Source organism: Ascaphus truei, chromosome 6 (genome assembly GCF_040206685.1).
Source record: "Ascaphus truei isolate aAscTru1 chromosome 6, aAscTru1.hap1, whole genome shotgun sequence".
NCBI classification, from domain to species: domain Eukaryota; kingdom Metazoa; phylum Chordata; class Amphibia; order Anura; family Ascaphidae; genus Ascaphus; species Ascaphus truei.
Window position 1 is genome coordinate 25,305,226 of NC_134488.1, and position 122,042 is coordinate 25,427,267.

At 51.0% G+C, this 122,042-nt stretch overlaps 2 protein-coding genes across 10 annotated transcripts in view; one reads left to right on the top strand and one right to left on the bottom strand.

Moving 5' to 3' along the window:
• Nucleotides 1-1,351, bottom strand: part of ACAP3 (ArfGAP with coiled-coil, ankyrin repeat and PH domains 3) — a 156,611-nt gene extending 155,260 nt beyond the window's left edge. For both annotated transcript variants that reach the window (XM_075603669.1, XM_075603667.1), the window contains exon 1: nt 1-1,351. This exon is cut by the window's left edge and continues 16 nt beyond it. In XM_075603669.1, coding sequence (XP_075459784.1) covers nt 1-31 — 31 coding nt within the window. In that variant the 5' untranslated portion in view covers nt 32-1,351.
• Nucleotides 1,352-12,347: 10,996 nt separating this feature from the next.
• On the top strand, nt 12,348-108,821 carry PUSL1 (pseudouridine synthase like 1). 8 transcript variants are annotated; one of them, XM_075603672.1, is made up of 8 exons: nt 12,348-12,403; nt 19,014-19,071; nt 74,551-74,738; nt 86,249-86,395; nt 86,742-86,912; nt 89,697-89,751; nt 105,176-105,338; nt 108,135-108,821. In XM_075603672.1, exons 2-8 carry the CDS (start codon nt 19,021-19,023, stop codon nt 108,161-108,163), a joined length of 804 nt encoding a protein of 267 aa, XP_075459787.1. In that variant the 5' UTR covers nt 12,348-12,403; nt 19,014-19,020; the 3' UTR covers nt 108,164-108,821. The 8 variants fall into 8 exon arrangements, with proteins under 8 accessions (XP_075459787.1, XP_075459785.1, XP_075459792.1 ...); XM_075603670.1 differs by having other exon boundaries at nt 12,364-12,600; XM_075603675.1 differs by lacking the exon at nt 12,348-12,403 and adding an exon at nt 64,498-64,535 and having other exon boundaries at nt 19,047-19,071.
• The last annotated feature ends 13,221 nt before the right edge of the window (nt 108,822-122,042 follow it).

Here is a 122,042-nt window from a genome sequence, read left to right on the forward strand (position 1 = left end):
CCTTGATGCATTCCTCGAAATCCACCGTCATTTTCGCGGCTCCCTCCGCCCGTCCTTAGTGCATCGCCGGTTGGAGCCCCCCTTCCCCTTAGGAACCGAGAGACAGGGACCCCGCCCCGGGGGTGGGCGTTGTGTGTGATCTAGAACCCGGGAGCCCTGCACCAAGGTACTGCCAACCAAGGAGCCCTGCACCGTGGGGTCTCAGCTAGGTGTCCCCTGCACCGTAGAGTCTCAGCGAGGTGTCCCCTGCACCTTGGGGTCTCAGCAAGGTGTCCCCTGCACCTTGGGGTCTCAGCGAGGTGTCCCCTGCACCGTAGAGTCTCAGCGAGGTGTCCCCTGCACCTTGGGGTCTCAGCAAGGTGTCCCCTGCACCTTGGGGTCTCAGCGAGGTGTCCCCTGCACCGTGGGGTCTCAGCGAGGTGTCCCCTGCACCGTGGGGTCTCAGCGAGGTGTCCCCTGCACCGTGGGGTCTCAGCGAGGTGTCCTCTGCACCGTGGGGTCTTAGTGAGGTGTCCCCTGCACCGTGGGGTCTCAGCGAGGTGTCCCCTGCACCGTGGGGTCTCAGCGAGGTGTCCCCTGCACCGTGGGGTCTCAGCGAGGTGTCCCCTGCACCGTGGGGTCTCAGCGAGGTGTCCCCTGTACCGTGGGGTCTCAGCGAGGTGTCCCCTGTACCGTGGGGTCTCAGCTAGGTGTCCCCTGCACCGTGGGGTCTCAGCAAGGTCCCCCAGCACCGTGGGGTCTCAGCAAGGTCCCCCAGCACCGTGGGGTCTCAGCCAGGTCTCCCCTGTACCCTGGGGTCTCAGCAAGGTCCCCCAGCACCGTGGAATCTCAGCCAGGTCCCCTGCACCGTGGAATCTCAACGAGGTCTCCCCTGTACCCTGGGGTCTCAGCGAGGTCCCCCTGCACCGTGGGGTCTCAGCCAGGTCCCCCCCTGCACCGTGGGGTCTTAGCCAGGTCCCCTGCACCGTGGGGTCTCAGCGAGGTCTCCCCTGTACCCTGGGGTCTCAGCGAGGTCTCCCCTGCTCCGTGGGGTCTTAGCCAGGTCCCCTGCACCGTGGGTGCTGGGTATCAAGGTCTGGAGGCTGAGAGACACGCGGCTCCTGCACGGGAGAATCCGAGCTTTGTAACAATGTATCACCGGGAATCCCAGGAGTCCTGCAGCGGAGCCGGGGGGATCAGGGATGCATGATCCGGGCAATGCCAATTCCAACAGCCTTGTAGCGGAGCTCAGTACCGGGGATCCCCGCACTATGCGCATGAGCCTGAGATCCCTCCCCGGGCTCTGACTCCTACTACTGCCGGCTACTGGGAGGCAGCAGCCCAGCCTGTCACCGCCAGGGAGCGTCTGCAAAGTGCACAGTCTGTCACCGCCAGGGAGCGTATGCAAAGTGCACAGCCTGTCACCGCCAGGGAGCGTCTGCAAAGTGCACAGCCGTAGCATGTTACAGCCAGGGAGCGTCTGCAAGGTGCACAGCCATAGCATGCCATAGCAAGTCACAGCCAGGGAGCGCCTGCAAAGTGCACACAGCCTGTCACAGCCAGGGAGCGTCTGCAAAGTGCACAGCCATAGCATGTCACAGCCAGGGAGCGTCTGCAAAGTGCACACAGCCTGTCACAGCCATTGAGCGTCTGCAAGGTGCACAGCCATAGAATGTCACAGCCAGGGAGCATCTGCAAAGTTCACACGGGCTGTCACAGCTAGGGAGCATCTGCAAAGTACACAGCCATAGCATGTCAAAGCCAGGGAGCGTCTGCAAATTGCACAGCCTGTCACAGCCAGGGAGCACCTGCAAGGTACAAACAGGCTGGCACAACTACGGAGCATCTGCAAATTTCACTCCCGCATGTCACAGTCAGGGAGCACCTGCAAACTGCTCCCTCTGTCATGGCCAGGGACAGGGGTAGATTGGGCTGCAGTACTGGGACACCAGGCAAATGCCCAGTGGGTCCATGAGCCGGAGTGGTGGTGGCACCTTGGCTCTTAAACTTAGCCATGGGCGGATTGCCCTATCGGGCATTCGGGTTTCCCCCGGATGAGCTGGTGCGGCGGGAGTGTGCCACAGCAGCAGCCTAGAGCACAGGCCCATACCATAGCATGCCTGCAGCACCAGCCCACAGCATGCCGCAGCACCAGCCCACAGTGCTGCGCTATGCATCGCGGTTACAGATGCCTCACACTTCCCCACAACAATGAAACTGATTGCCGGTGGAGAGAGCGGGGCCTCTGTAAGGCCTGGCCTCGTCCAGGGTGGAAACAGGCGCGCTGGCACTCTAGCGCTGCGCCCTGCTCGATCGTGCTTTTCCTGACCGGCTAGGTGCGCGCGCGTCTGGGGGCGCGGCCCCGATGTCACGGAGCTGGTTCGCCGTCATTAGGCGAAACGCTCACGTGACGCGCTTGCGAGCAGCAAAATCATTGTCGCAACGTGTCCAGCGTGAGCTCAGCACCACCTTGGACGAGGCCTTAGACTTAACTTTCCCGGAGCGGGCCTCCTCCATCGATGTTGTGGCGACATCATGGCGACTCGCGGCCATGAAAACGTACCATTACGTGATGCAGCGAGTGGCAAGTGAAGTGCTAAGGCGGGGGGCGCGAGTTTTTGTGGGGGGGCGTGGCTGTTACAGAGGCCCCGTTCTCTTCCCCACTGCCTCTGTAACTTCCCTTACCTTGTCTCCGACGGCGCGTCGCTATGGCAATGTGGCATCGAATAACGCCGCAGGGCCACGTGACGTCATGTTGCCATGGCAACGCGACGTCACATGACCCTCGCGGCATCATTTGACACTGGAGACAAGGTAAGAGTGGGGGTACGAGCAAGGGGGAGAGCAGGCAGGGGGGCGCGGGGGGAAAAGTTTGCACACCCCTGTGCTAAGGTATAATAAGCTATTGCCCAGGCCCCTAACAAAGTCACCGGTCCCTTCTTTATCCTGAGACACTGAAATGATTATCACATTAAAATGTAAATGATTTCTGTCCCAGAATCCTCGACTCACTCAACATGTGGGAGTGTGAGTAAAGATACTTTCACCAATCGACCCTAAACAAGCTAAAAACATACAAACTTCTTATCTTAACATTCACTATATGTGAAGAAAAGAAGAAAAAAAAGAGACAGGTTATATAAGGATTCCGCTTTTGTGCAGTTTATTAGCACACATTTTTTATATTGTTTTTGCAAAACCAGTGTTTATTATTTTTCTGTCGTTTTTAATTTTTTTATTTTTTTTAAATCTGTTCATCAGTATTAACAATGACAAAAGTGGACGGGTGTGAACGTGGTGATTGTTAGCACACTTTTTATTCTAGTTTCCATGCTCCCCTTGTGAGTCCCCTTTGCACCGTTCCTGTGGCTGGGCTGCTACAAGAGATAGAACTCAACCGGAAATGATGCTTCATATCTGTTTGTTATCGGTTTTAACTGGACCTGCCACACCGAATATTGGAATCCCTACTTCTATTGGACCAACATATGTTTTCAGCAACGCTCTCTACTTTTCCAAAGTGGCCAGATCACAAAGAAGCATCAGTAGGTGGCAAGAAGTTATTGTAAATCTATATACTGTATACACATGTGAATGTGCGCACAAGTGATCTTTTTATTTGCTATATGCAATACGGTGGAGGTTTCTTGTTGCCTTTTTCACCCTCCAGAACACAGACACACACACACAGACACACACACACAGACACACACACACACACACACACACACACACACACACACACACACACACACACACACACACACATACACACACTCTTATGTATATATTTTCATTGTAAAAAAAAAGAAAGAAAATCTAATGTAGCTGCTTGAGCAACTGTCTTGAAATTAAAAGGAGTAGAAATCAGGGGTGGGCAACTGTAGTCTTCAAGGGCCACCATCAGGTCAAGTCAAAGACTGAGCCACTGATCAGGCCACCTGTGCTGAAATAGAGATCCTGAAAACCTGACCTGTTGGTGGCCCTTGAAGACTGGAGTTGGCCGCCCCTTAAGTAGATGGTCTGATGGCCACAAACTCTTCATGGGCCAGGTTTGTCCAACAGGCCGCAAATTCAAGAGCCCTGTTTTACATCACCAGAGTTTCGAACCTTACAGGGTTCTCCTTCAGGTATAGTCCTCTAGGATGTTACCCTGTGAGATTCAAAAACTTGTACCCTGCAAACCGTTGTTAGTCCAACAAAAGGTTCTAACTATTTTATCCACATAAAATAAGGGACCAATACATCTAAAATAATTTGTTGTCACTTTATGAGTAGAGACAGACAATGTGGTTTGTGGGGATATGAGCAACAGGACTGGCAAGTGTAAATCCTGTCTCATTGCTAATGCTGCGTCCATGCAGCAGGAGACCGTGCGGAGGTGTGTGCACGAGTGACGTCACCCGCGTTAAGCTGGAGCGTTTTGTGGACAAGGTAGACGCGCTGTGGGGGGTTTGTCTAGGGGCGTGTCTGTGACGTCACAGAGCTGGTTCGCCCTCATTGGGTGAACCGCTCACGTGACCTGCCCCCTCCTACTGTCGCACGCGCGGTCTACGGGCGCGATCAATGCCGTAAGGTCTTCAGCAGCATGGACGCCGCCTTATACAGTTTAGGGTCTGAAAAATAGAAAAAAGTAATGCATTTCAAGTTTCCAGAATCCTTACCCCCTCCCCCCAGATTAGAGTTTAAACACCGGGACTGGACTTCTCTCTCCTGGTGACATTGAGGCAGAGTGGCAGCACCCGGCAGGTCCTTCTGACAGCGAAAGAGTTATACTGTGAGGAGGCTCAACATTACAATCAGACTTTGCTTCCAGGTGACTTACGCCTCGCCCATGCTGAATGCGAGCGCTCTCGAGCGCCTTCACGTCACACGCTGATGAAGCTGGGGCGATTCCTGGCCATTTAGAAATGTGCTGTTTCGCGCGTGGGAGTGGCATGCCGGGTGTGTTTCGGGGGGGGGGGGGGGGCGGCCATGACGTCACGGAGCTGGTTCGCCCTCATTGGGCAAACCGCTCATGTGACCCCAGCCATCACGTGGCAAATACAAATAATTTGTCTCGTCTAGCTGCTCTCCGTGGAACGCTCACGGGCGCGCGCTATAGATTATCCCATTGACATCACGCGATTCATCGCATAGCGCTCTCCGCCTGGACCCGGGTTGATCATTAATGGGCACCAGGGTGATAAACCTGATCACCACTAAAATGATTTTTAAAACATTATGCAAGTTGTAAAATACCATCCATGTCTTCGCATCCTTTGCAATGTGTTGCAGGGCCCTTTGGCAGTGAGTGGGTCAATGAAGGAGATTGCTTAGTCCTCTGGTATGTTACAGTGCATTGTTTAACTTTTGGAGGCATGTACAAAACAGTGGATTTCTATCGCAGGGGAAAAAGCTGACCTGAGTTACATATAAATAACTGGAAGTCCCCCCACCCCACCATCCCCCCTCACCCCACCCCACCATCCCCCCCCACCCCACTCCCCACCCCACTCCCAACCCCACCCCACCCAGGGGTTAGCTTTGTTTTCCAACCACCCGACTACATGCACCCCCATACTTTATAACAGGGGAGGCCAACTCCAGTCCTCAAGGGCCAGCAACAGGACAGGTATTAGGGATATACCTGCTTCAGCACGGGTGGCTCGGTGATTCTGACTGTGCCACTGAAAGCCCCTGCTGAAGCAGGGATATCCTTAAAACCTGAACTGTTGGTGGCCTTTGAGGACTGGTGCTGGCCGCCCCTGCTTTATAATATCCTATTGATGTTATTTAACTAGCCCTCCCGAAATGAAGGGGGAAACAGGAAATACTCAGATAAAAAAATATATATATATATTTCCACTCACCAAAAAGATCTAAAGTTTTGAAAAAGCACGAGCCACGAACACAACAGTGCACCAACTGTGTATGCCAGAAAAGTGCTGGTTTACAAAGCCAGCAATATTTGAATAACAGCGTAGAAGCATGTGTGGGGGGTGTGTGTATCTTTGTACTGTACGTGTGGACATCTGTGTATATTATTGCACGGGTCATCAGTGTGCCTGTGTTTAGACTACATTGCTCAGCGTCTTTGTGGATGTATCCGTCTGTCTGTCTGTCTGTCTGTCTGTCTGTCTGTCGGTCCGTGCTCTGTGTATGAGCGTTTTAGTGGATTTGTAAAGTTAAAGTGCAAGAGGGACTGGTTTTAAGTGTTTACAAGCTAGAAATGTCACAATGATTATCACTTATCTGGATATCTCTTGCTGTGACGACCTGGTGGAATTACAATTATATATCCATTATTAAATAAGTGATGGTGGGGAAAAAAAGTGACAATAAACATCCACAGTACAGCATATAAAAAAATAACTTGTGAGCACATTCACATATCCCAGACCGGTCTGCAACCCTGTCTTTCCCCATTATCTCTTAGCATGGGGGATCACAAACTTTCCACGCTGTGCCCTCCCCCCCCTGCTCGCGTCCCGTCCATCAATTGACGCCACATTGCCATGGCGTGTCGCCGAAGACAAGGTAAGGGACGTTGCGGAGGCCTCACGCGATCCCCTGGCATTAAGTGAAATGCCTCGGGCAAAGAGCGCATCTGCAACCGCTACGCCCCCCCCTGAAAAATCTTGTGCTCAATGCGTGTCACAATGACAGTACAGCGCGCGGTACGCAGCACATGGGAATCTGACACAGCCCCTGCCCAGATGAGCTGCCACTCTATGATTTTGGTACCGGAGGCACATGGAGATAAAGTGACTCGCCCAAGGTCACAAGGAGTCGACACTGGATGTGAATCAGGCTCCCCTGCTTCAAACTCAGCATCATTGCCTTTACTCACCGAGCCACTCCTTGCCCTTCTATTTCCCTATTTTTAATGAACAAGGTGTGTGCCGTGATTAATTAATGAACACCAGGGGGCAGAGTTATGTGTCAGAGAGTATCAGTCTAAATTTCCAAAAGTTTGCCACTTTTGGAAGGAGGCCTAAAATGAAGATTTCTTATTATAATAATTTTTAAAAAAAGAAGCTAATATCAATTGTTAATCCAAATTAAAAAAAAGGGATCTCCAATATTGAAATACTCATTTACTCTGCACGATCACAACTGAACTAACACGGCTATTTCTACCTAATGCAATTTAAAAAAAGCTGCAGACTTCATCCGACTACTGTCACTATTTATGCTTCTCTATTTCAATCTGAAACTCACCAGCCCTTTTATCCCTTGTACCCAATTTTCCAACTCTTATCTGTCCATGAAATGTCTGTGAATTTGTTATAACTGTGCCCAGGACATACATGAAAACGAGAGGTGACTCTCAAATGTATTACTTCCTAGAAAAACACTTTTATAAATAATGTTTAATCTGTCTCTACTAGGGTTGCCAGGTGTCCGGTATTGAACCGGACTGTCCTGTATTTGGATACTCTGTCCAGTAAAAAATGAGAGGGCTGTAATACTGGACATGTGCGTGTCCGGTACTTTCCTCCCTGGACATAGTGACCTGACGCACCTTTCACCATGGAGTCCAGTATTTTTGGAGAATTGTCAACTTTATTTTGTCAATTTTGTCAATTTTGTCATATATATGTTTTTATGATATATTAAATGTTTTAATTAGTCATCTGTGTGGTTCAGCAACATTGTTAGTTATTGTTTGTTTGTTCTGAGTGTTATTACAGTATTATACTATGTGTTCTCTTTTTTTCATTGCATGTTTGATCATCGTCTGCTGAGATCATCATTGAAATTCGCCATACGCCATCTTGTTGTATATACACGTTTTTCTTCTTTATTATATTTTTTGTTAGCGCCATTGATACCATTACAGTTCCATTGCTATTATCTGACCAGGGGTCAGAGGTGTATCTAGGCTGCTTTTTATTTTTATTTTTACTTTTATTGTAATTTTATATTTATTTTGTAGTTAATATACACATATATATATATATTTATTATTAGCGCTACCTATTGTGTTTTACTGTGCTCTTTCCTTGTACTTACTAAAAACCCTTTTATTTTCCCTTTTCAGCTTTGGGTCGTCTGCCAGCCACAGACGGAAACTTTGTCTCCGAACACGAGCTCTCTGTTGCGTAAACATCACATTTGATCTGTTTAATAAGACCACATATGAAGCTTTACAGCAAGTCAAAACATCCACGTTTTTGGACAGTGCCTTCCTTACAACAAGGATAAAACAGACGTAAACATCCCCTCGATGAGGCAAATTCATTACCTCTGACTGCCTTGTACATATGAGTCACACAAATACCGTCAAGTAGGACCGTGAACCGATTTCAAGAATGTTAACTTGTGCCAATGCCCAAACCAGTGTGTGACAACTGAAAATAGAAGCCGCACGCTGAAACACACATCATTTGTGACTGGGATACATATGCTTTGGGGGAAACGATTTGTCTATAGAAACATACATCCTCTCCGCATTTCTCACTCTCCCTTCCATCCATTTATTTGCCCTGTCTGCAGTGGCGGACTGGAAATGTTGCTGCTCATCTCGCACTTACGTAGGGCCGCCTCCTCCTTCTGCGGCGTCGCGGTGGCAAATGACACTGCGACCCCACGTGGCGACGCGTTTCCGTGACGGCGCAACGTTGTCATGGCAATGCGTCGCCATGATACGTCGCAGCGTCGTTTGACGCCGCGATGCTGCAGAAAGAGGAGAGAGGGTAGGAGAGTTTTACTGAGGTCCCTCGCCGATCGGTGAGGAAGAGATTGGGGCCTCTGGATACCACCACCACAGGGAGATAAAGTGACTCTCCCAAGGTCACAAGGAGTCGACACCGGGAATTGATCCAGGCTCCCCTGATTCAAACTCCATTAACTTTATTTATATAGCACTTTTATCCCAATGGGACTCAAAGCACTTTACAGTTACAAAAAGGAAAATAGAAGAAAACATTTAAGGCTATAAAAGAGACCCTGCGTATAAATAGGGAGAAGGGAGGGGATAAGGAAGGTGAAAAGCTCTTGCTACAGTCTAATGTGGTAGGAGAGGTGCTCCTCCACAAGTATTGTCTCCCTACAAAAGCGACCAAGCACAAGGAACGATACAATACAGGATGGGACAGGACTGTAGCTATTGAAATGCCAGACTGGTTGTGGTTCATGAATTAAATGCCCAACACCTGAAGAAGAGATAGAACTCTCGAAAGCATGTCCTAAAATATCAATTATTAGTCCAAATAAAGGACCCGTTTTAAGATTCCTGCATCAATAAAGCTGTGGGCTTGTCTGTTCGTGTGATATTATATATTGCAATACGATAACTGAAACACAGACAACAGCAGTGCAAGTTTTTTTCCGCGTCAGAGTCTGCCCTTCTTAAAACCCTTCTCATCCATTCAGTAGGTGCAGAAAGGGTAACTTTTTTCACCTACTTTAATACTGAAGTACTCATTTATTCTGCATTATCTCAACTGGACTAACACGGCTAGTTCTAAAGAAAAAATAACTTCCTCACACTCGGGTTGGGTTCCCTGATCACTATTTGTTGTGGGAAATGCAGGAAGAATGACAGAGTGCCTGAATTGTTAGCTTCGTTGTTCATTAGCATAACCTCCAATGTTACCTGTTTAACAGGTACACTGTGTGTTCTTGCGTTCTGTAAGGCCTGCTGGACCTATTAAACATAACGTTTATGAGTGCTAAACTGCATAGGTTCGGAGACTTCAACAGGCATTGCTCGGACGTTCCGCCATCAGGGGTGGACAACGCCAGTCCTCAGGGGCCACCAACAGGTCAGGTTTTAAGGATATCCCTGCTTCAGGACAGGTGGCTCTGTCATTGACCTGTGCTGAAGCAGGGATATCCTTAAAACCTGACCTGATGGTGGTCCTTGAGGACTGGAGTTGGCTGCTCCCTGGAGAAGAGGAACTACACTAGTACTTATTTTTATATCCAAAAGGTTGGACGCACTGCATTAGCCAAGTGTTATATACAGGGCCCAACAAACTGGGCCAAAACACACTCACCCCTCCCCCCCAAAAGTCACTTGCCCCCACGACACTTACCTGACGGCATCTACCGACCTTCTGCTGTCTCGTCGCCTTTAAAATCAAGTTTTTCTCCTGCAGCACTATTCAAAATGGCCACGTGGCATCATGTGATGCCGCGTTGCCATGGCAACAGGACGCGGTGACGTCACGTGGTGTCGCGCTACGTCACGCAGAGTTCCATTACCATGGCAACGCGGCACCATATGACGCAGCGCTGCCATTTTGAATAGTGCTGCAGGAGAAAAACATGATGTTAAAGACCAAGACAGAGAAGACCGGGGGACACCGCCACAGGTGAGCAGTCGACAGCAGCCACAATGCAGTCGCCCCGGGCGACCACATTTGTCGAGCCCTGGTTATACAGACCTTTACACAAGTGACAATTCACTGAAGACTGTAGTTGAGAGTGGACCCTGCTTTGCAATTGATTAGTAACCTCCCTGCTAGTGATGGCGTTAGCCAATAAAGATGTGTGCCAGAAGCAATTGTTAACTTCTTATTGTAACAATAACGACATTTTAAAGCAGCAGTTAAAGCTGCCGTTTTTTTTAAATGTATTTTTATTTTTTCCCCTTCAATATGTTCATCAATACAATCTGCACACTGACAAGTGATTAGCTAAGTTTCCGATCGATATGTTCTCCTGTGATCGATCGGCAAAGATTTGGCTCGGGGGTTCACTAAATCAGTGTCAGTTCTGCAGAAGTGTACCCAAATGCAAAGTTCTGTGTGAAAGATCATGTGACCAGGCAGGCACTAGATACAATTGGTGCACAGCTAGAGAGAGGGCAAAAGGGGTGTGCAAGAGCCTGTCTCGGAAGAGGAAGGGGATGTGACTTTGTAAATGGTTGCTATAGAAACAAAAATGCTTAGACTACATTAAAAATGTCTTTACAATTTTATTTTTTTATATACTACGTAAGTATTTTCTCATAGTACAGAAATTATTTATTAAAAAACACACACATGAAGGATATTGCTTGAACTGCAGCTTTAATAGAAATATTTTAATTTAATAGGAAGCAAACCTGTCAACTCTGATAGGTTTTCTGCACATCTCACTGCTTTGGAATCAATCACTGATTTTTGGCATCAGTTTCTCGTAAACTTCAATTGTGTCTCCCTGATAAAACGCAATGCTTTTATATTAAAATGCCACCTTTGGTCCTGCTGCCTAAATCTCAATGCTTTGCGTCCTAATAGATTGATGTCTCTTTTGAAGACCACTGAACACTGCCCCTTTCTAAACTTGTCATACCTTTGAGTGGCAAAGGCTAAGAATAATGAAATTCAGTGCCCAGAGGGGCTTTAGATTGAGCATTTCCTTCATATCACCCCTAACTGCTCACTAATATTCTCCAGCAGGTGGCAAACTATCCTACCTGCCAGGTGGAGGAGACTAAAAAGGTTATTGGGACTCATTTGGTAACTTTCCTGGCTTTACCCTGAGTATTAAAGTTGGAGACCAGGTTTGCACTAAGAGGCAGGGTGGAATTTGGAGACAATCACTGGCTTGAAAATATGTCGAATTGAGGGAGTTAAAGGGGCATTAATTAGCAGGTTATTTGGGTTATTAGAAAGATGCAGCTGATAAATTAATTGAGCAGGGTGAGACGTGAAATCGTGTCCAAATATGGCTGGAGACCACTGTGCTAACTTTGGGATTATTTAAAACCGATTATATTAATTATTGTGCATATTTGCCCCATTTTGCAATGAATGGTGGGATTATGTTGGGGTTAAATTGTCATTAGCAGAGTGATCAGTATGATCAGGGACATAGTCAAACATTTATTGTTGTACATTCTCTGTATTTATTGTAATGTGTGTGCGTATATATAGATATATTCTTTTTTAATATGTATAATGTTTTATTCTCCAATACATTTCCATATGGAACACAGTAATTATATGTGGAATACATTGCAAATAAGTACAAGACTACTCAATAATATTTATACACACGTGTTTATATAATGTTATCAACATAATAATTGTACCTCTTTATTACCGATATCAAGTACATTAAAACCTAAGCACAACCCTGTTTTTTATTTTTTTATTACCATGGTCTAAAATGACAGAGAATGCAAAGTTAAGACAAGACAGCTCTGATCGACATAAAAACGCGACATACACCATCCTAGGCCCCTGAAACCGCTCTATCTCAGCAGTGTGCTCTGTTGAATTGAGAGTCGTCCGCAGCATGCCTGAACATGTCAAACATTTAACGTTAAACGCTACATACACCCTTCTAAAGTCTGTCGAAAAATATGCAGATTATGACACCCCCAATATATCAAGTATTACATAGAGTATACATAGTGGGCAGGCAATAAGGTGGCCTTTGAGGGGGCTTTCCTTGGCAGTGTCGCGTTCTGGCTGGAGCCACGCTTGAAATGCTGCCCTTGCCTGTGAGTTCGCTTTCTCCTTTCACTTACAAAGATCACACAGCAATGAATAATAAGGGAGAACTGCGGAGTGGAGCTTGATTTTATTTATGTGCACATCCCTTTTTTTCATAGTCTGAGCTTGGATTTACAAACATAACAATGAGCTCTACCAAAGTGCGATATTTAATCTTTTTTCAGTATTTTGGAACACAGTATAGGTAGGTGCTTCTTAATCATGACCCAGCCGCAAATTATTGAATGCATGTGGTTTCCATTCATTGTGGAAACTGCTTTCAGTTCATCCCTTTAATAAATCGTCTCAGGCAAACCAATCACATCGCGAAAGTTATATTAAAGAAAACTCGCATATGAATTACATGGATACCTACGTTTCAGCTAATACGTGACCTTCCTAGGGCTGCGCTTACAGTGCCGGCGACGCGACTGTTGCGTCAAAACAAATGCATTGTCGCCACATAGTACATGCAACGGCGCGATAGTGCTACCAAAAAGCACTGTTATTTGATTTTGTCGGCGACGGTCTCCCCTTGCGGCCAATCAGGAGCCTCTCCGTCCCTCTGCCTTCCCCCTTTATGACCTCGCTGGCGTTGTACCCAGCGACGTCGCCTACATTTGAAATATAACTATCGCAATGGCGACGTGTGATGTCATCTGTCGCCGGCACTGTAAGCGCGGCCTTAGGGTCACTTGCGAATCAGAAGGTCGGTGTCTATGTAATGTATATATTCTTCTTTTTTTTTTTTTTCATCTAATTTCTGCATTCTGACTGAATTCTTTTCATTATCATTCTTCTAGTTGCTTCCTTTTTACGCAGCCAGGGAAATTATATACACGTTTTACCTTTTTTGTGTTCATGTTTTGGTGTACACATTCATTGTGTATCTAGGCCGATGTAATCTTGCATTCTAAACCCCTCCATTGGAACTGATACATCATTATGACTGACAGTTTGAAGCATGTCGGTTTTACCAGGTTTGAAAGAAACTGGTTCAGTAATTTACAATACAACAAAATCACACCTAGTTGTAACCCCCCTTGTTTCTGTAAAAAAAAACAAATTTCAATTGGCATAGATAATAATAATAATAAATAGCATGTTCTTACAGGTGTAGCAGACGTTATTGCACATGTGTTAACCGTGATTTACCTTGACATTTAACACGGGGCCATTGAAAACAATAGTAATGCGCTCATTGTATGTATAAGAGCAAGAGGTTAATGATGACATAAGGTTAAAAGAGATCCTGCCCCAAAGAGCTTACAATCTAAGTGTTATCTCCCTAACATGCTTATTTAATATATATATTGCATTCTTTTGTGAGTTAACCCACAGTAATGGGGGTAAATAACGCCTGTATATGCAATCAATTGCAATCAATTGTCCATAGACAAAAATCATGGCGCGTACACCAGTTTCAGCCGCGACCTGTGGTTGTGCGTCAGGAGAGGAGCAGGAGATCTCGACGGGGGAGGGGCGCGGCTATGACGTCACTCGGCTGGTTCACCCTCTTTGGCTGAACCGCCGCTGTGACGTGGCAAACGCTCGCCTGCTGCGCCAAAACATAAAAATCTTGTCTTTTGGCAAAGGTGGTCGCTCATCGCGCTTTGTGCAGGCACGCGGCAACAGTGACTGGGGCCAGCCCCATAGAGGACCGTATCTTGTTCCTGCCATGCACGCCGTAGCGCGAGCAGTGGGGATGAGGCCTTAGGCGCCTCTTTTCTAATGTAAACAAATCTCATTTAGCTAATCTCTTATAGTTCAGATTATACATGCCCTTTATTAATTTGGTGGCTCTTCTCTGCCCTTTCTCTAGTTCCATAAACTCTTTTTTTATGAAGTGGTACCCAAAACAGTACTCCATATTCAAGATGTGGTCTTACTAATGCTTTATACAGGGGCATCATTATGTTTACGTCTCTTCCATCTATTGCCCGTTTGATGCAAGATACGATCTTGTTTGCCTTTGCAGCTACTGCATGACATTGGGCACTATTGCTAAACCTGCTGTCTACAAGAACTGTTAAATCCTTCTCCATTACGGATTTACCTAATTTTGTACCATTTAATCTGTAAATCGCCTGTTTATTCTTGCTTTACAAAGCATAACCTTACATTTATCTGTATTAAACTTCATCTGCCATGTACCTGCCCACGTTTCCAGTCTCTCCAAGTCCTTCTGGAGAGAAATGACATCCTGCTCTGATTCTATTACCTTACACAATTTAGTATCATCAGCAAGGATGGAGACTTTGCTCTCGATGCCAACCTCAAGGTCATTAATAAACAAGTTAAAATGCAGGGGTCCCAGTACCGATCCCTGAGGTACTCCACCCACAACTTTAGCCCAATCTGAAAAAGTTCCATGTAAGATTTGAAGGGTAATGCTGCACTCCCCAAGGGAAAAAATGATATAAATACCGGTGCACCTGGTTCAGGAATCTCTACTAGGTTCTCCTTTCATACAAGGTTCCATGTAAGACAACTCTTTGATGTCTATCCTTCAACCAGTTTTCAATCCAGGTGCAAATATTTTTTACTTGGGCCAATTTCCTTGATTTTGTACTCTAACCTATTGTATGGGTAACCTTTACAAAATGTAAGTAGTAATGTAAGCAAGATAGTGGTGAGTCAAACCATTGGACAATCCATGGTGTTTGTAGGCTTGGCTTCACTGATAAACCTGGAAGTCAAATGTATATATTCACCAATACAAATACATATTTACTGGATAGAACTGAATCATAAGAGGGTCATTAAGAGATATAGTCACCAGTAATTTAATTAGCTACTAATTTATAGAGAGGTGGTGTATGCTGGTGTTATTTTATTGCAACTCAGTCTAAGCAGGATAAATGCATGTAGCATCATTTATAATCCCCAAACTATACCCGAGCATCCACACTGTCAGTCATAATAGTACGTTGATCATAAAGGGTAAAATACATACAATTAACACTGACTATAAATCAGTGACAAGGCTGAAATGAAGAGATACACAATTGTGCTCTTGTAAAGCACATAAAGGTAAATATAGGCAAATCCACGAGATTGCCTGCAGTCCAAGTGGAGGATGTAAATTCTGCAGAATATATAAGGCCTGCACATCTAACTACCCAATCAGCTCTATGCAGAATAAAGTCATAATTCAGAAGAAAACTATGTCAAGGGGATATTCAGGGCCACTATTCAGCACAAAACGTAGGAAATCTGGACATGAGTGTCGTGAGTTTCACAGTGTGTATATATATATAGCTTTTAATGAACTATTATATATATAATATATACTATTATTTGAATATTTGATGTCATTTTGTAATATGGCACAATGATCCCTTGAAGTAGTTTTCATTACTTGCTCTAAGGCCGCGATTATAGTGGCGGCGTGTGCGACGCGAACACAAGGCCGCACCTCTGTGTGGCAGGTCGGAGAGCGCGCGCCATTCTCGGCCAGACAAACAATGATGAGTTCAGGTCACGTGCCCGGTTCAGCCAGTGAGGACGAACCGCTCACGTGATGTCACGGCCACGCCTCCCCGCTGCGCAAGTACTGAACACAAATTGCGCGCGTGCTGTCACTAGAATTACGGTCTAAGGCAGGGGGGCTCAACTCCAGTCCTCGAGCCCCTCCTCAACAGGTCAGGTTTTCAGGATATCTCTGCTTCAGCACAAGTGGCTCAGTCAGTCCCTGCTTCAGCACAAGTGGCTCAGTCTTCAACTGAGCCTCTGATTGACCCACCTGTGCTAAAGCTGGGATTGTCGGAAAACCTGACCTGTTGGGAGGGGGGTGGGGGGGCTTGGGGACAGGAGTTGAGTTCCCCTGCAATAAGGGGGTAATTCTATATATGCTAAAGGGGTTGTTCGTGCTGCTTTCAGTCATTAATCCTTATGGGCATGAATGGGGATTTTGGGGTCGAAAAGGACCCGGACGGGTTATTATACTAACAGATATGTCACATTGAACCAGTATTTTTAAGTATCCAAATCCTTTAAAGGTTTTCACGCGCGTGCGTGCCCTTATTCAATATACACCGAAACAGCCGTCCCCGTGCTGGAGAATAGTTCAGCTCTATTTCATATCGACTGTAATCCTGAAGAGACCGCTGAGGCTTTGTAAACTCTGTCCACCATCATTTCAGCCCCGAAGAGCTCTACAATCCATCCACTAAAAGCTACTGCAACCTGCAACTAATCTTGTCAATGTTCTATGTGGCGAAGATGGACACTAGCAAACTTTTGTTATAGAAAAGTATTGTGCAAACTATGTTTTGTGTTAATTATACATCCCGAGAATAGGAAGAGCTAGAACTATGATATTTTAAGGCACGACAGAAATAAAACTCCCAGACAATTTATGTGACAGCCCATTCGGCTGCTTTCCTTGAATTAGAAAGCAAAGAGAGTCCCAAGTTGTTGTCAGGAATATTTTTCTCTGTTCCTCCCCAAATAACTACTAACCTAACTTCCTCTAACCTTGCAAAAGAAATCTACATTCAGAGACTCTCACCACAACTGCCAGGTTATATATCCTGTGTCTATATACAGCTATATACAGGATGTGTCACGGCAGGGGTGCGCAAACTTTGGCAGCTGCGTGCCCCCTGCCTACTGCCCCCGGTGCTCGCCCCCCCCCCCCCCCCTTACCTCCGTTCCCGGCGTAAAATGATGCCGCAGGGTCACGTGACGCCGCGCTTCCATGGCGACGGGCTTCAAATGACGCCGTGGGGTCATGTGACATGACCCCGCGGCGTCATTTGCCGTTGTGTTGCCATGGCGATGCATTAACAGCCGTCTGAACCTCGGTGAGTAATAGGTTGCAGAGGCCTCACGCGATCCCCCGGCATTTAATGTAAATGACGGGGGAAGAGCGTGGGGCCTCTGTAACCACCGTGCTCCCCTACAAAAATCTCCCACCCACCCCGTTTGTGCAACACCATATTGAACGGGAATTTTTTTTTTTTAAACGGCAGCTTGAACTGCATCTTTAAACACCTCCCCAGCAGTGCAAGATCTTTGCAACACTTTCCTGTTTGTGATCATTTGTTGCCGATATATTCCCAGCAGTTTGAGCTGCAAACTAACAATAGCTAATGTTAGTAATATAAGGATACATTGTAGCTACTGAGTTACACTGACTGAAGGATTGATTTGAAACTGAAAGGCAGCCATTTAGTGAACCCTGGGAAGCAGAATTTTCCTGATCGATCACGGGAAAACGAATCGATCGGCAGCTTAGGTAATTAGTTGTCAATAAAGGTAATCAAAGGCTGCATGTATTAAAACAAACAAAATCATTGTGTACATTTTTTTTAAGCTACTTGGATTGCCTCGAATGCATTTATTTGACAAATGTGATTGCAATTTGTTAACATCACAAGGTATTTCTCCCAATGGGACTCAGCGCATCACACTGACAGTACAGCACGCAGTACGCAGCACATAGGAATGTTACAGACACAGTCCCTGCCCAGATGAGATTACAATCTATGTTTTTGGTGCCTGAGGCACAGGGAGATAAAGTGACTTACCCAAGGTCACAAGGAGCCGACACCGGGAATAGAACCAGTGTCCCCTGATTCTCACTCAGTGTCATTGTTTGCAGAGTTCACTGAGCTACTCCTTCATATGGTTTCTAATGCGAGCACTGTGTGTTTTCTATATCAGCCTGTTTAAAGGTGCAATCTAATACAGCTGATAATACCATACACAATGACACATTATGTAATATCCTATGAAGCCCCTTCCCAGTGCTGGAGAAGCGTTCCGCCCCATTATTCGCATGATTGGGACTAATATCTCCAGCAAGGGGGAAGCCACTTCACAACATATTGAAAAGGTGCAAGAGGACCCCAGACAGGATATTTCTGTGGTCATCGATATCCTGTGGCGTAGGCCGGACACACCGGATTCCGGACAGCGAGTGTGTCATAGTGCGACTATTTCTGTCATACCACGGCTGAAAAAATCCATCTCCCACTCTCCTATCCCGTGTCACCTCTACATTTTGCCCACATGAATCTCTCACAGCCCCACCGCCATTTTTTTTTTATCTTCACTTTATTCGCCATTGGTTCTCACTTCCTTCTTTCCTCATTTTATTCACGCCAGCCCGTTTCCGCCTCTATCTTTTGCCCTGACACGTCTCTCGTGAACTCTTTTTTGCCCTCCGTTCTTTTTAACATCTTTTCTTTGCTCTCCTTTGTCATGAACCCTACTTATCCACTCACCCTTTCCTTCTCTTCATATAAGTATATTTGTGTGTGCATAGCTGGTTTTGTATTTTTTTTTTATTTCATAGGGCAGGGGTGGCTAACTCCAGTCCTCAAGACCCCCCTCCAACAGGTCAGGTTTTACGGATATCCCAGCTTAAGCGCAGGTGGCTCATTCAAAGACTAAACCTCTGATTGAGCCACCTGTGCTGAAGCAGTGACTGATTGAGCCACCTGTACTGGAGCTGGAGATATTCTTAAAAGCTGACCTGTTGGCGGGGTCTTGAGCTGATTACCGCTGTGAAACGCCCTGGAGATAACTGAACAGACTGCAGATACAACTATTACCGCTCCTGCTTAGGAATCTATGACAGAAGAATGTTTTTGTCCCTTTGGTTTTCAGTGGCGTGATGTGGACACCAGTCACTCAGTCTGTCCTAGGGGTACAGAACTACTTGGAGGTGAGTAACAGCCGGTGAAATCACCAGAAGTAACTGTCTGTAAGTTTACCATTTATAATTGTAGTGTATCGGTTAAAGTACCAGCGCTTGTAAACCCTTCAATTGATCGCCTCATTTGAGAATGGGGCTACCATAACATCATTAGTAGGTTAGCTTATTCTAGTCATTTTAATTGGACAATGCAGAGAAACTTTCATAATAATAACTTTATTTCATATAGCGCTTTTCTCACAATGGGACTCAAACCCCGTCACAGTGACAGTACAGCGCGCGGTACGCAGCACATAGGAATGTTACAGACACCGTCCCTGTCCAGATGAGATTACAATCTATGTTTTTGGTGCCTGAGGCACAGGGAGATAAAGTGACTCGCCCAAGGTCACAAGGAGCCGACACCAGGAATTGAACCAGGTTCCCCCAATTCAAACTCAGTGTCATTGCTTAGAGAGTCAGTGTCTTTACTCGCTGAGTCACGCCTTTATCTTTGATCATAGCAAAGCCTTATATAATTGTGCGTATGTTCAGCCAGATAGCACACTCAAAGGAGGAAAGTCTTCGCAAAAGGCGGGGTAGATAAAGGCCTTGGTCATTGGTGTGGGAGAATACCAACAGAATCCCAGTCTCAGCTTCTCTGAACCTTTGTTAACCGCCATCTTGCTTTGCGCATAAGTTTAGCTTATAAACACTTGGAGCAAACTCGGTGAGCCTAGTGGCTTAATTTATGTGTCTCGTTGGGTCAGACATTAACTGTGTCATTAAATTGGTCTATGCCCAGCACTATGTTTTGGCTTAATGCCTACACTTCATATTGCAGGTACAACTTTGCTGACCCACCTACGTGTAATCATGAGATTCTAGTCCAGTCTCGGAAGTCAACATAGTCCATAGAAAGGCAAGACCGTTAAAGAGGCATTCCACGCATGCGCATTTCTTTTCCTTTTTTCCATTGGATTGAAGCAGGTGGTCACCAGAGCTGAACCCCACTAATTTCAGCTCTGGGAACCCCCTGCTTCCGGAGGTCATCGGGGGTGCCAGTAGCCGCACCGGCTCACTAGCAGGGATCACGTAATGGCCGATTTTCAAAGCTTCCGCGCCCAGTGGGCCAATAGGAAGCCGTGACGTCATCAAGTTCAGCTCCCTTTAGGCCCGCGTGACGCAAGAGCTTTAAACCCCAACTAGCCCAGCCGGAACGGCTACCGGCATCCCGTATGGAAGTAAGTATCTCCGGAAGCAGGGGTCCCCAGAACTGAAATGAATGGGGTCCACCCCCGGAGACCCCCAGCTTCAATCCTGTGTAAAATAAATCACCCCTTGGATTGCTCCGTTAAGACCATAATACACTATAATTATGATTAGCAAAGCAAGACCAGATGGAATCTCTTGATGACATTTAGCCATGTTGGCAGTACTGCCGGCAGAACCTTTGAGTCAGCTGGGCATACAGGTTTTTAGGCCCTCATAACTTTTCACCCCAAAATTGGTTCTCGCTGAAATGTGATGGTGATATTGCGGTTTCACTGTCTGCGCCACACGGGAATGGTTACTTTTGTGGACCAAACATCATTAAAAACTAGAAGACTACCAAGTATAAGGAGTTTTATGGGGTGATGTATAACACTGAGAAGAGTAGGGGCTCCAGAACAGAGCCTTGCGGGACACCACAAGTGATATCCAAGGGGTTAGAGCCTGAGATGGACACATTGGGATCTACCTGATGGGTAGGACTGAAACCAGTTTAAAGCATGCGTCCCTATTCCAAAGCTCTTGAGTTTGTTAAGCAGGATAGCATGATCAACAGTATCAAAAGCCTTTGCAAAATCTAGGAATATTGCACCAGTGAGTTGTCCCCGTTCCATTCCACACTGGATTTCATTGCAAACTTTTAGCAGGGTAGTTACTGTGGAGTGTTTGGGGCAAAAGCTAGTTTGGAATTGGCTAGGGAAATTTGTCTTGGTTATAGTAATTGCTTAATTGGGAGTGAACACATTTTTCCATGACTTTGGATAGTATTGGGAGAAGAGAGATTGGCCTGTAGTTTGAGACGGTGTTTTTGTCCCCACTTTTGAAGATTGGGACAACTCTTGCAGTTTTCCTGGTCTTAGGGATGTGTCCTGCAGACAGAATAGAGTTGCCTATGGAAGCAATTGGTTTTGGCAATGGCGGGAGCACCCAGTCTTAGGAACTTAGATTGCAGTAAGTCAGGTCCACATTGGCTGCTTAGTTTTAATTTGAGGAGCGCTTGTGTAATCTCCTCTTCGGATACTGGGACAAATTGAAAATTGTAAGCAGTGTTGGGAGAACATGGGGCTATAGGGGTACTCTCAAAATGAGGTTCATGTTTGTGGTTTGGGATGCGTTTTGCTAATAAGTTAGTAGCACACCCCACAAAGTAATCATTGAATGCATTTGCAATGTCAGTGGGGTTTGTCAAGGTAATATCCCCCTTAGTGATATTACTTGGTTGTTGATGGTTAGAAGGCTGGAATATATTGTTGATAACCTTCCAGACGTTAGCTGGGTTTGATGTATTCTGCTAAAGATTGTCAGAGTAATATTGTGCTTTTGCGTGCCTTGTTTGCCTTGTGCACATGTTCCGCAGGCATTTGTAGTAATTGAGATCCTTGGTAGTGCCAGTTACTTTGTAGCTTTTCCACAAGGCATCCCTGAACTGGTAGAGTACTATAAGGTCAGTTGTAACCCACGGAAGGTGGGCCCCCCGTACCCTTATTCTGCGTAGTGGAGCATGGGTATCAGAGCTTAAGAACTCTGTTTGGAAATAGTTGAGCGCAGAATCAGGGTCGGGAATTAAGTCGATTCTGTACCAAGGGAAGTTGGTAAGGTCATCCAGAAACTGTTGTGGGTTAAAGTTTCTAAATGTTCTAGTGAGGAGATACTTATCCTATATTTGTATTTACAGTATTTTGATCCAGAGGAAGGCAAACAAAAAACCCCAGTGAAACAATGTCTCATAAGGTGAAAAAATAAATTCCTTCCTGGCGCCAAATAAAGGCAATTAGATGACTCCCTGAATCAACATTCTTCCCATGTATACTTATTTGGTATATCCCTGTATACCTTTCCTTTCTAAAAAGATGTCCAACCTTTTTTTGAACAAATCTATTGTAGCTGCCATCACAGTCTCCATGGGTAATGAATTCCACATTGTAACTGCCCTTACTGTAAAGAACCCTTTCCTTTGTTGCTGGGGAAATCTCTTTTCCTCCAACCTTAAGGGATGGCCCCGAATCCTTTGTACTGACTGCCCTTGGGATGAATAGTTCTTTTGAAAGCTTCTTGTATTGACCCCAATTTGTATATAGTTATCATATCCCCTCTTACATGCCTCCTTTCTAATGTAAACAAATCTAATTTAGCTAGCCTCTCCTCATAAATCAGATTTTCCAGATGTTAATCCAGGGAGAAATCTGATAGCCATTATTGGAGCCCCGATGGAATGTATTATTTCCCCTATGATACATAATTAGATAATGTCTCACTGTTTTTTTTTGTTTTTGTTTGTCTTCGTCTTGGATCAATATAAATTCAAATATAGGATGAGTATCTCCGTCGTCTAAATTTAACATAGGTTGAACTCGATGAACATATGTCTCTTCCCAATCTCATCTACTATGTAATAAGCTAAAGTAAAAGCCACGTGGAGTTATGTATCCTCTCAGCACTGCCCTTGGTATTTAATACTAATTCACTGTCCCTTAGACCAGGGGAGCGCAATCTATCCCTGCTACGCCCCCCTGCCTGCTTACCTCCCTGCTCGTGCCCCCCCCCCCCTTACCTTGTCTCTGGCTCTCGGTGTCAAATGACGCTGCAAGGTCACGTGACATTGCATTGCCATGGTGACACGTTGCCGACGACAAGGTAAGTGAAGTTGCAGAGGCCTCCCGCGATCCCCCGGCATGAATTTAAATGCTTTGGGGGAAGAGCGCGGGGCCGCTGCAACCGCTATGCCCCCCCTCCCCCCCGTTGAAAAATCTTGCGGCCCCCAGTTTGCGCACCCCTGCCTTAGACTGAGAAGGGGTGCTTAACTAGAGCCTCTCCAACAGGTCATGTTTTCAGGCCATCCCTGCTTCAGCACGTGGCTCAATCAGTCCCTGCTTTGACGGAGCCTCTGATTGAGCCACCTGTGCTGAAGCAGGGATATCCTGAAAATGTGACCTGGTGGGGGAGGGGAGGATTGAGGACTGGAGTTGAGCACCCCTGTGTTAGTGCAGTGATTCCCAACATTGGGTGCTGGAACCCCGAGCGGTTTGTGAGGAGCCTCTAAGGGTTTTACAAATAATACTAATACAGTGTAATGGCGGATAGTAGCTTGCTGAGCCCATGTGGGGACTGTGCACATAGTAAGGCCCAAAACGGCACTTTAGTTTGGGTGGGGTAGCTGCCAATTACAGCACAAGCTTCTGGAGTAGCTCACTACAATGCTTCGGCTATGGCCCCAGGCACGGCGTGCATGCGCGCGTCGGAGCGCCTGGCAGCGCGTGCACCAGTTTCTGCCGCGACCTGTGGTCTCTGGTTGCGCGTCAGGAGAAGAGAAGGAGATCGCGACTGGAGGTCGTGGCGGGGGCGCGGCCATGACGTCACGCGGCTGGTTCGCCCTCACCGGCTGAACCACCGCCGCACCAAAAGGCAAAAAGCTTGTCTTTTGGCCATGGCGGTCGCGCATCACGTTTTGTGCAGGTGGGCGGTGGCGGCGGCAGTGACTGTGGCCGTCCCCATAGAGAGCCGTATCTTGTTCGCGCCACGCACACCATAGCGCATGTAGCCGCAAGCACTCTACCATGACCACGTGTCGCGTCACGTCACATGACCCATGCAGCGTCATTTGACTCCGCGTTGTCATGGCGACGTGACCAGAAGCCGGCTGAATCCCGGTAAGTAGAGGTTGCAGAGGCCTCGCGCGGTACCCCCGGCATTTAATTTAAATGCCTCGGGGAAGAGCACGAGGCCTCTGCAACCGCCCGCGCCCCCCCCAGAAAAATCCCGCGCCCCCCAGTTTGCGTACCCCTGCCTTAGAGCTTCACAGAACAGATTTTGTGCTTTGACCTGTATCATAACAAGGCAAAAGAGGGGCAGGTGTGTGGATCTGCACTACAACGTGTTTATCATCTCTCGGGCCACCGCAAAGGTTCCCTAAACAGAGTTTTGTTGTATAATAACTATTATTGAGTCTTATATCAGTACAAGTTTAAAAGCAGGCGTAATTAAGGCATTACTTTGCTAATCCAATACCATCGGTCCTCTGTAATAACTAGCAGACGACACATGCCAAGCGGGTTATTATCTGTTAACCATTTCACTGCCCTCATGACATTTTGGGAACGGCACGAGAATCTCCAAAGCCCTCTTTCCGCCCGCCACAACCTTTTCTGCATTGGGCATTCTCACATAGTGGGCGCTGTAAGTGAAAGGGACTTGATTCCCTTTTAAAGCAGCAGCCCAAGTCGCCTATTTAAAAAATAAAAATAAAAATCCCCCCTTTAATATGTGCATCAATACAATACACACAATGATCAGTAATTAGCTAAATTGCCGATCGATCCGGTTTCCTGGGATCCATCGGCAAAGATTCGGCTCGGCGGTTCACCAAATGACTGCAGTGGAGTATTCTGTTTCAGAAGAGGAACGGGGATGTGACTTTGTAAATGGTTGCTATAGAAACAAAAAAAGGCTTGTTACATTATAATACATTTAAAATGTCATTCATTGTTTAAAAAAAATGCTTCAAGTATTTCTCATAGTACAGAGTTGATTTATTAAAAAAAGATACACATGCAGGATATTGCTAGGTCTGCAGCTTTAAGAATCCCCCTGTTGTGTGCAACCACCCTTTGACATTCTTTTCCATGCATAATACTGAGCAGTAAGTATTTGACCAGGAGAGATGCATTGGGATACACATCTGCAGGTCTGTACATCAAGGCAAACACGGGGCAAAAAAAAAACTGCACCAATTTGGAAGCAGGATGAAAAATGTATTTTCTTTGATACATCTGTTGCAGTATCTTTTTGCCACAATTGCCCCGCTGATTCCCCGCTGCACACCGCGCTGATTCCCTGCTGCACACCGCGCTGATTCCCTGCTGCACACGGCGCTGATTCCCTGCTGCACACCGCGCTGATTCCCCGCTGCACACCGCGCTGATTCCCCGCTGCACACCGCGCTGATTCCCCGCTGCACACCGCGCTGATTCCCTGCTGCACACCGCGCTGATTCCCCGCTGCACACCGCGCTGATTCCCCGCTGCACACCGCGCTGATTCCCCGCTGCACACCGCGCTGACGCGCTTATTCCCTGCTGCACACCGTGCTGATTCCCTGCTGCACACCGCGCTGATTCCCTGCTGCACACCGTGCTGATTCCCCGCTGCACACCGCGCTGATTCCCCGCTGCACACCGCGCTGATTCCCCGCTGCACACCGCGCTGATTCCCTGCTGCACACCGCGCTGATTCCCCGCTGCACACCGCGCTGATTCCCTGCTGCACACCGCGCTGATTCCCTGCTGCACACCGCGCTGATTCCCCGCTGCACACCGCGCTGATTCCCCGCTGCACACCGCGCTGATTCCCCGCTGCACACCGCGCTGATTCCCCGCTGCACACCGCGCTGATTCCCCGCTGCACACCGCGCTGATTCCCCGCTGCACACCGCGCTGATTCCCCGCTGCACACCGCGCTGATTCCCCGCTGCACACCGCGCTGATTCCCCGCTGCACACCGCGCTGATTCCCCGCTGCACACGGCGGTGATTCCCTGCTGCACACCGTGCTGATTCCCTGCTGCACACCGCGCTGATTCCCTGCTGCACACCGCGCTGATTCCCTGCTGCACACCGCGCTGATTCCCCGCTGCACACGGCGCTGATTCCCTGCTGCACACGGCGCTGATTCCCTGCTGCACACCGCGCTGATTCCCTGCTGCACACCGCGCTGATTCCCCGCTGCACACCGTGCTGATTCCCTGCTGCACACCGCGCTGATTCCCTGCTGCACACGGCGCTGATTCCCTGCTGCACACCGCGCTGATTCCCTGCTGCACACCGCGCTGATTCCCTGCTGCACACCGCGCTGATTCCCTGCTGCACACCGCGCTGATTCCCTGCTGCACACCGCGCTGATTCCCCGCTGCACACGGCGCTGATTCCCCGCTGCACACCGCGCTGATTCCCCGCTGCACACCGCGCTGATTCCCTGCTGCACACCGCGCTGATTCCCCGCTGCACACCGCGCTGATTCCCCGCTGCACACCGCGCTGATTCCCCGCTGCACACCGCGCTGATTCCCCGCTGCACACCGCGCTGATTCCCCGCTGCACACCGCGCTGATTCCCCGCTGCACACCGCGCTGATTCCCCGCTGCACACCGCGCTGATTCCCCGCTGCACACCGTGCTGATTCCCTGCTGCACACCACGCTGATTCCCTGCTGCACACCGTGCTGATTCCCTGCTGCACACCGCGCTGATTCCCTGCTGCACACCGCGCTGATTCCCTGCTGCACACCGCGCTGATTCCCCGCTGCACACGGCGCTGATTCCCCGCTGCACACGGCGCTGATTCCCTGCTGCACACCGCGCTGATTCCCTGCTGCACACCGCGCTGATTCCCCGCTGCACACCGCGCTGATTCCCCGCTGCACACCGCGCTGATTCCCCGCTGCACACCGCGCTGATTCCCCGCTGCACACGGCGCTGATTCCCCGCTGCACAGCGCGCTGATTCCCCGCTGCACACCGCGCTGATTCCCCGCTGCACACGGCGGTGATTCCCCGCTGCACACCGCGCTGATTCCCCGCTGCACACCGCGCTGATTCCCCGCTGCACACCGCGCTGATTCCCCGCTGCACACCGCGCTGATTCCCTGCTGCACACCGCGCTGATTCCCTGCTGCACACCGCGCTGATTCCCTGCTGCACACCGCGCTGATTCCCCGCTGCACACGGCGCTGATTCCCCGCTGCACACGGCGCTGATTCCCTGCTGCACACCGCGCTGATTCCCTGCTGCACACCGCGCTGATTCCCCGCTGCACACCGCGCTGATTCCCTGCTGCACACCGCGCTGATTCCCCGCTGCACACCGCGCTGATTCCCCGCTGCACACGGCGCTGATTCCCCGCTGCACACCGCGCTGATTCCCCGCTGCACACCGCGCTGATTCCCCGCTGCACACCGCGCTGATTCCCCGCTGCACACCGCGCTGATTCCCCGCTGCACACCGCGCTGATTCCCTGCTGCACACCGCGCTGATTCCCCGCTGCACACCGCGCTGATTCCCCGCTGCACACCGCGCTGATTCCCTGCTGCACACCGCGCTGATTCCCCGCTGCATACCGCGCTGATTCCCCGCTGCATACCGCGCTGATTCCCCGCTGCACACCGCGCTGATTCCCCGCTGCACACCGCGCTGATTCCCCGCTGCACACCGCGCTGATTCCCCGCTGCACACCGCGCTGATTCCCCGCTGCACACCGCGCTGATTCCCTGCTACACACCGCGCTGATTCCCTGCTGCACACGGCAGTTATTCCCTGCTGCACACCGCGCTGATTCCCAGCTGCACACCGCGCTGATTCCCCGCTGCACACCCCGCTGATTCCCCGCTGCACACGGCGCTGATTCCCCGCTGCACACGGCGCTGATTCCCCGCTGCACACCGCGCTGATTCCCCGCTGCACACCTCGCTGATTCCCCGCTGCACACCGCGCTGATTCCCCGCTGCACACCGCGCTGATTCCCCGCTGCACACCGCGCTGATTCCCTGCTGCACACCGCGCTGATTCCCTGCTGCACACGGCGCTGATTCCCTGCTGCACACGGCGCTGATTCCCCGCTGCACACCGCGCTGATTCCCCGCTGCACACCGCGTTGATTCCCTGCTGCACACCGCGCTGATTCCCTGCTGCACACCGCGCTGATTCCCTGCTGCACACCGCGCTGATTCCCCGCTGCACACCGCGCTGATTCCCTGCTGCACACGGCGCTGATTCCCCGCTCCACACCGCGCTGATTCCCTGCTGCACACGGCGCTGATTCCCTGCTGCACACCGCGCTGATTCTCCGCTGCACACCGCTCTGATTCCCCGCTGCACACCGTGCTGATTCCCTGCTGCACACCGCGCTGATTCCCTGCTGCACATCGCGCTGATTCCCTGCTGCACACCGCGCTGATTCCCTGCTGCACATCGCACTGATTCCCCGCTGCACACCGCGCTGATTCCCCGCTGCACACCGCGCTGATTCCCTGCTGCACACGGCGGTTATTCCCTGCTGCACACCGCGCTGATTCCCCGCTGCACACCGCGCTGATTCCCCGCTGCACACCGCGCTGATTCCCCGCTGCACACCGCGCTGATTCCCCGCTGCACACCGCGCTGATTCCCCGCTGCACACCGCGCTGATTCCCCGCTGCACACCGCGCTGATTCCCTGCTGCACACCGCGCTGATTCCCTGCTGCACACCGCGCTGATTCCCTGCTGCACACCGCGCTGATTCCCCGCTGCACACCGCGCTGATTCCCCGCTGCACACCGCGCTGATTCCCAGCTGCATACCGCGCTGATTCCCAGCTGCACACGGCGGTTATTCCCCGCTGCACACGGCGGTGATTCCCCGCTGCACACCGCGCTGATTCCCTGCTGCACACCGCGCTGATTCCCTGCTGCACACCGCGCTGATTCCCCGCTGTACACAGCGCTGATTCCCCGCTGCACACCGCGCAGATTCCCCGCTGCATACCGCGCTGATTCCCCGCTGCATACCGCGCTGATTCCCCGCTGCACATCGCGCTGATTCCCCGCTGCACACCGCGCTGATTCCCCGCTGCACACCGCGCTGATTCCCCGCTGCACACCGCGCTGATTCCCCGCTGCACACCGCGCTGATTCCCCGCTGCACACCGCGCTGATTCCCCGCTGCACACCGCGCTGATTCCCCGCTGCACACCGCGCTGATTCCCTGCTGCACACCGCGCTGATTCCCCGCTGCACACCGCGCTGATTCCCTGCTGCACACCACGCTGATTCCCTGCTGCACACCGCGCTGATTCCCCGCTGCACACCGCGCTGATTCCCTGCTGCACACCGCGCTGATTCCCTGCTGCACACCACGCTGATTCCCTGCTGCACACCGCGCTGATTCCCCGCTGCACACCGTGCTGATTCCCCGCTGCACACCGTGCTGATTCCCTGCTGCACACCGCGCTGATTCCCTGCTGCACACCGTGCTGATTCCCTGCTGCACACCGCGCTGATTCCCTGCTGCACACCGCGCTGATTCCCCGCTGCATACGCGCTGATTCCCTGCTGCACACCGAGCTGATTCCCTGCTGCACACCGCGCTGATTCCCCTCTGCACACCGCGCTGATTCCCCGCTGCATACCGCGCTGATTCCCCCGCTGCACACCGCGCTGATTCCCCGCTGCACACCGCGCTGATTCCCCGCTGCACACCGCGCTGATTCCCCGCTGCACACCGTGCTGATTCCCCGCTGCACATCGCGCTGATTCCCCGCTGCACACCGCGCTGATTCCCCGCTGCACACCGCGCTGATTCCCCGCTGCACACCGCGCTGATTCCCCGCTGCACACCGCGCTGATTCCCTGCTGCACACCGCGCTGATTCCCCGCTGCACACCGCGCTGATTCCCCGCTGCACACCGCGCTGATTCCCTGCTGCACACCGCGCTGATTCCCTGCTGCACACCGCGCTGATTCCCTGCTGCACACCGTGCTGATTCCCCGCTGCACACCGTGCTGATTCCCTGCTGCACACCGCGCTGATTCCCTGCTGCACACCGCGCTGATTCCCCGCTGCACACCGCGCTGATTCCCCGCTGCATACCGCGCTGATTCCCTGCTGCACACCGTGCTGATTCCCTGCTGCACACCGCGCTGATTCCCTGCTGCACACCGTGCTGATTCCCTGCTGCACACCGCGCTGATTCCCTGCTGCATACGCGCTGATTCCCTGCTGCACACCGCGCTGATTCCCCGCTGCATACGCGCTGATTCCCTGCTGCATACCGCGCTGATTCCCCGCTGCATACCGCGCTGATTCCCCGCTGCACACCGCGCTGATTCCCCGCTGCACACCGCGCTGATTCCCCGCTGCACACCGCGCTGATTCCCTGCTGCACACCGAGCTGATTCCCTGCTGCACACCGCGCTGATTCCCTGCTGCACACCGCGCTGATTCCCCGCTGCACACCGTGCTGATTCCCTGCTGCATACCGCGCTGATTCCCTGCTGCACACCGCGCTGATTCCCTGCTGCACACCGCGCTGATTCCCTGCTGCATACCGCGCTGATTCCCTGCTGCACACCGCGCTGATTCCCTGCTGCACACGGCGCTGATTCCCCGCTGCACACGGCGCTGATTCCCCGCTGCACACCGCGCTGATTCCCCGCTGCACACCGCGCTGATTCCACGCTGCACACCGCGCTGATTCCCCGCTGCACACCTCGCTGATTCCCCGCTGCACACCGCGCTGATTCCCCGCTGCACACCGCGCTGATTCCCTGCTGCACACCGCGCTGATTCCCCGCTGCACACCGCGCTGATTCCCCGCTGCATACCGAGCTGATTCCGCGCTGATTCCCCGCTGCACACCACGCTGATTCCCCGCTGCACACCGCGCTGATTCCCTGCTGCACACCGCGCTGATTCCCCGCTGCACACCGCGCTGATTCCCCGCTGCATACCGAGCTGATTCCGCGCTGATTCCCCGCTGCACACCGCGCTGATTCCCCGCTGCACGCCGCGCTGATTCCCTGCTGCATACGCGCTGATGCCCCGCTGCATACGCGCTGATTCCCTGCTGCACACCGCGCTGATTCCCTGCTGCACACCGCGCTGATTCCCCGCTGCATACCGCGCTGATTCCCTGCTGCACACGGCGCTGATTCCCTGCTGCACACCGCGCTGATTCCCCGCTGCACACCGCGCTGATTCCCCGCTGCACACCGCGCTGATTCCCCGCTGCACATCTCGCTGATTCCCCGCTGCACACCGCGCAGATTCCCTGCTGCACACCGCGCTGATTCCCCGCTGCACACCGCGCTGATTCCCCGCTGCACACCGCGCTGATTCCCCGCTGCACACCGCGCTGATTCCCCGCTGCACACCGCGCTGATTCCCCGCTGCACACCGCGCTGATTCCCCGCTGCACACCGCGCTGATTCCCCGCTGCACACCGCGCTGATTCCCCGCTGCACACCGCGCTGATTCCCCGCTGCATACCGCGCTGATTCCCCGCTGCACACCGCGCTGATTCCCCGCTGCACACCGCGCTGATTCCCCGCTGCACACCGCGCTGATTCCCCGCTGCACACCGCGCTGATTCCCCGCTGCACACCGCGCTGATTCCCCGCTGCACACCGCGCTGATTCCCTGCTGCACACCGCGCTGATTCCCCGCTGCACACCGCGTTGATTCCCCGCTGCACACCGCGCTGATTCCCTGCTGCACACCGCGCTGATTCCCTGATGCACACCGCGCTGATTCCCTGCTGCACACCGTGCTGATTCCCCGCTGCACACCGCGCTGATTCTCCGCTGCACACCGTGCTGATTCCCTGCTGCACACCGCGCTGATTCCCTGCTGCACACCGTGCTGATTCCCTGCTGCACACCGCGCTGATTCCCTGCTGCATACGCGCTGATTCCCTGCTGCACACCGCGCTGATTCCCCGCTGCATACGCGCTGATTCCCTGCTGCATACCGCGCTGATTCCCCGCTGCACACCGAGCTGATTCCCTGCTGCACACCGAGCTGATTCCCTGCTGCATACCGCGCTGATTCCCCGCTGCACACCGCGCTGATTCCCCGCTGCACACCGTGCTGATTCCCCGCTGCACACCGCGCTGATTCCCCGCTGCACACCGTGCTGATTCCCCGCTGCACACCGCGCTGATTCCCCGCTGCACACCGCGCTGATTCCCCGCTGCACACCGCGCTGATTCCCCGCTGCACACCGCGCTGATTCCCTGCTGCACACCGCGCTGATTCCCTGCTGCACACCGCGCTGATTCCCTGCTGCACACCGCGCTGATTCCCTGCTGCACACCGCGCTGATTCCCCGCTGCACACCGCGCTGATTCCCTGCTGCACACCGCACTGATTCCCTGCTGCACACCGCGCTGATTCCCCGCTGCACACCGTGCTGATTCCCCGCTGCACACCGCGCTGATTCCCCGCTGCACACCTCGCTTATTCCCCGGTGCACACCGCGCTGATTCCCTGCTGCATACCGCGCTGATTCCCTGCTGCACACCGCGCTGATTCCCTGCTGCACACCGCGCTGATTCCCCGCTGCACACCGAGCTGATTCCCCGCTGCACACCGCGCTGATTCCCCGCTGCACACCGAGCTGATTCCCCGCTGCACACCGCGCTGATTCCCCGCTGCACACCGCGCTGATTCCCTGCTGCACACCGCGCTGATTCCCTGCTGCACACCGCTCTGATTCCCTGCTGCACACCGCTCTGATTCCCTGCTGCACACCGCGCTGATTCCCCGCTGCACACCGCGCTGATTCCCCGCTGCACACCTCGCTGATTCCCCGCTGCACACCGCGCTGATTCCCTGCTGCACACGGCGGTGATTCTCCGCTGCACACCTCGCTGATTCCCCGCTGCACACCGCGCTGATTCCCTGCTGCACACCGCGCTGATTCCCCGCTGCACACCGCGCTGATTCCCTGCTGCACACCGCGCTGATTCCCTGCTGCACACCGCGCTGATTCCCTGCTGCACACCGCGCTGATTCCCCGCTGCACACCGCGCTGATTCCCTGCTGCATACCGAGCTGATTCCCCGCTGCACACCGCGCTGATTCCCCGCTGCACACCGCGCTGATTCCCCGCTGCACACAGCGCTGATTCCCCGCTGCACACCGCGCTGATTCCCTGCTGCACACCGCGCTGATTCCCCGCTGCACACCGCGCTGATTCCCTGCTGCACACCGCGCTGATTCCCCGCTGCACACCGCGCTGATTCCCCGCTGCACACCGCGCTGATTCCCCGCTGCACACCGCGCTGATTCCCTGCTGCACACCGCGCTGATTCCCCGCTGCACACCGCGCTGATTCCCCGCTGCACACCGCGCTGATTCCCTGCTGCACACCGCGCTGATTCCCTGCTGCACACCGCGCTGATTCCCTGCTGCACACCGCGCTGATTCCCCGCTGCACACCGCGCTGATTCCCTGCTGCACACCGCGCTGATTCCCTGCTGCACACCGAGCTGATTCCCTGCTGCACACCGCACTGATTCCCCGCTGCACACCGCGCTGATTCCCCGCTGCACACCGTGCTGATTCCCCGCTGCACACCGCGCTGATTCCCCGCTGCACACCGCGCTGATTCCCTGCTGCACACCGCGCTGATTCCCTGCTGCACACCGCGCTGATTCCCCGGTGCACACCGAGCTGATTCCCTGCTGCACACCGCACTGATTCCTTGCTGCACACCGCGCTGATTCCCCGCTGCACACCGTGCTGATTCCCCGCTGCACACCGCGCTGATTCCCCGCTGCACACCTCGCTTATTCCCCGGTGCACACCGCGCTGATTCCCTGCTGCATACCGCGCTGATTCCCTGCTGCACACCGTGCTGATTCCCTGCTGCACACCGAGCTGATTCCCCGCTGCACACCGCGCTGATTCCCTGCTGCACACCGCGCTGATTCCCCGCTGCACACCGCGCTGATTCCCCGCTGCACACCTCGCTGATTCCCCGCTGCACACCGCGCTGATTCCCTGCTGCACACGGCGGTGATTCTCCGCTGCACACCGAGCTGATTCCCCGCTGCACACCGCGCTGATTCCCCGCTGCACACCGCGCTGATTCCCTGCTGCACACTGCGCTGATTCCCCGCTGCACACCGTGCTGATTCCCTGCTGCACACCGCGCTGATTCCCCGCTGCACACCGTGCTGATTCCCCGCTGCACACCGCGCTGATTCCCTGCTGCACACCGCGCTGATTCCCTGCTGCACACCGCGCTGATTCCCCGCTGCACACCGCGCTGATTCCCTGCTGCATACCGAGCTGATTCCCCGCTGCACACCGCGCTGATTCCCCGCTGCACACCGCGCTGATTCCCCGCTGCACACAGCGCTGATTCCCCGCTGCACACTGCGCTGATTCCCTGCTGCACACCGCGCTGATTCCCCGCTGCACACCGCGCTGATTCCCTGCTGCACACCGCGCTGATTCCCTGCTGCACACCGCGCTGATTCCCTGCTGCACACCGCGCTGATTCCCTGCTGCACACCGCGCTGATTCCCTGCTGCACACCGCGCTGATTCCCTGCTGCACACCGCGCTGATTCCCTGCTGCACACCGAGCTGATTCCCTGCTGCACACCGCACTGATTCCCTGCTGCACACCGCGCTGATTCCCCGCTGCACACCGCGCTGATTCCCCGCTGCACACCGCGCTGATTCCCCGCTGCACACCGCGCTGATTCCCCGCTGCACACCGCGCTGATTCCCCGCTGCACACCGCGCTGATTCCCTGCTGCACACCGCGCTGATTCCCCGCTGCACACCGCGCTGATTCCCCGCTGCACACCGCGCTGATTCCCTGCTGCACACCGCGCTGATTCCCCGCTGCACACCGCGCTGATTCCCTGCTGCACACCGCACTGATTCCCTGCTGCACACCGCGCTGATTCCCCGCTGCACACCGTGCTGATTCCCCGCTGCACACCGCGCTGATTCCCCGCTGCACACCTCGCTTATTCCCCGGTGCACACCGCGCTGATTGTCTGCTGCATACCGCGCTGATTCCCTGCTGCACACCGCGCTGATTCCCCGCTGCACACCGAGCTGATTCCCCGCTGCACACCGCGCTGATTCCCTGCTGCACACCGCGCTGATTCCCCGCTGCACACCGCGCTGATTCCCCGCTGCACACCTCGCTGATTCCCCGCTGCACACCGCGCTGATTCCCTGCTGCACACGGCGGTGATTCTCCGCTGCACACCGAGCTGATTCCCCGCTGCACACCGCGCTGATTCCCTGCTGCATACCGTGCTGATTCCCCGCTGCACACCGCGCTGATTCCCTGCTGCACACCGCGCTGATTCCCTGCTGCACACCGCGCTGATTCCCCGCTGCACACAGCGCTGATTCCCCGCTGCACACTGCGCTGATCCCCCGCTGCACACCGCGCTGATTCCCCGCTGCACACCGCGCTGATTCCCTGCTGCACACCGCGCTGATTCCCTGCTGCACACCGTGCTGATTCCCTGCTGCACACCGCGCTGATTCCCTGCTGCACACCGCGCTGATTCCCTGCTGCACACCGCGCTGATTCCCTGCTGCACACCGAGCTGATTCCCTGCTGCACACCGCACTGATTCCCCGCTGCACACCGCGCTGATTCCCCGCTGCACACCGCGCTGATTCCCCGCTGCACACCGCGCTGATTCCCCGCTGCACACCGCGCTGATTCCCCGCTGCACACCGCGCTGATTCCCCGCTGCACACCGAGCTGATTCCCCGCTGCACACCGAGCTGATTCCCCGCTGCACACCGCGCTGATTCCCTGCTGCACACCGCGCTGATTCCCCGCTGCACACCGCGCTGATTCCCCGCTGCACACCGCGCTGATTCCCTGCTGCACACCGAGCTGATTCCCCGCTGCACACCGCACTGATTCCCCGCTGCACACCGCGCTGATTCCCCGCTGCACACCGTGCTGATTCCCCGCTGCACACCGCGCTGATTCCCCGCTGCACACCGCGCTGATTCCCCGCTGCACACCGCGCTGATTCCCCGCTGCACACCGCGCTGATTCCCCGCTGCACACCGCGCTGATTCCCTGCTGCACACCGCGCTGATTCCCCGCTGCACACCGCGCTGATTCCCCGCTGCACACCGCGCTGATTCCCCGCTGCACACCGCGCTGATTCCCCGCTGCACACCGCGCTGATTCCCTGCTGCACACCGCGCTGATTCCCTGCTGCACACCGCGCTGATTCCCTGCTGCACACCGCGCTGATTCCCCGCTGCACACCGCGCTGATTACTCGCTGCACACCGCGCTGATTCCCCGCTGCACACCGCGCTGATTCCCTGCTGCACACGGCGGTGATTCTCCGCTGCACACCGAGCTGATTCCCCGCTGCACACCGCGCTGATTCCCTGCTGCACACCGCGCTGATTCCCTGCTGCACACCGCGCTGATTCCCTGCTGCACACCGCGCTGATTCCCCGCTGCACACCGCGCTGATTTCCCGCTGCACACCGCGCTGATTCCCTGCTGCACACCGAGCTGATTCCCCGCTGCACACCGCACTGATTCCCCGCTGCACACCGCGCTGATTCCCCGCTGCACACCGTGCTGATTCCCCGCTGCACACCGCGCTGATTCCCCGCTGCACACCGCGCTGATTCCCCGCTGCACACCGCGCTGATTCCCCGCTGCACACCGCGCTGATTCCCCGCTGCACACCGCGCTGATTCCCTGCTGCACACCGCGCTGATTCCCCGCTGCACACCGCGCTGATTCCCCGCTGCACACCGCGCTGATTCCCCGCTGCACACCGCGCTGATTCCCTGCTGCACACCGCGCTGATTCCCTGCTGCACACCGCGCTGATTCCCTGCTGCACACCGCGCTGATTCCCCGCTGCACACCGCGCTGATTACTCGCTGCACACCGCGCTGATTCCCCGCTGCACACCGCGCTGATTCCCTGCTGCACACGGCGGTGATTCTCCGCTGCACACCGAGCTGATTCCCCGCTGCACACCGCGCTGATTCCCCGCTGCATACCGTGCTGATTCCCCGCTGCACACCGCGCTGATTCCCTGCTGCACACCGCGCTGATTCCCTGCTGCACACCGCGCTGATTCCCTGCTGCACACCGCGCTGATTCCCCGCTGCACACCGCGCTGATTCCCTGCTGCATACCGAGCTGATTCCCCGCTGCACACCGCGCTGATTCCCCGCTGCACACCGCGCTGATTCCCCGCTGCACACAGCGCTGATTCCCCGCTGCACACTGCGCTGATTCCCTGCTGCACACCGCGCTGATTCCCCGCTGCACACCGCGCTGATTCCCTGCTGCACACCGCGCTGATTCCCTGCTGCACACCGAGCTGATTCCCTGCTGCACACCGCGCTGATTCCCTGCTGCACACCGCGCTGATTCCCCGCTGCATACCGCGCTGATTCCCCGCTGCACACGGCGCTGATTCCCCGCTGCACACGCCGCTGATTCCCCGCTGCACACCGCGCTGATTCCCCGCTGCACACCGCGCTGATTCCCCGCTGCACACCGCGCTGATTCCCCGCTGCACACCGCGCTGATTCCCCGCTGCACACCGCGCAGATTCCCCGCTGCACACCGCGCAGATTCCCCGCTGCATACCGCGCTGATTCCCCGCTGCACACCGCGCTGATTCCCCGCTGCACACCGCGCTGATTCCCCGCTGCACACCGCGCTGATTCCCCGCTGCACACCGCGCTGATTCCCCGCTGCACACCGCGCTGATTCCCTGCTGCACACCGCGCTGATTCCCCGCTGCACACCGCGCTGATTCCCCGCTGCACACCGCGCTGATTCCCCGCTGCACACCGCGCTGATTCCCCGCTGCACACCGCGCTGATTCCCTGCTGCACACCGCGCTGATTCCCTGCTGCACACCGCGCTGATTCCCCGCTGCACACCGCGCTGATTCCCTGCTGCACACCGCGCTGATTCCCTGCTGCACACCGAGCTGATTCCCTGCTGCACACCGCGCTGATTCCCCGCTGCACACCGCGCTGATTCCCTGCTGCACACCGAGCTGATTCCCCGCTGCACACCGCGCTGATTCCCTGCTGCACACCGTGCTGATTCCCCGCTGCACACCGCGCTGATTCCCCGCTGCACACCGCGCTGATTCCCTGCTGCACACCGTGCTGATTCCCCGCTGCACACCGCGCTGATTCCCCGCTGCACACCGCGCTGATTCCCTGCTGCACACGGCGGTGATTCTCCGCTGCACACCGAGCTGATTCCCCGCTGCACACCGCGCTGATTCCCTGCTGCATACCGTGCTGATTCCCCGCTGCACACCACGCTGATTCCCTGCTGCATACCGCGCTGATTCCCCGCTGCATACCGCGCTGATTCCCCGCTGCACACCGCGCTGATTCCCCGCTGCACACCGCGCTGATTCCCTGCTGCATACCGCGCTGATTCCCTGCTGCACACCGCGCTGAACCCTGCAGCACACCTCGCTTATTCCCCGGTGCACACCGCGCTGATTCCCTGCTGCATACCGCGCTGATTCCCCGCTGCATACCGCGCTGATTCCCCGCTGCACACCGCGCTGATTCCCCGCTGCACACCGCGCTGATTCCCTGCTGCACACCGCGCTGATTCCCCGCTGCACACCGCGCTGATTCCCCGCTGCACACCGCGCTGATTCCCCGCTGCATACCGCGCTGATTCCCCGCTGCATACCGCGCTGATTCCCCGCTGCATACCGTGCTGATTCCCCGCTGCATACCGCGCTGATTCGCTGCTGCACACCGCGCTGATTCCCTGCTGCACACCGCGCTGATTCCCCGCTGCACACCGCGCTGATTCCCCGCTGCATACCGCGCTGATTCCCCGCTGCATACCGCGCTGATTCCCCGCTGCATACCGCGCTGATTCCCCGCTGCACACCGCGCTGATTCCCTGCTGCACACCGCGCTGATTCCCCGCTGCACACCGCGCTGATTCCCCGGTGCACACCGCGCTGATTCCCTGCTGCATACCGCGCTGATTCCCCGCTGCAACCGCGCTGATTCCCCGCTGCACACCGCGCTGATTCCCCGCTGCACACCGCGCTGATTCCCTGCTGCACACCGCGCTGATTCCCTGCTGCACACCGCGCTGATTCCCCGCTGCACACCGCGCTGATTCCCCGCTGCATACCGCGCTGATTCCCCGCTGCACACCGCGCTGATTCCCTGCTGCACACCGCGCTGATTCCCTGCTGCACACCGCGCTGATTCCCCGCTGCACACCTCGCTTATTCCCCGGTGCACACCGCGCTGATTCCCTGCTGCATACCGCGCTGATTCCCTGCTGCACACCGCGCTGATTCCCCGCTGCACACCGCGCTGATTCCCTGCTGCACACCGCGCTGATTCCCCGCTGCATACTGCGCTGATTCCCTGCTGCACATCGCGCTGATTCCCCGCTGCACACCGCGCTGATTCCCTGCTGCACACCGCGCTGATTCCCTGCTGCACACCGCGCTGATTCCCCGCTGCACACGCGCTGATTCCCCGCTGCACACGCGCTGATTCCCCGCTGCACATCGCGCTGATTCCCTGCTGCACACCTCGCTGATTCCCTGCTGCACACCGCGCTGATTCCCCGCTGCACACCGCGCTGATTCCCTGCTGCACACCGCGCTGATTCCCCGCTGCATACCGCGCTGATTCCCCGCTGCACACCGCGCTGATTCCCTGCTGCACACCGCGCTGATTCCCCGCTGCACACCTCGCTTATTCCCCGGTGCACACAGCGCTGATTCCCCGCTGCACACCGCGCTGATTCCCTGCTGCACACCGCACTGATTCCCTGCTGCACACCGTGCCGATTCCCCGCTGAACACCGTGCTGATTCCCCGCTGCACACCGCGCTGATTCCCTGCTGCACACCGCACTGATTCCCTGCTGCACACCGTGCCGATTCCCCGCTGAACACCGTGCTGATTCCCCGCTGCACACCGCGCTGATTCCCTGCTGCATACCGCGCTGATTCCCTGCTGCACACCGCGCTGATTCCCTGCTGCACACCGAGCTGATTCCCCGCTGCACACCGCGCTTATTCCCTGCTGCACACCGTGCTGATTCCCCGCTGCACACCGCGCTGATTCCCCGCTGCACACCGCGCTGATTCCCTGCTGCACACCGTGCTGATTCCCCGCTGCACACCGCGCTGATTCCCCGCTGCACACCGCGCTGATTCCCTGCTGCACACGGCGGTGATTCTCCGCTGCACACCGAGCTGATTCCCCACTGCACACCGCGCTGATTCCCTGCTGCATACCGTGCTGATTCCCCGCTGCACACCACGCTGATTCCCTGCTGCATACCGCGCTGATTCCCCGCTGCATACCGCGCTGATTCCCCGCTGCACACCGCGCTGATTCCCCGCTGCACACCGCGCTGATTCCCTGCTGCATACCGCGCTGATTCCCTGCTGCACACCGCGCTGAACCCTGCAGCACACCTCGCTTATTCCCCGGTGCACACCGCGCTGATTCCCTGCTGCATACCGCGCTGATTCCCCGCTGCATACCGCGCTGATTCCCCGCTGCACACCGCGCTGATTCCCCGCTGCACACCGCGCTGATTCCCTGCTGCACACCGCGCTGATTCCCTGCTGCACACCGCGCTGATTCCCCGCTGCACACCGCGCTGATTCCCCGCTGCATACCGCGCTGATTCCCCGCTGCATACCGCGCTGATTCCCCGCTGCATACCGTGCTGATTCCCCGCTGCATACCGCGCTGATTCGCTGCTGCACACCGCGCTGATTCCCTGCTGCACACCGCGCTGATTCCCCGCTGCACACCGCGCTGATTCCCCGCTGCATACCGCGCTGATTCCCCGCTGCATACCGCGCTGATTCCCCGCTGCATACCGCGCTGATTCCCCGCTGCACACCGCGCTGATTCCCTGCTGCACACCGCGCTGATTCCCCGCTGCACACCGCGCTGATTCCCCGGTGCACACCGCGCTGATTCCCTGCTGCATACCGCGCTGATTCCCCGCTGCAACCGCGCTGATTCCCCGCTGCACACCGCGCTGATTCCCCGCTGCACACCGCGCTGATTCCCTGCTGCACACCGCGCTGATTCCCTGCTGCACACCGCGCTGATTCCCCGCTGCACACCGCGCTGATTCCCCGCTGCATACCGCGCTGATTCCCCCTTTGCATACCGCGCTGATTCCCCGCTGCATACCGTGCTGATTCCCCGCTGCATACCGCGCTGATTCGCTGCTGCATACCGCGCTGATTCCCCGCTGCATACCGCGCTGATTCCCCGCTGCATACCGCGCTGATTCCCCGCTGCATACCGTGCTGATTCCCCGCTGCATACCGCGCTGATTCGCTGCTGCACACCGCGCTGATTCCCTGCTGCATACCGCGCTGATTCCCCGCTGCATACCGTGCTGATTCCCCGCTGCATACCGCGCTGATTCGCTGCTGCACACCGCGCTGATTCCCTGCTGCATACCGCGCTGATTCCCCGCTGCATACCGCGCTGATTCCCCGCTGCACACCGCGCTGATTCCCCGCTGCACACCGCGCTGATTCCCTGCTGCACACCGCGCTGATTCCCCGCTGCACACCGCGCTGATTCCCCGCTGCACACGGCGCTGATTCCCCGCTGCACACCGCGCTGATTCCCTGCTGCACACCGCGCTGATTCCCTGCAGCACCCCACGCTGATTCCCCGCTGCACACCGCGCTGATTCCCCGCTGCACACCGCGCTGATTCCCTGCAGCACACCGCGCTGATTCCCCGCTGCATACCGCGCTGATTCCCCGCTGCACACCGCGCTGATTACCCGCTGCACACCGCGCTGATTCCCTGCTGCACACCGAGCTGATTCCCCGCTGCACACCGCGCTGATTCCCTGCTGCACACCGCGCTGATTCCCTGCTGCACACCGCGCTGATTCCCCGCTGCACACCGAGCTGATTCCCCGCTGCACACCGCGCTGATTCCCCGCTGCACACCGCGCTGATTCCCTGCTGCACACCGCGCTGATTCCCTGCTGCACACCGCGCTGATTCCCCGCTGCACACCGCGCTGATTCCCCGCTGCATACCGCGCTGATTCCCCGCTGCATACCGCGCTGATTCCCCGCTGCATACCGTGCTGATTCCCCGCTGCATACCGCGCTGATTCGCTGCTGCACACCGCGCTGATTCCCTGCTGCACACCGCGCTGATTCCCCGCTGCACACCGCGCTGATTCCCCGCTGCATACCGCGCTGATTCCCCGCTGCATACCGCGCTGATTCCCCGCTGCATACCGCGCTGATTCCCCGCTGCACACCGCGCTGATTCCCTGCTGCACACCGCGCTGATTCCCCGCTGCACACCGCGCTGATTCCCCGGTGCACACCGCGCTGATTCCCTGCTGCATACCGCGCTGATTCCCCGCTGCAACCGCGCTGATTCCCCGCTGCACACCGCGCTGATTCCCCGCTGCACACCGCGCTGATTCCCTGCTGCACACCGCGCTGATTCCCTGCTGCACACCGCGCTGATTCCCCGCTGCACACCGCGCTGATTCCCCGCTGCATACCGCGCTGATTCCCCGCTGCATACCGCGCTGATTCCCCGCTGCATACCGTGCTGATTCCCCGCTGCATACCGCGCTGATTCGCTGCTGCATACCGCGCTGATTCCCCGCTGCATACCGCGCTGATTCCCCGCTGCATACCGCGCTGATTCCCCGCTGCATACCGTGCTGATTCCCCGCGGCATACCGCGCTGATTCGCTGCTGCACACCGCGCTGATTCCCTGCTGCATACCGCGCTGATTCCCCGCTGCATACCGTGCTGATTCCCCGCTGCATACCGCGCTGATTCGCTGCTGCACACCGCGCTGATTCCCTGCTGCATACCGCGCTGATTCCCCGCTGCATACCGCGCTGATTCCCTGCTGCACACCGCGCTGATTCCCCGCTGCACACCGCGCTGATTCCCCGCTGCACACCGCGCTGATTCCCCGCTGCACACCGCGCTGATTCCCTGCTGCACACCGCGCTGATTCCCCGCTGCACACCGCGCTGATTCCCCGCTGCACACGGCGCTGATTCCCCGCTGCACACCGCGCTGATTCGCTGCTGCACACCGCGCTGATTCCCTGCTGCATACCGCGCTGATTCCCCGCTGCACACCGTGCTGATTCCCCGCTGCACACCGCGCTGATTCCCCGCTGCACACCACGCTGATTCCCTGCTGCACACCGCGCTGATTCCCCGCTGCATACCGCGCTGATTCCCCGCTGCACACCGCGCTGATTACCCGCTGCACACCGCGCTGATTCCCCGCTGCACACGGCGCTGATTCCCCGCTGCACACCGCGCTGATTCGCTGCTGCACACCGCGCTGATTCCCTGCTGCATACCGCGCTGATTCCCCGCTGCACACCGTGCTGATTCCCTGCTGCACACCGCGCTGATTCCCTGCTGCACACCGCGCTGATTCCCCGCTGCACACCGCGCTGATTCCCTGCTGCACACCGCTCTGATTCCCCGCTGCACACCGCGCTGATTCCCTGCTGCACACCGCGCTGATTCCCCGCTGCACACCGCGCTGATTCCCTGGTGCACACCGCGCTGATTCCCCGCTGCATACCGCGCTGATTCCCTGCTGCACACCGCGCTGATTCCCCGCTGCACACCGTGCTGATTCCCTGCTGCACACCGCGCTGATTCCCTGCTGCACACCGCGCTGATTCCCCGCTGCATACCGCGCTGATTCCCCGCTGCACACCGCGCTGATTCCCTGCTGCACACCGCGCTGATTCCCTGCTGCACACCGCGCTGATTCCCCGCTGCACACCTCGCTTATTCCCCGGTGCACACCGCGCTGATTCCCCGCTGCACACCGCGCTGATTCCCTGCTGCACACGGCGCTGATTCCCCGCTGCACACCGTGCTGATTCCCCGCTGCACACCGCGCTGATTCCCCGCTGCACACCGCGCTGATTCCCCGCTGCACACCGCGCTGATTCCCTGCTGCATACCGAGCTGATTCCCCGCTGCACACCGCGCTGATTCCCCGCTGCACACCGCGCTGATTCCCTGCTGCACACCGCGCTGATTCCCTGCTGCACACTGCACTGATTCCCTGCTGCACACCGTGCTGATTCCCCGCTGCACACCGTGCTGATTCCCCGCTGCACACCGCGCTGATTCCCCGCTGCACACCGCGTTGATTCCCCGCTGCACACCGCGCTGATTCCCTGCTGCACATCGCGCTGATTCCCTGCTGCACACCTCGCTGATTCCCCGCTGCACACCGCGCTGATTCCCCGCTGCACACCGAGCTGATTCCCTGCTGCACACCGCGCTGATTCCCCGCTGCACACAGCGCTGATTCCCCGCTGCACACTGCGCTGATTCCCTGCTGCACACCGCGCTGATTCCCTGCTGCACACCGCGCTGATTCCCCGCTGCACACCGCGCTGATTCCCCGCTGCACACCGCGCTGATTCCCTGCTGCACACCGCGCTGATTCCCTGCTGCACACCGAGCTGATTCCCCGCTGCACACCGCGCTGATTCCCTGCTGCACACCGCGCTGATTCCCCGCTGCACACCGCGCTGATTCCCTGCTGCACACCGCGCTGATTCCCTGCTGCATACCGCGCTGATTCCCTGCTGCACACCGCGCTGATTCCCTGCTGCACACCGCGCTGATTCCCTGCTGCACACCGCGCTGATTCCCTGCTGCACACCGCGCTGATTCCCTGCTGCACACCGCGCTGATTCCCTGCTGCACACCGCGCTGATTCCCTGCTGCACACCGAGCTGATTCCCCGCTGCACACCGCGCTGATTCCCTGCTGCACACCGCGCTGATTCCCTGCTGCACACCGCGCTGATTCCCTGCTGCACACCGCGCTGATTCCCCGCTGCACACCGCGCTGATTCCCCGCTGCACACCGCGCTGATTCCCTGCTGCACACCGCGCTGATTCCCTGCAGCACACGGCGCTGATTCCCCGCTGCACACCGCGCTGATTCCCCGCTGCACACCGCGCTGATTCCCTGCTGCACACGGCGCTGATTCCCCGCTGCACACCGCGCTGATTCCCTGCAGCACACCGCGCTGATTCCCTGCTGCACACCGCGCTGATTCCCTGCTGCACACCGCGCTGATTCCCCGCTGCACACCGCGCTGATTCCCCGCTGCACACCGCGCTGATTCCCTGCTGCACACGGCGCTGATTCCCCGCTGCACACCGCGCTGATTCCCTGCAGCACACCGCGCTGATTCCCTGCTGCACACCGCGCTGATTCCCTGCTGCACACCGCGCTGATTCCCCGCTGCACACCGCGCTGATTCCCTGCTGCACACCGCGCTGATTCCCCGCTGCATACCGCGCTGATTCCCCGCTGCACACCGCGCTGATTCCCCGCTGCACACCGAGCTGATTCCCCGCTGCACACCGCGCTGATTCCCCGCTGCACACCGCGCTGATTCCCCGCTGCACATCGCGCTGATTCCCCGCTGCACACCGCGCTGATTCCCCGCTGCACACGGCGGTGATTCCCCGCTGCACATCGCGCTGATTCCCCGCTGCACACGGCGGTGATTCCCCGCTGCACACCGCGCTGATTCCCCGCTGCACACCTCGCTTATTCCCCGGTGCACACCGCGCTGATTCCCTGCTGCATACCGCGCTGATTCCCTGCTGCACACCGCGCTGATTCCCCGCTGCACACCGCGCTGATTCCCTGCTGCACACCGCGCTGATTCCTCGCTGCACACCGCGCTGATTCCCCGCTGCACACCGCGCTGATTCCCTGCTGCACACCACGCTGATTCCCTGCTGCATACGCGCTGATTCCCCGCTGCACACCGCGCTGATTCCCCGCTGCATACCGCGCTGATTCCCTGCTGCATACCGCGCTGATTCCCCGCTGCATACCGCGCTGATTCCCCGCTGCATACCGCGCTGATTCGCTGCTTCATACCGCGCTGATTCCCTGCTGCACACCGCACTGATTCCCTGCTGCACACCGTGCTGATTCCCCCGCTGCACACCGTGCTGATTCCCCGCTGCACACCGCGCTGATTCCCCGCTGCACACCGCGCTGATTCCCCGCTGCACACCGCGCTGATTCCCTGCTGCATACCGAGCTGATTCCCCGCTGCACACCGCGCTGATTCCCCGCTGCACACCGCGCTGATTCCCTGCTGCACACAGCGCTGATTCCCTGCTGCACACCGCGCTGATTCCCCGCTGCACACCGCGCTGATTCCCCGCTGCACACCGCGCTGATTCCCCGCTGCACACCGCGCTGATTCCCCGCTGCACATCGCGCTGATTCCCTGCTGCACACCTCGCTGATTCCCTGCTGCACACCGCGCTGATTCCCTGCTGCACACCGCGCTGATTCCCCGCTGCACACCGCGCTAATTCCCTGCTGCACACCGCGCTGATTCCCTGCTGCACACCGCGCTGATTCCCCGCTGCATACCGCGCTGATTCCCTGCTGCACACCGCGCTGATTCCCCGCTGCACACCGTGCTGATTCCCTGCTGCACACCGCGCTGATTCCCTGCTGCACACCGCGCTGATTCCCCGCTGCATACCGCGCTGATTCCCCGCTGCACACCGCGCTGATTCCCTGCTGCACACCGCGCTGATTCCCTGCTGCACACCGCGCTGATTCCCCGCTGCACACCTCGCTTATTCCCCGGTGCACACCGCGCTGATTCCCCGGTGCACACAGCGCTGATTCCCCGCTGCACACCGAGCTGATTCCCCGCTGCACACCGCGCTGATTCCCCGCTGCACACCGCGCTGATTCCCCGCTGCACACCGCGCTGATTCCCCGCTGCACACCTCGCTTATTCCCCGGTGCACACCGCGCTGATTCCCTGCTGCATACCGCGCTGATTCCCTGCTGCACACCGCGCTGATTCCCCGCTGCACACCTCGCTTTTTCCCCGGTGCACACAGCGCTGATTCCCCGCTGCACACCGAGCTGATTCCCTGCTGCACACCGCACTGATTCCCTGCTGCACACCGCGCTGATTCCCCGCTGCACACCGTGCTGATTCCCCGCTGCACACCGCGCTGATTCCCCGCTGCACACCTCGCTTATTCCCCGGTGCACACCGCGCTGATTCCCTGCTGCATACCGCGCTGATTCCCTGCTGCACACCGCGCTGATTCCCCGCTGCACACCGCGCTGATTCCCTGCTGCACACCGCGCTGATTCCTCGCTGCACACCGCGCTGATTCCCCGCTGCACACCGCGCTGATTCCCTGCTGCACACTGCGGTGATTCTCCGCTGCACACCGAGCTGATTCCCCGCTGCACACCGCGCTGATTCCCTGCTGCATACGCGCTGATTCCCCGCTGCACACCGCGCTGATTCCCCGCTGCATACCGCGCTGATTCCCTGCTGCATACCGCGCTGATTCCCCGCTGCATACCGCGCTGATTCGCTGCTGCACACCGCGCTGATTCCCTGCTGCACACCGCGCTGATTCCCTGCTGCATACCGCGCTGATTCCCTGCTGCATACCGCGCTGATTCCCCGCTGCACATGCGCTGATTCCCTGCTGCACACCGCGCTGATTCCCTGCTGCATACGCGCTGATTCCCCGCTGCATACTGCGCTGATTCCCTGCTGCACACCTCGCTTATTCCCCGGTGCACACCGCGCTGATTCCCTGCTGCATACCGCGCTGATTCCCTGCTGCATACCGCGCTGATTCCCCGCTGCACACGCGCTGATTCCCTGCTGCACACCGCGCTGATTCCCTGCTGCATACGCGCTGATTCCCCGCTGCATACTGCGCTGATTCCCTGCTGCACATCGCGCTGATTCCCCGCTGCACACCGCGCTGATTCCCTGCTGCACACCGCGCTGATTCCCTGCTGCACACCGCGCTGATTCCCCGCTGCACACGCGCTGATTCCCCGCTGCACATCGCGCTGATTCCCTGCTGCACACCTCGCTGATTCCCTGCTGCACACCGCGCTGATTCCCTGCTGCACACCGCGCTGATTCCCCGCTGCACACCGCGCTGATTCCCTGCTGCACACCGCGCTGATTCCCCGCTGCATACCGCGCTGATTCCCTGCTGCACACCGCGCTGATTCCCCGCTGCACACCGTGCTGATTCCCTGCTGCACACCGCGCTGATTCCCTGCTGCACACCGCGCTGATTCCCCGCTGCATACCGCGCTGATTCCCCGCTGCACACCGCGCTGATTCCCCGCTGCACACCGCGCTGATTCCATGCTGCACACCGCGCTGATTCCCCGCTGCACACCGCGCTGATTCCCCGCTGCACACCAAGCTGATTCCTTGCTGCACACCGCACTGATTCCCTGCTGCACACCGCGCTGATTCCCCGCTGCACACCGCGCTGATTCCCCGCTGCACACCGCGCTGATTCCCCGCTGCACACCGCGTTGATTCCCCGCTGCACACCTCGCTTATTCCCCGGTGCACACCGCGCTGATTCCCTGCTGCATACCGCGCTGATTCCCTGCTGCACACCGCGCTGATTCCCTGCTGCACACCGAGCTGATTCCCCGCTGCACACCGCGCTGATTCCCTGCTGCACACCGCGCTGATTCCTCGCTGCACACCGCGCTGATTCCCCGCTGCACACCGCGCTGATTCCCTGCTGCACACTGCGGTGATTCTCCGCTGCACACCGAGCTGATTCCCCGCTGCACACCGCGCTGATTCCCTGCTGCATACGCGCTGATTCCCCGCTGCACACCGCGCTGATTCCCCGCTGCATACCGCGCTGATTCCCTGCTGCATACCGCGCTGATTCCCCGCTGCATACCGCGCTGATTCGCTGCTGCACACCGCGCTGATTCCCTGCTGCACACCGCGCTGATTCCCTGCTGCATACCGCGCTGATTCCCTGCTGCATACCGCGCTGATTCCCCGCTGCACATGCGCTGATTCCCTGCTGCACACCGCGCTGATTCCCTGCTGCATACGCGCTGATTCCCCGCTGCATACTGCGCTGATTCCCTGCTGCACACCTCGCTTATTCCCCGGTGCACACCGCGCTGATTCCCTGCTGCATACCGCGCTGATTCCCTGCTGCATACCGCGCTGATTCCCCGCTGCACACCGCGCTGATTCCCTGCTGCACACCGCGCTGATTCCCCGCTGCGCTGATTCCCTGCAGCACCCCACGCTGATTCCCCGCTGCACACCGCGCTGATTCCCTGCAGCACACCACGCTGATTCCCTGCTGCACACCGCGCTGATTCCCCGCTGCATACCGCGCTGATTCCCCGCTGCACACCGCGCTGATTCCCTGCTGCACACCGCGCTGATTCCCCGCTGCATACCGCGCTGATTCCCTGCTGCACACCGCGCTGATTCCCCGCTGCACACCGCGCTGATTCCCCGCTGCACACCTCGCTTATTCCCCGGTGCATACCGCGCTGATTCCCTGCTGCACACCGCGCTGATTCCCTGCTGCACACCGCTCTGATTCCCTGCTGCACACCGCGCTGATTCCCCGCTGCACACCTCGCTTATTCCCCGGTGCACACCGCGCTGATTCCCTGCTGCATACCGCGCTGATTCCCCGCTGCACACCGCGCTGATTCCCCGCTGCACACCGCGCTGATTCCCCGCTGCACACCTCGCTTATTCCCCGGTGCACACAGCGCTGATTCCCCGCTGCACACCGAGCTGATTCCCCGCTGCACACCGCGCTGATTCCCCGCTGCACACCTCGCTTATTCCCCGGTGCACACCGCGCTGATTCCCTGCTGCATACCGCGCTGATTCCCTGCTGCACACCGCGCTGATTCCCTGCTGCACACCGAGCTGATTCCCCGCTGCACACCGCGCTGATTCCCTGCTGCACACCGTGCTGATTCCCTGCTGCACACCGTGCTGATTCCCCGCTGCACACCGCGCTGATTCCCCGCTGCACACCGCGCTGATTTCCTGCTGCACACGGCGGTGATTCTCCGCTGCACACCGAGCTGATTCCCCGCTGCACACCGCGCTGATTCCCCGCTGCACACCGCGCTGATTCCCCGCTGCACACCTCGCTTATTCCCCAGTGCACACCGCGCTGATTCCCTGCTGCACACCGCGCTGATTCCCCGCTGCACACCGTGCTGATTCCCTGCTGCACACCGCGCTGATTCCCCGCTGCACACCGCGCTGATTCCCTGCTGCATACCGTGCTGATTCCCCGCTGCACACCACGCTGATTCCCTGCTGCACACCGCGCTGATTCCCTGCTGCACACCGCGCTGATTCCCCGCTGCACACCGCGCTGATTCCCTGCAGCACACCTCGCTTATTCCCCGCTGCACACCGCGCTGATTCCCCGCTGCACACCGCGCTGATTCCCCGCTGCACACCGCGCTGATTCCCTGCTGCACACCGCGCTGATTCCCCGCTGCACACCTCGCTTATTCCCCGGTGCACACCGCGCTGATTCCCTGCTGCACACCGCGCTGATTCCCTGCTGCACACCGCGCTGATTCCCTGCAGCACACCTCGCTTATTCCCCGCTGCACACCGCGCTGATTCCCCGCTGCACACAGCGCTGATTCCCCGCTGCACACCGAGCTGATTCCCTGCTGCACACCGCACTGATTCCCTGCTGCACACCGCGCTGATTCCCCGCTGCACACAGCGCAGATTCCCTGCTGCACACCGCGCTGATTCCCCGCTGCACACAGCGCAGATTCCCTGCTGCACACCGCGCTGATTCCCTGCTGCACACCGAGCTGATTCCCTGCTGCACACCGCGCTGATTCCCTGCTGCACACCGCGCTGATTCCCTGCTGCACACCGAGCTGATTCCCCGCTGCACACCGCGCTGATTCCCTGCTGCACACCGCGCTGATTCCCCGCTGCACACCGCGCTGATTCCCCGCTGCACACCGCGCTGATTCCCTGCTGCACACTGCGGTGATTCTCCGCTGCACACCGAGCTGATTCCCCGCTGCACACCGCGCTGATTCCCTGCTGCATACGCGCTGATTCCCCGCTGCACACCGCGCTGATTCCCCGCTGCATACCGCGCTGATTCCCTGCTGCATACCGCGCTGATTCCCCGCTGCATACCGCGCTGATTCCCCGCTGCATACCGCGCTGATTCGCTGCTGCACACCGCGCTGATTCCCTGCTGCACACCGCGCTGATTCCCTGCTGCATACCGCGCTGATTCCCTGCTGCATACCGCGCTGATTCCCCGCTGCACACGCGCTGATTCCCTGCTGCACACCGCGCTGATTCCCTGCTGCACACCGCGCTGATTCCCCGCTGCACACCGCGCTGATTCCCTGCTGCACACCGCGCTGATTCCCTGCTGCACACCGCGCTGATTCCCCGCTGCACACCGCGCTGATTCCCCGCTGCACACCGCGCTGATTCCCTGCTGCACACCGAGCTGATTCCCCGCTGCACACCGCGCTGATTCCCTGCTGCACACCGCGCTGATTCCCCGCTGCACACCGCGCTGATTCCCCGCTGCACACCGCGCTGATTCCCTGCTGCACACTGCGGTGATTCTCCGCTGCACACCGCGCTGATTCCCCGCTGCACACCGCGCTGATTCCCCGCTGCACACCGCGCTGATTCCCTGCTGCACACTGCGGTGATTCTCCGCTGCACACCGAGCTGATTCCCCGCTGCACACCGCGCTGATTCCCTGCTGCATACGCGCTGATTCCCTGCTGCACACCGCGCTGATTCCCTGCTGCACACTGCGGTGATTCTCCGCTGCACACCGCGCTGATTCCCCGCTGCATACCGCGCTGATTCCCTGCTGCATACCGCGCTGATTCCCCGCTGCATACCGCGCTGATTCCCCGCTGCATACCGCGCTGATTCGCTGCTGCACACCGCGCTGATTCCCTGCTGCACACCGCGCTGATTCCCTGCTGCATACCGCGCTGATTCCCTGCTGCATACCGCGCTGATTCCCCGCTGCACACGCGCTGATTCCCTGCTGCACACCGCGCTGATTCCCTGCTGCATACGCGCTGATTCCCCGCTGCATACTGCGCTGATTCCCTGCTGCACACCGCGCTGATTCCCCGCTGCACACCGCGCTGATTCCCTGCTGCACACCGCGCTGATTCCCTGCTGCACACCGCGCTGATTCCCCGCTGCACACCGCGCTGATTCCCCGCTGCACATCGCGCTGATTCCCTGCTGCACACCTCGCTGATTCCCTGCTGCACACCGCGCTGATTCCCTGCTGCACACCGCGCTGATTCCCCGCTGCACACCGCGCTGATTCCCTGCTGCACACCGCGCTGATTCCCCGCTGCATACCGCGCTGATTCCCTGCTGCACACCGCGCTGATTCCCCGCTGCACACCGTGCTGATTCCCTGCTGCACACCGCGCTGATTCCCTGCTGCACACCGCGCTGATTCCCCGCTGCATACCGCGCTGATTCCCCGCTGCACACCGCGCTGATTCCCTGCTGCACACCGCGCTGATTCCCTGCTGCACACCGCGCTGATTCCCCGCTGCACACCTCGCTTATTCCCCGGTGCACACCGCGCTGATTCCCTGCTGCATACCGCGCTGATTCCCTGCTGCACACCGCGCTGATTCCCCGCTGCACACCTCGCTTATTCCCCGGTGCACACAGCGCTGATTCCCCGCTGCACACCGAGCTGATTCCCCGCTGCACACCGCGCTGATTCCCCGCTGCACACCTCGCTTATTCCCCGGTGCACACCGCGCTGATTCCCTGCTGCACACCGCGCTGATTCCCTGCTGCACACTGCGGTGATTCTCCGCTGCACACCGCGCTGATTCCCCGCTGCACACCGCGCTGATTCCCCGCTGCACACCGCGCTGATTCCCTGCTGCACACCGCGCTGATTCCCTGCTGCATACCGTGCTGATTCCCCGCTGCACACCACGCTGATTCCCTGCTGCACACCGCGCTGATTCCCTGCAGCACACCGCGCTGATTCCCTGCTGCACACCTCGCTTATTCCCCAGTGCACACCGCGCTGATTCCCTGCTGCATACCGCGCTGATTCCCCGCTGCATACCGCGCTGATTCCCCGCTGCACACCGCGCTGATTCCCCGCTGCACACCGCGCTGATTCCCCGCTGCACACCGCGCTGATTCCCTGCTGCACACCGCGCTGATTCCCCGCTGCACACCGCGCTGATTCCCCGCTGCATACCGCGCTGATTCCCCGCTGCACACGCGCTGATTCCCCGCTGCATACCGCGCTGATTCCCTGCTGCACACCGCGCTGATTCCCCGCTGCACACCGCGCTGATTCCCCGCTGCATACCGCGCTGATTCGCTGCTGCACACCGCGCTGATTCCCTGCTGCACACCGCGCTGATTCCCCGCTGCACACCGCGCTGATTCCCCGCTGCATACCGCGCTGATTCCCCGCTGCATACCGCGCTGATTCCCCGCTGCACACCGCGCTGATTCCCCGCTGCACACCGCGCTGATTCCCTGCTGCACACCGCGCTGATTCCCCGCTGCACACCGCGCTGATTCCCCGCTGCACACCGCGCTGATTCCCCGCTGCACACCGCGCTGATTCCCTGCTGCACATCGCGCTGATTCCCTGCAGCACCCCACGCTGATTCCCCGCTGCACACCGCGCTGATTCCCCGCTGCACACCGCGCTGATTCCCTGCTGCACATCGCGCTGATTCCCTGCAGCACCCCACGCTGATTCCCCGCTGCACACCGCGCTGATTCCCCGCTGCACACCGCGCTGATTCCCTGCAGCACACCACGCTGATTCCCTGCTGCACACCGCGCTGATTCCCCGCTGCATACCGCGCTGATTCCCCGCTGCACACCGCGCTGATTACCCGCTGCACACCGCGCTGATTCCCCGCTGCACACCGAGCTGATTCCCCGCTGCACACCGCGCTGATTCCCCGCTGCACACCGCGCTGATTCCCCGCTGCACACCACGCTGATTCCCTGCTGCACACCGCGCTGATTCCCCGCTGCACACCGCGCTTATTCCCTGCTGCGTTACACCGCGCTGATTCCCTGCGTTACACCGCGCTGATTCCCTTCTGCACACCGCGCTGATTCCCTGCGGCTCACGGCTACTGTCCCACACCCACAGTCGCTCTTCCCAACCATTGCGGCCAAGCCCTGCCATCTACAGCACTCATCTGCTGTCTCTTTGAATCTCCCAACATACCGCTCAGATTGTAAGCTCTCCGGGGCAGGGATTCCCTTTCCTGCTGTGTGACGTTGTTGCGCTTATTGTAGTATAATTCCCTGCACTGCATTGTCTTTGCAAAGCGGTGAGTACACTGTGGGCGCTATATAAATAAAGACACGCATACATCGCACCCTCCTGCCAGCTTATGGGCCCTGTTGAAATAACAATCTCTGGAATAAACGTGGCAGTCAGGAAGGGGTTAAGCACAGACGAGTGAGTCAGTTTACAGTGGCAGTCATAGGGTTGGCGAAAGGATGTTGAGACTGGGCGGCGATTCTGTAAACTGTCCCGTCCTGCGCCTTCGGTTTATATCACTGGGGGCGGCTCTCTAAGCAGCAGAACAATCTGAGAAGTGGAGGAAGAATCGCAGCTAACCCTGTCAGTGCCACTGTGGCTCTAGCTTGAAAGGGATTCAAAGAGTTAATCCCAGGCTTACTTAGCGATGCTAAAATGTAGGACACCTTCTGTTCTGTTCACTTGAGTACGGTACTTAGAGATTCAGCACCGTTTTGCAAATCTGAGTTTAAATGCTCTCACGTCTGACACTTGATACCTCCACCCGGGGCCGCCAGCAGAAATTATGGGGCCCAGGACAAATAAAAGGAGCAGGGCCCTGGCCCGAACCCCCCCCCCCCCCTGGCTCCCCCAGGATATTGAGTAAGGTCCTAACCTAAGGTCCACTATAGGTCTTCATCAATAGCACAAGTAGTGCAATCTTTTGGAAGCAGATAGAGTAGTCTAGCAATTAACCCCTTTTAGTTAATTACAGTTAATCACATCTAATCCCTGGCTATATATAAATAAACCTACTTCAACGTGCCCCCCTAGCATACTTTCCGTTCTCCGTTTTTGTGTGTATATTCCTTGTGTTTCATGTTTTTTCCCCTTTTCCTTCCCCCCCCCTCACTTTGTGACATGCCCATTTGTGACACTGGTTTCTGTAAACACATTTGATTTATTTCTGGTTTGTTTTATTATTACATGTATTTTCTGCATTACAACTGTTTTCATCGTTTAGCTATTAGAGTGAGTGCTGGTACTTACGTAGATTTGTTAGTACTATACAGGGGAATAAGGGTCCCCTTTTGTTCCGTGCACCCTGCAATTGCATAAATCTAACACTATCAGTGTGCTGTCTATCGTCCCCCTTTACCCTTCTACTTCAACGTGCTTTCATTAATATATAGAGCGTATGTTCTACAGGCAAAGCGACTTCCCACTATTTTTGCTGAAACCAACGCGCCATATTTGAGATTTTTTTTTTAAATGCTTGCCTTTTGCGTTCTGCAAACAGATGTATTTTGTCTCTACACCTTCTGTATCTACAGCCCTCTCCCACCTAAAACCGTTCTCACTAACTGCCCCACACCTCTGGAATGCCCTTCCCCTCAATACCCGACTGGCACCCTCTCTATCAACCTTTAAGACCCAACTTAAAAGATACCTCTTTAATGAAACATGAGTAGCTGATACTATACATCTCATATGCACTGGAGCATTTACCAGAACACCTCCCTACTGTCCATGTAAGTTCTCCCTACTTACCACTTAGATTGTAAGCTCTTTGGGGCAGAGACTCCTTTTCCTAAATGTTACTTTTATGTCTGAAGCACTTATTCCTATCAGGTCTCATATTATTTTGTCCGGTGTATTACTGCAGTAAAGCGCTATGTACACGGATAGCGCTGTATAAATAAAGATAGACACACAGACATTGAATGATATCACAGAGTTTTGGCATAAATAATTACATGTTAATATGCAGGGGATTTTTTTGTGGCTGGAAGTTCCTGGTTCTATTGACTTGCATACAAAAAAAACTAAAGAATAATATATTTCTGTTGGGTTGTGGTCTCAGTTATTCTTCATTGATTTTTACCAGGGGTGCCTAGGAGCCCTTCGGTTACCCGGGCACCCCTAAAAGGTTCCCTGCAATTTTCAGGTCGTTTGAAAATTGTACCAAATACAAAAGAATTTACAATGCATCTGATCTCTGACACGCTATTAGAGAGGGTTGGGGTTCCTTACAATGCATCTGATCTCAGACGCGCTATTAGAGAGGGTTGGGGTTCCTTACAATGCATCTGATCTCAGACGCGCTATTAGAGAGGGTTGGGGTTCCTTACAATGCATCTGATCTCAGACGCGCTATTAGAGAGGGTTGGGGTTCCTTACAATGCATCTGATCTCAGACGCGCTATTAGAGAGGGTTGGGGTTCCTTACATCTGATCTCAGATGCGCTATTAGAGAGGGTTGGGGTTCCTTACAATGCATCTGATCTCAGACTCTATTAGAGAGGGTTGGGGTTCCTTACAATGCATCTGATCTCAGACGTGCTATTAGAGAGGGTGGGGTTCCGCAGAATTTCGCAATATAATTATAGATATTCCTTAACCAAACAAAGATTGAAAACCACTTCTCTAGTTGCAGGAAAGGAATCAGCACATTCTTGCATTGATACATTGGGTGCAGAAGTGACACTATTAGGTGCAGTTTCAACCATGATGGCACATGTAAGATTCCAATCGCCAAGCTGCATCAGCTAAGATAAAATTCAAGTCTATTCGGTAATATCATAATGTTCTACAATTATTGAAGCTTAATGTAAAGTTGCATAATCTTTTTGGGAAAAAAAAAGAAAGAGAAAAGGTTGAGATTGTCATGGCTGTGCTTATGTAAGTGCAAATTACAGCAGAACGGTGTGGGAGGACAGAACATAAACGCCACTCATCTGTCACCCCCGCCAGGCTCCATGAGTCACTGCGCAGCCCCCTCAAGGGCTAAATAAACCGTTTTCTCACTTATGAGGTTTTAACATCAGTCATATTTTCAGTGTAAAAAAATTGGATAATTTGAAAGTTTGGGGGCGTTGTAATTTCACCTGGTATATCCAGTACCTCAAAACAGAAGCACCTAAAACAGCTTCCAGAGCGTTGGAATCACTTTAATGGAAATAGAGTTTAAACAGGGATAAAACGCGGCGAAACGCATAGGATGCATCTTGTCCCTCGCTGCGACCCGTAGTTGGATCCAAGGTTCCTTCAAAAAGATGCCGGTAGCCTGTCCAAGCAAAAGTACAATGCGTTCCAGAGGTGATCCAGGGAGAGCACGGGCAGGTTTCCTACCTCACGTAGGAGCACTCTTGTATTTTAGGTTTGGGTGGATCTTATTCTTGCTGTAACTCATTTTCAATATAGTGATTTCTACACTATGGAGCCTGTTTCGGGCGCTCGTTTTTTTAGACTTCTCTGGCATCTTGGGATCTGAAGAGTCTGACGTGAAGCTGCACCAGATGATCCTCCAAAAAAATCAGGGGAGCGTGTCTCGTAGCCATAAAAATAAAGAAAACATCACATAGTGCAATAATGTTTTAAATCGGTGATTTAGTGTGCAAAAGCTCAAAAGTGATCTACTCACATGAAGGTAGTCAAAATCAAGCAGCCATCCAACTCAAGGGGTGGATGCGCCCTGTGAATATGCAGCTGCCACCAGCCACCAGCCACCAACCTCCAGGGAAGAAAAGAAGAGACCAAATAGTGTAGACCAGGCATGTCAAACATGCGGCCCGCGGGCCGCATGCGGCCCCCAATGGATATTTTTGCGGCCCGCTCACAACCAGCGCGGCGGCGGTCGTGTGTGTCGGCGAGCGCGTGGGCGGCGGTAAAAAGTTTTGGCCGCGGGAGAAGCGAGCGCGGGTGTTGGGGAAGCGAGTAGCACGGGCGGAAGTAAAATCTGTCCTGCAGGGGCTGGAGGCGTACGGTGGCCGGGTGCAGTCAATCTGCACACATGCCGTGTGTGGGAGGACACGGGGGCGGAGTCAAAACCCCGGCGGAGAGACTGCATTCTCCTTGAAGCCTGGTAAACCAGAGAGATCATGGCCGCCCCCTCCATGAGGTGCAGAGAGTTCAACAGTTCAGTGGAGATCCCACGGACAGGGGTATGTCTTCACAGCAGCCCCCCTCCCCCCTGTCAAATCTCTGTGTGAGCTGCACGTGCAGAAGGAGATCTGTGTGTGTGTGTGTTTGTTTGTGTGTCTGTGTGTGTGTGTGTGTGTGTGTGTCTGAGTGTGTCTGAGTGTGTCTGAGTGTGTGTCTGTGTGTGTGTCTGTGTCTGTGTGTGTGTGTCTGTGTGTGTGTGTGTGCCTGAGTGTGTGTGTGTGTGTCTGAGAGAGAGAGAGAGAGTGTCAGGGAGAGGTAGAGAGAGAGAGTGCCTGTATCCCTGTGCCCCTGTGCCCCTGTCCCCTTGCCCCTGTGCCCTTGTCCCTGTGCTGCTGTCCCTGTGCTGCTGTCCCTGTGCCTCTGTCTCTCTGTCCCTCTGTCTCTGTCCCTCTGTCTCTGTCCCTCTGTCCCTCTGTCCCTCTGTCCCTCTGTCTCTGTGTCTCTGTGTCTCTGTCCCTCTGTCCCTCTGTCTCTCTGTCTCTGTCCCTCTGTCTCTGTGTCCCTGTCCCTCTGTCTCTGTGTCTCTGTCCCTCTGTCCCTCTGTCCCTCTGTCCCTGTGCCTTTGTCCCTCTGTCCCCCTGTCCCTCTGTGCCCCTGTGCCTGTGTCCCTGTGTCCCTGTCCCTGTGTCCCTGTCCCTGTGTCCCTGTGCCTGTGTCCCTGTCCCTGTGTCCGTGTCCCTCTGTCCCTCTCCCTCTGTCCCTGTGCCCCTTTGTCCCTGTCTCCCTCTGTCCCTGTGTCCCCGTCCCTGTGTCCCCGTCCCTGTGTCCCCGTCCCTGTGCCTCTGTCCCTGTCCCTGTGTCCCTGTCCCTCTGTCCCTCTGTCCCTGTGCCTCTGTCCCTGTGCCTCTGTCCCTGTCCCTGTGTCCCTGTCCCTCTGTCCCTCTGTCCCTGTGCCTCTGTCCCTGTGCCCCTGTGCCTGTCCCCGTGCCCCTGTGCCTGTGTCCCTGTGTCCCTGTCCCCCTGTCCCCTGTGCCTCTGTCCCTGTCCCTGTGCCTGTGTCCCTGTGCCTGTGTGCCTGTGTCCCTGCCCCTGTCCCTGTGTCCCTGTGTCCCTGTGTGCCTGTGTCCCTGTGTGCCTGTGTCCCTGTGTCCCTGCCCCTGTGTCCCTGTCCCTGTGTCCCTGTGTCCATGTGTCCCTGTGTCCCTGTGTCCCTGTGCCCCTGTGCCTGTGTCCCTGTCCCCTGTGTCCCTGTCCCCTATGTCCCTGTCCCCTGTGTCCCTGTCCCTCTGTCCCTGTGTCCCTGTCCCTGTGTCCCTGTGCCTGTGTCTCTGTCCCTGTGCCTCTGTGTCTGTGTCCCTGTGCCTGTGTCCCTGTGCCTGTGTCCCTGTGCCTGTGTCCCTGTGCCTGTGTGCCTGTGTCCCTGTGTCCCTGCCCCTGTGTCCCTGTTCCTGTGTCCCTGTGTCCCTGTGCCCCTGTCCCCTGTGTCCCTGTGCCCCTGCCTCCCTGTGTCCCTGTGCCCCTGTGTCCCTGTCCCCTGTGTCCCTGTCCCCTGTGTGCCTGTGTCCCTGCCCCTGTGTCCCTGCCCCTGTGTCCCTGCCCCTGTGTCCCTGTGCCCCTTTGCCTCTGTCCCTGTGCCCCTTTGCCTCTGTCCCTGTGTCCCTGTGTGCCTCTGCCCCTGTGTCCCTGTGTCCCTGTGCCTCTGCCCCTGTGTCCCTGTGTCCCTGTGTCCCTGCCCCTGTGCCTGTCCCCCTGTCCCCCTGTCCCTGTGTCTGTCCCCCTGTGCCTGTGTCTGTGTCTGTGTCCCTGTGTCCCTGTCCCTGTGTCCCTGTGCCCCCGTGTCCCTGTCCCCTGTGCCCCTGTGTCCCTGTGTCCCTGCCCCTGTGCCTGTGTCCCTGTGCCTGTATCCCTGTGTCCCTGTGCCTTTCTCTCTCTCTCTCTCTCTCTCCGCCTCTCTCTCTCCGCCTCTCTCTCTCCGCCTCTCTCTCTCTGCGCCTCTCTCTCTCTCTCTCTGCGCCTCTCTCTCTGCCTCTCTCTCTCTCTGCCCCTCTCTCTCTCTGCCTCTCTCTCTCTCTGCCTCTCTCTCTCTCTGCCTCTCTCTGCGCCTCTCTCTGCGCCTCTCTCTCTCTCTGCGCTTCTCTCTCTGCGCTTCTCTCTCTGCGCCTCTCTCTCTGCGCTTCTCTCTCTGCGCCTCTCTCTCTGCGCCTCTCTCTCTGCGCCTCTCTCTCTGCGCCTCTCTCTCTGCGCCTCTCTCTCTGCGCCTCTCTCTCTGCCTCTCTGTCTCTCGTTTTTATCTTAACTGCCCTATACCTACACCGAAATAACCTATTCTGCTTTCTTCCGGATCTGACTCAAGTTTCACGCGGGGGACATCGGAAGACAGGTAGGAAACACCTCCCCTGCAGTATAGTACCTTGAGGGACTGCGGATCAGGTAAGATTCCAGGCGGGATTGCTGCTTTGGAAATCAAGAGGGGCATCCTGACACTGGTTAATGGGTTCAGAAGTCATTCACATCTGGCTTTTTTAGTTTTTATTTTCGTACACACACACACACACACACACACACACACACACACACACACACACACACACACACACACACACACACACACACACACACACACACACACACACACACACACACACACACACACACACACACACACACACACACACACACACACACACACACACACACACACACACACACTACTTTTCGAAATAAACCTACGTTTCTATGAAAATGTAAGTTTTTTTTTTTTTGCGGCCCACCTAGACTTAAACCTTGTTTATTTGGCCCTTGTTAGCATTTGAGTTTGACATGCTTGGTGTAGACGGTAATGTATTCTGACAAGAAATATACAAATGAAGGCTTACACTCTGTATGGTCAAGGTAGGCGATAATGAATAGCCGGTAACGGGTACACAGTGAGTCGCGATCCCCTGGGTTCACCGTTGTCCTCCGCTTCACCGGAAACACTGTATCCATGGCGGGGCTCCTGTCACGTCACTTCCGGTGCGTCGAGAACCACTGGGTCTGATGGTAAGAGTGGATCCTCGGTGTTCCTTCTCTTGGTTGTTTGCTGGACTGAAACACTCTACGCGTTTCGCCGTTAGTGCTTACGGCTTCGTCAGAAGTGTCTAATGGCTGCTAAAACCTGCTTTAAATACCCTTAAGCCCCCCTTCTTGCTCACATTCTATTGGCTAATTGATATAACAGCATATATGTAAATGAACTAAACAAAACGGGCGAGTATATCTCACTTAAAGTGCCCCTACATCTTCCCTTATATCATATTACAACATAATAAAATCGGCGAAAAATTGAAAAAGGGGGGATGGATTGGGCGTTTTTATACACATTATAAATATCCACATTTGGCATATGACAAATAAAGACAAATTAAAACAAATTAATACATATTAAATGTATATAAAATATATATAAAACCGGCTCAAATAACATTTTTCTAACTGAAATAAAATGACTTTAATAGCGACGATTGTGGTATATCTCGGATAGAGAGGTAGAAAAAAAGAGGCAAAAAAACCATAATTAATATCCATAGGATATTATCAAAAATACATTGTAGCAAAAATACATTGTAGCAAAAATACATATATATTCCTAAATTATATTAATTATTTTAATTTCAAAGAAATACTCCCAATTCAATATCAACATTAAGTCCCTTAGGGGTTAGGGTTTTCATAGTGAAGATCCAATATGTCTCCCTTTTGGTAAGTAAAATATTACGATCCCCTCCCCTCCAATGGGGTAATACATGTTCCAAAATTGTAAATGTAAGTCCTGTGGTATTTCCTTGATGGTAGTTTATAAAATGTTCAGATAGAAGATGGGTAGTTAGCCCTCTTCTTATATTTCCTAGATGTTCTAGAATTCTAACTCTTACATCTCTTGATGTTTTGCCGATGTATTGGAGTCCACATGGACATGTGATCATGTATATAACATGATCCGTTTTACAGGTGACATGTTGTTTAATAGAATACTGTTCTTTTGTTACATGTGAAACAAATGTAAATGTATCAGTTGTCTTAAATTTACAAGCCTACATCAATATATCTCTGCATCACCGTGTAAATTAACTCCACTCGTTGAAGAAGTCCAAGTGTACTGGATCAATTTGGCTTTTCCTTTTCACATTCATAACACCTTGACACTGTGTACTATAGGAGTGCCTTACTTTCACTGACATTTATATATATGTAAACTTGTTTCCCGCCCCCCAAATCGCAGATAGGGTCTTTCATGGTAAATGCTACGCTGGTTACTTGGAGTAGTGTGGTGCATACCTGCTGATAAACAGTAGCCCTGAGTCTCCCGCATGATGGTTGGGAATAGCAACAAGACAGGCTTCTGGGGTATAACCTGACTCGTACTCACGGTGACAGCGCCTCCATCTCTTGCAGCCCCCAGGATAAGGGGAGAAATCCCTGCTTGAGAGTCTCTCTCTCCTTCTCCCTCATAGATTTCAATCTCAGGACAGAAGTATATTAAACAATAGGTCTTTATTCACTATACACACAGCACAGCAGTCACTCAGCAGAACTAGGGCCTGCACCCTCAGGATGTCCCTGGACTACACTCCCAGCCAGCGGGCACCAGGAGTAGTCCTAGCTCTTCCCTTACTCTCTGGTAGAGTAAGGGGAACAGTCTCCCACCGCTCCCCCTAAGGGAGGGCACACAGTGTGCAGAGCCCTGCACCCTGCTCTCGGGTAGACCAGCCTCTCCCACAGTAGAGGCAACTGACTAAATTCAGGAAGTACAGCCCCTTAAGTACAGATCCAGTAAGAACCAGCCCCTAACCCCTGATTGGACACCAGGCCTGATTACACTACCTTCTATGTGACTCACTGGGATGCAGAGAGGTGGGGAAACCCCATGATCACTGCTGGCTAACCTGCCATTACCAGGGATTACTGCCAGGAGGAGGGCAGACGTATTAGCCCAAACCAGACAGGGCTACATATATATATATATATTCTTTTTTTTTAAACATTTATTATTATAATTATGATTTATACTATTTTAAGTTTGTATCTTTGAGGGCGTCCCTTATACGTTCCTTTTTTCATTGTACAAATGGGATCCTGTGTCTCTGAATGATTATAGTTCCAATTTTAGCCGTGAGAGCATATAAGAAAGTGTAAATGAGTGTGAAACATAGTGTTGAGGAGCAGCTGCTGGGATGTGTTGCTAAATGACGTGAACCTCTTTGCTTTTGAGGTCTCTTGCTGGGCATTGCTTCATGTTTAAAGCAGGAATCTTCCCTACTCCTTTTCTTTCTTTCTTTCTTTAGCACCCCACTCTCTCCCAATTTTTTTTTTTTTGCAGGGTGGGAACCATGCTATTTTTAAGCCTGGGGGTCCCGAAATACTAACCGTTGAAGATGCCAGGTTTAACTCCCTCCAGGGGAAACAAAATGGCTGCCAAATCTTGGACCTATTGGCGGTGGCTTCCAATTGGATGACCACTTAAACCCCCCCTTAAAAACCAGGAAGTAATACCAGTAACTTAACTAGTAAGTGTCTCGGGAACCGTGTGGTCCCAAGCTGAGAATAGCCCAATTGAGCTCGGAAAGACCCCCCCCTTGTTGTCAACCCTGTAAAAAAAAAAAAAAAATGTTGGCTTACTTAGACGGGATTGCTGACTTAAGGGTTCAATGGGAGGTGTTGGGGGGTGACTAATTCTAATGAAATCCAGAGTCCCAAGACTATAAGCCTTAGTCATGAAGCTGATCATGCGTCTATATGTACCGCCGTTCAGGGAGAGCCTTTTTTAGACCCACAGTGAAAGGCTTCAGTTGTATTATGTGTCTCTATGTTCACTAACTTTGTGCTGAAAAGACCGGGGGACGTAATAACTTTAGATGCTTTTGTTTTTTGTCACTGGCGTAGAGCTCCGATCTCAAACACAATCAGACAATATGCCCTGAGCTTTCATGTGGAATCTGGGCCGTGGCCAGGATCTGCTGAGGTGGAAGCTCTTATTAAAACCGCACGGGGAAATGTGTCCTGTATGCTTGAGCCGGCAGCAAACGTTTTAAAGAGGCACCAGCCCCTCTGTGCTTTGATCCCCGATATGGCATCTATCCATAGGCCCTAGTTCTATATCTGCCGACGCTGCCTTCCGGGACGGTTTGGGGTGCAAATTTATTCATTGGCGACTTGGAGCCGAAAAACGTCCCAAATGGTCACGTCAGCAGATGTAGACTGACCCCCTTTGTCTGTGCAAGCTGAGATGTAGGGTCTGCGATGTGAGGATGAGTGGGAGGTAAATGTCCCAGAGGCCTCCCCATCTCCCAGATTCATCGAGCCGTCACGCTCTACTCTAAGGCACCCGAAACAGGCGTCGTCTCCCATTGAGTTGAATACGAGTTAACGCCCGGTCTGGGGGTTTAGCCCATAACGGAGCTTGATGAATAACACCCTACTAGGGACTGATAGCCATGCAACCCTGATGCCTTGGTAAAAACGGTTTAAAGTAGGGTTCTCTGAGGATTCGCATAGCGAGGTGTATAGTCCAGATGTCTCTGCGATGTGATCTGTGTTATGTTTCCCTGTTAGATGCTGGGATGTTGATGCCACTTTAAGATCGGTAGAAGGTACGCGTTCCTGATATCTGTATTGCTAAGATAAGTATAGGAGAGGTACGTCTCCTAGATGCCTCAATTTCAATAGGTAAGAGGAGATGGCCAACATCAGGTATGTGTCCGTGATGTCTCACCTGGAGCACATAGATAATTATATATCCCTAACGTGTCCATGAGTGCAGGGAAATAAATGTTCATGCGATTTCTTGATGAGACACCAGAGAGAGTATGTTTGTCTAATGCGTCGGGTGGATGGACAAATGTCTCTCATTCTTATAGTAACACAGGAGGGAGAGGGAGTAAGCGGGTATGATACCTTTTATTGGACCAACAAGTAGTTGATATGTAACAAGCTTTGGAACTTCTCAGGGTCAGGGTAACCCAATGAAGGACCCAGAGAGGTTCGAAAATTTGTAACATCAACTACTTGTTGGTCCAATAAAAAGCATCATACCCCCTCCTCCCTCTCCCTCTCCCTCCTGTGTTACTGACTACATGGAAGAAAGGACCAACACGGCCCCCCCACCCTTCTTCTCATACTTGCGTGAGAGTGAAGGTAAAGGCTTGTGCTCACGAGGTGTCTGTGAGAGATACAGGTTCCTGTTATCCGTGTGTGATTACGGACACTTGTATGCGCTGCCCGTAAACCTCGATTCAAATTCTGTGCTGTTTGTGGCATTTCCATTACAAGCGAGTAAGTCAAATGGAGATGGAAAAGCCTGGAAGTACAGTAATCAATTTCCAGTGGGAGGGGGGGGGGGGGGGGGGGACGGGACGCAGAGAACCTTTTTGCTGAGCAAACATTTATTAAAGGGCCTCCCGGTGCCCTTGGGACCTGTCACTCGGGCATGTTGATGGATAGCATTAATATTTTATGAAGGCGCTGAGCAGCAGCAAGGCCGGTGCTGGCACATGAAATCCTGGCTTCGTCAGAGCTGCGGGGGCCTCGGAGTTCAGATCTCGGAGCCAAGCCATGTAGCATTCTTTCTCCAGTCTAGATGAGTGAGGCAATCCTCCAGAATATGAGAATGCAGCCCCCCTGTGTCCCCATGTTGTAAGAAGCTTACAGTATATAGGAGAGAATAAGTTGGGGATAGTCAACGGAAACGCCGTTTTTTTTGGGCGGGTCATTTATGAAGGTGGAGATAGTGACATAGGACCCTATTCAATCAGCTGCAAAGCTACTTCCCGGTGCTGGAGTAGTGTTAAGCTCCGTTCAAAGGATTGGGACCTAAATAGTCTTCACCACGGTGAAGATGGCTTATAGAATAAGGGCCAGAGAGGGCACACATTGTATTATTTAACGATTACTGTGCCGTTGCCGGATTTTAAGGGACCCGGTACAAATGATCTGTGTCATAGGATGTCCGTAGAAAGATTTCATCGCCCACACGTAACAATTTAACTTATTTGTGTCCTGTGAAAAAAAACAAAACCGGTGTTTTCCTTTTCTTTGGGTCCGCTAAACTCACGCTCACCAGCTGCTGGGGCTTAACTGCTTGGCTAATGAAGGAATCGCAATTTATTTGCTAAGAGGCCCGAAGAAATGGCACCAATATCATTTATTTACCATGGAAATGGTAAACATTTAAAATTTAAAAAAATACATATACAGTACTGATTTTTTTGTTGTCATTTATCTACAGCTGACCTAATGACAAAATACTGGAAATCCAAATACAGGACGGGTATCTGTTGTGTAAATGTAACATTGGTGGAACTTGATGGACACATGCCTTTTTTTCTCAACCTCATCTACTATGTTACTATGTAACCCTTTCACTGCCAGGTGCACATCTGGCAGTGAAAGGGTTACATAGTTCCTGGTCCCTCTCTGTCAGTGAAAGTGTTAAACATGTCACTGCCGCTAGTTCCCCCAGGGCAGGCAGCCCCTTTTAACCCTACTTCTTCATACTGCTCAGCAAAGTCTCCCTCAACACGCCCAATGTACCCGCGTGTGAGTATATACTGTGCACTAATTTATCTTTTGTGTAACCAGTACACACAACCAAGTGTTGAAACACAATTCCTCGCCCCCCCCTCCTTCCCCCTTCATTGATGTGTGCTGGTCTGCGGGAGGCACAGAAGCGTGACGGAAGATGTGGGCCGTCCCCCCCCTCCCAAACGTGTTGTCAGGTTCCCCCCTCACGCTCCTGTGACGCCTTATCAATTCCACATGTGCTGCTCTCAGCCCGGGCGGCCGATGGCTCGCAAAGCCAAGCGATTGTGGGAAGCCGCGGCGATTCCAAAAGCTGAGGCCAGCTGCCGAGCCAGCGCTGGACGTGGAACCGGAGCGGAGCAGCCCGCCCAGCGACACGCACATGTTTTACTAACCCCTTCCCCGCCGGTGGGGGGCCTTTATTGAGCTACCCAGCTTCAGCCCCCCAGCTGTTCCAGGTACCACAGAAGTGGCAGGGGCTGGAATGACAGGAAGTAGCACATGCAGTTGTAAGCTCTTCAGGGCAGGAACGCCTTTTCCTATTGTTACGTTAATGTCTGAAGCGCTTGTTCCCATTATGTGCGATACTATTGTGTCACGTGCTGTGAAGCGCGGTGTACATGAATGCCGTTATATAAATAAAGATATACACCTGTAGTGGGAGCGAAAAATATGAAATGTATTCATTGATTCCGCTAGATAAAAAGGAACAGACGTGCCGGATAAAAAAAGACCCGACCACACTTAAAATGTGTACTTGTTTATTTCCTGTGAAAAAGAAATATATATATATATAGTTAGGTCCGGAAATAATTGGACACAAATACAAGTTTTGTTACTTTGGCTGTGTAGCAAAATAAATTCAAGTTACCGTTAAATAATGAATATGGGCTTAAAGTGCAGTCTATCAGCTTTAGTTTGAGGGTATTCACATCCAAATTGGAGGAAGGGTTTATGAACTCCATCTCTTTAATATGTAGCCCCCTCTTATTCAAGGGACCAAAAGTAATTGGACAATTGACTCAAAAGCTGTTTCATGGACAGGTGTGGGCTATTCCTTCGTTATTTCATCATCAATTAAGCAGGTAAAAGGTTTGGAGTTGATTCCAGGTGTGGCATTCGCATCTGGAAGCTGTTGCTGTGAACCCACAACATGCGGTCAAAGGAGCTCTCAATGCAAGTGAAACAGGGCATCCTTAGGCTGCAAAAAAAGAAAATCCATCAGAGAGATAGCAGGAACATTAGGAGTGGCCAAATCAACAGTTTGGTACAATCTGAGAAAAAAAACGCTCTGTTGAGCTCTGCAACACAAAAAGGCCTGGACGTCCACGGAAGACAACAGTGGTGGATGATGCTGGGTTTGAGATTATTGTCATAAATGCTGATGTTCTAGCTTCGTTTGTGAGTGCACATTTTATATTGTTCCAGTCCTATAAAAATTGTTGAACCTTTAATACACTAGGAGTGCGCCTGGTTTCTTTTTGTTTTTTCCCTAGATATATATATATATATATATATATATATATATATATATATATATATATATATATACATACATACATACATACATACATACATACATACATACATACATACATATATATATATATATATATACATATATATACATACACACACACACACACACACACACACACACACACACACACACACACACACACACAGGTCCGGAAATAATTGGACACTGACACAATTTTCATAATTTTGGCTCTGTACGCCACCACAATGGATTTGAAATGAAACAACCGAGATGCAATAGAAGTGCAGACTTTCAGCTTTAATTCAAGGGGTTGAACAAAAATATTGTATGAAACTTTAGGAATTGCAACCATTTTCATACACAGTCCCCTTATTTCAGGGGCTCAAATGTAATTGGACAAATTAACACAATCATAAATAAAATGTTCATTTGTAATACTTTGTCGAGAATCCTTTGCAGGCAATGACTGCTTGAAATCTGGAACGCATGGACATCACCAAACGCTGGGTTTCCTCCTTTGTGATGCTTTGCCAGGTCTTTACTGCAGCTGTCTTCAGTTGTTGTTTGTTCGTGGGTCTTTCTGCCTTAAGTTTTGTCTTCAGCAAGTGAAATGCATGCTCGATCGGGTTGAGATCAGGTGATTGACTCGGCCATTGCAGAATATTCCACTTCTTTGCCTTAAAAAACTCCTGGTTTGTTTTCACAGTATGTTTTTTGTTCATTGCCCATCTGTAAAGTGAAGCGCCGTCCAATCAACTTTGCTGAATTTGGCTGAATCTGAGCAGACAATACTGTATATCCCTATACACTTCAGAATTAATCCGGCTGCTTCTGTCTTCTGTCACATCATCAATAAACTCTAGTGACCCAGTACCATTGTAAGCCATGCATGCCCATGCCATCACATTGCCTCCACCGTGTTTTACAGATGATGTGGTATGCTTCGGATCTTGAGCCGTTCCAAACCTTCTCCATACTTTTTTCTTCCCATCATTCTGGTATAGGTTGATCTCAGTTACTTCTGTCCAAAGAATGCTGTTCCAGAACTGGGCTGGCTTTTTAGATATTGTTTGGCAAAGTCTAATCTGGCCTTTCTATTCTTGAGGCTTATGAATGGTTTGCACCTTGTGGTGAACCATCTGTATTTGCTCTCCTGAAGTCTTCTCTTTATGGTAGACTTGGATAATGATATGCCTACCTCCTGGAGAGTGTTCTTCACTTGGCTGGATGTTGTGAAGGGGTTTTTCTTTACCATGGAAAGGATCCTACTATCATCCACCACTGTTGTCTTCCGTGGACGTCCAGGCCTTTTTGTGTTGCTGAGCTCACCAGTGCGTTTTTTTCCCCTCAGAATGTACCAAACTGTTGATTTGGCCGCTCCTAATGTTCCTGCTATCTCTCTGATGGATTCTCTTTTTTTTCAGCCTAAGGATGCCTTGTTTCACTTGCATTGAGAGCTCCTTTGACCACATGTTGTGGGTTCACAGCAACAGCTTCCAAATGCGAATGCAACACCTGGAATCAACTCCAGACCTTTTACCTGCTTAATTGATGATGAAATAACGAAGGAATAGACCACACTTTTGGTCCCAATTACTTTTGGTCCCTTGAAAAAGAGGGGGCTACATATTAAAGAGATGTGATTCCTAAACCCTTCCTCCAATTTGGATGTGAATACCCTCAAATGAAAGCTGACAGACTGCACTTTAAAACCATATTCATTATTTAACTGTAACTTGAATTTATTTTACTACACAGCCGAAATAACAAAACTAATAATTAAGTGCCGGGGGTCTGTGCAAGGCCTATGTAATACACTTACCTACCCTTCCAGCGTCACGTCGTCATGGTAACCCGGTGTCAAATGATGCAGCGGGGTCACGTTACCATGGCAACGTGATGTCACATGCCCCCGCGCATTATTTGACGCCTGGGGGGCGCGAGGCGCCGAGGAGAGCAGGCGGGTACGCACGGGGAAAAGTTTGGCACCCCTGGTTTAGCAAGGGAAGAAAACATGAGAGCCGGAGCTTTTGTAAATGTTTCCCACTCAAAAAGCAAACACAAAGCCCCAATACATTTGAAAAAGACCCCCACCTCCCCAATACATTTTTAAAAGACCCCCAACGCCCCAATACATTTTAAAAAGCCCCCACCGCCCCAATACATTTTAAAAAGACCCCCGCCGCCCCAATACATTTTTAAAAGACCTCCACTGCCTCAATACATTTTATAATGACCCCCACGCCCCCAATACGTATTGAAAAAATCTGTCCGCACGGGTAAAATCATCATCATCATCATATCTCCCCCAGCACCCATCATCATATCTCTCCCAGCACCCCTCATCATCAACCTCATATCTCCCTTAGCACCCATCATCATCATCCTCATATCTCCCCCAGCACCCCACGTCGTCATATCTCCCCAGCACGCTTCATCATCATCATCATCATCATCCTCATATACCCACCCGCCTGCATCTCACAACCACCCCCCCCCCCCATATATGCCTACCTGAGGCGGGAGGAGAGACTGATATCATGCGGTTGCCGGCAGAGGAGGCGGCAGGGGGTGGCGGTGAGCTGGCAGCAGAACAGGCAGGACTGCACGCACGCTCTCATTCTAGCTAGCACCAGGCACCAGAAGTGCTGCACTGCTAGAGCGCGCTCCTGAAGTCCTGAGAGCAGGCTGTGGAGCGAGAGAGCCGGGAAGAGCAAGGAAAGCCGTCGCGGGCCTCACAGTGAGTGCGGGCGGCCCGTGTCTGTAGGTGGAACCCCTGGGACTGCTCCGCTGAACCCTGGTTGGGAATCACTGTATTAAATAATACTTACTGCATTTAAAAAAATGCAACTCGTAATGCTATTTTTAATGAGCTTTAATACACTGAGCATCCTTTGATTTCTATAGCAAGCTGTAGCACATGTTCAAGTGCAAGATCTTTGCAACACTTTCCTGTTTGTGATAATTTGTTACCAATGTTCTCAGCAGTTTGAGCTGCAAACTGTAACAATAGGCAATGTTAACCGTAGTAATATCACACTGACTGAAGGATTGATTGAAACTGAAAGGCGGCCATTACGTGAACCCAGGGAAGCTGGATATTTGCCGAACGATCACGGGAGAACAAAGTGATTAACAGTTTAGGTAATTAGTTTACAATAAAGGTAATCAAAGACTGCGGGAGGGGCGGTTTCGGGGGGGCGTGGCCGTGACATCACGGAACTGGTTCGCCCTCATTGGACAAACCGCTCACGTGACCCTGGCCGTCACAGACAAAAAGCGATGTCTCTGCAAGCAGCTCTGCGGCCAACGCGCATGCGCGCTATACACAATCATCACATTACCCTAATGTGATTAATCGCGCAGCTCTCTCTCTCTCGCGTGCACGGGCGCAAGCAGCATGGACACGGCCTAATGTCAATAACACAGGATCTCTACCATTCAACCATCATCAATATACACAGGGAATCTTACCATTCTTTGGTCAACCACCAGAAATATCTGCCAGGATTCATTTTTTGCATCATTTTCGGGAAATTGAAAAACAACAGGTCTCATTTCCTCTAAGGGGATTTAATCCTTTTGCCACTTAAAAGAAGACGCCGATTTTTTTTTTTTTTCCTCTAAAGAATCTCTGAAGGAATGTTGCGTATTTTTTTACCAGACTGTATTTTGGGTAATCATGACTAAGACTGTATGCGCCCAGATGAGAGAGTAAGGGGTTACACCCCTCATGCAGCAGGCCACATGTGCTTGTGCGTAAGAATGACTGGGATTTAAGCTGGCAGCGCTAGAAAGCCAGTCGTTAGTCAGTGCACGGGGAATATCTGCTTTCTGTTCTGCCGCTGAGCAATACGACTTTCCTTCTTAATCAGAACCACATGTAAACTGAAACAACACAGACAGAGGGAAGGGGGAAGAATTGAGTCTTTTTTTTTGTTCTGGTTCCCAGGCATAACCCGGCCGTCTTGGTTACAGAGTATACATTTATTCTGCGCTTCCCCCCCACTGGGTAAGCTCCATGAGGCTTATCTATGGAAAATTAGCGGGAGGGCTGGAAGGCAGCCGCGGGATGGGGATTCCAACGGTACATCCATGCGGTTTCACTCACGGTAGCAGATGGAATTGGTGGGGAAAAGAGAAGCTTGTGGTTGAGGCTTTGGGAGCCGAAGTGGGATGTAGGCCCGGTCAGCAGCTCCGTCTGATGTCGGGACAGTCACTTAATCTCTCTGTTGATGGCACCATCTGAAAACGATGGCAGAGATCTCCTCTTTGAGGAAACGGCAATTTGCACACTGTCAGCACTATATGGAAGTAGAGTAATGTGGCAATGGATTCACTTTTCCTAATGTGTGCACAGAAAAAGGATGACAGGGATAATTGGGCGTGACGATGGGAAACCCACAAATTAGATTGTAAGCTCTTCAAACGGATTAACATTTACTGCAGGTTGCATTACAAGCTTGCCCCCACCCCATACACCAGGGGATGGTAACCCCAGTCCTCAAGGGCCACCAACAGGTCAGGTTTTAAGGATATGTCCCTGCTTCAACAAAGGTCGCTCAGTCTTTTGACTCAGCCACTGATTGAGCCACCTGTGCTGAAGCAGGGATATCCTTAAAACCTGACCTGTTGGTGGCCCTTGAGGACTGGCGTTGCCCACCCCTGCCCTTCACACACGCTTGCATCGCTCCTAGTATGTATACTGACAATAAGGCAGCCCTGGTTTTATACCAGTGGGATTGGAGGCTTAGCTACGAACCTCTGTCTGACCACCGGGATGAATCCCAGCACAGCCTTCCCAGAACCACATTGATCAGAGGATCAGGAAACAATGATCAGTGTAAAAGGTAAGGGTGGGGTGGTGTACACCGACAAACACTGCAGTCTGATCAGAGGGATCCCACACATGCTTAGATTGTAAGCTCTTCGGGGCAGGGGCTCCTTTTCCTTTTAGTTACAATTATGCCTGTAGCGCTTATTCCTATTATGTGTTATATTTTGATGTCACATGTACAGTATTGCTGCTCAGGACAGGCACGTCAAACTCAGAATAGGTGGGGGTCCAACTCTTAAATCCGACGGCAAGACTCGGGCCGCATCATCAGCGCGGCGGGAGGGGAAAGAAAGGAGCCTGAGGCGCGACTTGCATAGTCACTATAACTAGGTGTACATTTTGTTTCTTTATCTTATCTTGTTACAAATATGTAAATGACACTGGTATCTCTCTCTCCCCATCACCTCTCTTTCTTTCTCTCTCCCACTCCTCCCCATCCTCCCTCTCTCTCCCTCATGACCCTCTTTCTCCTCTCTCCCCCAACCCCCCCATCCCCTCCCTCCCTCTCCCCATCCCCTCCCTCTCTATCCCCATCCCCTCTCTCTCCTCCCCATCCCCTCTCTCTCCTCCCCATCCCCTCACCTTCTCCCCATCCCCTCACCTTCTATTCCCCCCCACACCATACCTTCTCTTCCCCCCTCCCCCCACACACCATACCTTCTCTTCCCCCCTCCCCCCACACACCATACCTTCTCTTCCCCCCTCCCCCCACACACCATACCTTCTCTTCCCCCCGCCCCCCACACACCATACCTTCTCTTCCCCCCGCCCCCCCCCCCCCACACCATACCTTCTCTTTCCGTCCCCTCTCTCTCCCCCATCCCCTCTCTCTCTCGTCAGGTGGGAGGGCGAATGATGAAGCGGGTCGGTGATTGATTGGGCGGGTAATTGATTGAGGTGATTGGGTGGGAGAGTTGATTGATGGGGCGGGTGGGCGATTGACGGAATCAAATGGAAATGGAAATGGTTATTGATGGAATGAGACGGGTGATTGTTGGGGAGGAGGGTGCTTTATGTGGCGATTGGGTGGACAGGAGGGTGATAGATGGGGTGGGCCGGTGATTGATGGAGTGATAATGTGGGCCAGTGATCGGGTGGGAGGGTGATTGATGGGGCGATCAGGTGGGCAGACTCGCCCCTCATGCTTGGTGCCTGCAGGGTTCCCGCGCATCATGTGACCACGCGGGCCGCCTGGCCGCGTTTTGTGGGCCGCAGCCGCGTGTTTGAGAAACCTGACTTCAGCCATATCTGAAATGGGATATACAGGCGCGATATACCAATGCAAAGAACCCTTGCAGCTGCATCAGGTGTGAGAGCAAGTTTGCTGCATTTGGTGCAGATTCCTATGCCACGCCAGACCTGGCTTTGTGTTGCTATGGAGAAAACAATGTAGAATGTCATACGTCCCACTAAACGCCACCTCTTATACCACAAGCTGACTCACAGGACAAATATTTAAGCCAAGAACAAACATTAACGCTGGGAGATGCAATATATTCCAAAATTGTCTTGATACATTCCCAATATCTCTCTGCTGGTAAAATAAATCAATACTATCTCATTCAGCCATGAGAAGGTTGTGCCAAGTGGTCAAGATGACAGAAAGCCGGTGTAAGTCCAGTTTGAGGGGCTACTGCTTTAGACACGCACAATGCATTACAGGGAGGATTTAGTGTCATTGTATCATACATATTATGGTAACGTGGGCCTTTTCCTTTTCCCATTTCTCACCCTTCACCTCTGGCCGTAGATGGCGGCACAGAAGCTGAGGCCTGTTGGCAGCATCAAGTTTTCCATCTCCAGTCGCACAGACACCGGGGTCCACGCAATCTGTAACACGGCTCACGTGGATATCGAGAGGGCAGCAGGGAAACCCCCGTTCACAGAGACCGTACTGGTGCAAGCGCTGAACCATCACTTGCAACCTGAATCCATCAGGTGAGCCAGGCGAAATGGCAGCGTAAAGCAAGGAGTCTAATCGTGTCAATCGCTCGGCGGCCCACCGTGCACAGCCCCCCCACCGTCTCTTTTATTGCGCTGTACTGTGTAACTCATCATCAAGAGCAAACAACATAGTACAATGTCACCTCTGTGCTGATGACACACAAATGTACCTTTCAAACCTTGACCTTACACCTGCTGTACAGGCCAAAGTCTCTGAATGTCTCTCCGCTATATCATCCTATATAACCCTCTGCTGACTCAAACTTAGCGTGTCCAAGACCGAGCTCATCATACTTCCTCCCAAGCCTGGCCCCTTCTACATTACTGCTGGCAGCACTATCATACACACAGTATCACACGCACACTGCCCAGGGGTCACATTTTCCTTGTGTTAACACACACCTGAATGCTCCACAGCACCAAACTGCTAAAACTTCGGCTTTTATAGAGGTGGTCACACTTGCTGATGATCAATTAATCAAGGGCATTTGATTAGCAGCACCTGTCTGCTACTTAGCATCTTAATTCCTATGGAAGCAGTAAGGGTGTACTTAGTTTTTCACACATAGCTTCTCCATTTTGGCTTTATTTTTGTTAAATAAATGATGACACGGTGTAATATGTTGTGTTGTTGTTCATCTGAGGTTGTATTTACCTAATTTTAAGATCTGCTTAAAACTGTGCATCATATATTATATATATTTATTTTTTTATTATTATTTTTAATGGCTTACATACCTTGTTAATGAGGTGGTTGGAAAATATTATTATCTTGGATCATTACATTATTCATGGCCCTTGACCCTGGATGGGGGAGGAGCTTGCACTTTGGCATTTTATTCGGGGGGGGGGGCGGAAGTGGTTTTTGTTGGCTTCTACTTAAGTCCCTAGATGTGTTATTTGTTATATCCTGATGGAGGTATAGATATTGCACTGAAACGTTGTCTGGACCAGAGTGCGTTATACTATAACATTTTCACTGGACCAGAGTGAGTTATACTGTAACGTTTTCACTGGACCAGAGTGCGTTATACTGTAACGTTTTCACTGGGCCAGAGTGCGTTATACTGTAACGTTTTCACTGGACCAGAGTGCGTTATACTGTAACGTTTTCACTGGACCAGAGCGCGTTATACTGTAACGTTTTCACTGGACCAGAGTGCGTTATACTGTAACGTTTTCACTGGACCAGAGCGCGTTATACTGTAACGTTTTCACTGGGCCAGAGTGCGTTATACTATAACGTTTTCACTGGACCAGAGTGCGTTATACTGTACCGTTTTCACTGGACCAGAGCGCGTTATACTGTAACGTTTTCACTGGACCAGAGTGCGTTATACTGTAACGTTTTCACTGGACCAGAGCGCGTTATACTGTAACGTTTTCACTGGACCAGAGTGCGTTATACTGTAACGTTTTCACTGGACCAGAGCGCGTTATACTGTAACGTTTTCACTGGACCAGAGCGCGTTATACTGTAACGTTTTCACTGGACCAGAGCGCGTTATACTGTAACGTTTTCACTGGACCAGAGCGCGTTATACTGTAACGTTTTCACTGGACCAGAGCGCGTTATACTGTAACTTTTTCACTGGACCAGAGTGCGTTATACTGTAACGTTTTCACTGGACCAGAGCGCGTTATACTGTAACGTTTTCACTGGACCAGAGTGCGTTATACTTTAACATTTTCACTGGACCAGAGTGCGTTATACTGTAACGTTTTCACTGGCCCAGAGTGCGTTATACTGTAACGTTTTCACTGGACCAGAGTGCGTTATACTGTAACGTTTTCACTGGACCAGAGCGCGTTATACTGTAACGTTTTCACTGGACCAGAGTGCGTTATACTATAACGTTTTCACTGGACCAGAGCGCGTTATACTGTAACGTTTTCACTGGACCAGAGCGCGTTATACTGTAACGTTTTCACTGGACCAGAGTGCGTTATACTATAACGTTTTCACTGGACCAGAGTGCGTTATACTGTAACGTTTTCACTGGACCAGAGCGCGTTATACTGTAACGTTTTCACTGGCCTAGAGTGCGTTATACTGTAACGTTTTCACTGGACCAGAGTGCGTTATATTGTAACGTTTTCACTGGACCAGAGTGCGTTATACTGTAACGTTTTCACTGGACCAGAGCGCGTTATACTGTAACGTTTTCACTGGACCAGAGCGCGTTATACTGTAACGTTTTCACTGGCCCAGAGTGCGTTATACTGTAACGTTTTCACTGGACCAGAGCGCGTTATACTGTAACGTTTTCACTGGACCAGAGTGCGTTATACTGTAACGTTTTCACTGGACCAGAGTGCGTTATACTGTAACGTTTTCACTGGACCAGAGTGCGTTATACTGTAACGTTTTCACTGGACCAGAGTGCGTTATACTTTACCGTTTTCACTGGACCAGAGTGCGTTATACTGTAACGTTTTCACTGGACCAGAGTGCGTTATACTTTACCGTTTTCACTGGACCAGAGTGCGTTATACTGTAACGTTTTCACTGGACCAGAGCGCGTTATACTGTAACGTTTTCACTGGACCAGAGTGCGTTATACTGTAACGTTTTCACTGGACCAGAGTGCGTTATACTGTAACGTTTTCACTGGACCAGAGTGCGTTATACTGTAACGTTTTCACTGGACCAGAGTGCGTTATACTGTAACGTTTTCACTGGACCAGAGTGCGTTATACTTTACCGTTTTCACTGGACCAGAGTGCGTTATACTGTAACGTTTTCACTGGCCCAGAGTGCGTTATACTGTAACGTTTTCACTGGACCAGAGTGCGTTATACTGTAACGTTTTCACTGGACCAGAGTGCGTTATACTGTAACGTTTTCACTGGACCAGAGTGCGTTATACTTTACCGTTTTCACTGGACCAGAGCGCGTTATACTGTAACGTTTTCACTGGCCCAGAGTGCGTTATACTGTAACGTTTTCACTGGACCAGAGTGCGTTATACTGTAACCTTTTCACTGGACCAGAGCGCGTTATACTGTAACGTTTTCACTTTACCAGAGCGCGTTATACTGTAACGTTTTCACTGGACCAGAGTGCGTTATACTGTAACGTTTTCACTGGACCAGAGTGCGTTATACTGTAACGTTTTCACTGGACCAGAGCGCGTTATACTGTAACGTTTTCACTGGGCCAGAGTGCGTTATACTATAACGTTTTCACTGGACCAGAGTGCGTTATACTGTAACGTTTTCACTGGGCCAGAGCGCGTTATACTGTAACGTTTTCACTGGCCCAGAGTGCGTTATACTGTAACGTTTTCACTGGACCAGAGTGCGTTATACTGTAACGTTTTCACTGGCCCAGAGTGCGTTATACTGTAACGTTTTCACTGGACCAGAGCGCGTTATACTGTAACGTTTTCACTGGACCAGAGTGCGTTATACTGTAACCTTTTCACTGGACCAGAGCGCGTTATACTGTAACGTTTTCACTGGACCAGAGTGCGTTATACTGTAACCTTTTCACTGGACCAGAGCGCGTTATACTGTAACGTTTTCACTTTACCAGAGCGCGTTATACTGTAACGTTTTCACTGGACCAGAGTGCGTTATACTGTAACGTTTTCACTGGACCAGAGTGCGTTATACTGTAACGTTTTCACTGGACCAGAGTGCGTTATACTGTAACGTTTTCACTGGACCAGAGTGCGTTATACTGTAACGTTTTCACTGGACCAGAGTGCGTTATACTGTAACGTTTTCACTGGACCAGAGTGCGTTATACTGTAACGTTTTCACTGGACCAGAGCGCGTTATACTGTAACGTTTTCACTGGCCCAGAGTGCGTTATACTGTAACGTTTTCACTGGACCAGAGTGCGTTATACTGTAACGTTTTCACTGGACCAGAGTGCGTTATACTGTAACGTTTTCACTGGACCAGAGTGCGTTATACTTTACCGTTTTCACTGGACCAGAGCGCGTTATACTGTAACGTTTTCACTGGCCCAGAGTGCGTTATACTGTAACGTTTTCACTGGACCAGAGTGCGTTATACTGTAACGTTTTCACTGGACCAGAGGGCGTTATACTGTAACGTTTTCACTGGACCAGAGCGCGTTATACTGTAACGTTTTCACTGGACCAGAGTGCGTTATACTGTAACGTTTTCACTGGACCAGAGTGCGTTATACTGTAACGTTTTCACTGGACCAGAGTGCGTTATACTGTAACGTTTTCACTGGACCAGAGCGCGTTATACTGTAACGTTTTCACTGGACCAGAGTGCGTTATACTGTAACGTTTTCACTGGACCAGAGTGCGTTATACTTTACCGTTTTCACTGGACCAGAGCGCGTTATACTGTAACGTTTTCACTGGCCCAGAGTGCGTTATACTGTAACGTTTTCACTGGACCAGAGTGCGTTATACTGTAACCTTTTCACTGGACCAGAGCGCGTTATACTGTAACGTTTTCACTTTACCAGAGCGCGTTATACTGTAACGTTTTCACTGGACCAGAGTGCGTTATACTGTAACGTTTTCACTGGACCAGAGTGCGTTATACTGTAACGTTTTCACTGGACCAGAGCGCGTTATACTGTAACGTTTTCACTGGGCCAGAGTGCGTTATACTATAACGTTTTCACTGGACCAGAGTGCGTTATACTGTAACGTTTTCACTGGGCCAGAGCGCGTTATACTGTAACGTTTTCACTGGCCCAGAGTGCGTTATACTGTAACGTTTTCACTGGACCAGAGTGCGTTATACTGTAACGTTTTCACTGGCCCAGAGTGCGTTATACTGTAACGTTTTCACTGGACCAGAGCGCGTTATACTGTAACGTTTTCACTGGACCAGAGTGCGTTATACTGTAACCTTTTCACTGGACCAGAGCGCGTTATACTGTAACGTTTTCACTTTACCAGAGCGCGTTATACTGTAACGTTTTCACTGGACCAGAGTGCGTTATACTGTAACGTTTTCACTGGACCAGAGTGCGTTATACTGTAACGTTTTCACTGGACCAGAGTGCGTTATACTGTAACGTTTTCACTGGACCAGAGTGCGTTATACTGTAACGTTTTCACTGGACCAGAGTGCGTTATACTGTAACGTTTTCACTGGACCAGAGTGCGTTATACTGTAACGTTTTCACTGGACCAGAGCGCGTTATACTGTAACGTTTTCACTGGCCCAGAGTGCGTTATACTGTAACGTTTTCACTGGACCAGAGTGCGTTATACTGTAACGTTTTCACTGGACCAGAGTGCGTTATACTGTAACGTTTTCACTGGACCAGAGTGCGTTATACTTTACCGTTTTCACTGGACCAGAGCGCGTTATACTGTAACGTTTTCACTGGCCCAGAGTGCGTTATACTGTAACGTTTTCACTGGACCAGAGTGCGTTATACTGTAACGTTTTCACTGGACCAGAGGGCGTTATACTGTAACGTTTTCACTGGACCAGAGCGCGTTATACTGTAACGTTTTCACTGGACCAGAGTGCGTTATACTGTAACGTTTTCACTGGACCAGAGTGCGTTATACTGTAACGTTTTCACTGGACCAGAGTGCGTTATACTGTAACGTTTTCACTGGACCAGAGCGCGTTATACTGTAACGTTTTCACTGGACCAGAGTGCGTTATACTGTAACGTTTTCACTGGACCAGAGCGCGTTATACTGTAACGTTTTCACTGGACCAGAGTGCGTTATACTGTAACGTTTTCACTGGACCAGAGCGCGTTATACTGTAACGTTTTCACTGGACAAGAGCGCGTTATACTGTAACTTTTTCACTGGACCAGAGCGCGTTATACTGTAACGTTTTCACTGGACCAGAGTGCGTTATACTGTAACGTTTTCACTGGACCAGAGTGTGCTATACTGTAACGTTTTCACTGGACCAGAGCGCGTTATACTGTAACGTTTTCACTGGACCAGAGTGCGTTATACTGTAACGTTTTCACTGGACCAGAGCGCGTTATACTGTAACGTTTTCACTGGACCAGAGCGCGTTATACTGTAACGTTTTCACTGGACCAGAGTGCGTTATACTGTAACGTTTTCACTGGCCCAGAGCGCGTTATACTGTAACGTTTTCACTGGACCAGAGTGCGTTATACTGTAACGTTTTCACTGGACCAGAGTGCGTTATACTGTAACGTTTTCACTGGACCAGAGTGCGTTATACTGTAACGTTTTCACTGGACCAGAGTGCGTTATACTGTAACGTTTTCACTGGACCAGAGCGCGTTATACTGTAACGTTTTCACTGGACCAGAGCGCGTTATACTGTAACGTTTTCACTGGACCAGAGCGCGTTATACTGTAACGTTTTCACTGGACCAGAGTGCGTTATACTGTAACGTTTTCACTGGGCCAGAGTGCGTTATACTGTAACGTTTTCACTGGACCAGAGTGCGTTATACTGTAACGTTTTCACTGGACCAGAGCGCGTTATACTGTAACGTTTTCACTGGACCAGAGCGCGTTATACTGTAACGTTTTCACTGGACCAGAGCGCGTTATACTGTAACGTTTTCACTGGCCCAGAGCGCGTTATACTGTAACGTTTTCACTGGACCAGAGTGCGTTATACTGTAACGTTTTCACTGGACCAGAGTGCGTTATACTTTAACGTTTTCACTGGACCAGAGTGCGTTATACTGTAACGTTTTCACTGGAGCAGAGTGCGTTATACTGTAACGTTTTCACTTTACCAGAGCGCGTTATACTGTAACGTTTTCACTGGACCAGAGTGCGTTATACTGTAACGTTTTCACTGGACCAGAGCGCGTTATACTGTAACGTTTTCACTGGACCAGAGTGCGTTATACTGTAACGTTTTCACTGGACCAGAGTGCGTTATACTGTAACGTTTTCACTGGACCAGAGTGCGTTATACTTTAACGTTTTCACTGGACCAGAGTGCGTTATACTGTAACGTTTTCACTGGAGCAGAGTGCGTTATACTGTAACGTTTTCACTTTACCAGAGCGCGTTATACTGTAACGTTTTCACTGGACCAGAGTGCGTTATACTGTAACGTTTTCACTGGACCAGAGCGCGTTATACTGTAACGTTTTCACTGGACCAGAGTGCGTTATACTGTAACGTTTTCACTGGGCCAGAGCGCGTTATACTGTAACGTTTTCACTGGACCAGAGCGCGTTATACTGTAACGTTTTCACTGGACCAGAGTGCGTTATACTGTAACGTTTTCACTGGGCCAGAGTGCGTTATACTGTAACGTTTTCACATTTTTTTCTGACATATGTTTAAGATGAAAAAAAGTCACGTAAATTGGAAGCTTCCATTCTGGGGTTTGGTCCCGCTGCTGTATGCTTTACGCATTCCTCTTTGCAGTATACAGCTTCTCAGCACCTTGTACTCTTTCCTTCTGTTACCATAGCAGCACCTGCAATTTTCTTTAAATAAGTCTTTTTTTTTTAATATAATAACTTTGTGTGTTTTTTTTTATAGTGTGCAAAAAATGTATTTTTTTTTTTTAATTAGTTCATTTAAAGTTACGTACGATTGAGCCACCTGTGCTGAAGCAGGGATGGATGGAGCCACCTGCGCTGAAGCAGGGATGTCCTTAGAACCTGACCTGTTGGGGAGTGGGGAGGGTCTTGAGGACCGGAGTTGAGCACCCCTGCTGTAGGACACTGAACACTCAACTTGACCTCAATGGAGCTTGTTTTGTCGAGGTTGCAAGAATGCCAAAGCAGTTTGTTAGGACAGGGGAGCGCAAACTTTTGGCGCTGCGCCTCCCTGCCCGCTCCCCCTCACTCTCCCCGTACCTGGTTTGGCAGTGTTAAATGACGCAGCGGGGTCACGTGAAGTCACGTGACCCTGTTGCCATGGAGATGGATGTGTGCCGTCCCTCCGCATGACACCGTGGCGTCAATTTACGCCGCGTTGCCATGGCGACGCGTCACAGCAATGCGTCTGAACCACGGTAAGTTAGTTGCAGAGGCCTCACGCGATCCCCCGGCATTTCATTTAAATGCCTCGGGGATGAGCACGGGCCTCTGCAACCGCCCACGTCCCCCCCCCCCCCACCCCACCCAAAAAAAAAATCCCCCCCCCATTTTGCGCACCGCTGTGTTAGAATGCAAAGTGTCAGTTTAGTGCAGTTGGCGGAGAGCAGAATTATCTTTAAGGCCGAGCTCATAGTTCGGGAGTTGCGGCGTGCGTGCGCGTCAGACATACTTCAGTTGCTTGCTACATGCGTTAGCCCAGTGCAAGCGAAGTAGCGCATTGGTAAGAGCTAGCACTCTCGCAAGCAAGCGGAGTGTGTGAGCTCGGCCTAAGATTTATTATAACCAGTTAACGCCAGAGCGGGTGCGCTTCCCTCTCACAGGCACAGTCAGTGTTCATTAAGCACGTGTGGGTGTCATAGAAGAACGTTCTCAGGGCAGCTCCCGGGACCCCTTCTCAGAGCCTCCATTTTTAGCTACAGAAGGAGATCGCCGTTCTGGAATCCGACCCTGCAGCTGCCAGACAATGTAAGCGCTGCAAGACAAAGTGCATTAGAGTCCTGAGCCATCTTGCTTTGACCGGGAGGGAGATGGGTGCGGAGGTTAGCAACACTAGTTGGAAAGGCCTTTCTTGGTACCTAGGGCAGTTAAGGGGTTAATGGGAAGACTCCCCCCCCCCCCCCCCAGGAAGGGGTTACTACAGATATCCAGGAAGGGGGTAAGTGGGCCACGCACAGCATGTTTATTGCTGCTAAGGGGTGAGGTGGAGCGGCAATAATTTCTGGATTATGAACAACAGAAGTCTGTACATTCCTGTCCTTACTGCGACTCACACACCGCGCGGTTCCCATAGCAACTAATTATCATGCGGCCCACTATTGTACTTTCTGTTCAGATTCTACCTTAAGGGGGAGGCAGGCACAGCCCAGTATATGTGCCAATGGGGACCTGCGTTTGGGAATCCAGAGTACAGTACATTTCAAGCAAATGGCACGGCATGCCGTGCATACCTACCAGTGACGTCATTCAAAGAGGGGCACACAAAAAACCCCAGTGCCATAGGGCAGGACAGTCTGGTACTGGCGTGTACTGTAGGGTCAATGGATTTGCATGGGCCAGGGAAGTAGTGACTGTTTAGGGTGGTGGGAGGGGCAGAGGGACTGGAATGCATGGTGTAGGGGAGTAAGGGGATGCTATGCAGGGGAGCATGCGATTGAGGGGGTGGCAGGGAAGTGAGGGACAAGCATGGAGGGCGGCAGGGCGGTGAAAAGCTGGCATGGAGGGTGGCATGAGAGTGAGGGAATGGCATGGAGGGTGGCAAGGGAGTGAGGGACTGGCATGGAGGTGGCAGGGGAGTGAGGGACTGGCATGGAGGGTGGCAGGGGAGTGAGGGACTGGCATGGAGGGTGGTAGGGGTGTGAGGGACTGACATGGAGGGTGGCAGGGAGGGGAAGGACTGGCATGGAAGGTGGCAGGGGAGTGAGGGATGGGCATGGAGGGTGGCAGGGGAGTGAGGGACTGGCAGGAAGGGTGGCAGGGAGGGGAAGGACTGGCATGGAGGGTGGCAGGTGAGAGAGGGACTCGCATGGAGGGTGGCAGGGAGGGGAAGGACTGGCATGGAAGATGGCAGGGGAGTGAGGGATGGGCATGGAGTGTGGCAGGGGAGTGAGGGACTGGCAGGGAGGGGAAGGACTGGCATGGAAGGTGGCAGGGGAGTGAGGGATGGGCATGGAGGGCAGCAGGGCAGTGAGGGACTGGTATGGAGGGTGGCAGGGGAGTGAGGGACTTGCATGGAAGGTGGTAGGGTAGTGCGGGACTGATATGGAGGGAGGCATGGAAATGAGGGATGGGCATGGAGTTGGCAGGGGAGCCTTCAGGGAGAATGGCTTCTTCCTGCCCCCCTCCACTCAGATGCTTCCTTCTGGTGTGCAGATGGTATCTCCCTGCTCCTCACCCCTCTGGTGTGCAGATGGTCTCTCCCTGCTCCTCACCCTGTTACACACTAGTTCCGCAGCAGGGATGAGCAGCGGGAGATATAATCTGCACGCCAGAAGGGCTGGTGCGGTGAGAAGCTCTGACCTGCCCGTGCAGTGCTCCCAGCTCTCTGCACCGTGGCCAGCTACAGACCCCGGCCGAGAATCCGCAAACTGGTAGGAGGAGGAGAGGGACTACCCTCCCTCACCCGGGGACAGCTGGGTTAGGCGTAAACCCGGGACAACCCCGCTCAAAACATGAGGTATGGGCAGTGCAGATGATCATTAATCCTTTTATTGGGTTGCAGAGCACTGCCTTGCCATCTCCTCCAACGCTAGAAGTCCACCAACGTGAATAAAGTGCGCAACTAAAATCTAACTCAAAATTGACCACTGTAAATACCAAGTGATGTAATGTGATAAAACAAATAATAACGATATTACGTGATCCTATAAGTAAATTGGAAATGAGCGTCTGCAGCCGTGAGAACAGGGCTGGCTGAAACACCCCCTGGAGCTAGAGCAGAGAAAAACAACAAACACAGCGCACTTCGCTCATAGTGCATTAAAAATATAATGTTCAATTGTGTAATACAGGTGAGTATTAGGCGTACATCAAAAGTGATTTAAGACAGCATTTCAGGGATTGTTACCAAAGCGCCAACCAGGTGTCTCCAGGACGATGTCATCTAGGTTGCCTACAGCTTGATGCCTCTGAATCTTGGGATACACTTCTAGCACCCCTCGGTAGTGTCCGCTTGTCAAAACGAATTTCACCGGTAGTGAGTGCTGGCTTGCGGTGATTTACTGCGTGCCTGAAGCCGCCCATCTCTCCGTCTCGGAATACGTGGCGTCACTCTCCCGCGACAATGGATATCGCGCGCCTCAATCTCCTCACCGGTTTGAAATTCACATCGGTAGTAGACTTCAGGATGTGCTGGTTCACTTGAATATCGAATCGCAATCTATTCCAACGCGTTTCGAAACCGCAAGGGTCTCTTCAACAGTAAATCACCGCAAGCCATCACTCCCTACCGGTGAAATTCGTTTTGACAAGCGGACACTACCGAGGGGTGCTAGAAGTGTATCCCAAGATTCAGAGGCATCAACCTGTGGGCAACCTAGATGACATCATCCTGGAGACACCTGGTTGGCGCTTGGGTAACAATCCCTGAAATGCTGTCTTAAATCACTTTTGATGTACGCCTATACTTACCTGTATTACACAATTGAACATTATATTTTTAATGCACTATGAGCGTTGTGCGCTGTGTTTTTTGTTTTTCTCTACTAAAGGTCCACCACTGAACCAACATAACCTTTGGACCTCCTGTTCCTAATGCTAACCTTAAACTTTAGTGTGATGTGAATGATTGTATCCAAGAGCAAGGATTACATAGACACCATCAGCTAGCCCAATCCTTTTACTGATAAGGATATTATAAAGCTTCCCAATAATTATTTGGGGAACTTACTTATTCAAACCTTCTCTTTCTCGTGTTTCAATGGATATGTAGGGCCATCCGAAAAGTCACTGGGAAAGATTGTTGTGTGTGTTTCCTCCCATGTAGTGTTCTTAAGGCCATTCGTGTAAGTGACAACTTCCATGCTCGGTACAAGGCGTTATCTCGTACCTATGTATACCGCATAATGACGGGATGCTGCTACGCGCAGATGCCTGTGTTTGAGAGGCACCGGTGCTGGCCAGTACAGGAAGGGTAAGTTTTGCAGCAACAATCCATTGATCCCTGTTAGATTAGAATGTTTATCACACTCATACAACTGGGGTTCAGTAACCTCTTGCTTGCTACAGTACTTGTGAGCAACATAATACTACATAATACTACATTACACCTTCCGGGTGGTTGCCTCTTCCTCTACAAATGAGCAAGGTTGAACACCGTTTTTTAAATAGAGTTAGAGACTGACAACAAACATACCCAATTAACACTCCATATATGTTTGCAGCATTTTACACGCACCTGTCTGACTGCATCCCGTAAGCTGCCGTTTACGTCTCCGCTTGGATCCCACCGATGTGATCTGGTTTGTTTTTTCCAACAGTCTGAACCTGGCCGCGATTCACGAAGCTGCGCAGCTGCTGCTCGGCACCCACGACTTCAGCGCCTTCCGATGCGCCAACTCGGACAACGCCTTCAAGTCCCCAATCAAGACTCTGCTGCAGGCGGATATTACACCCGCATCTTGTTTCCTGACCCATAACTTACAGTACAGGTAAGGCCTAACGGCGCGGAACGGGTCGTTCTTCGCCAGGGTTCAGCCTGTAGCACGAGCACATTTCTCAAGCATGGACACTGTAGATCAGGGGGGGCTCAAGATCCCCCAACAGGTCAGGTTTTAAGGATATCCCAGCTTCAGCGAAGGTGGCTCAATCAGTGGCTCAGTCGAAGACCTGTACTGAAGCAGAGACTGATTGAGCCGCCTGCGCTGAAGCAGGGATAGCCTTAAAACATGGCCGGTTGGGGAGGGTCTTGAGGACAGGCGTTGAGCACCCCTGCTGTGGGGCACTGAACACTCAACATGGCCTCAATTGGGCTTGTTTTGTTGTTGTTGCAAGAATGCCAAAGCACAGTTTGTTAGGACACAAATATCTCTTGTATGGAGCTCGCTCTAACAGTGGTAAAAATCCTTTTGACTCAACACTTTGGCACGGCGTGAGCACATTACATTGAACTTGCTGCTAACGGTGGAATGCGTATCCGGCTTCTGCTGCAGAGTGTTCCTCCAGGACACAATTGCCATACGCTGTTAGTGACCTTATTTGAGTTATGAATGCATGCAGGGGGTAGAGTCCTTCGTGCTCTTATGGGGAAACCGTGAACACATGTATATCAGGACATTCTATTTCCGGAGTGGCCGACTGCCGTCCTCAAGGGCCACCAACAGGTCGGGTTTTCAGGCTATCCCTGCTTCAGCTCGGGGGGCTCTATCAGTGGTTCAGTCAATGACTGAGCCAGCCATGGTGAAGTAGGGATATCCTTCAAACATGATCTTGTGGTGGCCCCCTTGAGGACTGCAGTTGGCCAACCCTGTTGTATTGCCTGGGCCTGTATGTGTGGTGCAGGCGGCTCTGGGGAGGGACTCGGCAGGAAGGGAAGGAGTATTGACAGAGCAGAGGATCTGACAGTCCAAAGCTGAGAAGGAGTGGCGGAGTTTCTAAGGGTTATCCTGGCATAGCAGGTGGTGCTGGAGTTGAGAAGACATTGAATTCCTGTGGTGAGATGGCAGGAGATTTTGGGCAGAGCTAAGGCGTTCGTTTTAAGTGATACAGTTCTGTGCATTCGGCTCTGGGATGTTTGCACAGACACGATGGTTCAGGCAGCAGATATAGAGGGAAAGGTCCTTTTGACTCATATGCTTAGCGTGGGTCACTTACATTAAAGTGAATGGTCCATAAGGCATCTTCCAGCATCGGAAGATGTCTTATACACACACACACACACACACACACACACACACACACACACACACACACACACACACACACACACTATATACACATGTATCCGAGTTATTTATCTTTGCTTTACTTGGTACAAAGGTTTATGTTATGTTTTAACTCACCATAGCATGTTTGTGTCTGGTTTGCTATCACTACCAGAGTCACAATCAGTAACCACGCTGAAACTGCCGAGCCCCAAAAGGGTGGAACAGCTGTCTCTGAGTGGGTTCTTTAACTCTGCACTGCCTTGTCCCATGCTTTGATGTACAAATGTAAAAGTGGATAGGAAGATAAAAGTGACACACCCTGTGTGCTCACTTACTGCTCTCCAGTTTAACAATGAATGAAGAAGGTGTGGGAGAACTGTAGAAGACCGATGCACTAATAGGTGTCTTTGTGTAGCACAGGAGGGAAATGCATGAACATTTTACTGCAGGCGCTTTTGATGTTCGATATAAAGTTGTACAGTATTTCCACTAGCAAAGATGTACAGCTCGGGAACGATGCTCTGCGGATTTGTCACTAGTAGCCCAGTCAGCAGTCTCATTTTATACAGTATGTATTTTATCTTTGCCAGCGCCATGGGTGGGTTAACACAAACGCCTAGGGCTGGAAGGATTACCCCCATGAATGAGACAACATCTGCTGGAAATAATCAACTCCCCCTCTGGATTCTTCTTGCACGCGTCAGTGGACAGCCGGCTCCACCCGTTAGAGTAAAAACATTCAATTCTAAGCCCCAATAATGGTCACATCCATGTCCCTCCATGGCCACAACCGTAAAACATCTGTAATTCGACCTTATACACGTTGGTAGCAGACACACTCTTAGTTCAGTGGGCTTATTCAGCAGCAGGGCCATATGCATTTTAGTCTAACATTGACAGCAGGAGTGAGAGCACCTGGGGTGGAATGCCACCGCCCTCCTCCACTGCGGCGAAGTGAAGCAACAATGAGGTTATTACAATAATAATAGTTGGAGGAACCTCCACTAAAAAGATATCTAAAGATCTCTGGATTGATGTCAAGTGGAGCTGCCAGTTTGGTTCTGGGCTGACACCTTTTGAAGCGAATGCTTGCCAAGGTGTGAGGACTCCTGCTTTGTAAAGGCCACATTATATGGATGAGATCAAGGAGCAGGTTTTGTCTATGTTCGGGCACAATTGGATACCTTTCTGTAGCATCTCCACCTCCTCATCTGCAGATACTGCAGCCAATACAGGTAATTGAGCAATTGGCCAGAGCGTCACTTAGAGGCTGTGATAAACTTCATCACGATGTTATTGTTGAATATAAACATGTGACAATATCCCAACTCCTATAGTGTAATATTGCGGTGTTAGTGACATTCTAATAGCTTGCATCAATAACAAGTCTAATGTAATATACAGTTGTAACTCTTGTTGGGCTGAGGAGTTTGAAGACAGGTGAATGGCTGCTTTGCCCGCTGTGACATTTGTGGCGGGTGTATGCGTGGCTGTATTTTCTGTTCATTATTGTTCTCCCCCAAAAGTTTAAAAAAAAAAGACACTTCTAACTGCACCGTTTACTTCCAGGGACCTACAGTTCTGGGACTTTACCTTCAAGAGCAAGTCATTTCTCTATAAGCAGGTACTGTGCTACAGCTTTCATGGTAGTGATATATATTGAGTTATCCAGCACAAGCCGATATTACTGATGCACTCAGTTCATTCCGATTTCCTATCTGCATTCCGTTTCTCTGTCACCTGTTCCTTGATTGCCAATTCTGCAGATAATTGCTCATGAAACTATTTTGCCATTGGAGATACCTACAAGCCTCCACAATATTTAGTGTTGCAGATCCTGAAAAGACATAAGAGGGTATATTTTTTTTCCGCTTGCCACCTTTCAAAAGAGCTGTAGTAGTGTACACAATATATACACCCTGTTCTCTCGCTGACCTCTAGTGGCTGTTATGTAGACTGTCCAATTTGGTTTCACTTTCAGTGGCAGCTTCAGTAAAGTCCAAAGGGGTCGGTTGTTAAGGCAATTTTTGGCGCAATATCAGGGTATTTTCACCTGCCCCTGTGTATCAAGGCATTTTGCTCCAAGGTTTTGCACTTTTCACTCTGCCCCAGCTTGCACCTTGGGGAGAGTCAGTAGGAGGAGTTGGGGGGAGTTATATGGTGCACAGATTATAATGAGATGTATCACATTCTGCATCTCTGTCTCAGCTTGCACCTTGGGGAGAGTCAGTAGGAGGAGATGGGGAGGAGTTACATGGTGCACAGATTATAATGAGATGTATCACATTCTGCGTCTCTGCCCCAGCTTGCACCTTGGGGAGAGTCAGTAGGAGGAGTTGGGAGGAGTTACATGGTGCACAGATTATAATGAGATGTATCACATTCTGCGTCTCTGCCCCAGCTTGCACCTTGGGGAGAGTCAGTAGGAGGAGTTGGGGAGGAGTTACATGGTGCACAGATTATAATGAGATGTATCACATTCTGCGTCTCTGCCCCAGTTTGCACCTTGGGGAGAGTCAGTAGGAGGAGTTGGGAGGAGTTACATGGTGCACAGATTATAATGAGATGTATCACAGGCTGCGTCTGCCCCAGCTTGCACCTTGGGGAGAGTCAGTAGGAGGAGTTGGGGGGAGTTACATGGTGCACAGATGATAATGAGATGTATCGCATTCTGCATCTCTGCCCCAGCTTGCACCTTGGGGAGAGTCAGTAGGAGGAGTTGGGAGGAGTTAGATGGCGCACAGATTATAATGAGATGTATCACATTCTGCGTCTCTGTCTCAGCTTGCACCTTGGGGAGAGTCAGTAGGAGGAGATGGGGAGGAGTTACATGGTGCACAGATTATAATGAGATGTATCACATTCTGCGTTTCTGCCCCAGCTTGCACCTTGGGGAGAGTCAGTAGGAGGAGTTGGGAGGAGTTACATGGTGCACAGATTATAATGAGATGTATCACATTCTGCGCCTCTGTCCCAGTTTGCACCTTGGGGAGTATGTATGTATATCTCTATTTATATAGCGCCATTAATGTACATAGCGCTTCACAGCAGCAATAAGTGTGATATAATATAATTAACAAATAATACAAATAACACATAATGGGAATAAGCGCTTCAAAGAAAAGTAACATTAGGAAGAGGAGTCCCTGTCCCGAAGAGTTTATAATCTAAGTGGTAGGTAGGAAGAATGTACAGAGACAGTAGGAGGGTGTTCTGGTAAGTGCTTCTGCAGGGGGCCACGGTCGATGTATGAGGTGTATAGTATCAGCCACGGAGCTGCTCATATGCTTCGTTAAGGAGGTGGGTTTTAAGATAGGTCCTAAAGGTGGATAGAGAGGGTCCTAGTCGGGTATTGAGGGGAAGGGCATTCCAGAGGTGTGGGGCAGTGAGTGAGAAAGATTTAAGACGGGTAAGGGCATTAGATACAAAGGGGGTAGACAGAAGACATCCTTGAGCAGAACACAAGAGTTAGGCAGGTGTATAGCAAGAAATTAGGGCTGAGATGTAAGGAGGGGCAGAGGAGGGTATATCCTTAAAAGTGAGGAGGAGAATTAAGTGTGTGATGCGGGATCTGATAGGAAACCAGGAGAGCGATTTCAGCAGGGGAGACGCTGAGACAGATCTAGGGGAGAGTAAAGTGATTCTGGCAGCAGCGTTTAGGATAGATTGTAGGGGAGACAGGTGAGAGGCAGGAAGGCCGGACAGCAGGAGGTAACAATATTCGAGACGGGAGAGAATGAGGGCCTGTGTCAGAGTTTTACAAGTAGAGCAACATAAGAAAGGGCGAATCTTTGCAATATTGCGGAGGAAACAACGACAGGTTTTAGCTACATTTTAAATGTGAGAGGAGAATGTGAGGGAAGAGTCGAGTGTGACCCCTAGGTAGCGTGCTTGTGATACTGGGTGTATGAGAGTGCTTCCAACAGTTACGTAGAAAGACGTTGCAGGGCCAGGTTTGGGAGGAAATGTGAGGAGCTCCGTTTCTGACATGGTTAGTTTGAGTGGGTGAAAGGCCATCCAAGATGATATAGCAGAGAGACATTCAGGGACTTTTGTCTGTACAGGGGTCAGGGGTTGAAAAGTAAATTGGTGTGTCATCAGCATAGAGGTGATATTTGAACCCAAAACATGTGATTAGGTCACTAGAGAGAGTGTGTAAAAAGAGATCCCAGGACAGAGCCCTGGGGTACCCCCACATAGAGATCGATAGAGGGGGAAGAGGAGGTGTTAACAAATGAGACACTGAAAGTACGATGGGAGAGGTAAGAGGAGATCCAGGACAGAACTTTATGGCGGATACCAAGAGTATAGAGAATGTGTCAGGAGGATACATAGGGGATGTCTTGACGTATGGATTCTACTGTATTCTTGAAATAGTCAGCAAAGTCCTGAGGTGAAATGGAGGAAGAAAACCAGGTAACAGACAGTGGTCTGAGTAGAGAGTCAAAGACAGAGAACAGTTGGCGTGGGTTGGACTTGTGCGTGTTGATTAGTGAAGAAAAGTATGTTTGTTTAGCCTTGGAGGGGGCAGAGTTGAAACAGTATAGGATAAATTTGTAGTGAAGGAAGTCTGCGAGAGTGTGAGATTTCCTCCAGAGGCGTTCAGAGGAACGAGTGGAGGAACGCAGCATGCGTGTGTGGAAATTTAGCCAGGGTCTGGGGTTAGAAGGGCGAGGGCGGCAGAGAGAAAGCGGGATATGTAGATCAAGAGAGGAGGATGAGGCAGAGTTGTAGTTCCTGACCAGGTTGTCAGAGTCTGGAGCCGAGAGAGGAGAGGGAGGAGCGTAAAGTGGAGTCAATAGCTGGAAGGTTATTAGAACTCGGGTTTTTGCAGAAATGAGGAGTAGATGGAGGTGGAGAAGGGGAGAAGTGAGAGAGAGAAAATGACATGAGGTGATGGTCAGAGAGAAGAAATGGAGACATCAGAGAGAGAAACGTTTTTTGTGAAAACCAGGTCCAGGTAGGGGCCATCTTTATGGGTGCTGGCTGCAGTCCATTGGTTAAAGCCAAAATAAGAGGTTAGAGAGAGAATGTGGGAAGCCCATTGGCGCGAGGGGTCATGATTATATTCACCTGTCATACTGCGGCAATTTGTCCTGTGATGCTGTAGATCACTGTTTTTTAACCTATAGTAAATAAAAATACCACTTGTGAGCACATTTGCATGTCTCAGACAGGTCTGAAACCCTCTCTTTCTGTATTATCGCTTAGCAAACAGTGTTTCCATTGCAGCCAGGGATTCTGGGTAATGACCTCCAACTTTCTACGAATCGGCAAAACCATTTGGAAATGTGTTATGTTTCCAGAGTCCCAGATACAGTCCTATGCCAGGGGTGGAAAAGGTGGGGAGTAAACCCCGAATGTCCTGTGCTCTAACTGATGCAAATGTTCGTTTGTGTTGGGTAATATGCTGCTTCTATATATAGAAGATGTAGGCAATGGTGTTGCAGAATAAAGAGATGAATGGATAAAGTCCAGAGGGGGGTGGGGGGAGGTATGGATGCTATAAAACCACGGTGGGGGGGCCCAATTGGCAGGATATAGATAGAGACAGGAGAAAAAGCCCTGTTGGGAGCCTTTCTCATGAACTCACGGCAGTCTATATCTGCTGCCCTTACCCGACCTGGTCACCTCGCCGCTCGTCTTTCCTCGCTGTCCCCACTTCACGAATATCCCACAGGGTGGACGTCGTCTGGCAAGCTCTCAGGGACAGGAATCCACCGTCTGAGATCGTCTTCTTGCCTCTCACCGCTCCACGGGTGCTCCGTGCGGAGTATGGCGTTCTCCCCCTGCCGCTCCAGGCAGGTCCCAGCAGGCCGTGCGCTCCGGCGCTGCTGACGCTCGGGAACTGACGTCAGACGTTGGGAGGGATAGTAAAATCCCCTGCAACAAGATGGCCGGCGTGCTCCAGCCGATTAGGTAGAAATAGCGATGTAGAATGGTGGCGGTCACTGCAGAAACGGAGCTCAGTCAGGATACCATAAAATCAGCTTTATTTCAGGGTGCTGCACATTACAGAGAGACCATCTCTGACGCGTTTCGTCTCGTGGCTGAGACTTTATCAAAGAGTACAATCTCTCAACATTGCAGGAAATCTAAATAGACCGCCCTTGTTCGTCATTGGTTAAGGCACTAATAGGCCACAGTGGTAGATAATAACCTTGATTGCACTGTGAAAACAATGATGTAGCTGGGCAGTATATACTAGAAAGCCTGCATTGGATGGAATTGACACACATGCAGAAAATTAAAACAAAAAACAATAGTAATACATTAAAAACAAAAAACAAAAGTAACAAGCAGCATCCATATGAATAATTATATGAACATATCACATCTTGTAATAGAGGTACTATCCTTGCAGAGGAATGGAAGTGCTAAATACATTGAAATAATACATTATAACATGCCTCTTTTGATCTGATGGACTAATAGTATACAAAAAATCTCAAGAAATGAAATACATACATTCTAAATGCATAAGACTGTATGTAAATTGCATTGACTCCATGGAGATACATATTTTATGAATGGTATAAAACCAATGAGTAGAGTTGATGTATTTTATCAAATATACACTCCCAACACTCCCCAGACAATCAACCCTGGAGGAAGTGTTTTAATTCCCAATCCAGGTTAATGCCATACGGTTGGAGAGTGTTGAGAGTGTATATCCAATACATCTCTTGTTTATTTAAAACATTCTCTCTGTTGCCACCTCTGGCATGGATTGGTATGTGTTCAATTGCTGAAAATGTAAAGTTATTAATACCACCATTTAAACATTGGGAAAAATGCCTTGCCACTGGATGGTCAAGATTCTTCTTTTTTATCAGGCGTACATGTTCAGCTATCCTGACTTTGAGGGGTCTGGTGGTACGACCCACGTATTGATGTCCACAGCCGCAATACAGAACGTAGATGACGTAGCAGATATTGCAATTAAGAAAATTCTTAATAAAATATTTTCTATTCCTGGTATTATATGTGATGTATTTGGTTGGACGTGCATACTGGCACATGGAGCATTTCCCACATTTGAAAAAACCCGTTGGTATACCTTTAACGTTAGGAAATTTAGATCTATTGTCAAACATACTGGGAGATAGATGAAACGCTAAAGTATTCGCTTTACGGTAAGTGAATCTTGGTCCCTTCTGTATGGCCGATTGTATATCTCTATCTAACAACAAGGTATGCCAATGCTTTGATATGATGTTACAAATTTGTTGTGATTGAGCGTTGAATGTTGATATGAATAGTGGACTTTGTGGTTTTTGGTGACTTGAGGGTAAAACCTTATCTCTTGTCACTTTGTCTTGTTTCTTGGGGTTGCGTATAAGGGTATCTCTGTCTAAGGCATCTGCTTTAGCAAAGGCTGCTGATATGTCTTTTGTAGCATACCCTCTGGCTAAAAATCTACCTGACATCTCTTTAGCTCTAAGTAGGAAAACCTCATTGTCTGAGCAGAGTCTTTTTAGTCTGACAAATTGAGCCCCTGGAATGTTCCTAATTAAGGAGCGGGGATGACAACTATGTGCATTGAGCAACATGTTCCTTGAATTTGGTTTCCTATAGATGTCCGTCTGTATTGTCATCTGCCCGTCAATGTACAGGAACAAATCTAAATAATTAATATGATGAATGTTGTGCTCAAAAGTGAATTTTAAATTAAAAGAATTGGTGTTTAGATAATCAATAAAGGAAAGAAGTGAGTGCTCATCACCTTTCCAAATTAGGATCAGATCGTCAATATATCTCTTGTAGTAGATGATATGTTGACGAAAAGGATTGTTAATGTGATAAATGAAACGTGATTCCCAAAAACCCATAAATAAATTAGCATAGGATGGTGCAAAACTCGTGCCCATAGCAGTGCCCGTTTTTTGTAAATAAAATAGTGAATCAAACAAAAAATAATTGTGAGTGAGTAAAAATAATATAGAATCTAATAAGAAAGTGCAATGTGTTATAGATAGAGTGGATAAATCCAAAAAGTGCCTAACAGCTTTGAGACCTTGCTCGTGTTGGATAATAGAATACAGGGAGGTCACATCTAAGGTGACCCACCTGTATTCAGTGTGCCATGCAAGTTCCTGTACACTGACGAGGAAATCCGTCGTGTCTTTGATGAACGACGGCAGCTGAGAAACCAGAGGTTGCAGAAACCTGTCCACATACCGTGATATGGGAGATGGGCTATCACGGTATGTGGACAGGTTTCTGCAACCTCTGGTTTCTCAGCTGCCGTCGTTCATCAAAGACACGACGGATTTCCTCGTCAGTGTACAGGAACTTGCATGGCACACTGAATACAGGTGGGTCACCTTAGATGTGACCTCCCTGTATTCTATTATCCAACACGAGCAAGGTCTCAAAGCTGTTAGGCACTTTTTGGATTTATCCACTCTATCTATAACACATTGCACTTTCTTATTAGATTCTATATTATTTTTACTCACTCACAATTATTTTTTGTTTGATTCACTATTTTATTTACAAAAAACGGGCACTGCTATGGGCACGAGTTTTGCACCATCCTATGCTAATTTATTTATGGGTTTTTGGGAATCACGTTTCATTTATCACATTAACAATCCTTTTCGTCAACATATCATCTACTACAAGAGATATATTGACGATCTGATCCTAATTTGGAAAGGTGATGAGCACTCACTTCTTTCCTTTATTGATTATCTAAACACCAATTCTTTTAATTTAAAATTCACTTTTGAGCACAACATTCATCATATTAATTATTTAGATTTGTTCCTGTACATTGACGGGCAGATGACAATACAGACGGACATCTATAGGAAACCAAATTCAAGGAACATGTTGCTCAATGCACATAGTTGTCATCCCCGCTCCTTAATTAGGAACATTCCAGGGGCTCAATTTGTCAGACTAAAAAGACTCTGCTCAGACAATGAGGTTTTCCTACTTAGAGCTAAAGAGATGTCAGGTAGATTTTTAGCCAGAGGGTATGCTACAAAAGACATATCAGCAGCCTTTGCTAAAGCAGATGCCTTAGACAGAGATACCCTTATACGCAACCCCAAGAAACAAGACAAAGTGACAAGAGATAAGGTTTTACCCTCAAGTCACCAAAAACCACAAAGTCCACTATTCATATCAACATTCAACGCTCAATCACAACAAATTTGTAACATCATATCAAAGCATTGGCATACCTTGTTGTTAGATAGAGATATACAATCGGCCATACAGAAGGGACCAAGATTCACTTACCGTAAAGCGAATACTTTAGCGTTTCATCTATCTCCCAGTATGTTTGACAATAGATCTAAATTTCCTAACGTTAAAGGTATACCAACGGGTTTTTTCAAATGTGGGAAATGCTCCATGTGCCAGTATGCACGTCCAACCAAATACATCACATATAATACCAGGAATAGAAAATATTTTATTAAGAATTTTCTTAATTGCAATATCTGCTACGTCATCTACGTTCTGTATTGCGGCTGTGGACATCAATACGTGGGTCGTACCACCAGACCCCTCAAAGTCAGGATAGCTGAACATGTACGCCTGATAAAAAAGAAGAATCTTGACCATCCAGTGGCAAGGCATTTTTCCCAATGTTTAAATGGTGGTATTAATAACTTTACATTTTCAGCAATTGAACACATACCAATCCATGCCAGAGGTGGCAACAGAGAGAATGTTTTAAATAAACAAGAGATGTATTGGATATACACTCTCAACACTCTCCAACCGTATGGCATTAACCTGGATTGGGAATTAAAACACTTCCTCCAGGGTTGATTGTCTGGGGAGTGTTGGGAGTGTATATTTGATAAAATACATCAACTCTACTCATTGGTTTTATACCATTCATAAAATATGTATCTCCATGGAGTCAATGCAATTTACATACAGTCTTATGCATTTAGAATGTATGTATTTCATTTCTTGAGATTTTTTGTATACTATTAGTCCATCAGATCAAAAGAGGCATGTTATAATGTATTATTTCAATGTATTTAGCACTTCCATTCCTCTGCAAGGATAGTACCTCTATTACAAGATGTGATATGTTCATATAATTATTCATATGGATGCTGCTTGTTACTTTTGTTTTTTGTTTTTAATGTATTATTATTGTTTTTTGTTTTAATTTTCTGCATGTGTGTCAATTCCATCCAATGCAGGCTTTCTAGTATATACTGCCCAGCTACATCATTGTTTTCACAGTGCAATCAAGGTTATTATCTACCACTGTGGCCTATTAGTGCCTTAACCAATGACGAACAAGGGCGGTCTATTTAGATTTCCTGCAATGTTGAGAGATTGTACTCTTTGATAAAGTCTCAGCCACGAGACGAAACGCGTCAGAGATGGTCTCTCTGTAATGTGCAGCACCCTGAAATAAAGCTGATTTTATGGTATCCTGACTGAGCTCCGTTTCTGCAGTGACCGCCACCATTCTACATCGCTATATCTATGCCAGGGGTGGCCAACTCCAGTCCTCAAGGGTTACCAACAGGTCAGGTTTTCAGGATATCCCTGCTTCAGCACAGGTTGCTCATTCAGTGGCTATGTGTTACGCCGGTGCTGCCCGCAGACCAGACTCGTCCCTTATACTGAGGTGGGGACGTATATGTGCACGCACCCGCAGCAGAAGGAGCGTGTCCGCAATGTGGTGTTTTGGCGTTGCCAGGCCAGGTGGGAATAGGTGTAGCAATAGTTGCCGGTACCGGTACAGAAGAGACGAAGTCGTTGCCGTTAGCCAAGGTCGGGGAGAGAGAGATCCGGAAGGTCGAGGTCCAAGCTGTGGTCGAGGGATGAGAGAAGCTGCAAGGTCAAGAGGGAGCCAGGATCCAGAGCCAGAGAGGAACGTCCGCCAAGCCGGGTCGCAACCTGAATAAACGAAGACAAAGGGAGAGAAGGAATAGACGTCCGTAGCAGAGACTATGTCGAGCAATGTGGGAAAGGCAGGACAGGGATTATATAGTGCGGCTGGCGAATAGGAAGTGGGGGCAGACCTGGAGGAGTCCTGGATAGGCTGCCTAAGGAAGAATGCAGGTGAGCAATCTTGTGAGATGATTGACGGCTGTGTGTGTGTTGGGGGCGGGACCTCACTGCAGGAGCAGTGAATAAATTAACTTGGTCCGGCGCGCGCTCCGTAACGAGGGGGAGCGCGCGCCCGTGAGACAACACCGCCACCGCAGCCCCAGCCACCCGCGGGACAGCGGCCACCCGCCGGTGACGAAGGGGGCCGTCCCCCACTCGCGGGGATCGGACGGGACCGGCGAGGGGGGCGTCCAGCAGCAGCGGGTATATCGAGCGGTAAGGGGGGTCACGCTGCGACCGCCGTGACCCCCGAATCCTCACACTATGTCATTATGACTGAGCCACTGGTGCTACAGCAGGGATATCCTGAAAACCTGACCTGTTGGTGGCCCTTGAGGACTGGAGTTTGCCACTCCTGTCCTATGTAAATAAAATACTTTTTGCAGTGTTTTTCAACTACACTAACAGATGTGCATACTGCATGTAATTTACTGCAAACAAATACAATACTTTAAAAAGGCAGCGGGTGAGTGAACAGGCCTGAAGGGCGTGCAAGGTCGCGATCCTCTTTGTATGCGCCACTAATAAAGGGACAAAACTGTGCACGGTCGGTTCGGAAATCTTCACCTTCTCCTTGCGGGAAATCCGCTAACAGCGCGTTGTTTGTACAAATGCGGCCTTGTCCCACGATGTTTGCAATTTGTCGTCGTGGTCCGGCCACGCCATTGAAGTTTAGCACCTTTCTCTACATGCCGAGTACCTCATTGCTCTGAATATATTCATTTTGTTTTTTACATACCGCCTATATATTTTGGAAAGTTGTCTTTTCTGTTCTCTATGCATTTGGACACCTCTTCAAGCAGCGAGTCCAAGAGGCCATTTTATTTATTTTCCCCTTTAATATGCGCATCAATACAATCCACACAATAAGTAATTAGCTAAGTTGCGGATCAATTGGTTCTCCTGTGATCGATCGGCGAAGATTCGGCTCGGGGGGTTCACTAAATGGCTGTCAGTGCAGCAGAAGAGGACCAAAGATGCAAAGCTCTGTGGGGAAGATCATGTGACCAGGCAGTCACGAGATACAATTGGTGCACTGATAGAGAGAGAGCAGGGCTCAAAAAGGGGTGTGCCAGAGCCTGTTTCAGAAGAGGGAAAACTTTGTAAATGGTTGCTACAGAAACCAAAAATGCTTGATACATTATAATACATTAAAAATGTCGTTCACAATTGTTTTTAAAAAAATGCTACAAGTATTTTCTCATAGCACAGAACTGATTTATTTAAAAAAAAGAGAGATACCGCCACCCTCTTCGGAGGTCATCATCTCTGGAAACAGGGCGTCCCCAGACCTGAAATGAATGGGTTCATCCTGTACTGTATTATAGAAAGAAAGAAAGAAACAGCATGTAGGCTATTGCTTGGTCTGCAGCATTAAGATAGTGTAACCAAATTTCGCATGATGGATTAAGGCCTGCACAACTCCAGTCCTCGAGAGCCGCAAACAGGCCAGGTTTTCAGAAGATCCCTACTTCAGCACAGCTGGCTCAATTAGTGGTCCTCGAGGACTGGAGTTGTGCAGGCCTGGATTAGATCAAGGAGCATGTTTTTTTGTCTGTGTTTGGATACATTTGATTTTTCATTCTATGAGTTATTACAATTTCTCTGAGCAAGTCAGCCACTGGGTGTTTGTACCTGGTAGGCTATGTATCTGGCACATGACATGATAATGCACATAGCCTGGTGGCAGATAAGGAGAGTCAGATCGCTATAAAGTTGACACAGAAAGCAGATGAAGAAAGAAGAGAGGAAGTGAGTTAGCATGTGAGGAGAAAGTAATAATGCTGGAGAAGCGGAGAGAGGCGGAAAGAATAAGGGACATCGTAAGGTATTAAAGGAAAGTGACGAGGAGAGAAATGAGGGGGAGAGAGAGGAGAAGGAGAGAAATGAGGGGGAGAGAGGGGGGAGGGGGAGGGGGAGGGGGGGGAGGCAGGATGGGGCTGGCTTCTTAGATTTCCCATGCAATGCCAGGTACTTTCTAGTCATTTATAACAACAGTATAACGCAGATAATTCCTCGCGGAGAACGGAGCACAGCAATTGCAAAATAAGGGGGCTAGATACCGATGAATTCGCGCCACGAATCATGTACGTCACGAATCAGCTGGAAGCGGAGGGACTCCTATATCAGCTGCTGCAGACGCAGTCTGTAAAACATTCTCTTTGACAAAGGGCGACGGCCCGAAACGCGTAAGAGTTTTTATACATCCCGTGCCATGATGTCTACCATGGAATAAAGGATTTTTATTCATTCATCGGTATCTAGCCCCCTTATTTTCCAATTGCTGTGCTCCGCGAGGAAGTATCTGCTGTATACCGTCCACGTGATGCACGCCGTGGGATCCACCGGACAGAAAAACTCTCAAACGTGAGTACCCCAGTCCATTCACTCTGGCTGGGTGTCATAAAGTATAAGTGTCTTTCTCCAGGGGGACGTGATTATTGTGTTACTGGGAAGTCAGAGATTCCTTTACTGACTTTTACCATTGTACACAGGTTCCCCACACTTTAGGAGTTAATCAATTAGACACGGACACATATGTGTACAGAGAGTGGTGGTTATCCCTGCTTGTTCTCATTTAGAAGCTATATCCTAGATCTGTATCTAGAGACACCCCACAGCTTAGCACGGAATTCTAGGAACCCTGTGTCCTAGTATCTTTTGAACAACAGTATAACATTTATTACATGCTTGACTAATATGGGAAAATCTAACAGTAAAATGTCACCCATTACTACATTTTCTCTGGGGACCCCAGGTATTATTCCACAGAACCCAGTGCCCCAGATAAGCCCCAATCTAACGGCACATTCCCAATGCACGTGATACGATTTTATCTGCTAACCGGCTGGGTAAAATACTCACACTCACTAACAGACAGACAGCAAATCACACAGGGCACAAACTCACACTCACTAACAGACAGACAGCAAATCACATAGGGCACAAACTCACACTCACTAACAGACAGACAGCAAATCACACAGGGCACAAACTCACACTCACTAACAGACAGACAGCAAATCACATAGGGCACAAACTCACACTCACTAACAGGCACAAACTCACAACTGGTACAACAACAGAAAGACAGTCACTCATAAGCACAATGGGAAAAAACACAGTAATGTCACTTTCTCACAAAAACCTCCAATTTCTGAGTTCCTACATATGTGCTTAAGGGAAACGGCTGTGTAAATATATACGGTCTCAGTAGGGCCGCAGACAGATTTCCCGTGGCCCAGGACTACAGTCCCCCCGCCCCCCCCCCCCCCGGGTTCACAGTGTTGCGAGCCCCATTTCACACCTCACGAGCCCCCTCCACCCCCCCATTTCACACATCGCCGGCCCCCTCTGTTTCCCCCTCGGTTTCCCCCTCTTCCCATGTATGTCTCACTCTCCCCCCTGCATCAATTACCCCATTCTCACGCAATCCGGCCCCCCCCCCCCCCTGCATCACATGTATTTCTCTCCCCTGCGTCTGTCTTACTCCCTCTTTTCCTCACTCACCCCGTCTCCTCTCACTCGCCACCCTCCGTCAAGTACTCCACTCTCACTCATTCATTCTCTCCCTCACACAATATATACCACAAAAAAACACCCAATGCAAAAAACGTCCCACCCACAAAAACATATAACAAAATCCCCCCCCCCCACCCACAAATATATAATAAAAAAAACAAAAGATATTTAAAAAAAAACAAATACATATAAAACACACCCAATGCATATAAAAAGACCCCTGGTAATGTACAGGTTATTAAGAATTTATATTAGTGTTAGGATCCTTGAGACGTGGTCTGCCTTGGAGGGGCTCAAGGGCTTACAACACTTTGGCCAAAGAGTTAAACTAAAATACCATTTTATTCCAGAGATATCTATATACACATATACATATATATATATATATATATATATATATATATATATATATATATATATATATATATATATATATTTAGGCACTGTACCGTGTATCTGTGTCATTGGATGTAGCACTGGGCTCTGTCTGTGTTTCATGTTCTGTCTCTGGTTTTAAATATAAAAAGACCCCAACACACATAAAAAAAAAGACCAATACATATAAAAAAAAAAAGTCCCCAATATATACGTTATAAAAAAGACCCCAATACATCTAAAAAAGAGCCCAATACATCTAAACCCCTCCCAATAGATCTAAAAAAAGACCCCAATACATCTAAAAAAAGACCCCAATACATCTAAAAAAAAGACCCCAATACATATAACACCCACCCAAATACATCTAAAAAAAGACCTCAGTGCATCTGAAAAAGACTCCAATATATCTTAAAAAAAAAAAAAAAAAATCCATATAAAACACACCCAATACATCTAATAAAGACCGCAATGCATCTAAAACAAAAGAGCCCAATACACATTTTAAAAAAAAACCAATACATCTAAACCCCCCCAATACATGTAAAAAAAAAAAAAAAACAATACATATTAAAAAAAAACCTCCAATATATAAAAAATTACTCCCACCCAAATACATATGAAAAATAAACTTACCTTGGGGGTGCAGCAGGAGGGCCTGTGCCTGCGGGGGGGAGGGTGTAGACTGCCAAGGGGGTTAGGGGGGGGGGCGGACACGACCGGTGACTGCCGAGGAGGGGGGGGCTGATGACTGCCGGGGGGGGGGGGGGGGCGGTGACTGCGGGGGCCTGGCGGCCAGACAGAGCAGTAGCTGCCGGACCCCGGCTCTCCCCACCTGCAGGCCTCTTCGTCTCTGTCCACGCCGTGTGTCCCGGCTGTCAAACCCCTCCCCACCCCCCACCCCCGTCGGCGGCCCTGGCTCTCAGCGTTAAGAAGCCCTGTGACATTAATTACTGATTTTTAAAATAACCTTATTGAAGAATATCGTTAAAGAATATTAGCACAGTTTTAAACATGCGTCTCAGTCCAGGCGTATTCTAATGAGACCTCCTTCTTCACCAAATGCATAAATAATTTTTATTGAGTTAAGTGATAAAATAGGAATTTACTGCAGCAAAACGATACATTTTACAGAACATCAATTCAGTTTATCGAAGTTCATTGAATTTTGGCCTTTCGTGTTCACATTAAAAACCGTCGTTTCACGCGAGACCATCTTGAACTGCTGTATTTTTAATATATGAACTCTAGTGGTTGATGCCTTGACAAAATCACTAGAAGCGGAGTTAATCGGATTTACTAACATCATTGCCTGTAAGAGAACTATTTAGGAAAGGTGCTGGATCTGTAGGGGTAATAAAACCCACCTTAAACTTTATGCTACAATGTCTACAAACACTTCCACAAGAAACATTCAACAACAACAACAAGCATCAACCTCGAAACTTCTAACCCAAATCTACTGGTCATGTGACTTCCCTTAGTTCAATGTGGTCCTATTTGGGACTGCACTCTATGTATGTGTATACAGTAATAATAATTATAATAATCACTTTATTTCATATAGCGCTTTTCTTCCAATGGGACTCAAAGCGCGTCACAGTTACAGTACAGCGCGCGGTACGCAGCACATAGGAATGTTACAGACACGGGTCCCTGCCCAGATGAGATTACACTCTATGTATTTGGGTGTCCGAGGCATTTATTTGTATAGCGCCATCCATGTGCATAGCGCTGTGCAGCAGTAATACACATGACAAAATAATATGAGACATAATGGGAATAAGCACTTCAGACATAAAAGTAACATTAGGAAAAGGAATCCCTGTCCCGCAGAGCTTACAGTCTAACTAAAAACTAAGCCATCGTCGTCTGCCAGACGGCACCTTCTGGTGACTAAAGACATACAGGTTATTGAAGTCATGATAAGGTGTCTTCCAGAGCAAGAAAGTATCTTATGGCAGAAAACTGTTCTGTAAATATGGGACATGTTATCCCCTCCTTCTCTTCCTGCCTTTGTGAAGACAGTGACTGTGGCAACTTGGCTTTTCTAGGTGAGGAGAATGACCGGCGCGCTAGTTGCCGTTGGCCGGGGCCAACTCACACCACAGCATGTGAAGGAGCTTCTGGAAACTCGGGACCCGAAAGCATTCCCGGGGAGCGCCCTCGCACCACCCGATGGCCTGTTCCTAAAGGAAGTGGAGTACGATGAGATGGGTGAGTTGGGAAAAGACCCTCCCCTTGTCAGATCTGCGGTGGCATGCTAAGTCATCGCACGTGGCCGTCTGGGACGACACTTATTGGTCGATCCCGCTCATGAACTCTCATGCTAGTTGATTAAAATGTATCTAAACCAAAGACACATCTTTAGCACAGCTTGTCCCCCCCTTTCCTTACATATACTTACTGTAAAGCGGAGACATTACGCGTCACACTACTTGGCAACACATTGGGATAAGATCAATGTTTTACTCTGTGGCGGAACTACCGTATGTGCAGCCAGGTCCCACCACCTTTAGGACTGTCTAGGACAGCTGTGCGCAAACTGGGGGCGGCGGCTACAGAGGCCCCGCGCCCTTCCCCAAGGCATTTAAATTAAATGCCGGGTGAGGAGTGAGGCCTCTGTAACATCACTTACCTGCTGCAAGCCGGGTCTTCGGCGACGTGTCACCATGACAAAGCGGCGTCAAATGACACGGTGGGGTCACGTGACGTGATGTCACATGACCAGCGACATCTTTGACGCCGGGTTATTACCGAGGGGGAAGGGGGGGGGGGGCGAAAGCTGGGGCTCCCAGGCAGGGGGGCGCACACAAAAAACTTTGTGCACCCGTGTTCTAGGACATTTTGGTTGTGGCCGTTTTGTGGCGACCAAGTGACCGCCGGCGTTTAGCCGCAAGTGACCTCTCCGCATGGACACTCAGCCGCCAAGGTAAGTCCCCAATCTAAGCCTTCACCTTAAAACCCCTAATATTAAACCCTAACACTCACACTACCCACTACCCTAAAAACCTAAACCCCCTACCCTAACCGCTAAAACCCCTAAAGTTAACCCCCTTCGCTACAACTTACCGTAACGTAGAAGCGGGCGGTGACTGAGCGTCCAGCGGCAGGATCCTCTGCGGCCAAACACCGGCGAAGACTTGGTAGTGGTGAGACGGGCGCAATCAAATGTCCCATTCCGCCTTTGGGGGCCCACCCTCCACGCACCGGAACACTGTTTCAGGCACTTATTGTAGCACCTGGAACAGTGTTTCCGGCGTTTCTAAAGGCCGCCCTCTCTCCGCACCCCTTCCCCACCTGAAGTACGGGGCCTTACCCGGTGGCGTCCCACCCAGGTGTTCCAACATGGAAGCTAGGCGCGTCCCTGAAGTCGGACCCAACTGCCGCAATCATTGAATGGATGGGCTCACTCCATCGCCACCGCACCCACTCCACAGTTTGGGCTCCGGGAGGAGAGGGGGGCCACCGGTGACCAGCTCCTGCCCCATCTCTGTGGTTCAATTGGTTAACTACTTGAAGGCTACAAGGTGTTTAGAACATATTTGACCTAAATATTCCAACCAAATAGAAATGACACAACATAACACTGGTATACGCTGGTATAATGGGTTGTGTCACACTTGGGATGGGGTCCTTAGTTTACATGCATGTTCTACAGAGCAGCCCGAGCTTTAGGAAACCTACACAGGAACATAGAAATTGATGGCATATTGGAACTACTCGGCCCAGCTACTGTTCTCATTTTCCAATCTAGTGGCACCGCAAACACAATTCAATCAGCGTTCTTTCTAATGTAATAAAGAGCCAGTTCAAGGGGGTGGGTATTTTAGTGAGTTAAATTTTTTCTTTTATATAGAGTTGAAGCAGGGGGGGTCTCCGGGGCTGAACCCCGTTAATTTCAGCTCCAGGGGACCGCCCCCCCCCCTCACCCCCCTGCTTCTGGAGTTAATTACGTGCGAAATAGGTGCCGGTAGCCGCTCTTCTCGGCTACCAGGGTTCACAATATGGCCGCTTCTCAGATATTTCCCAGGCCCCGCGGGCCAATAGGAAGCCGGGACGTCATCGGCGCAGCTTCCTATTGGCCCATGTGACGTGGGAGCTTCAAACTTGAAAACCCTGCTAGAGGAGACGGAGCAGCTACCGGCACCTACTTCAGAGGTCAGTATCTCTGGAAGTAGGGGGTCCCCGGAGCTGAAATTAACGGGGTCGAGCTCCGGAGACCCCCCTGTTTCAACCCTGTGTTTAAAAAAAAGTTACAATTTTTGTTGTTTGCTGTCTTGGATTGCTCCTTTGAGAAAGGCCCAAGTACCTTTGAATGCCCTTACTGCAACACCGCTGCTTCACCGTGCTCACCAAGTGACAAAGGCTCCATGGATGGAAATAAATAGGGCACATAGTTCCATGATATTTATTGTTAGGGACGCCGCCGTATACGGATTAGATGCTGCAGAGGGGAAGACAAGATTCATAGACTATCCTTGTCTTTGGCCATACAGACGCGTTAACCCCTTCCACATAATGAAGCCTGTTTAACTGTCAGACAAGGGAGGAAAGCTGCTTATGGTAATTTCCTCCCAAGCTGGCAGGGTTTCAAAGTACACTTTCATTTAATCTATTTACTTACTATTGAGACTAAGGAAGCGACAAGTGAATAGGAACAGCCTCGCCGAGACAAAGGCAACTCTGTGGCCCACCGTCTGCAGATTTGAGCCTTTGGCCACTTCTGGCTCGGCTTTCTGCCCTGCCTTCCAAGCCCAGCAGAGAAGACAGACGGGCAGCTGGCTCCATAATAGAGTCATTGTCAGCACTTCCTGCGATGTAGCCGTGGTCTGTGACACGTGGTCAGATTAATTCTTTAATATGATGTCACATCGGCTGTCAAAACAGTGCTCCAGAAACGGAGGCTTCCTGATACCAACATTGCTCCTGGGTACACAGGGGGCTTTTGAAATGCGTGGGTAACTCCGATTCTCTCTTCCGAAAATGTAACAGTTTGTTTCTACCCTATAGATTTAAGCACAGAACAGATATTGAGCTGAGAAGATCTACATCTAGGATCCATTCCCAAGAATTAGCAGCGGCCCGTGTTGAAAGGCAGAGTTGTGATGTATGCACACAGACATTTACTATCAAAACATCATTATTATTTTTTTCCTACCAAGAGCTACAGTAGTTGATCTTTCATCAACTTGACAGATAAAAGGAGGAAATTGACGATTTATTCGTATATGCAGCTCAACCCCCTTATAACGCTGTGCTTGGGGTCCAAAGAATCACATCGCGTTATAAGCGGATCGCGTTAGAAATAATGCACAAGTGTACGCATTGTACAATAAAGTATTTAAGATATCAATAATCGTGCTGTAAAGTATTCATAAATACGAAAAGTGGGAGCCACGCTTACATCGCGCTATAAGCGGATTCGCGCTGTAACGGATTCGCGTTATAACGGGGTTGAGCTGTATTTGGTTTCTGTGTAAAAATAAATAGGGTTCTATTTTCTTCAGGTCCTGTATAATTTTAATGTTATCTGTAGGTAAAGGTTCATCTCCTCTTATCTCTTTGGCTAATGATGGTTAGGTGTAAGAAAGTAAAAAAGGAAAACAATACATCAACCATTTTCCTGTATATAACTGTATGCAAATAGTCTTATGACAAAATAAATTGGGCGAAGATTGTAAAAACTCTTCAGAGCATTTGGCCATCGTGCATTATTTATAAAAAACAGTACTTGCCTAAAGTGCCCGGATTCGCACGGGTTGCAGTCATACAGACCGGCTTCGCACAGGTCTTCCTCTCTCTCACCCCCTCCTCTCTCCCTCTCTCTCACCCCCTCACTCCCCTACTCAATCTCCCATCATCTCTCATCTTTCCCTCTCCGATCACTTTCCTTTAATACCTTATGATGTACCCAATTCTTTCCGCCTCTCTCCTCCCCCCTTCTTTCTCCTCCCGTGCCAACGGACTTCCTCTTTCTTCGTCTGCTTTCTGTGTAAACTATAGAGCTATCCTCCGACTCTCGTTATCTGCCACCAGGCTGTGCACATTAGGATGTCACGGGCCAGATACAAAGCCTGCCAGGTACGACACCTACCGGCTGACTTGCTTCTCAGATACAGTTTAATCACTCGTAGAATGAATTAGTTTAAATAAAAATAAAAACAACACAAATGCACACCCATAGGCCCCCCTCAATATGCATGCAAAGTTTTAGGTGTCATGGTCTTTTATTATTATAGATTGTCGTCCATCTTTATTTAACCCATTAAACATAGTCACTGGCATTAGCTTACTTTGGTTCTAGGAGGAACTGCCCGTTTAGGTGGGGAAAGTGAGAGGGGATTGAGGTGTAATGTATGTATTAGGGGTTCATGAAGATTTTCTCTGCATTTAGAAACTTTCCTTCCCTACCTCTGCCTTGGCATAAAGAAAAATTATGTTAGACAGGCTACCCCCTCTAACTAACCCTCCCTTTTCTGTGCTTGGAACCCCGCTATTTTGAGCTCCGGGGACCCACAGTTCCCAAGACACTTAAACGGTGAAGTTACCAGTATTACTTCCGGTTTCGTTTTTTTTTTAAAGGGGATTTAAATGGCCATCCAATAGGAAGCTGCCACCGATGATGCCGCGACTTACTACTGGGCTGAGATTTGGCAGCCATGTTGTTTTCTCTAGAGGGAGATTTAAAACCTGTAATTTCACCGGTAGGTATTAAGGGAACTGGGGTTCCCGTGACCTGAAAATAGCTTTCAGAACAGGTTCCCAATCTGTAAAAAAGAAAATGCTGGTACCCACCACAAAAGCACAGTAGCAAGGAGGCTACCAACCACTTTTTGTGACCTTGTTCCCGAGACCTCTTGGAAGTTAACAGAAAACTGGTGTAGACTAATTACTCCCAGGTATGAGACATGAGGTGCTGTCAGCACCAGGTATAGGGCGACGCCTCGAGACTCGCCAGTCCTCACAGAGGACCTTGATGATGGTGGACCTGGATGATGAGGCCATCCGTGATGATGCATTGAACTTTGTTCAGTTCTTCTAACGGCAGCGGACCAAGCTCTGTCGTAACCCCTCTCCTGATGTTAGGTCGGCAATGCTGCAAGAATTCACATGAAGGTGGGAAGACCGAACACGACAGTGGGAGCAGGAACTCGGGCACAGGGAGCTAGAAGACCAACTTCGGCAAAGAGAAGCATACTGCTAGCTTCCAGAGTTCAGGACGCAGTATTTGAACGCCTGCAGTGGACCATAGCTCTGTTTGGCACATACCTCACTAGAACTGCAACAGGAAGTGAGGGAATCTCTGCAATAAAAGTTGTCGCAAGGAGAGAAGCTCGATAGGGAGGCCTATCTAGGTGACAATAATCTCCCGGGCGGCGCCCTGTGTTACATGTCATCATCAACCAACAAGTAGCTTTGCCGAGGCAGGAGGCTCAATGACAGCAGAAGGAATTGGGAGGACCAAAGAAGGCAGACCTGGCCCACTACCAGAAACTCGATGAGTTCTCTGGCCCACAGGTCCCAACACCTAGCCAAGTCCCACACCTGGGTTTCTCCATCTCGCCCAGATCAAAGATCCGGGCTGCAAGCGATAACAGAGCTCTGGAGTTTCTTCCTCTTAATCCGGCGTTCTCGGGGGAGATCACCAGCAGGCTGGCGGAAGGTCTCCCGACAGAGACCAATGGTGCAAGCGGTACAATGGCAGTGGTTTCTCAGCAAGACAGCTTCACGGTCCAGTGCACGAGCTGACCCTGGTGGAGAACCTAACATATCTCAGGTACCAGAGAGTCCCTGGAGGACAGGGCACTGCAGATTGTCGCAGAGTGAAACTCGTGTCCAGGTAATGTAAACAAAAATAAATCTCTCCCCCAACACGAATGAGCAACACGGACTGTCACTTTAAACAGAAATGGAACTGTAGGTAAAAAATGTGTGATACTTCTATATGTAAATAGAAAATATAGTGGTACTATAGATTGGTAAAACCAAAGATTTACTAAACTAAAGTGTAGGACACCCTATGGCGCATTTAAATGACTTTGGCAGAATGTTTAGCATTGTTTAGTAAACATGGCCCAATTTGAGACGTGAATTTACACAGATCGGTCTCAAAGGAGGGTGAGGAGTTCCATTTTAATAGTATTTCCAGTTGTATATATATCCCCTCAAAATAAATTAGGGAGAGATGCCTGCACTGAAAAAGGGGGTACATCTGAGGTACCCTGGGAGATATGCTAATGGCTGTGCAAAGTACATTTAAATGAGTCAGATCCCACACTTCATAAAAGCATGTCCAGAACAACTATATTGAGTTGACAAACCTAGGGCATCTAATGACTAGAATGGTGTTCTGGTGTCAGCCTCAACATGACTAGAACCCACAAACACTACTTTTCTCAACCACAGCTCTAGCAGCGTGAGCTAAACAAGCTGATGGATAGCACCACTGTCACAGCATACTTCTGAGCTCTACGTCTTAGTCCGTGCTCATACCTCTACAAAAAACTTTACCTCCTTCTGGGATAGAGAAGCTTATGTAATATGCAGTCTTCTGCCATGAGACACCTTCAGCCATGGGAAGACACCTAATAGTCAATTTATGGGCCTTATGGTAGAACACTTCTTAGTAAATATGGCCCACTTGTCTTTATAAGATTTGAAATACTAACTCAAGTCACAAAGTCACTTTGTTATATTACTTTCTCTCTACGCCTGCTTTACTTGCTGTGCTTCAGCTTGTTTTTACTTTTGTGTGTCAAAAAAACTGTTTTCTATTTAAAATCACTTGGCCCCAGTAACTCATAGCCCTCAGTCCATATTACTTTGTGCTTGAAGCCCTTTCAAGGTTACAATCAACAGAATAGATGTCCCCTGGAGATATTCTAGTAGACAGTGACAATGATGCTACCCAACTGGTTTAGCTCATACTGCTAGAGCTGCTGTCTAAGAAAGCAGTGGTTCTGAGTTCTTGTCCCCCTCCTAACCATAGGTTAGCATGTCCAGATATTGGAGAATAAAATTAGGTCACCCCATACACTGCAGGAAGTTTCCAATGTCAATAACTGCCAGTGTCCTGGAACTAGAATCAGAGTTCTGTTCCCTTTCCCTTTTTGCAGCTCTGCCTGCTGGCCCTTTATCTTGTAATTCTTTGCCTGCAGTTATTATTCCCTGTGCAGGCGATTTGGATACATTAGTTTCTTTATCTCCTAGCCTCCTGCAGCGGTTGCTACGACTACCCCTGTTATTCCCCTGGCATAGTGGACTGTTCCACTAACCCCTGCCTGTATTCACAGTTTCCTTAGCCCAGGCTCTGTTCCTGTGAGGACCCTCCAATTTTGCTTTCTTTTCACCTCAGCAGGCTAGCAGGCACTACCTATGCCCTCAGTTCCCGGTAAGAAGCAGTGTTTTTACTTTTTTTGTCCTTACTATCAAGCACTATTATTGCAGACAAACTCTCCCTCACTACACCATCTACAAGTATATCTGTGATCTGCTGCTTTTCAATAAAGTGAAGAAAACTTATAGAACTTGTGGTGCTTGTAAACGGAAACTAGTTAAGCTGTCTGACCATATATTATCCAGCATATTTCCCTGTGGTTCCAGCACAGCCAGGCAAAGTAAGAGCTCCACTAATTTAGAACATGTCTTTATAGTTGATCCCAGGCTGAGTCTGGGCGTCTCCATATCTGTGTTCTAGGTATTAAGGGTTTGCAGAAAAGTCCAAGGTGGAGTTTAAGTTGTGAGCCAAAAAAAAAACAACTATATTTTAATGGACGTTACATGGATGAGAGACCTAAATCGTATAAAACACTGATGATAAAGAGGAGTGAGGTTTCCTTGTAGTGACTGAGATTTGACAGTTCTGGAACACGTGTATTCTCAATGTATCGCATAGCTCTTTTCATTTACGCATTATGGTTATGCTTCACAAAGTGTTTCAGATACCCTCTGTTAGCAAAGGGGTTAAGTACTAAATAAAACAAAACCTAGATCTCTTTAGGGCAGTGATACATGACCCTCTTGGGGGTCATTGTCAAATGTCTGGGGGTCGCTGAATGATCCCCACATCGTTAAACTTCTGTTCGAAAAAATTAAGCTATCATTTAGACGACTATTTCAATCTAAACAGAGGCTCGGTAGAGACTCCTTCAATGCTATGGGAAGCCCATAAGGCCACAATCAGAGGGATCTTTATCTCTGTGTCCACCCACCGGAAAATCATTTAACACAAATTATACAAAGAACTGTCAGACAAAATTATACAACTGGAACAAAAACATAAATCTAACCCATCTAAGATTATATATAAAGCTCTAACGGGGGCCAGACTAGAACTAAAAAAGATTCAATTAGAGGATGTAGAACGAGCATTAAAATTGACCAACCAATTATACTGTGATCAAGGGAATAAAGCGGATAGGATTTTGGCCAACAAGCTCAGAGGAATGAAAACCAAAACACAAATCCCCGCTATCAGGTGTAAAAATGGGTTGACCACCTATGATGATCAGGAAATTGCCCACGAGTTTTCTAACTTCTATGCGGACTTATACGACCTGAACTCTTCAGAAGGGCTTCCTCATCTCTCAAATTCTGAGGCCATCTTGAAATATTTGGATTCCTGTAATCTCCCGCAACTAACCAAAATAGAAAAAAATCATTTAAAACAGCAAGATTACACAACCCGAATTGGCTAATGTAATCAAGGTCCTTAAATGAAGTAAATCTCCAGGCCAGGATGACCTGCCAAATATATATTACTAGCTGAGAGCCCCTGCGTTGCCCGGGATGTTTGTGGTGTGGGTGTGGCATTTGGGTGGGGAGTGGTCCACGCGGCCCATGTGCGGTGGTAGTGCTGCTGTGGCTGTACTGATGGTGATTGTATCGGTGTGCTGATTTGGGAGGGTTTGGTGCTGATGTGGGTGTGCCGATGGGGGAGGTGCAAAGGTGGCGATGTGTGGGTGCTGATGGTGTTGATGGGGGCTGGGAATGGCGGGGAGCCGAGAATGCCAGTGTGCTGGGGGGCATGGGATACCGGTGTGCTGATGTGGTGGTGCTGGGGATAGTGTGTGTGTGTATACATGTTTGTGTGTATACATTGTATGTGTGTGTGTGTGTATACATGTGTGTGTGTGTGTGTATACATGTGTGTGTGTGTATACATGTGTGTATGTATACATGTGTTTATGTATATATTGTGTGTATACAACATGTTTGTGTGTGTATACACGTGTGTGTGTGTATACACGTGTGTGTATACGTGTGTGTGTATACACGTGTGTGTGTATACACGTGTGTGTGTATACACGTGTGTGTGTATACGTGTGTGTGTATACACGTGTGTGTGTGTATACACGTGTGTGTATACACATGTGTGTGTGTATACACGTGTGTGTGTGTGTGTGTATACACGTGTATGTGTGTGTGTATACGTGTGTGTGTATACATGTGTGTGTGTGTATACATTATGTGTATGTATACCTGTGTGTGTATACGTGTGTATACGTGTGTGAGTGTGTGTGTGTGTATGTCTCCATGTGTGTGTGTACGTGTACATGTGTGTGAGTATACGTGTACATGTGTGTGTGTGTGTACGTGTCTACGTGTACATGTGTGTGTGTGTACGTGTACATGTTTGTGTGTGTCTACGTGTACATGTGTGTACAGGGGGGGAGGTGGTGCGAAGGGGGGGAGGTGGAGGGGAGGTGAGGGGGAGGTGAGGGGGGGTTGGAGGGGAGGTGAAGGGGGGTGGAGGGGAGGTGAAGGGGGTGTGGAGAGGAGGTGAAGGGGGGTGGACAGGAGGTGAAGGGGGGGGTGGAGGGGAGGTGAAGGGGGGGGGGGTGGAGGAGAGTTGAAGGGGGGGTGGAGGAGAGGTGAAGGGGGTGTGCAGGGGAGGTGGAGGGGGGTGAAGGGGAGGTGAAGGGGGGGTGGAGGGAGGGGAGTTGAGGGGTGGGTGAGTGGTGGTGGAGGGAGGGGAGGTGAGGGGTGGGTGAGTGGTGGTGAGGGGAGGTGAAGGCCGCTCCCTCACCCGTCCGGCAGCTCCCTCACCCGTCCGGCAGCTCCCTCAGCCGTCCGGCAGCTCCCTCACCCGTCCGGCAGCTCCCTCAGCCGTCCGGCAGCTCCCTCAGCCGTCCGGCCGCTCCCACGTGGATCTGAGGCGGGAGGCAGCTTGTTGTGACCGCTCCCCCGCTGTGTCCCGGGCGCTCACTCCCCCGCTGACTGTAGTGGCGCCGGGGGGGGAGGGGGTGGAGGGGAGGTGAAGGGGGGTGAGGGGTGGGTGAGGTGAGGTGAAGGGGGGTGAGGGGTGGGTGAAGGGGGGTGAGGGTTGGGGGAAGGGGGGTGAGGGGAGGTGAAGGCCGCTCACTCACCCGTCCGGAAGCTCCCACGTGGATCTGAGGCGGGAGGCAGCTTGTTGTGGCCGCTCCCCCGCTGTGTCCCGGGCACTCGCTCCCCCGCTGACTGTAGCGGCGCCGGGGGGGGGGGGGGGGGCTGAAAGCGCGGGAAACAGGGAGACACGGGGAGAGGAGGAGGTGCGCGCGGGTGTGGAGGCTGATGTTCGGGGAGGAAGAGGCGGAGGCTCCGGGACCGGCGGGTATGTGAGCCCCACCCCCCCGGGTTATACGTGTGTGTTTGTGTGTGTGTGTGTGTGTGTATGTGTCCCTGTGTGTGTGTTTGTGTCCCTGTGTGTGTGTTTGTGTCCCTGTGTGTCCTTTGGCCCATCACTCCGCCTCAGGCCAATGAGAGGTGTGCGGGGGCGGCCCAAGGGACCAATGAGATTTCCCCTAGGGACACCGGACATCCAGGCAGGCAGGCAGGCAGGCAGGCATGTATGCATACAGTGCTTTCACTAATATAGTATAAGATAAAACATTTCTATAGAACTAAGGGTAAAAGGGGACGATAGACAGCACACTGATAGTGTTAAATTTATGCAATTGCAGGGTGCACGGAACAAAAGGGGACCCTTATTCCCCTGTATAGTACTAACAAATCTACGTAAGTACCAGCACTCACTGTCTAATAGCTAAATGATGAAAACAGTTGTAATGCAGAAAATACATTTAATAATAAAACAAACCAGAAATAAATCAAATGTGTTTGCAGAAACCAGTGTCACAAATGGGCATGTCACAAAGTGAGGGGTGGGGGAGGAAAAGGGAAAAAAAATATGAAACACAAGGAATATACACAAAAAACGGAGAACGGAAAGTATGCTAGGGGGGGCGACGTTTCGAGGGACTACCTCTTCATCTGGCCCATTCCCCCTGGTCCAAAAGGTCCCAGAGGTACTTCCCTAAGCCTCCCTTCCCCTAAAACTGGACAAATCAGACACCCCTGAAAATAGATAGCAATCATGCAGTGTAGGCTAAATACAGCTAATAGCCACACGAGCACGAGGAGCAGAGCCACAGAGGATTTGATCACTGTATTCATTGCTATTAACCTTTTACTGACTGTTGTGGTCTCCTGGTGCTTATTTGCAAGCTGCTTTTTTGCAAGCTGTGTTCAGCCTTTACTGTACTATTGCCAACAGTGTCTTGTGGTACTTGAACTACTGGCATTGCCTTTAGTGGATTCTTGCTGCCCTGCTATTAGCTGTATTTAGCCTACACTGTATGTTTGCTATCTATTTTCAGGGGTGTCTGATTTGACCAGTTTTAGGGGAAGGGAGGCTTAGGGAAGTACCTCTGGGACCTTTTGGACCAGGGGGAATGGGCCAGATGAAGAGGTAGTCACTCGAAACGTCGCCCCCCTAGCATACTTTACGTTCTCCGTTTTTTGTGTATATTCCTTGTGTTTCATGTTTTTTCCCCTTTTCCTTTATCCCCCCCACCCCCTCCCCCACCCCCCCCCCCCACCCCTCACTTTGTGACATGCCCATTTGTGACACTGGTTTCTGCAAACACATTTGATTTATTTCTGGTTTGTTTTATTATTAAATGTATTTTCTGCATTACAACTGTTTTCATCATTTAGCTATTAGACAGTGAGTGCTGGTACTTACGTAGATTTGTTATTTCTATAGAACTTTTCACCATGTCTCCTTGAGGAGTTCAATTCATTCCTCGAAAACAAAACGATTCCAGCAAATATGATAACTGCTAATCTAGCAATCATTCATAAAATGGGTCGCGACCCTCTTCAATGAGGCAGTTATCGACACATCTCTTTATTAAACTCGGACATCATAATCTATAGCAACATCCTAGCCAATAGGTTAGACCCAATTCTACTAAGGCTTATTAATATCGATCAGGTAGTCTTTGTCTCCGGCAGACAGGCGTCGGATAATACAAAAAAAATTATTAACATCATAGAACACGCCCATTCCGCTAAGGTAAGGGCGATTCTTTTATGCCTTGATGCGGAGAAGGCCTTCGATAGAATAAACTGGGTTTTCTTAGATAAAACTATGCAGTCTTTTGGTTTTTCGGTTCCCTATCTACAAGGGGTCAGAGCCCTCTATTACTCTCCCAGGGCATTGGTTAAATTACCAGGCAATAAACTAGAAACTATAAGTAGCAAGAATGGCACAAGGCAGGGGGGCCTCTTATCGCCTCTTCTTTTCGCTCTCTCCATTGGGCCCTTGGCTTCAACGATCAGATCGCATCCAGACATTCAAGGAATATACATAGGCAACAAAAACTACAAGATATCACTCTTTGCCGATGACATAATTTTAACACTGGTTAACCCTTTGATTTATTTGAACTAGGTCCAACAAAATTCACTAGGAGCATTTGGACGAAGGCCAAAGCAAAATTCAAACTCTCATCAACCTCCAACCAGCTTACTCCCCTCTTCGACAACCCAAATTTTCCTCCAGGGGTCGGCTCAATGCCACTTAGAATAAATATTATAATGATAGGAGACCTTCTCCATAAGGGGAAAACGTTAAGCTTCCAAGAGCTTAGAATCAAATATAATGTCCAGTTTCTACAGCTTAGACATTTTCTTCCGTCCATGTCCAGCAAACTAGAATTCCCGGAGTTATCCAATTTCGAATCTTTGTGCAGAAAAGCAGAATACCAGAAAGGCTTAATAACTAGGATATATGCAGGGATAGAATCTGCGGGGAATACCCCAGACCATAGTTATATGGTCAAATGGGCCAAAGACCTGGAGGTAGAAATTGACAGAGAGGACTGGGAAGACATATGGGACAGTGCAGCCAAAATCTATCGAAGGTATCTCACACCCGTGAGATTGAATCAGAGCTTCCCAGAATCCTCTGATCAATGTTGGAGGGCTTCTGGGCAGGCTGGTGACATGGCCCATATATGGTGGAAGTGCCCGACAATTAAAAAATATTTTAGGGTGATCCAGGGAGTTGTTAGGGAAAAAACGGGCCTTACAATCCCCCTGGATCCTCTGGTCTATCTGCTGGCTAAACCAGAGGAGGACGTGAGCTACCCTGTTAAACGTTTGATATGTCATGTCCTAACTGCCGCGAGATGCGCAATAGCGGAAGCCTGGAAAAGTCCACTACCCCCCTCCAGGTCGATGGTAACAAGCAGAGGGGCCAGATGAAGGGGTTGCTAAGGCAACAGGCTGAGGTGACAGCTATAGGACTTTACACAGTAACACAAACTAGGGCAAAGGTCACTGCTGCCATAGGACACAGAAAAACACATACAGGGGACAGAGCAGATGTATATGGGGGAAACAAATGTGTTAAGAGGGAGATCCCTCATTTTAGAGGGTTGCCCCATCGAAGTCTACGATGTTTGAGGGAGATATTCATTCTTAAGCAGGAAATCCCATTACATGGTATATAAAACTGTAATTGCAAGAGAGGTTACTTCGTTTTTATTACGATGAGGGCGAATTGAAAGGTATAAACATATTTGAATACAGATCTATATATTTTTAAAACATTGATCACGGCTGGTATGAATATTCCATGTAATTGTGCTTGGGGTTAAATCTGCAACCCTTCCATGAAAGAACCACGACAATGGTAAAGAAGGGCTAAATATGTGGCGAAATACTTCCCTTTTGCCGTAACATTAGTACTTGTTAGTAGTAGGTAAGTGGGACTGCACCTTTAATACAGCACACTATGCACCATACACAGTGCCACATCGCCATCTATTGGACATATTATGGAGAGCACCACACGTTTCTGGTATGACAAATTAATAAATAAGTTATGGTGGGTAAAAAAACGTGACAACAACCCTCCACTGTGCAGTATACAGCAAATAAAAATATCACGTGAATGTGCACATTCACATGTTTCAGACAGGTCTGCAACCCTGGCTTTTCACCATTATCTCCCAGCATGCAATACTTCCAGGGATTCTGGGAAATGACATGCAAATGAGCAAACAGTGTCACCTTTTCCTTCTTATCCATTTTAACATGGATCCCTATAAGATTCTGCACGCCGTATTACACAGCTTTTCAGCATAGCCAATAAACCTACTCAGACAATGTGTGCTCATTTGCATGTCTTTTCCCCAGAATCCCTGGCTGCAGTGGAAGCATCGTTTGCTAAGAGACAATGGTGAAAAGCAGGGTTGCATGCCTGTTTGAGACATGTGAATGTGCTCACAAGTGGTATGACAAAAGCATTTTGCTTCTCTTCCATAATGCTGACAGAACATGCTTGCAAATAAAACACAGATACCTGGCGCTTAAAAACACTCTGCACAAGAGACGCAAAGTCCATAGGGTAATTACAGTCCTTAGGGAGACCTTCCCCTGGAATCCAAGCTGGTGGAAATAAGGAAGGGATCCTGACGGTTCCTCCTATGGGAGATAGACAAAGCACATTATTGCGCAGTACCTCAGAACTCGGACCCTCCCCAGCAGACAGGAATGATGCCTACTTACAATCAGTCTCTTGTATAGGTGCAGTGGAGAGAATCTGTGTTTGAACCACTTCTATATTGCTGCCACGTACCCCACGTGTAGCTGCCTCCCTTCTGCAATCCAATGATGTTCAGAAGTATCCCCCAGTGCTTTCAGTTGATCACATAGGGAGATGGAATGCACAAAATAGTGTAGAATGCACGATCAATTTATTAAAAAACAATTAACAGCCAATAAAATACTCACATAACCAGTGAGTGCAAAACCATCACTAGCATGCCGCCCGCATCATGCAGGGACCTCCCTCAGAGCCGTGGATAGTATGCCGACGCTCCCAACACCCCTCCACACTATACTGCCAAGTATGTGGTCTCACTGCTATCCGCAGTGTGTGCTGGTGCTCAGATCGTGACGTCACCGGAAAGCGCGACTCTCACCACAGAGGGAACTCCCTACCGACAGCCTCACAATGCTCCTCTCCTAACGCGTTTCGTGACGTAGGCACGTCACTTTGTCAAAGGAATGAGGAGCTAGTCAACTTCTTGCCTATTTATACCCCCAGAGGCACTAACCCTTGATTGGGTAACCATAAAACTGCAATGCAATGTACCTGATATCAATTAAAACTAATTGTGCTGCATAGAGTTGTCTCCAAGGGTTAACTCCTTGGAGTTTGGAGACAAGTATACGGGAAGCAATATAATTGAAAACACTATATGCTACACTTAATGTAACATACCAAAAACAGGAAATCTAAAGTTTATAAAGGGGATTCAATCCCTCAAAAAAGATGCCAGGTCAAATTCTATATTTAGACCTTTGGGGGACAGAGTTTTCAATGTGTATATCCAAAAACTCTCCTTTTAGGATATACCATTGAATCTGTGCCCTCCCCCCCCCCCCCCAACTAGGTTTAGGGCAGTCTATCCCTTTGCATATCAGTCCCTCTGGATTTTGATTGTGTGCAAGTTTAAGGTGGTTGGAGACACTGTGTGTCTCCAATCCCCTCTTTATATTGTACACATGTTCTGCCAACCTGCGTTTAAGGGGTCTGCCTGTTCTCCCCACATATTGAAGTCCGCAAGGACATTGCAACAAATACACGCAGAATTTACTCCTGCATCTAATAAATGTGCCAATGTTATAAATTTGGCCAGTGACTATAGATTGGAATGTGTCACATTTTACACTGTACATACAACCAATACATCTGCCACACACAAAATAGCCTTTCAGATTTGTTAACCATGTGTTGTTGCAATGACCTACACCAATGTTGGGGCAACTTGGGGACAACGAGTCTTTTAAATTCCTAGCCCTTTTGTATACTATTTGTGGAACAGAGGATAGGAAGAATTTTAGCCCAGGGTCTCGTTGAAGAATTCCCCAATGTTTTTTAAAAGTTTTGAGAATTTCTGGGGCCATACTGTTATACCTAGTGATAAAGGGAATAAATTCTCCATCTTTGTGTTTGGTATTTCTTTTGTCCATACTCACTAATGTGGTCCTATCTATAAGTTTAACATTAGCAATAGCTTTATCTACTCTCTCTGTATTGTAATCACGTTCTAAGAATTTATTTTTTAATTCAATTACTTGTTGATCATATACGTGAGGTTGTGAGCAATTCCTTTTTAGCCTCAAAGCCTGACCTTGGGGGATGTTATTTATCCATTTAGGATGATGGTGGCTAGATGCCAATAGGTAAGAGTTGGTATCTACTTCCTTATGATACGTTTTTGTATGTACCACATTGTTCTCCGCATATAAGACTAAATCAAGAAAATTTATAGATCGTGTATCACTATTAGAGGTAAATCTAATATTGAAAGGATTGGCGTTTAGATGTATTAAGAAAAGGGACAAATCCTTGGGGGTACCTCTCCAGACGCACAGCACATCGTCGATGTATCTCTTCCAGAGCACCAGGTTTGCACCAAACGGGTTGAAACACTCCAAATGTGGTCCGTTCCCACATAGCCATGAACAAATTAGCATAGCTAGGTGCAAACCTGGTGCCCATCGCAGTGCCGCACGTCTGGAGAAAGAATTCGCCCTCATTGGAGAAGTAGTTGTGTTGGAGGATATATTGGATGCCCT

Bases quoted from the DNA above. Each gene is read 5' to 3' on its own strand.
- PUSL1 (XM_075603670.1), top strand. From the start codon at position 12,542: ATGAGCTCTACCAAAGTGCGATATTTAATCTTTTTTCAGTATTTTGGA. The intron at 12,601-19,013 runs GTAGGTGCTTCT...TTTGGTTTTCAG, and splicing joins TATTTTGGAACACAGTATAG to TGGCGTGATGTGGACACCAG. The intron at 86,913-89,696 runs GTAAGGCCTAAC...GTTTACTTCCAG, and splicing joins ACCCATAACTTACAGTACAG to GGACCTACAGTTCTGGGACT.